General features: G+C 41.9%; 2 protein-coding genes across 5 annotated transcripts; one reads left to right on the top strand and one right to left on the bottom strand.

Annotated features, from left to right (window-relative positions):
* Positions 1–10,717: 10,717 nt before the first annotated feature.
* Positions 10,718–48,879, top strand: LOC128703317 (uncharacterized). 3 transcript variants are annotated; one of them, XM_070085303.1, is made up of 7 exons: positions 10,718–10,983; positions 11,545–11,842; positions 22,568–22,645; positions 24,923–25,958; positions 32,976–33,119; positions 47,323–47,492; positions 47,652–48,879. In XM_070085303.1, exons 3-7 carry the CDS (start codon positions 22,613–22,615, stop codon positions 47,913–47,915), a joined length of 1,647 nt encoding a protein of 548 aa, XP_069941404.1. In that variant the 5' UTR covers positions 10,718–10,983; positions 11,545–11,842; positions 22,568–22,612; the 3' UTR covers positions 47,916–48,879. The 3 variants fall into 3 exon arrangements, with proteins under 3 accessions (XP_069941404.1, XP_069941402.1, XP_069941403.1); XM_070085301.1 differs by lacking the exons at positions 10,718–10,983; positions 11,545–11,842 and adding an exon at positions 17,163–17,739; XM_070085302.1 differs by lacking the exons at positions 10,718–10,983; positions 11,545–11,842 and adding an exon at positions 17,164–17,739 and having other exon boundaries at positions 33,018–33,119.
* Positions 48,880–51,454: 2,575 nt separating this feature from the next.
* On the bottom strand, positions 51,455–104,301 carry LOC128703316 (peroxisomal Multifunctional enzyme type 2). Of its 2 annotated transcripts, XR_008409234.2 has the most exons (17): positions 104,143–104,301; positions 101,508–101,645; positions 95,870–96,022; positions 93,086–93,230; positions 87,305–87,432; positions 83,602–83,718; positions 80,723–80,877; positions 76,110–76,187; positions 73,344–73,422; positions 71,789–71,949; positions 66,703–66,826; positions 62,693–62,865; positions 61,671–61,847; positions 56,020–56,137; positions 54,661–54,849; positions 52,697–53,000; positions 51,455–51,897 (listed from the first exon to the last, which is right to left on the bottom strand). XR_008409234.2 is itself a non-coding variant. In XM_053797937.2 (16 exons), exons 1-16 carry the CDS (start codon positions 104,198–104,200, stop codon positions 52,777–52,779), a joined length of 2,217 nt encoding a protein of 738 aa, XP_053653912.2. In that variant the 5' UTR covers positions 104,201–104,301; the 3' UTR covers positions 51,455–52,776. The 2 variants fall into 2 exon arrangements, 1 of the variants encoding a protein (XP_053653912.2); XM_053797937.2 differs by having other exon boundaries at positions 51,455–53,000.
* Between the last annotated feature and the right edge of the window lie 27,573 nt (positions 104,302–131,874).

Genomic DNA, 131,874 nt, shown 5'->3' with positions numbered 1-131,874 from the left:
CTCAAGGAGAAAGATCTTGGGGTGAGTATAACACCGAGCATGTCTCCGGAAGCACACATCAATCAGATAACTGCTGCAGCATATGGGCGCCTGGCAAACCTGAGAACAGCATTCCGATACCTTAGTAAGGAATCATTCAAGACACTGTACACCGTGTATGTCAGGCCCATACTGGAGTATGCAGCACCTGTTTGGAACCCGCACTTGATAAAGCACGTCAAGAAACTAGAGAAAGTACAAAGGTTTGCGACAAGGTTAGTTCCAGAGCTAAAGGGAATGTCCTATGAAGAAAGATTAAGGGAAATCGGCCTGACGACACTGGAGGACAGGAGGGTCAGGGGAGACATGATAACGACATATAAAATACTGCGTGGAATAGACAAGGTGGACAAAGACAGGATGTTCCAGGGAGGGGACACAGAAACAAGAGGCCACAATTGGAAGTTGAAGACACAAATGAGTCAGAGAGATATTAGGAAGTATTTCTTCAGTCATAGAGTTGTAAGGCAGTGGAATAGCCTAGAAAATGACGTAGTGGAGGCAGGAACCATACACAGTTTTAAGACGAGGTTTGATAAAGCTCATGGAGCGGGGAGAGAGAGGGCCTAGTAGCAACCGGTGAAGAGGCGGGGCCAGGAGCTAGGACTCGACCCCTGCAACCACAAATAGGTGAGTACACACACACGAAGTAAGCTGTCGTACATGCACGTACATGGACAGAAACGATATTAAAGTTCTTCATATCAGTTAGTATAAATTTATTAAATTCATTAAGGGTCAACTGTTTAGTCTGGTAATTACTTCCCCAGGCAAAGTTTGTCATTCTCAGATGGCGCTGAGATTATGTGTTTAATTTATTCATAGCCTGAAGAGAAGTATAGGGAGTCAGAGAGACAAGAGAAGTATAGGGAGTCAGAGAGACAAGAGAAGTATAGGGAGTCAGAGAGACAAGAGAAGTATAGGGAGTCAGAGAGACAAGAGAAGTATAGGGAGTCAGAGAGACAAGAGAAGTATAGGGAGTCAGAGAGACAAGTATAGAGAGCCAAAGAGACAAGAGAAGCAAGAAGTACAGTAATATCCATCCAGGCAGCTGTTGTAGCTCTGGATACGAGATATATATTTATTAAGAGATTGTGATTGCAAATCACCGGCATGAATCACGTGGATATTTTCATGAGGTTTCCGTATCTTCGATGTTTTGGTGGATAGACAACTGTAGACATGGCTAGTCAGTAGACTACTGCCCAGGGACTGTGAATCAGAACCTGGGTCATTAATTAAGGTTAAAGACCTTCAACAACTCTAAGTGTTATTAAGCAACGTGTCCTAAATTCTTTGTCGTGCTCCTGCACTCCGTTTTCAGGAAATTTCTCAAGGAATTGCTGCTAGAGCAGTGAGTGGAGCAGACGGGTGGAGCTCTCTGGTGGTGAACACAGCAGACACTGCTGGGTCAACCTTGGTGGAGCAGTAGGGCAGAGGGTTGTGAGTGGGGTGGAGGGGGTTAACACTGTTGGTGTGCAGCTGGTATACAGGATACATACACTGGGAGGTGTATGTCTCTCAGCGTATATACCTTAAGTTTACTTTGATGAAATTCTAGAGTTTATGGTAGTCTGGTGAACAGGATATAAGTAACCTTAATGGCCCTCGAGTAGTTGAAAGGTTTTTAAAACCACTGTAACTAACCCACCAGTGTGTTATTCTTGGCTACCTAAGATAACTTGGGATACGTATGGTATTCCACGTTCAACAGCGAGAAGTATATCCTTAAGAGCAATGAAGAAGATTTATTGATGATCGCGCTGTCAACAACAGATTACGAAATCCAAAGAACAACTTCCAGGATGTAGTTCCCGCATAAACCAGAAAGTAATGGTAAGACCCGCGAATATTTACAGTAAGCACAACTGTCAGTTATCACGGTGTTATTCGAGGCTGACGATATGTTGATCAGGATAACTTTTGAAAAATATGGCAATATGCATTTTATTCACAGGGTAAGTGGTTGTAGGGTCACCACTGTGTGGTAATAACGTGACTGCAAACAAGCCAGGCAATGGGCAGGGTTTGAACCCGTGGCTAGTGAGTTAGCCCCCCCCCCCCTAGTGTTTGTTGGGGAGAGATCTATGCTTAATTCAGGTAATTGAAGCAGTGATGCAATTCTCTAAATCAAGAGCCCTCCACCAGCATCAATGAACCTCCTTTGAGGAGCTGAGCCCATGGAAAGGGTTCTAAAAGTCACAGGCAAGAAATTCAAAAATCCCCCTCCCACCCCCTGAACCTGGAGTTTACCTGGAGAGAGTTCCGGGGGTCAACGCCCCCGCGGCCTGGTCTGCGACCAGGCCTCCCCTCGACGGCATCCAGAATTTTTTTTTCCCCTTCCAAGGAAAGAGTAAAATATACAATGCAGATAATTGCAAAAATCAAGCGAATAAACAGGAATAAGTTACATAAAAAATATTTAAAACCAGAAAACCTGTATTAAACCCAAGAAAATCTAATATAAATTACAACAGGATAATTCTAGATTAATATAAAAATTATGGCGCCGAATAACTATTAATAACATTTTGGTAAACACGATTATGTAGACTGGAAAGTTAACATTAACATAAAATTTAATATTGTATTAATGAAACTGCCGGGCGAGCACACTAACAACCTGCTTGATTGTTCAAGGGTACCCAACCAGCGGCTCTGAGAGGCAGTTGACGTCCAGCGATTGTCATTTAATGGCTTTCACAGCCGACATATAATGGTGTAGACGGCGCAGTCACTGTTGAGTGACGGTGACATTGATGTCTACAGATCTGTCACTGGCAGAGACAGTGATCTTCCAGAGAGACTTCTCAAGTTCTCTCACTCAGAGATATGAGGTTCATCACCCAACTCCCCCACGGCGGAACCCGCCAGGTCCCCCACTCCACGGCGGAACCCGCCAGGTCCCCCACTCCACGGCGGAACCCGCCAGGTCCCCCACTCCACTGCGGAACCCGCCAGGTCCCCCACTCCACGGCGGAACCCGCCAGGTCCCCCACTCCACGGCGGGACCCGCCAGGTCCCCCACTCCACGGCGGGACCCGCCAGGTCCCCCACTCCACGGCGGGACCCGCCAGGTCCCCCACTCCACGGCGGGAAGCACCTGACTGTCGGCAACTTGCATCTTGATGCCCAACACTTGGCAACTTGTATCGTGATGCCCAATACTTGGCAACTTGTATCGTGTTATACAGCACTTTGCAACTTAGCCAGGCAGAGCTAACTTAATGTTGCATCTTGCAAAAGCTCTAAAGTAATTTTTATCAACTGCAGTTGGATCAGCAGTCTAACATAAATGTTGCATCAGATCTCTCAAAATGCAAGCAACCTCAGAGAGCATCATGCAAGTGCTTTTATATTATGCCTTTTAATAGTTGCTCTTTTTATCTTAATAATATGTAGAGAACCGAAAAATTACCATTTTTACTTTTTTTGGGCCTAGCAAAATGGGTTTCCCTAGCCTTTAAGTAATGATCTTTGAACGTTAGTGTTTGGAGGTACGCTAGATAGAATCTAAATTAGATGTACCTGTATACTGTGTACCCTAGTGGGTTTAGCGCTTCTTTATTATGTATACCGTGTAGTAGGTAGGAACAATACCAACAGGAATACATTGCTTAACAGCATCAGACTGACGAATATACAGTCATGTAGACCGAACAGCTCCTGAACAGACTGGTCCTTTTACCCGTGTCCTGTCAGAGTACCCAGTGTAAGGAATGTTTTTCTAATGAAGTTTAATCTGTAGTCTCACGTTCTACTCAAGTTTATTCTTGACTATCACAATCAATGGGTGTTTCCCAGACACATTTATTTTTAGATTAATTATAAACGTTAAATGAATAATTATCTTATTTAGGAGTTGTTCTTAGGCTTCAGGTAAACTCCAGGGTTTCTACAGTCTTCTCCCAAGCCCCCACCTTGTCAGGAGGCAGATGTGGTGGGCTCACGACCTTATCAAAATGTGGGTTTGGGAGAGACTGACCTCACACCCTCACCTTGTCAGAAGGCGGGTTTCGTATCTTATATCTCATTTTTAAGATCTAATAAGCTTGATTTCATTTACGGAAAATCTCTGTACCGAAACTAATCAGGTTAGCGCAGAAATTATTTTTTAATCTTCATGTTGATCTACACATAAAGTAACTACACAGAAGCTGGGCCTCGACGGTACTGGATCACGGGAGCCTCGACGGTACTGGATCACGGGAGCCTCGACGGTACTGGATCACGGGGGCCTCGACGGTACTGGATCACGGGGGCCTCGACGGTACTGGATCACGGGGGCCTCGACGGTACTGGATCACGGGCGCCTCGACGGTACTGGATCACGGGGGCCTCGACGGTACTGGATCACGGGGGCCTCGACGGTACTGGATCACGGGGGCCTCGACGGTACTGGATCACGGGGGCCTCGACGGCACTGGATCACGGGGGCCTCGACGGTACTGGATCACGGGGGCCTCGACGGCACTGGATCACGGGGGCCTCGACGGTACTGGATCACGGGGGCCTCGACGGTACTGGATCACGGGGGCCTCGACGGTACTGGATCACGGGGGCCTCGACGGTACTGGATCACGGGGGCCTCGACGGTACTGGATCACGGGGGCCTCGACGGTACTGGATCACGGGGGCCTCGACGGTACTGGATCACGGGGGCCTCGACGGTACTGGATCACGGGGGCCTCGACGGTACTGGATCACGGGGGCCTCGACGGTACTGGATCACGGGGGCCTCGACGGTACTGGATCACGGGGGCCTCGACGGTACTGGATCACGGGGGCCTCGACGGTACTGGATCACGGGGGCCTCGACGGTACTGGATCACGGGGGCCTCGACGGTACTGGATCACGGGGGCCTCGACGGTACTGGATCACGGGGGCCTCGACGGTACTGGATCACGGGGGCCTCGACGGTACTGGATCACGGGGGCCTCGACGGTACTGGATCACGGGGGCCTCGACGGTACTGGATCACGGGGGCCTCGACGGTACTGGATCACGGGGGCCTCGACGGTACTGGATCACGGGGGCCTCGACGGTACTGGATCACGGGGGCCTCGACGGCACTGGATCACGGGGGCCTCGACGGCACTGGATCACGGGAGCCTCGACGGCACTGGATCACGGGGGCCTCGACGGCACTGGATCACGGGGGCCTCGACGGCACTGGATCACGGGGGCCTCGACGGCACTGGATCACGGGGGCCTCGACGGCACTGGATCACGGGAGCCTCGACGGCACTGGATCACGGGAGCCTCGACGGCACTGGATCACGGGGGCCTCGACGGTACTGGATCACGGGGGCCTCGACGGTACTGGATCACGGGGGCCTCGACGGTCCTGGATCACGGGGGCCTCGACGGCACTGGATCACGGGGGCCTCGACGGTACTGGATCACGGGGGCCTCGACGGCACTGGATCACGGGGGCCTCGACGGTACTGGATCACGGGGGCCTCGACGGTACTGGATCACGGGGGCCTCGACGGTACTGGATCACGGGGGGCCTCGACGGTACTGGATCACGGGGGCCTCGACGGTACTGGATCACGGGGGCCTCGACGGTACTGGATCACGGGGGCCTCGACGGCACTGGATCACGGGGGCCTCGACGGTACTGGATCACGGGGGCCTAGACCGCACTGTATCACGGGGGCCTCGACGGCACTGGATCACGGGGGGCCTCGACGGCACTGGATCACGGGTGCATCGCCATTCCCTCCATAATTTCCACAAATATTCGAGATTTTTCCCCAGTTAAATTGTGCTCCGGAGGTGTAATGGAGGAGGTCGTACTTTATTTTTCCTGTCACCTCCCCAATTAGTGTCGAGGCTGTTCGCACCACCAAACGATATTAAATCATGCAGACCTTCAGATTTACTATCTGCTAGCAGGCTAGTGATTTATTCTACAGCTGGTTGACGGCGGAAAGTTGTTGGAAAAATTTGCTAAATTTGGAAATAGGCCTATTGCATAACAGGCCTATGAGGCTTTAATAATTCACCCTCTTATAGGACTGCGGAAGTTGCTTTTTTTTTTATATTTTATAAATAAAATCCATACAACAAATATAAATCAAAATGAGAAAGCGTTACCAGAACTGCTATCCAACAAACAATATTACATACACACATCAGTATTCCGTGTAAAAGCAAAACCCCTTCCCAATTCCTAGGATACAGACCAAGACGTATAATATCAACAAAACATAATGGAGCTACCCTGCAAAACAAAGCTATACCGTGGTTACACACAAAAAAAATATCCACGATATGTAAAAATCTGTGTCTGCATAATACACTGGAAATAATCGTACTGCTTACAATAATGCATGGCATAAACAATAGAATGACAACTGACGTAATACACAGAAACTTTTACTATGGTTATCCTAAAGCAGTCATCCATCAACCCCCCCCCCCCCCGGCAGGATCCCACTTCACCCCACCAATTTATTCCCTACTACCAAATGTGCTTTCTACCGATCCATACCTTGTAACAAAAGTGGAATAGTCAATATCATCAGTAAGATATCGAGAGGCATGTAATATACAGTACTTGGCACAATAATGGACCACTCAAGAAGACCGCATCATATAAATTATAGCACAACATAGGAAAGAAGTGTTTTTTGAAACAAACATGTTAAGACTATTACCCACTTAAAACTTCTACCATTAATTAAAACACAAATCTTCCAGCACACACTTTACGACTCGCAGGTCGCATTACATACATTGCTGTGACTCTTATGTACTTAGTAAAACCAGTACTAACAGGTGCACACAGAATACATCTCAAAAACAATTGCATTACAAAACTCCAAACAATTCACACTATATGCAACTAACACCAACCTGGGAAATTAGAAAATTTTGTATAACATAAACATTAAACACGGCGTAGCCTCTGTTGGTGACTTAGTGGTTCAGCATGACTCAGCATAAGAAAACCATACCGTGGTTCTGAGTACCACTCCCCCCCCCTTTCTCAGACTATGATACTCAATCACGCCAGCAAGACACTATACCCCAGACCACACAAGGTTCCCTTCCTTCACCCTACATTACACCCAGCTTCACCATACACACCAAATAAAACAGACCGTCCAGACGCCAAAAAAAAACTAACTCTTCTCTCCCCCCCCTGGGAGACCAACCCCTAGGCTCCACCAAGGGATTATACCTACCCCCACCTCATTACTCCCGTAACGTTTCCATCGTTAGATTCCTATACCCCAACGAAAAAGCTCCCTCCCAGCATTGCCCATATACCTCTCTATTCCTACATTTCGTCCTATAAACATGACACATCAGCGCCTTGACACGCATCGCACCCCTAAGCCCCCGCATACCCCATGACACAAATAGTCAAGTACCAAATATGACACAGAACGTCGTACAGCGTCCGAGCAATCTCCCATTTCAAGACTCAAAACTCTAAGCATCGACAAACCCCCTCCCCCCTTCCACTCGTCAGAGAACACCCTTGAACCAATTCCTAACTGTATGTAAACTGTCACAAAAGTATACGACATGAAACGCAGTTTCCGGCCACCCACACCACACACAGGTCTGATCCTGGGTCATTCCCATAATGTACAATTGTGCCTTGGACGCCAAAATCCCGTGGAGGAATCGGTAACCAGTTTCCCTAACCCGTGGTTGTAAGCGCAATTTCTTGAACCCCTGCCATATAGTCTTCCAATGATATCCTGGGAAAACCTCAGCACCGATGACTTCTGCCGATGTTATACCTATATTATCTAGTTTACCTGCCTTAACTCTCACAGGGTTTTGCACCATCAATAAGTGCCGTAACATTGCTTCGCACCTTGTGAGGTCCTTCCCCACCCACCATCGTCGAACCTCCCTCATCACTGCATCAACTCTCGCTCCCCTGACCCCACCCCTTGTTAGGAATTCCTGTCGTACATATATGCCCATTAGACGACTGTGTAGTGGTATTAGCCCCAAACCTCCCCGAGTTACGTGCGTCATAACTATGTCTTTCCCTAACCAATGCCTACGGTAACCCCATATGAAATCCAAAGCCTTCCTCTGTAACCGCAACACATCGTCCGTCATCAATGGATAGACCGCTGAAACAAACCATAATTTACTATACACCAGTACATTGACAACTATTACTCTTTGGTGTAATGTTACATCACCTGGTCTCCATCCCGCCATCCTACGAATTGCAGCTGTAACTACAATGGATGAATTAAATGCACGCGCCGCCTGTTCGTCATTGCAAAAATGCACACCACAGATCTTTATCCGCTCAACGGTTCTCCACCCATACTCCGTACCTAACGTCCCGCCCACCCAGGACCCCACCTCCAAAAGTTTGGATTTTTCTCTATTAATGCGCATGGAAGACGCATCGCTAAAAAACCTTATAACCTTATTTATGAACGCTAAACCATTCCTACTATGCACCAAGATGGTGGTATCGTCCACATAACCTAAAATTTCTACTGCTTCTTCCTGTGCACAATCCTCCCCTCCTACCCCACCCATTACCAATCTATAAAAGGGGTCCTGCATACAGGCAAACAAAAGCTGTGAGAGGGGACACCCCTGCCGCAGCCCCCACCCCATGCCTATCGCGGACCCCACCCTCCCATTGACCTGGACTCGTACCTGTGCCTCCGTATATAACATACGTACCCACGCTACTATTTCTTCCCCGAAACCCTGCTTCAATAATATAGCTAATAATGTTTCCCTATCCACATTGTCAAAAGCCTTTTCCCAATCCAATCCTACGACTCCGCCTCCACTACAATCTTTCACGAAACTTTTGAGGCGTCGATGACCATCTCTCATAGATCGGCCAGGAATCCCGTATTGCCCTTCCCATATTACCTTGTCCAAAACTCGTTTCATCCGGTTTGCCAAAATACGCGCAAAAATCTTATAATCCGCCCCCATCAATATGATGGGCCTATATGCCTCCAAAGATTCGCAGACCTCGGCCTTTGGTACCAATACTACAACACCCAACCCCGCTTCACCGCCCATGCTACCTCTAGTTTTCATTGAATTGTAAAGTCGAACCAACATGTGTTTTAACAGTTCCCAATGAACTACATAAAAATCACCTGGTATCCCATCCCAACCAGGTGATTTCCTCAGTGCCTGTCCCTGAACAGCCTTGGAAACCTCCTCCTCCGATATACAACCCTCCATGTCCTCTCGATCCACGTCTCTCAAATTTGCCACTATGCCACGCAGTAAAGCTTCCCTCGCCTCTCGATTCCCCTCTCTACCCTTCCATTTTCTCTCAAACCATTGGTCTGCATAGGTCCCTATGCTCTCAGTAGTAACTAGCCTTTGTCCTTTATGATAACCACCCAAGTCATCACCGACCACTACTGACAAAACTGTCGTCGCCATACGTCTCATTCTGAAACTACGCAGAACCCCAACAGAGGGTTTATCCCCCCAAAGCACCTCCTCAATCCCAGCTCGCACCCTCAAAGCCTGAAATTTATCATTCTGAATTTCCCGTAATTGACTATGTAGGCACTCTATTTCCGCTAGGTCATACCTCCCGCCTGTACCATAACAATCCCGCAGCTGTCCCTCTAAATACTTTTGCTTCCCATATCTATAACACGCCTCCTCCTTCCCTAACCGTCTATAAAAACCCTGTATTGCATGTTTCGCCTTTGAATGCCACCACTCTACAACATCCTCTATCCCATTCCCGTTATTCCAGAAGTCAACCCACCATAACCTGAAAGCTTCCACAGCATCGACTCCTTGCAACAAGCTGACATTTAATTTCCAATAACTAGTAAATACACGGATAGCGCCCTCCCACTCGAGTGTTACCAGAACACCACGGTGATCTGAGAAACCCAGATCAACACAATCGACCCTGCCACTACGGATTAAGTTGGTGATATAAACCCTGTCCAACCGCGCAGCGTAACCCCTTCTACAAAACGTATGTTCCACATTCCACCCGTCGCTACCCACAACATCCACTACACCAATCGCCTGCAATACCTCACGTAAAACCCTTAAATTACACCCCCCACCACGCGGTTCGACGTCTTTTTCCCGGATCACACAATTCCAATCACCTGCCACGACAGAAACTAAGGGTAGACTTCTGAGAAAATAAACCAAAACATCGCGTACAAAATCCTCTTTTACTCGTCGATTTGTTGTCGCTGGCATATATACGCCCACGAAACCTACCTGAATGTTCCCCCACGAACCCACCACACGCACAACCCGGCCCCCTCCGCCCCACTCCCATGCTACAAGCTTAAAAGGGCTGGTCTCCCTTATGCCTATCACAACCCCACCCTTGAGATTATCCGAATTTCCCGCATAGCACTTATACCCTTGCACAAGTAATTCACTACCACACTGAAAATTGTGTTCCTGTATAAAAAAAACGTCAACATTCATACGTCTGAGCGATACCTCTACCCAACGTCTCTTGACCTCTGCTCTGAGGCCATTGACATTCATTGTTATACACTTGAACTCTCTAGTTAGGTTTTCTCATTTCGTTTTCCCATCACCTTTATACCTGACTTGGACTTGCCACTGCTGCACCTGCCCGTTTTCCCCACACTCCCACTTAACTTCTCTAAGGGGGGTCCCTTAATTCCCTTGGCTCTTCCACCGGAGGTGACGCACCCAATCGCCTCGATCTCCGACGCTGGTGGTAGCGTCGAGACGATCTCCTCTGCAGCATCCACTGCTTCACTCCACTTTACATCCGCTGGTAAAACCTGCAGCACGTCGTCCACCATTGTGGGCTTCTGATGGGCCAGCTCATCCTCCTCCATCGTATCTTTGGATGCAGTGTCTGTCAGGTCCGACCGTTGTTTCCCTCGTCGGTGCTCACAAGACGCCGCCATATGACCCGTTGCACCACAAAGTAGGCACGTCCGAACCTGGCCCGGGTAGGTTACGTCCTGTTTCCAATTAAACTTACCTGACACAATTTACCTTTGATGTTAAAGGTCTCTCTGACTTATGTAAAATTGATATTGCAGCAGTTAGTAAATATCTACACGAAATATTTTAGTTTACCCAGAAGAGTATACAAGGCAGTTTACCTCTTATTCTCCTTTAATTTTTTCACTACAGGATTCATACTGGTTCTGAAATTATCATAGTTAAAATGTTTTAAATAATCTTGGTTGTACACGAGGATAGTTATAATTCAATTGTTACTCAGTATTTAAGTTATATTTATTTAGTTACTTATTTCATCTTATTTTTAATTCCTATAATCTTTAAAATAACTCGTATAATCGTTTTATTATAAGTAGTATAATCTTTGTTAAATGTCTAAGCAGTTTACAAAGCATTATATAATTCTTCTAAATATCTTAAACTAGTTCTAAGTTCTTTTAATATTCAATAATCTAGTTCTAATTCAGAATTTAAATTAATTAGAATTTTTAGTCTGATACTTATATTTTTAATATTTTTTTAATGTTGCTGTAATACGGTTATAGGTTCTGATGATGGATGAAGAAGCAACCGAAATGTTAATGTATACGTAAACCGGATATCCAATGTGAGAATTAGTAACACAAGACCTGTGTTCCTGTGATCTCTGGTTATCTGTGATAATACTCGTGCTGTCTCGCCCCCTCACACACACACACACGATCAAATCTTCTGTTGTGGGACTGTGACACACCTGGCCACACACCTGGCCACACACCTGGCCACACACCTGGCCACACACCTGGCCACACACCTGGCCACACACACCTGTCTGAATACGTCGATCCTCCTGGCGACTGTCAGGTGGGTAACTATGCTAATAATACTGGATATGCCTGATGAGTGTTAGTCTGTAGGTTGTGCAGGTGTGGTTGTTCTACCTGTTATATATGCTAGATCCGAAATCTTTAAATTTTAAGTACAAAACTTTGATAACATTTGCAGTTAACAGTGTGTCTGTCAGACCTTAACTTGTATCTTACAAAATTTGTCTCTATTCTACGTAAATTACAAGCTGGTGATGATGCACAGATCAACAAAACTGTTACTTTCATTAGAAATAAACCTATTAACCCTTAATCAGATATTATAAGTTAGGATTGAAACCTTTTAAATATTTAAAAAAAATGACAAGCAAAAAAATCTATTTGATATTTAGTGATTCGACTACACTAAATAACGATTGGAAACCCATTTATTGGGATGCGATGCAGACTATGGTAAATTTTCTTCTCAGTGTTCAAGATCAACGAGCAGAGACGCCTCTAAGGCTGGAAATGGAAATATAATCTTTTCCTGGAAACATTGGCCTGGTACTGTGACATATAGTGCGATTAAACAGTGCAGAGTTCTACATTACGCCAGTAAACCTCCCCTCGTGGGGTGGCTGTGGTGGATGCCAGTAAACCTCCCCTCGTGGGGTGGCTGTGGTGGATGCCAGTAAACCTCCCCTCGTGGGGTGGCTGTGGTGGATGCCAGTAAACCTCCCCTCGTGGGGTGGCTGTAGTGGATGCCAGTAAACCTCCCCTCGTGGGGTGGCTGTGGTGGATGCCAGTAAACCTCCCCTCGTGGGGTGGCTGTGGTGGATGCCAGTAAACCTCCCCTCGTGGGGTGGCTGTGGTGGATGCCAGTAAACCTCCCCTCGTGGGGTGGCTGTGGTGGATGCCAGTAAACCTCCCCTCGTGGGGTGGCTGTGGTGGATGCCATTAAACCTCCCTTCGTGGGGTGGCTGTGGTGGATGCCAGTAAACCTCCCCTCGTGGGGTGGCTGTGGTGGATGCCAGTAAACCTTCCCTCGTGGGGTGGCTGTGGTGGATGCCAGTAAACCTCCGCTCATTGGGGTGGCTGTGGTGGATGCCAGTGAACCTCCCCTCGTGGGGTGGCTGTGAGTGGATGCCAGTAACCTCCCCTCGTGGGGTGGCTGTGGTGGATGCCAGTAAGCCTCCCCTCGTGGGGTGGCTGTGAGTGGATGCCAGTAACCTCCCCTTGTGGGGTGGCTGTGGTGGATGCCAGTAAACCTCCCCCTCGTGGGGTGGCTGTGGTGGATGCCAGTAAACCTCCCCTCGTGGGGTGGCTGTGGTGGATGCCAGTAAACCTCCCCTCGTGGGGTGACTGTAGTGGATGCCAGTAAACCTCCCCTCGTGGGGTGGCTGTGGTGGATGCCAGTAAACCTCCCCACGTGGGGAGGGGGTGGTGGATGCCAGTAATCCTCCCCTCGTGGGGTGGCGGTGGTGGATGCCAGTACAGCTCCGCTCGTGGGGTGGCTGTGTTGGATGCCAGTAAACCTCCCCTCGTGGGGTGGCTGTGGTGGATGCCAGTAAACCTCCCCTCGTGGGGTGGCTGTGTTGGATGCCAGTAAACCTTCCCTCGTGGGGTGGCTGTGGTGGATGCCAGTAAATCTCCCCTCGTGGGGTGGCTGTGGTGGATGCCAGTAAACCTCCCCTCGTGGGGTGGCTGTGGTGGATGCCAGTAAACCTCCCCTCGTGGGGTGACTATGGTGGATGCCAGTAAACCTCCTCTGGGGTGGCTGTAGCGGATGCCAGTAAACCTCCCCTCGTGGGTGGCTGTGGTGGATGCCAGTAAACCTCCCCTCGTGGGGTGGCTGTGGCGGATGCCAGTAAGCCTCCCCTCGTGGGGTGGCTGTGGCGGATGCCAGTAAACCTCCCCTCGTGGGGTGGCTGTGGCGGATGCCAGTAAACCTCCCCTCGTGGGGTGGCTGTGGCGGATGCCAGTAAACCTCCCCTCGTGGGGTGGCTGTGGCGGATGCCAGTAAACCTCCCCTCGTGGGGTGGCTGTGGATGCCAGTAAACCTCCCCTCGTGGGGTGGCTGTAGTGGATGCAGTAAACCTCCCCTCGTGGGGTGGCTGTAGGGATGCCAGTAAACCTCCCCTCGTGGGTGGCTGTGGGATGCCAGTAAACTCCCCTCGTGAGGTGGCTGTGTGGATGCCAGTAAACCTCCCTTCGTGGGGTGGCTGTGGCAGATGCCAGTAACCTCCCTCGTGGGGTGGCTGTGAGCGGATGCTAGTAAACCTCCCTTCGTGGGGTGGCTGTGGCGGATGCCATTGAACCTCCCCTCGTGGGGTGGCTGTGGTGGATGCCAGTAAACCTCCCCTCGTGGGGTGGCTGTGGTGGATGCCAGTAAACCTCCCCTCGTGGGGTGGCTGTGGTGGATGCCAGTAAACCTCCCCTCTTGGGGTGGCTGTGGTGGATGCCAGTAAACCTCCCCTCGTGGGGTGACTGTAGTGGATGCCAGTAACCTCCCTCATTGGGTGGCTGTGTGGATGCCAGTAAAGCCTCCCTCGTGGGGTGGCTGTGGTGGATGCCAGTAAGCCTCCCCTCGTGGGGTGGCTGTGGTGGATGCCAGTAAACCTCCCCTCGTGGGGTGGCTGTGGTGGATGCCAGTAAACCTCCCCTCGTGGGGTGGTTGTGGTGGATGCCAGTAAACCTCCCCTCGTGGGGTGGCTGTGGTGGATGCCAGTAATCCTCCCCTCGTGGGGTGGCTGTGGTGGATGCCAGTAAACCTCCCCTCGTGGGATGGCTGTGGTGGATGCCAGTAAGCCTTCCCTCGTGGGGTGGCTGTGGTGGATGCCAGTAAACCTCCCCTCGTGGGGTGGCTGTAGTGGATGCGAACCTCCTTCGTGGGGTGCTTGGTGGATCAGTAAACCTCCTCGGGGTGGCTGTGTGGACCGTAAGCCCCCCTCGTGGGGTGGCTGTGGTGGATGCCAGTAAACCTCCCTCGTGGGGTGGCTGGTGGATGCCAGAAACTCCTCGTGGGGTGGCTGGGTGGATCCGTAAACCTCCCTCTGGGTGGCTGTGGTGGATGCCAGTAAACCTCCCCTCGTGGGGTGGCTGTGGTGGATGCCAGTAAACCTCCCCTCGTGGGGTGGCTGTGGCGGATGCCAGTAAACCTCCCCTCGTGGGGTGGCTGTGGTGGATGCCAGCCAAATTTAATGGAATAGATAATCTGGCATTTTGAAATGGAACATTGAAATTCTATAAGCATGGTCGTACAACAGCAAGGGTTGCAGTCCACACCAGTGGTGGACAAGTTTGTCTCGTTATGTTAGTGACATGCTCACTTATGACCAATATAAGTGGAATTTATTAGTGGAAGAGCGTGAAGGGGCAGTTTGATATAATTTGTAGTAGTATTGTAGTAGCAGCAGCGGGTTTTATGAATCGCCCCTTTTCTCTTAAGGTTTTTTTTTTCAGTATGGAGGGCAGGGAAAGATCATGGTTCATTCTTCTCACCTTTCGTGTCTAGACACGGGGAAATAATGACTGGACACCTTTGGAAATAAATGGTATAAAATACCGACACAATGGAAATATAAACACATTATACTGCATTTGTGTTTATATTTCCACTGGACACCTTTTTTCAGATAACCATAAAGACTTTTCTCTGCCTCTGCGTCACGTTGGCTTGCTGTGTGTCCCCCCCCCTGACCTCCATCACTGAGGCTGGGTGCACCCTAAACATTCTCTCCTGGTACTGATGAACCTAAGCTTCCTGCAACTCTTTACATCGTGTGTTAGCCCACACCACTGCTGACGTGTGTGTGTGTGTGTGTAATTCCGTGAATGTGTACCCTCTCTCCCCTCTCTCCTCCCTCTCTCTCCCTCTCTCTCTCCTCCTCTCTCTCTCCCTCTCTCTCCTCTCTCTCTCCCTCTCTCTCTCCCTCTCTCTCTCCCTCTCTCTCTCCCTCTCTCTCCTCTCTCTCTCCCTCTCTCTCTCCTCTCTCTCTCCCCTCTCTCTCACCTCTCTCTCACCCCTCTCTCTCTCCCTCTCTCTCTCTCCCCTCTCTCTCTCCCTCCTCTCCCCTCCCCTCTCTCTTTCGCCTCTCTCCTCTCCTCTCTCTCTCCCCTCTCTCTCCTCTCTCCCCCTCTCTTCTTTCTCCCCTCTCTCTCCCCTCTCTCCCCCTCTCTCTCTCTCCCCTCTCTCCCTTCCTCTCTCTCCCCCTCGGTCTCTCTCCACCTCTGTCTCTCTGCCTCCCTCTTCCTCTCTCTCCCTCGCTCTCCCTCTCTCTCCATCGCTCTTCCTCTCTCTCTGCCTCGCTCTCCCTCTCTCTCTCCCCTCTCTCTCCCCTCTCTCTCTCCCTCTCTCTCCCCTCTCTCTCTCCCCTCTCTCCCCTCTCTCTCCCCTCTCTCTCTCCCCTCTCTCTCCCCTCTCTCCTCTCCCTCTCTCTCCTCTCTCTCCCCCTCTCTCTCCTCTCTCCCCTCTCCTTCTTTCTCCCCTCTCTCTCCCTCTCCCTCTCTCCCCTCTCTCCCTCTCCTCCCCTCTCCTCTCTCCCCTCTCTCTCTCTCCTCTCTCCCCCTCTCTCCCCCTCTCCCCTCTCTCCCCTCTCCTCCCCTCTCTCCTCTCTCCCCTCTCTCCCCTCTCTCCCCTCTCTCCTCTCCCCTCTCTCTCTCCCCTCTCTCCCCTCTCTCCCTCTCTCTCTCCTCTCTCTCTCCCTCTCTCTCCCCCTCTCTCTCTCTCCCTCTCTCCCCTCCCCTCTCTCCCTCTCTCCTCCCTCTCTCCCCTCCCCTCTCTCTCCCCTCTCTCCCTCTCCCCTCTCTCTCTCCCTCTCTCTCCCTCTCTCCCCCCTCTCCTTCTTTCTCCCCTCTCTCTCACCCCTCTCTCCCTCCCCTCTCTCCCCCTCTCTCCCCTCTCTACCCCTCTCTCTCCCCTCTCCCCTCCTCTCTCTCCCATATGTATACGTCTCTCACTACTTTTGTGCACGTTTCTACCTCCGTCATGGTTTACCTTTTTTCACTCTTACTACCTCTTCCTCCCATCTCTCCTCTTTGGCTTTTCTAGTCCTTGCCCCTAAACTAGCAATTTGGTCTCTTAACTACTACTACCTCTTGACACCTTCCATACACTGCCCCTCCCAAAACCCCCTTCCTCACCACTGTTGCCACACCATCACGAGTCATTCCTTCACATTACATCACACATTTACTCTCTACAGTGTCTGGCAATTATCCACCATCCTGTTTCTCAGTATTGTATATTTCTCAAAAGTTCCTCCTGCTAGGTTCTTATATTTTCGCCGGGAAAAAAGTTTAAATCTAATTGGATGTGAATAAGAGAAGTAGTTTGGAAACTTCTATAGAAGTGAGTCAGTCTGGGTGCAACTGTAGTGCCACTGGTCGAGGTGCCATGCCAGTACTAGCTTGCTACACGCGATGCCTCTCTGCTGACAGTGCCTCCAGACAAAGAACTAGAACCTACTGGAGAGAGTGATAGTGCTTCCAGACCAAAAGCTAGAAGCTTTCAATTCTCTTGCATAATTGTTCAGCCAAGATAGCCAGAATTCACCAGGTGGCGGCTCTTAGCTCCCGAATTGAGGGAAGATGTGGAGAGCTGTGCTGTCAGTGACTTTGCTCCTGGCAGCTGTCCCCAGTGCCAGACTCCTCAACAATCTGCCGGAATTCTCTCTCGAAGATGCAGTGAAAGACATCCTTGCAGATGATCTCAATACTACCTGGGCGAGGGAGGAGAAAGTGCGTCTAGGATACTCGAAGGACATCCTGAAGGACGCCCTAGATGAGAACAACGTGAAGAAAAATACTGAGGATCTCATTAAGAGCATCTGGGAAGAACGGAAGACGGCAGGTAAAGGCAGCCTCAGGGTGGAGAGGAACACTGAGGCGAGTATGGAAGAAATCTGTAGCTGCTTCCAAGGGAACGGAGATTCATGCTCCAATGGAAGTAAGGTAAAATTACTCCTTTTTCTCATGTGTGCAGTTTACCATTGTCGTGGGATAAATTACATAATTTCAATAATTACTGTGATAGCATAGGGAAAAAATACTCCAAACAGTATTAAACTAATTTTAATGTCATCAGTAGTTCCCAAACTTGAGGTCGCGACCAGAATGAGAGTCGCTGGTATGTTTGAGAGAGTCACGGCTTCGTTATCTCGCGAAGAGGTCTGGAGGGACGGGGAAGGGGGGGGATAGGAAGCTTAAGTTGTTGAAAAACTTTGTGTAAATTAAGTCTGTGGATAAACGAATGAGCGAGTGACAGTGGCTGAATGAGTCAGAGTAATGTAAAGGCGTTGAGCAAAGTCCGATATTTTAACGAGTGAATTTAAGTGGCAGTAGAGAACAAAAATTCGCAATACCGTAACTGGAACAATACACAAATAACCCTCACATAAGAGACAGAAACTTATAACGACGTTTCGGTCCAACTTCGACTATTAAAAAATAGCTTACAAATGACATCAGAGATTAAGACAGAGAGGAACACCGCGCACAAAGTTTTGGAGTCTGTAGTTACCCTGTACAACAACTTGTGTCGTACAGAAACACAACGTGAAGGAAAAGCTTTATACATAGTTTAATGTGAACAATTATTCATAATATAACAATATGAAGATACTTAAGAAAAAAAGGTTAATAGTTTTGTGTTAAGTAAACATTTTTTTTAAATAAACATGTTAATTTATGCAAAAGTTGCAAACAGATAATCAGGAATAACTTGTTTCAACAGTAGGAAATTCACCATCAAGGAAGTCTGGTTATCAAGTCTGGTTATCAAGTCTGGTTATCGAGTCTGGTTATCGAGTCTGGTTATCGAGTCTGGTTATCAAGTCTGGTCATCAAGTCTGGTCATCAAGTCTGGTCATCAAGTCTGGTCATCAAGTCTGGTCATCAAGTCTGGTCATCAAGTCTGGTCATCAAGTCTGGTCATCAAGTCTGGTCATCAAGTCTGGTTATCAAGTCTGGTTATCAAGTCTGGTTATCAAGTCTGGTTATCAAGTCTGGTTATCAAGTCTGGTCATCAAGTCTGGTCATCGAGTCTGGTCATCGAGTCTGGTCATCGAGTCTGGTCATCGAGTCTGGTCATCGAGTCTGGTCATCGAGTCTGGTCATCGAGTCTGGTCATCGAGTCTGGTCATCGAGTCTGGTCATCGAGTCTGGCCATCGAGTCTGGCCATCGAGTCTGGCCATCAAGTCTGGCCATCAAGTCTGGTCATCAAGTCTGGTCATCAAGTCTGGCCATCAAGTCTGGCCATCAAGTCTGGCCATCAAGTCTGGCCATCAAGTCTGGCCATCAAGTCTGGCCATCAAGTCTGGCCATCAAGTCTGGTCATCAAGTCTGGCACCATTATGGTCTTGATGCCCAGCCCACTCTGGGGCGTTGATATTTAACTCTTACAATGGCAATATAATCACTTTTAATTAAGTATAACACTAAATTACTTTACCAAAAAAAAAAAATAGGTTGTCTCAATACCTGGAGACTTTTAGGCTACCTGTAAAATAATGAAAAAAAAACAGATTTACAAAATATACAAGTGAGAGCAAATATTAACTCGAGTACCACTTGGAAGGCACCTTTGTTTACCCCATGAGGCACCTTTGTTTACCCCATGAGGCACCTTTGTTTACCCCTTGAGGCACCTTTGTTTACCCCTTGAGGCACCTTTGTTTACCCCTTGAGGCACCTTTGTTTACCCCATGAGGCACCTTTGTTTACCCCTTGAAGCACCTTTGTTTACCCCATGAGGCACCTTTGTTTACCCCATGAGGCACCTTTGTTTACCCCATGAGGCACCTTTGTTTACCCCTTGAGGCACCTTTGTTTACCCCATGAGGCACCTTTGTTTACCCCTTGAGGCACCTTTGTTTACCCCTTGAGGCACCTTTGTTTACCCCATGAGGCACCTTTGTTTACCCCATGAGGCACCTTTGTTTACCCCTTGAGGCACCTTTGTTTACCCCATGAGGCACCTTTGTTTACCCCTTGAGGCACCTTTGTTTACCCCATGAGGCACCTTTGTTTACCCCATGAGGCACCTTTGTTTACCCCATGAGGCACCTTTGTTTACCCCATGAGGCACCTTTGTTTACCCCTTGAGGCACCTTTGTTTACCCCATGAGGCACCTTTGTTTACCCCATGAGGCACCTTTGTTTACCCCATGAGGCACCTTTGTTTACCCCATGGGGCACCTTTGTTTACCCCATGAGGCACCTTTGTTTACCCCTTGAGGCACCTTTGTTTACCCCTTGAGGCACCTTTGTTTACCCCTTGAGGCACCTTTGTTTACCCCATGAGGCACCTTTGTTTACCCCATGAGGCACCTTTGTTTACCCCATGAGGCACCTTTGTTTACCCCATGAGGCACCTTTGTTTACCCCATGAGGCACCTTTGTTTACCCCATGAGGCACCTTTGTTTACCCCATGAGGCACCTTTGTTTACCCCATGAGGCACCTTTGTTTACCCCATGAGGCACCTTTGTTTACCCCATGAGGCACCTTTGTTTACCCCATGAGGCACCTTTGTTTACCCCATGAGGTACTCGTACCCCCAGTTTGTGTACCTTTGTTCTATTGTACAATTCCTTGTGTTCCAAGTTTCGATCTGCTTTCCGGTGTATTTCATAAAAAGTAATCCAATTTAGGTTTCTTTTTTCTAAGTTTGAACGTTAACGGAGAAAACGGCCTAGCACAAATTCCATATAAGCCAGAATTTTTGAAACTTGGTTTCATTAAGCCGAGAAAACTAGCTGGGAATGTCCTACCCCAGTATTAAATGGTTTTACATATAAACATAATTTTTAAGGGGGTGGACCGGTAAAGCAGCGGAAGGCCTCGGTCAGATGACCAGAAGCTCCAACTTCGGGTCATAATCTAAGACCAGAGTTAGGAAACACTTGTTCTGTTTCCTGACGAACCTTGACTAACCTAATCTAACCTAACCTCCCCTCGTGGGGTGGCTGTGGTCTTCAGTGCCTGAAGACCTCATCAACGAATCTGTAAAGAAAAAGTTGAAACATTTTAGTTCGGGTTATCTAATTCTTGTTGAAAAACTCTTCATTAGAAAGATGAAATCAAGCGAAATGAGTCGTGCTCCTCGAGTTCAGCTTTTCTCTGTAGAAAATTTCCTTTTCATTAGTATGGAACAATCGAGATGCAAAAAGCCTCATAACATTGGAAAAGAAATGGAGAGGCCAATAACAGAGGTAATGGTGCAACTAAACTAAAGTCACTACCTCTTAACTTCTATAATATAACACGTCGAATTGACCTCAAGTCAGAAGTTATAGTTCAACTTATGGTGGCGTTGAAAAGACACTGGGAATATTTCATTGCGTACGGATGGATCTGTGGAAATTGCAGATGACAGTCATCTCCAGATTTATGACGTATAAAGAAGGCATCACAAAAGTTTTTTCACAATTCCCTGGAGAAGACATCGTCAAAATCTTGAAAGATATCTTTCAAGAAGCCTGACCTTGAGTGGTTAAACTGTTTGTATACACTGACAGAGCTCCATCTGTGAAAGCAATTTGGGATTTGTCACTCACTATAAACAATGCAGAAAATCCCGACGTCTTAATGACTCTCTGGTTATTACATTTGCTGTATAGCCCTTGTGGCTTAGCGCTTCTTTTTGATTATAATAATCTGGTTATTATATCGGGAAAATCTTTCCTCTGGAAGTGTGTAGCTGCGCTCTGTGGTTCTCAATGATGGAGTCCAAATTGTGATTTTCGTCAAGGCCACGACTTTGAACTCAAAAGGATTTACAGGTTTTGCTGGAATCACAACTCAATGAGCCAAGTGGCTCCTCAGCATGACAAGTGTAGTGCTCTCTTCTTCAACATAAACTGGAAGACTCTCACAAACAAACAAAGAAGCATCATGGTAGACACTAATTATTTTTCTTCAAATATATCTACAATAGTAATAAATTTGCAATTTCATTAAAACTTTGTACATTTCTTCTGATTAAAAAGTTGCTGAAATTAATTTTGATTAGTTATATAAAAATTTATCGCCATAAAATCAAAACTTAGACTTCCTCCTAAGAACAAACTGACATAGCAGGAGCCAAAATAAAATATTTTAATTATATACCCAATTTTGTAAATTTCTCTCTCACTGTGTACTCAGATGTATTCACCTCTGTACTCAACTAGATGTATTCACCTCTGTACTCAACTAGATGTATTCACCTCTGTACTCAACTAGATGTATTCACCTCTGTACTCAACTAGATGTATTCACCTCAGTGAGTTTACAGGGGGCTGATTCACAGTTCATAGCCCAGTCTGTTAGATCTTAACAATGTAAGATTAGTAATACTAATTTTATTTTTGCTTTAAAAGAAATACCTTGTAAACATTAGACTCCTCACGAACTAAGAGGGTTATAAATAACACCGCATCATGTCGTGTCGGTTCCAGTGTTATTTAACCCCAAACAAGACACTGGTCATCTTCATTAATACTGACACTATCACGTATCATGGTGCTGTTAACAGTGAAAGTGTATCAAGTAGCGGCGCAGTTGTCAGTGTAAAACTAACACTGTATAAAAGGGTATTTTTAGAGGTCAAACACACTTGGTGTAATAGTTTTCCTAATTGTCCTCAGCTTATTGGTAATGTGATGTTGTGTGTGGAAGGGGAGAATCCAGTGTTCCTTCCCTATTGTTGCTGAAGAATTTCTGTTATATCTGATGCAAATATTTGAGCATGTCTGGTGCTGGAGCATGTATCTTAGGTAATGATCCAGACTGATTACAGATATACGGACCCTTCGTGAGAAATGGAGTGTGCCATGGTGGTAACATGTGGAGAAAACGCCGGCGAGGAGCTGACAGGGTAAGCCACACACCCTCACGCACCAGCCACACACCCTCACGCACCAGCCACACACCCTCACGCACCAGCCACACACCCTCACGCACCAGCCACACACCTTCACGCACCAGCCCCACACCCTCACGCACCAGCCACACACCCTCACGCACCAGCCACACACCCACACGCACCACCCACACACCCTCACGCACCAGCCACACACCCTCACTCACCAGCCACACACCCTCATGCACCAGCTCCACACCCTCACGCACCAGCCACACACCCTCACGCACCAGCCACACACCCTCACGCACCAGCCACACACCCTCACGCACCAGCCACACACCCTCACGCACCAGCCACACACCCTCACGCACCAGCTCCACACCCTCACGCACCAGCCACACACCCTCACGCACCAGCCACACACCCTCACGCACCAGCCACACACCCTCACGCACCAGCCACACACCCTCACGCACCAGCTCCACACCCTCACGCACCAGCCACACACCCTCACGCACCAGCCACACACCCTCACGCACCAGCCACACACCCTCACGCACCAGCTCCACACCCTCACGCACCAGCTCCACACCCTCACGGACCAGCCCCACACCCTCACGCACCAGCCACACACCCTCACGCACCTGCCACCCTCACTCACGCACCAGCTCCACACCCTCACGCACCAGCCACACACCCTCACGCACCAGCCACACACCCTCACGCACCAGCCACACACCCTCACGCACCAGCGCCACACCCTCACGCACCAGCCACACACCCTCACGCACCAGCCACACACCCTCACGCACCAGCCACACACCCTCACGCACCAGCCACACACCCTCACGCACCAGCCACACACCCTCACGCACCAGCCGCACCTCACACACTAGCCACACCTCACACACTAGCCACACCTCACACACTAGCCACACCTCACACACTAGCCACACCTCACACACTAGCCACACCACACTAGCCACACCACACTAGCCACACCTCACACACTAGCCACACCACACTAGCCACACCTCACACACTAGCCACACCTCACACACTAGCCACACCACACTAGCCACACCTCGCACACTAGCCACACCTCGCACACTAGCCACACCTCGCACACTAGCCACACCTCACACACTAGCCACACACACCCTCACCAGCTATACATCCCCACACCAGCCACACGCCCCCACACCAGTCACGCACCCTCACACCAGCCACATGCCCCACAAACCAGCCACTACAACTGCACCGGCCGCATACCAGCCACACACCCCCACACCAGCTACTCAACCCCCACACCTTCACACCAACTACTTCCCCACACCAGCCACATCCCCTACACCAGCCACACCTACCACACTAGCCAATAATTCATTTCTTAACTGTTTTCATCAATTTTCAACATATATTACTAATCCGTAAAAATTCCAAACCACAGTTTATATCATAGAGGCGAAAAGTGCAGATGTTTCCTCTGTTGTGTGACTTTATAGTCACAATTTTTTCTCTCCTGACCTTTAGTATCTAAGTCTATTGTTGTTCTGTCACTGTGGATAAGACTATTGTCTGTATTGATGCTTTTGTTGATAGTTAATACGGATACAAGCCATTGAATCAAGCGTTGCCAGTAACTCATCCAGGTTTCCAGTTTCTTTATTAAGGTTTCGGATGTTTCTTCATCCATCATCAGAATCTGAAATGTATTACAGGAAAAGTAAGACACTATTTAAAAAAAGAAAAAAATCTTACATACCATGAAGTGTTAAGTAATAGTCTTAAAAAAAAAAGAACTCCAGTATGTATATATTAAATTTCTGAGACTATTAACCCCTCAAGGAAGGTTCCTTGATGTTGGTGAGGGGCTCTTGATTTAGGGAATTGGATCTGTGCTCCAGTTCCCCGAATTAAGCCTGAATGCCTTCCACATCCCCCCCCCCCAGGCGCTGTATAATCCTCCGGGTTTTGCGCTTCCCCCTTGATTATAATAATAATAATCTGAGACTATTAAGCTTTTGAAGTCACTAGTCAATACAGCACAGTGAAAATTGACCATTAATTGAAAAATAGTTTTGCGTTTTGGTTTAGCGACCCCCCTCACCCCCTCCCCATGGATGTTCATCTACCCCTTTTTCCCGATATGAAGAGATAATTTATAAAGTCAGTTTTTATTGGGACTCTGTATTAATAAGCGATTTTTCTGCAACTTTATCTTTAACTTCAACCCACAAATACCTTAATTATCTGATGATTTTGTTGATAATCTTAATATATCCACAGAGTGACACAGAATATGAACCACAGCTGTCTCAAAGCCTGTGTCAGGGCGACCAGCTGCTCGTCTTCGCCTCCTCTGGTACAGAACCTTGGCTGATGGTGGGTCACACCCCAGTTCTTTACATCTGTCCTGGCAGCCTTAGCTCCAGTCTTGAACATCTCTCAATCTTCAAGGTGGGGGAGGTGAAGGTATCTCCAGGAGCTCTACAACCCCGAAACACCAGTCTTGTTATAAATGTGTCAGAAATAGAGAAGACATTTATACTGCCTGAAGGGGCGTTCTCATTTCAAACCATTGACCCCAGCAATAACAAGTTTTCTATTGATTATCAAGATATTAATGCTCCGGCAGAGATGCAGCTTATAATAGAACAGGCAGCAGAAGTGATGTACGAGCCTCGAAGTATTGTAGCTCCGCGTATTTTTCTCAGCATGAAGAGTGTGAGAATCATACGTTTTTGTTCCCGAGCCATCATACCTTACATCCAGCCAGAGGCATCATTCCTTGAGGTTAAACTGACTGACATTCTAGTGGTAGAGACTCAAGCTATAAATATAGGAGATTTTAAAGCTATAAATATAAAAGAGCTGACACTGAAAGAAGCGTCGGTAGATGTGGCCAGTGATGGCGGTGGAGAAGTAATCTTCGAAGGTATTGAAAATGCTGTTCTCGAAGGGGCCGCCATGGCGCTCTCTCCCAGTGTCTCGCTCATACTGAATAATGTGAACATAAACTTTGCGGGTCATCGCGCCATATTTAACTACAACACCTCAGTTGCACCTCTTCTCAAGGTTCACCTGCAGAACCTTACAATCTCAACGCTGGCAAGTGCTGCGTTTTGCCTGGATGTTGCAAGTGCTTTTCTTGACAACGTGATGGCTGCAGATGGGGACGAAATATTTGCTTGCCTTCAGACTGGACTTCTGATGAGTGACGATGAGTGGCCAGGTATGGTGACCTGCTCAGGTCATCACCACTACCATAACAGTGCACTGTGTGGTGACCCTCGCTGCGAGTCCTGCCTCTCCGATCCCCCAAGTCAGTATAAGTGTGTTCTAGTATTTAGTTACTAATTTATCCTAGGCACATGTCCCTTGGACACTAAGCCTGTTGTATATACGTCCGTGTGAGTTGTGTGTATATATGTGTGTGTATGTGCATGTGTATACGTGCTGCCCGATTCATAAAGGAGGAGACCAAACAGACTTGAATAACTATAGGCTAATATCCAACTTACACCCTCTCTCTAAAATCTTCGAAAAATTAATTCATCAGTGAATCTATTCCTATCTCATCTCCCACAACATACTCAACCCCTGTCAATTTGGGTTCAGGCCTAATAAAAATACTAATGATGCTATTATACACATGCTAGAACATATATACACTGCAATAGAGAAAAAAGAAGTCCCACTGGGGATCTTCATTGACTTACGTAAAGCTTTTGATACAGTTGACCATGACTTGCTCCATATAAAATTGTCAACTACCTAAAGTCATATCTCAGCAACAGAAGCCAATATGTGCACACAAATGGGGCAAACTCTTCCGCACAGCCAATTACAATTGGTATCCCACAGGGAAATGTTCTTGGCCCTCTTCTTTCTCATATACATAAATGACCTACCAAATGCATCGCAACTACTCAAACCCACATTATTTGCAGATGACACCACATACGTCTTCTCTCACCCGAGCCCAGTCACGCTAGCCAATACTGTAAATACCGAATTACAGAAAATATCTACTTGGATGAGGACCAACAAACTTACACTAAACATTGACAAAACCTACTTCATTCAGTTTGGTAACAGAGCTACAGATGTCCCTCTTAACATAATGATAAGCGGATCACCTATCACAAAACTCACAGAGGGAAAATTCTTAGGAATCCACCTTGATAATACTCAAATTTCAAACACATATACAACAAATTTCCAAGAAAATTTCCAAGACCGTAGGCATACTATCGAAGATACGGTACTGTTTCCACAGTCAGCCCTCCTGGCCCTATATCATTCACTTATTTACCTCTATCTCACCTATGGAATTTGTGCATGGGGCTTAACAACAATAAACCATCTGAGACCACTAATTACCCAACAAAAGGCTGCAGTCAGAATGATGATAAATTCTCACTACAGGCAGCACACTCCACCAATATTCAAAACACTCAACCTACTCACCATACAAAACATCCATACTTATTACTGCACCTATTACATACATAGAACACTTAACTCTGATATTAACCCTCCCCTCAAACATCTCCTTACCAACCTCAACAGAACACATGACCATAACACAAGGCACAGATCACTCTTTGATGTTCCTCGTGTCCATTTCACACTATGCAAAAACTCAATGCACATAAAAGGCCCTAAAATCTGGAATTCATTACCTGTAAATATAAAAGAAACACTGTTTATAAATTCAAGTCTCTTCTCAAAAATCACTTACTCACCCACAACCAAATAAATACTGAATAATTGTATCTTAAAAATTGTATCTCATAAATGTTTAATCTGATACCCAATCAAACTTTATTTTTTAATTACATTACCCAACAGAATACTCCATTCTACTGAATGTTCAGCAACAAAGTAAATGACCATATGACCTGTCTTTGTAATACTCATTTGTACTTAATTGTTATCTGTTTACAATAATGTTTTACCACTGAATATATCACTGCTTAGTTAATCTAAAGTTAATTTTAAGCCTGCCCATAATGCTCTGCATACAAGGGGCTTTGGCATGTTACACTTAACTGTATTCATTTGTACTACTCTGTATCATGTTCAAATAAATAGTGTGTGTGTGTGTGTGTGTGTGTGTGTGTGTGTGTGTGTGTGTGTGTGTGTGTGTGTGTACACGTACGTACGAGATCTAAATGATGGCAGTCACAGGAAAAAAGTGAAATATATTTTCCTAGGGAAAGTCACGGGAAATATCTTTTTTAAATGTGCCAACAGGTTAGGTTAATTTATTATTATTTATTATTTATTTATTTATTTATTAGATATTCCTGAAAATGTGCTCTTTTAAAAGCTTACCTGATTTGCTTTTCTTCCTCTAACTTTCCGTTTTTATTTTAGCCATACCTCGAGAACTCCTCATCCAAAAGGTTTCAAATTTTTATCTCGAGTGTACGGTAATAGGTTCCAAATTCTTGGCACAGTTGGCTTGTTCACGTAACCTATGATCAAAGTCACTGAACTCGTTTCTAGCATCCTGGAACAGATCAGATAACCTCCAAAATCCTCAGTTGTGATCTTCAAACAAGTTGCCTCGTAATTCAATAACGACGACAGTGTGTGTAATTAAAGTGTCGCTGCAGATCTGGTTATTTTGTGTGTAAACTAGAGTATAAATTTTGTTCCCACCAAATCATGTTAAGGAAATTTCAGTTTCCCTCTTCTAAACGCCTTCAGTGTTTAATAGTTGATGTGGAAGAATTGAGACACTTATGCAACACATGGGAATCTTTATTGAAGAAACGTTTCGCCACACAGTGGCTTCATTAGTCCAATACAAAGTAGAAGTGGGTAACGAGAGTAGAAGTTTGAGGTAATCAGTCCCTCAACCTGAAAACGATGTGTTGAGTCCATCACTCTTGTAGGAAGCGCAGCATAGGGCCAGAGAGGTGGCTTATGTACTGCAGTGAGATGAGTTGAAGCAGGAGGAGGCGGGATCACAGTGGGACCTGCCACTAGTGTAAGTAGGTCGTCGTCCAAAGGTTGGGCAAGCGTTGAAGTCTTTGTACCAAGATCCCATGATGTTGCAGTGTCTGACAGATGTGACGAATGGTTTTGAAAACAGACAAATTGAAAAATTGAGACACTTATGTAACACATGGGAATCTTTATAAGTGTCTCAATTCTTCAACTTGTCGGTTTTCAAAACCATTCGTCACAAATAGTTGATGTATCTTAGAGCCAGGAGAATATCCATTAACTTTGTCTGCTTTCATTCAAATTTGTCTATCCTCCATAACTGGAGAATGACTCGTCTGATCGGCCTCAAATTCTCACCACTAGTGGTTTTCTGAACACAAGGTTCACGCTGCTATTGGACGGCTTAACCAAGTCCAAATTGATAAGTTATTAGACCCATTCCATGAATCTTGGAATGGGTTGTAAGAATGTGGTCACAAAACGCATGTAAATGTCAAAATTTGCATAATGTTGCCCTGGTTACCGTATAGCTAAGGCAACCAAGACGGGACTAACAGCGATGGATTCTAGTTGGACAGTCCTCAAGGGAGGCTCCTTGATGCCGGTGAAGAGCTCTTGATTCAAGAAATCGGACTCGTTCTTTACTTTCTTGGACTCGAGCCGATAGCTTCTTATATATCATGTCAAACACACGTAGCACAATGAGCTTTTGTTTATACTCGACTGGGAACCTCTAAGTTCTAGGTCTGGGAACCGGGGGAGGGAGGGGGGGAATTTGGGGTAAAAATTAAAATTTCGGGTGTAATGAAGGCTCAGTAAAATAAATAAAATTGCAAAAGAAATTGTTAATTTTTTGTTTCGATTCAAATTTTGCTTTATCGTGTATAATACATATTTTTTCAGTTTATATGACTGCATTCTCCATACAAGTGAATTCAATAAACTATTTTGAATTTGAATGCCCCTTGTGTTTTATGTATTCTGTGGACTTTAAAGTCCAGTTGGGAATTTCGCTGTACACAAATTTGTTTTGGGGTGACTTAAAAAAAAAACATTTGCCGACCTCTGCTCTGAGCACTTGCCTTAATCTTTTTTTTCCTTTATATTTCGGTCACAACACGAGAAGTCTTTAGCTGATCAGCTGTTAAATTTTCAGTACTAGTGTACGATAACTAGGGCAAAATTCGTACAATTGTTGGCATGTGTAAGTGACCTCCTGATTGTTATGGAACCCATTGAAGATTTTTGGAAGGAGTCTGATAATTTTCAAAAGCCTCTGCTGCTTGGCTTCAAACACCGAAAAAAAAAAGTGCCTCCTACTTGGACCATGGACGAGTTAAATTGCCCCGTGTAGGTTTATATTTACCACTGTTTTCTAACATTATTCCCGTATCACGTTTAATATATTATTGTCCCTCTTTTGAACAGCTTCAGTACTTAATGGATACTATTCTCTACATAAAATGCCTCAACCATTAAGTTAAATTTGGTATATTGACAAATTTGCTTTCATAGACCATGTAAAACCTGCAATCGTTGAAATCCTTTGAATTACCTAGAAAATACCTCTTCTGATAGGCTTTCAATTTTCAGTCCTGTTTTTTTTTTTTTTTTGCAGAAAGTAAGATTAACGTTATTCGGGTCCATAAGTCCCAGTTTACTAATTATGTTAAATGGAAATCAATATCATGTTTTATTAAATAATTAGAAAAAGCCTCCTCACATTACCTTCAAAATATTAATATTTATGCCTTATAAAGTCGAGGCTGAATAAGTCCAAATTAGTAATTTTTGCGGACATATGCTGCTATATATGATAATTCTATGTAACTGTATTTGTGTATACCTGAATAAACTTACTTACTTACTTACTTACTTAAAAAACTTGAAATTATTGAAATTTAGATAAATTACTTGTGAACGCTTTTTCCGAAAGAATTCAAACTTTCGGTGTTGGTGGGATTTTTTTTTTTTAAAGACTGATTTTCACTTTGAGCTGCGTAAATTTTATTTTTTTTTCAGTTTTATTAACTACATAAGTTTCCATGTGACTGGAAAATCTTGATCGGCTTCGAACTCTTAATTAAACGATAATGTATCCTGATTGCAAGTTTTATTGCAATGAATTTGTGTTGCAGAAACAAAACAAATACGATATTAATTATGGACATAGTAGATTATAGTGAAAAAAATTAACATGTTAGAAAACGGGGGAACTTACGTGACCATTAATGGAGTGTTTTGTGTGCCTTTTTTTGCCATTTATAATCTGTAAATGGTAGAGTATAATTTTACATTAACTGGATTGTTAGGTAAGACACATATGCAACAGTTAGACAACTTTATTCCGAAACGTTTCGCCTACACAGTAGACTTCTTCAGTCGAATACAGAAAGTAGGCAGGAACAGTAGTGATGTGAAGACGATGTAATCAGTCCATCACCCTTGAAGTCGTAGAATTTGAGGTTGTCAGTCCCTCGGCCTGGAGAAGTTCAGTTCCATAGTCAGGAACTATATGAAGATCAAGCGACAGTGCGGAGACTTAAATACTGTCGGAAGGAGAGGTGCAGAGTAGTAGTAGTAGTAGTGAGAATGTAGCCACTGAGAGGTCATGTCCCTCTCAGATCCAACACTTCTCACTTGAAAAGCTTGTCCAAGGTGTTTTCTGTACCAAGATGCCATGTGTTGCAGTGTCTGACAAGATGAACATCAAAATGGTATACAATACCGACATGTTGTTAGGTAAGACACATATGCAACAGTTAGACAACATTAACTGGAGTATACATTCTCAGGGGGATCACCTTCGTCCTGCTGAGGGACTTTTGATTCAGGTCATGCTCCTGGATGGAACGCTAAACCCGTTTGGGTTACTGCTTAAAGGAATGGGAGGCATTCAGGTTCAGTCCACAGAAGGGAAGGATGTGTCTCATTCCTTGGATCAAGAGCCCCTCACAGATATCAAGGCAGCTCTCCTGAGGGAAGGCAAGAAACTAAGACTTATCCTACCCTTCCTTAGATTGAATTTGAACGCCTCCCATCCAAGATGTGTTATGACCCCTACAGGTCTAGCGCTCCCTTTCGATTAAAACTATTGTGAACATCATCAGTCTTTAATATCTGATGCAACTTATGATTTTACAGTTGTAAACAAAATGATTTATCCTGTATAGGTGAAGATATTGTTGGATTCTGCACAATAACTGAAGAATGCATCTTCAGGCTGGCTTTAAACTTTAGTGCTGACGGGTTTTTTTTTTTTCCTTAGATGAAGCTATGCCTTGAGTTTAGATTGAGTAAATTTTAATGAACAAATTTTATTAAACGAAATAGTGTCCGTGGAGAATATCAGTGATCATAAATAAGTAAGTTTAACTTTACTGGGTTATGCTGGGTTAAATCTGCTTAATGTATCCTCAAAACCATTGTAAAAAATTATGTACTCAAAGCCTAAATAAAACTTGCTTAAATGCTGGTCAGACTTAAAGAAAAGTCTGGGTTGATTACGGCTCTTTAGATCCCAGTTAGCGTTTTTATGAAAGGAAATGGGAAAGTTAATGTTTTTTGTGCAATTTGAGTGCCTCGCCCAGTTGGATTCAACCCCTGAACATTGATACCTTGATAATGCAACTTCTGGGAAGCTTCAAACTTAATGTGATGTATTTTAGAATATTGCTCAGAGATAACAAGAAAATGCCTCTTCAGTTTGGCTTTAAAAAATGTTTCTTAATGGAAGATTGGAATTAGTTTAAGGCTGTAGTTGTTCTAACTTAATATTTTCATTGAAAAACACTGAGATGCCAGTTTCCATGTGATAATTTGTGAATGGCTTTTCCAGTCCTCTTCAGACCTTCAATGCTGATATTTAACTGTGTTAGAAACTTATGCTGCACTATCGTTATTGCATATACTGAGGTAGAGGTGACTGTGGTTGTTATAAGGGGGATACCGTTCTTGGATTCCTCAGTGAGTATTGTATATCTAGACTATGTTTTACCCAAATAGGGCTTTATCATATCTGAACTTGATTAAAGCTTGATAAAACTCTAATTCAAAACATTATGCAAAAAGGCTGGATCTGCTACGTGTTTTTTTTTTTTTATGTCTTGTTTGATGGTTACTCTCTTCTCAATAAACGTCTGGCAGTGCTGTTTGGGGATGCCCAGGGAACATTGAAATATACTCTCATTACCACGCAAGGTGAAAGGTTATATCTGAAGATTTAGTAAAGTAGCACAGTAGCAACCTTCACCAGCCTCCAGATAGATTTAATCAATCTAAAACTTTAATACAACATTAGCCATACTTATGGAGAAGTAGCAATAGAGGCATTGTGTTTATTTGAGAACGTTTTAATAAACTACTGTCATAACTGCAGAATCAGCGTTGATGATGACACTACAAGCAGACTCCTTCACAGGTACATCAACACCAGTGGTGGATGTGGCAGCTCCCACTTCGTCTTCCTTTACCACCACATCACATCCCACTTACAACTCAACTACGGAAGCTTCACTATTAGGTATAGTTGCAGGAATGTTTCATTCCAATCTATATTAAATTAGAACTGTGATATTTAACCTCGGGATAGTTACCCCCCTCCCTGGGGTTAACAAAAGTAAATATAAATTTTATTTCCAAACTAATTACCTTAGTTTAGGGAAATATTCACAGTACAGTATTTTTTTGCAAAGCCTCTTGTTATGCATAGTATTTTGGGTAGACTAAACTTAATACCTATTACTAAATACTAGTACAAATATGAAGGTAATGTATTTAAAATGGAATAGTAGTTTTAGGAGCCCATTTAGCATATACATTTTCTGTATTTAGTTATGACTAAAGTAGTGGGACAACAGTTTATTAAGTTGTATTTTAGACATGCATTCATGATCATTACATATCTAATATACAAAATTTAATCAAACCAGATATTACAGCAGGTTCAGTAAGTTTTTTAACATTTTTAAAGCTCCTGGGAAAGTTTTTTTTGTACCTTCAGGTAGGTTCCAGATATTGTGTGCTTGCTAGCATGCATGTGAGGGTCTTGATGTTATTGAGGCAAGTCTTGTGAAAAAGTGGACAGTCTCTTGTTCCGTAATATGTTAATGAGGTTGTGGTCTACTGTACCGTGAGGAATGCGTTAATTGTATAAAGTATTTTTATTATTGTATCATTTGTATTTTTTTTTTTAGAGGGGGAGGGGCAGAAAGCAAAACGATGGGGGTTAATCATTATTACATTCATGGAGAGCACTAAGTTCGTAGGGGTTAGAGCCGCTGATAAGGGTTAAGAATATTGTTCTGTGAATTCATTCACTGCCTTGTATATTAGTATATAAGCATCTTGGTAGAGGCATGTTAAAAAGTGGTCTATAGTTATTGATTTCTGACTCTTAACAGCTGAAATATTTTTGAGGACATGTGCTTTCGGTTTTGGCAGTAGTTGGTGATAGAACATGTGTAGCTTTCTTGCATGTGAGCCAAGGACAAGTATATTTGCTTTATTTACCTTTTACCGAATTAGATTACCTCTTAAGGGAGAATTATTCTTATAACCAGGTGCAGCGCTAATCTCTTGTGGGACTTTTACCGAGGATGTTAGTTACAGTGAGCAGGTTGGGGCGTTGTTGATGACGGAAATGAATTCTGTGTGATCTGATAGATATGGCTGCCATTTGATATATGGTGAGCTGACAGTGCCGCACGAGTCCTCGAAGAGGTGGCAGATGCCTGTCCGAGTGGCGCGCGCACACACGCACGCACGCACACACGCACACACACACACACACACACACACACACACACACACACACACACACACACACACACGGGTGAATTACATGTGTCAGTAAGGTAATCGCATAAGTGTAGTTTCCCAAACCCTAGAGTAGTGGGGAAATGGTGGGTAGAAAGCCAATTGTACTTTGATATTATTATAATCAAAACTAAGCGCTAAACCCACTAGGGTCATACTGCGCTGCTGTACTTTGATAGATAATTCTTGTGTACTAACTGAGACTAACATTGCCGTTAGTTCCATAGTTGGTAAGAGAATAATGAAGAATATTCCCAGAAAGGAATACCCATGTTAGAATTGAAAGTTGGGTAATAGCTGACCCAGTGATTAATGTTTTCATTGGCGTGTCTAGGGACCCAGAAAAAAACTTCATGCTTTACTAGACATGCGACATAATCAAATACGACTGAAAGAAATAAGAAGACTAGTACCCAAGGATGTCAGTGATGAAACATGGACACTGATGTCACCAGGCACAGCTGCTGTTGGTCGATGTTTTTTTTTTTTGTGGATTGTGAAGGGCGGGTTATATGGGTTTTCAGTACAAGAGGCAGGACCTTATAAAGGACTTGACGTGTTCGAACCCTCCATTCGGTGAACTGAGAGGTAAAATTAAGTGGGCTGGACTCCCTTAGGTTTGGACTGAAGGAATGAAGGGAGAGTAGATGTAGCCCCTTGGAAACACGCACACTGTGATATCCAACTGCTGTGACAACTTTGACAGAGTCTGTAACACTTCCAACAGCAGCAGCTGTGAGTAACAGGCGCACGGTCTGGAGAGTATGTACGTGCCTGGTAGTTTTTGCACTTTTGCTCAAATAGCCACATACAGCAGAGGTGGTAGTAGTAGTAAATATAATGGAACGCCTAATCCCGCTATCTCTATGGCACCATAGGTGCTTGCTCATGTTTGTTTGAAAGCTAGGAATTGGTGTAGAGGTCTGTTGTAACGGTAGTCACCCGATGCAGCACATGAGGACCTTTTCGATAATATTTACCCGAGGTACCGAGGAATGCAAGTGTGGCTGCAGAGAGAATAGAAGTGATAAAAAAATATAAAACTCGTCTACAGAAGATGAATCACAAGGAACAGGAAAAGAGGTGAAGCATGTGTAGAGTGCCCTAACTCTTCGTTCAAACTGCCAGTGGAAATGAAGCTTTGTGTAAAAAAGAAAGAGAAGAAATGATAGCTGTCATGAAGATCATTACCACTGTCCAATCGAAGTCTAGTGATGTAATCAAGAGTAGTATACAGATGTAGGGATCTAATGTGTAAGGATATCAGCATTTGCAACCTGGAAAGATAGAGAAAAAACATCTATTCCCTGTGAGACCCAGAACAAGTGAGCATTAAAATCATCTGCTGAAAGGAGTGGTGCAGGACTAAAGATGAAATCAGAAAATGTAAATTTAGTAAAAATAATGGCTATAAGGGGGAATGATACAAGGAACCGACAGTGTACCACTTGTCTAAACAGACAAGTGCTGCAGTATAAGGAAGCTGAGTACGATCATTAAGGGGGAATGGTACAAGGAACCGACAGTGTACCACTTGTCTAAACAGATATGTGCTGCAGTATAAGGAAGCTGAGTACGATCATTAAGGGGGAATGGTACAAGGAACCGACAGTGTACCACTTGTCTAAACAGACAAGTGCTGCAGTATAAGGAAGCTGAGTACGATCATTAAGTCGAGATTCAGAAACATCATTGCGCACAATAATAAGCGCATTTTTACTGTATGCCTCAACGGGATCAAAATAAAGTACCTGTAAGGAAACATGGTTGTTTCTTTACAATTGCTTGAAAATAATTCCGACTACTTCGTAGTTTTGGTTCTTGTAAGGTAAGACAAGGATATTAACATTTATAATTCACCCGGATTTCCTCTGTATCCCCTGATATGTCACTGTAATATTATTAGTCACCAGTTATACAGTGGCATTAGAAAGGTGGTGGTGGATGGAGGATCTGGCGACATGTGAAGTCGATGCCTGTGGTGGCAGATGTAAATTAAAGGATTTGTGAGTAGCAGAAGTGTGAGTTGGGAGTTGTTGAGGGCGAGACACTGAGGATGAGGGGAAATGTCGGTCAATGTCCATTACGAGTTTCTCTTCAGTAACAGCTGATATGGTCTCTAGTTTTTGTAACAGAGAAATTGGCAGATAGTGATGTAATAGATAGAAAGACATTGCCAGCTAGAAAGATGGGTAAAGATTAATAGATTAATTACCTCCTGAGATGAAGGGATCTGTACGGAAAAGAGGGTAGTGAAACTTTGGGGGGGGGATGTATTTCTTAGTCACACGTGTAGAAGTCAAGAGGGGAAAACAGCAGACTGGTAGTACAAGCATGAAAGGACAATAGATTGGTAAGAAGTTTGGTGATTGTTGAAATTTTAAGTTTTATTTGAGGTTGTGGAAGGTGTGTTGAAGTCCCAGCTGGGGTAGGCTGCATGAGTGGAGAAACATGGAAGAGGATGAAGTGGTAAGAATGTCGATTGAGGTCATGATCAGAGGTGAAGTTTTCATAAGGGTTGAACACTGGGGAGAGTCAGGTTGCAATAAGGTGAGAGACTTAGTAACCTTGCTAGAATATACTCAATGTAATTGTGTATAATAGGCTTTTTTTTTTTAGGCATATTTCGTTTTCTCGTAAGAAAACTAGGCATCGGCAATTTTGTGTGGGGTCTGCCGCTCTGCATTTAGAGGTCTGAGGAAGTAGATAGCAACAGATATAGAGCACTTAAGTAATTATCTGTAAATCTAACTAGGATATATGGAATTTTTCTGGCTATGTTGGAACTAGTTATTACTTTTCTAACAAACCAGCCGTATCCCACCAGGCAGGGTGACCCAAAAAAAGAAAGTTTTTCTTTAAATTTAGTAATTTATACAGGAGTAGGGTACCAGCTCCTTGCTCCCGGCATTTTAGTCGCCTTTTACGACATGCATGGCTGACGGAGAAAGAATTCTGTTCCCTTTCCCATGGAGATTATCATCAAAACAAAGCACTAAACCCACAAGGGTCATACAGCACTGCTGTTTGATCGAAGAAATTGTTTTTCTGTGACGGGGATGGAAGGTTCGTTTCATTTTAGTATTGTTTAATAGAAGCGCTAAAGCTGTAGGGATCATTCAGTATCTTGAGAATGTGAACCATTCTGGTTAGGGGAGGATACCTGGAGTTTACCTGGAGAGAGTTCCGGGGGTCAACGCCCCCGCGGCCCGGTCTGTGACCAGGCCTCCTGGTGGATCAGAGCCTGATCAACCAGGCTGTTGCTGCTGGCTGCACGCAAACCAACGTACGAGCCACAGCCCGGCTGGTCAGGAACCGACTTTAGGTGCCAGCTTGAAGACTGCCAGGGGTCTGTTGGTAATCCCCCTTATGTATGCTGGGAGGCAGTTGAACAGTCTCGGACCCCAGACACTTATTGTATGGTCTCTTAACGTACTAGTGACACCCCTGCTTTTCATTGGGGGGATGTTGCATCGTCTGCCAAGTCTTTTGCTTTCGTAGTGAGTGATTTTCGTGTGCAAGTTCGGTACTAGTCCCTCTAGGATTTTAGAGGTGTATATAATCATGTATCTCTCCCTCCTGCGTTCCAGGGAATACAGGTTCAGGAACCTCAAGCGCTCCCAGTAATTGAGGTGTTTTATCTCCGTTATGCGCGCCGTGAAGGTTCTCTGTACATTTTCTAGGTCAGCAATTTCACCTGCCTTGAAAGGTGCTGTTAGTGCAGCAATATTCCAGCCTAGATAGAACAAGTGACCTGAAGAGTGTCATCATGGGCTTGGCCTCCCTAGTTTTGAAGGTTCTCATTATCCATCCTGTCATTTTTCTAGCAGATGCGATTGATACAATGTTATGGTCCTTGAATGTGAGATCCTCCGACATGATCACTCCCAGGTCTTTGACGTTGGTGTTTCGCTCTATTTTGGATCTATTTTGGATCAAGAGCCTCACCAGCCCCAAAGTGCCTCTCTCATGGGGTTTAGTATAATGTCTTTTGTTCCCGGTCACTTTTCTAGATACCAGTATACTGCTCCATGGCCTTGTGGCTAAAGCTCTCGCTTCACATGGCAAGGGTCCGGGCTTGATTCCTGGTGAGGGTAGAAACACCGGTTGTCTGTTTACCCATCAGTAAAATGGGTACCTGAGTGTTAGTCAACTGGTGTGGGTCGCATCCTGGTGTTCGTGTGTGTTCGTGTGTGTTCGTGTGTGTGTTCGTGTGTGTGTTCGTGTGTGTGTTCGTGTGTGTGTTCGTGTGTGTGTTCGTGTGTGTGTTCGTGTGTGTGTTCGTGTGTGTGTTCGTGTGTGTGTTCGTGTGTGTGTGTGTTCGTGTGTGTGTGTGTTCGTGTGTGTGTGTGTTCGTGTGTGTGTGTTCGTGTGTGTGTGTTCATGTGTGTGTGTTCGTGTGTGTGTGTGTGTTCGTGTGTGTTCGTGCGTGTGTGTGTTCGTGCGTGTGTGTGTTCGTGCGTGTGTGTGTTCGTGCGTGTGTGTGTTCGTGCGTGTGTGTGTTCGTGCGTGTGTGTGTTCGTGCGTGTGTGTGTTCGTGCGTGTGTGTGTGTGTTCGTGCGTGTGTGTGTTCGTGCGTGTGTGTGTTCGTGCGTGTGTGTGTTCGTGCGTGTGTGTGTTCGTGCGTGTGTGTGTTCGTGCGTGTGTGTGTTCGTGCGTGTGTGTGTTCGTGCGTGTGTGTGTTCGTGCGTGTGTGTGTTCGTGCGTGTGTGTGTTCGTGCGTGTGTGTGTTCGTGCGTGTGTGTGTTCGTGCGTGTGTGTGTTCGTGCTTGTGTGTGTTCGTGCGTGTGTGTGTTCGTGCGTGTGTGTGTTCGTGCGTGTGTGTGTTCGTGCGTGTGTGTGTTCGTGCGTGTGTGTGTGTGTTCGTGCGTGTGTGTGTTCGTGCGTGTGTGTGTTCGTGCGTGTGTGTTCGTGCGTGTGTGTTAGTGCGTGTGTGTTCGTGCGTGTGTGTGTTCGTGCGTGTGTGTGTTCGTGCGTGTGTGTGTTCGTGCGTGTGTGTGTTCGTGCGTGTGTGTGTTCGTGCGTGTGTGTGTTCGTGCGTGTTCGTGTGTGTGTTTGTTCGTGTGTGTTTGTTCGTGTGTGGGTGTTCGTGTGTGTTTGTTCGTGTGTGGGTGTTCGTGTGTGTGTGTTCGTGTGTACTCGCCTAGTTGTACTCACCTAGTTGAGGTTGCAGGGGTCGAGTCCAAGCTCCTGGCCCCGCCTCTTCACCGGTCGCTACTAGGTCACTCTCCCTGAACCATGAGCTTTATCGTACCTCTGCTTAAAGCTATGTATGGATCCTGCCTCCACTACATCGCTTCCCAAACTATTCCACTTCCTGACTACTCTGTGGCTGAAGAAATACTTCATAACATCCCTTTGATTCATCTGTGTCTTCAACTTCCAACTGTGTCCCCGTGTTGCTGTGTCCCATCTCTGGAACATCCTGTCTTTGTCCACCTTGTCAATTCCTCTCAGTATTTTGTAAGTCGTTATCATGTCCCCCCTATCTCTGAACATTAAAATGGTATAAAATACCGACAGGTTGTTAGGTAAGACACATATGCAACAGTTAGGTATCTTTATTGTGAAACGTTTCGCCTACACAGTAGGCTTCTTCAGTCAAGTACAGAAAAGTTGATAGAAGCAGAAGATACTTGAAGACGATGTAATCAGTCCATCACCCTTAAAATTTTGAGGTGGTCAGTCCCTCAGTCTGGAGAAGAGCATTGTTCCATAGTATGAAACAATATGGTTTCATACTATGGAACAATGCTCTTCTCCAGACTGAGGGACTGACCACCTCAAAACTTTAAGGGTGATGGACTGATTACATCGTCTTCAAGTATCTTCTGCTTCTATCAACTTTTCTGTACTTGACTGAAGAAGCCTACTGTGTAGGCGAAACGTTTCACAATAAAGATACCTAACTGTTGCATATGTGTCTTACCTAACCCCCCTATCTCTCCTGTCCTCCAGTGTCGTCAGGTTGATTTCCCTTAACCTCTCCTCATAGGACATACCTCTTAACCCTGGGACTAGTCTTGTTGCAAACCTTTGCACTTTCTCTAGTTTCTTTACATGCTTGGCTAGGTGTGGGTTCCAAACTGATGCCGCATACTCTAATATGGGCCTAACGTACACGGTGTACAGGGTCCTGAACGACTCCTTAAGATGTCGAAATGCTGTTCTGAGGTTTGCCAGGCGCCCATATGCTGCGGCAGTTATTTGGTTGATGTGCGCTTCAGGAGATGTGCCTGGTGTTATACTCACCCCAAGATCTTTTTCCTTGAGTGATGTTTGTAGTCTCTGGCCCCTTAGACTGTACTCCGTCTGCAGTCTTCTTTGCCCTTCCCCAATCCTCATGACTTTGCACTTGGTGGGATTGAACTCCAGGAGCCAGTTGCTGGACCAGGTCTGCAGCCTGTCCAGATCCCTTTGTAGTTCTGCCTGGTCTTCGATCGAATGAACTCTTCTCATCAACTTCACGTCATCTGCAAACAGGGACACCTCGGAGTTTATTCCTTCCGTCATGTCGTTCACAAATACCAGAAACAGCACTGGTCCTAGGACTGACCCCTGTGGGACCCCGCTGGTCACAGGTGCCCACTCTGACACCTCGCCACGTACCATTACTCGCTGCTGTCTTCCTGACAAGTATTCCCTGATCCATTGTAGTGCCTTCCCTGTTATCCCTGCTTGGTCCTCCAGTTTTTGCCCTAATCTCTTGTCTGGAACTGTGTCAAACGCTTTCTTGCAGTCCAAGAATATGCAATCCACCCACCCCTCTCTCTCTTGTCTTACTGCTGTCACCATGTCATAGAACTCCAGTAGGTTTGTGACACAGGATTTTCTGTCCCTGAAACCATGTTGGCTGCTGTTGATGAGATCATTCCTTTCTAGGTGTTCCACCACTCTTCTGATAATCTTCTCCATGATTTTGCATATTATACATGTCAGTGACACTGGTCTGTAGTTTAATGCTTCATGTCTGTCTCCTTTTTTAAAGATTGGGACTACATTTGCTGTCTTCCATGCCTCAGGCAATCTCCCTGTTTCGATAGATATATTGAATATTGTTGTTAGGGGTACACAGAGCGCCTCTGCTCCCTCTCTCAATACCCATGGGGAGATGTTATCTGGCCCCATTGCCTTTGAGGTATCTAGCTCACTCAGAAGCCTCTTCACTTCTTCCTCGGTTGTGTGCACTGTGTCCAGCACATGGTGGTGTGCCCCACCTCTCCGTCTTTCTGGAGCCCCTTCTGTCTCCTCTGTGAACACTTCTTTGAATCTCTTGTTGAGTTCCTCACATACTTCACGGTCATTTCTTGTTGTCTCTCCTCCTTCCTTCCTTAGCCTGATTACCTGGTCCTTGACTGTTGTTTTCCTCCTGATGTGGCTGTACAACAGTTTCGGGTCAGATTTGGCTTTCGCTGCCATGTCATTTTCATATTGTCTTTGGGCCTCCCTTCTTATCTGTGCATATTCGTTTCTGGCTCTACGACTGCTCTCCATATTCTCCTGGGTCCTGTGCCTTCTATATTTCTTCCATTCCCTAGCACACTTGGTTTTTGCCTCCCTGCACCTTTGGGTAAACCATGGGCTCATCCTGCCTTTTTCATTATTCCTGTTACCCTTGGGAACAAACCTCTCCTCAGCCTCCTTGCATTTTGTTGCTACATATTCCATCATCTCATTAACTGGTTTCCCTGCCAGTTCTCTGTCCCACTGAACCCCGTTCAGGAAGTTCCTCATTCCTGTGTAGTCCCCTTTCTTGTAGTTTGGCTTCATTCGTCCTGGCCTTCCTGCTTCTTCCTCCACTTGTAGCTCTACTGTGTATTCGAAGCTTAAAACCACATGGTCACTGGCCCCAAGGGGTCTTTCATATGAGATGTCCTCGATATCTGCACTACTCAAGGTGAATACTAAGTCTAGCCTTGCTGGTTCATCCTCTCCTCTCTCTCTTGTAGTGTCCCTTACGTGTTGGTACACGAAGTTTTCCAGTACCACCTCCATCATCTTGGCCCTCCATGTATCTTGGCCCCCATGCGGGTCCAAGTTCTCCCAATCGATCTCCTTGTGGTTAAAGTCACCCATGATCAGGAGCTTTGCCCTGCATGCATGCGCTCTTCTGGCCACTCTAGCCAGTGTGTCAACCATCGCTCTATTTCTCTCGTCGTACTCTTGCCTTGGCCTCCTGCTGTTCTGTGGTGGGTTATACATCACTGCTATTACCACCTTGTGTGTGTGTTCGTGTGTGCTTGTGTGTGTTTGTACTCACCTATTTGTACTCACCTATTTGTGGTTGCAGGGGTCGAGTCACAGCTCCTGGCCCCGCCTCTTCGCTGATTGCTACTAGGTCCTCTCTCTCCTTGCCCCATGAGCTCTATCATACCTCGCCTTAAAACTATGTATGGTTCCCGCCTCCAAAACGTCACTTTCTAGGCTATTCCACGGCCTGACTACTCTATGACTAAAGAAATACTTCCTAACATCCCTTTGATTCATCTGAGTCTTCAGCTTCCAATTGTGACCTCTTGTGTCTGTGTCCCATCTCTGGAACATCCCATCTTTGTCCACCTTGTCTATTCCGTGCAGTATTTTATATGTCGTTATCATGTCTCCCCTGACCCTCCTGTCTTCCAGTGTCGTCAGACCGATTTCCCTCAACCTTTCTTCGTAGGACAATCCCCGTAGCTCTGAGACTAGTCTTGTTGCAAACATTTGCACTTTCTCTAATTTCTTGACGTGCTTGACTAGGTGTGGATTCCAAACTGGTGCTGCATACTCCAGTATGGGCCTGACGTAGATGGTATACAGAGTCTTAAACGAATCCTTACTGAGGTATCGGAACGCTATCCGTAGGTTTGCCAGGCGCCCGTATGCTGCAGCAGTTATCTGATTGATGTGCGCCTCAGGAGATATGCTTGGTGTTATACTCATCCCCAGATCTTTTTCCTTGAGTGAGGTTTGCAGTCTTTGGCCATCTAAACTATATTGTGTCTGCGGTCTTCTTTGCCCTTCCCCAATCTTTATGACTTTGCATTTGGCAGGGTTAAATTCAAGGAGCCAGTTGCTGGACCAGGCTTGTAGCCTGTCCAGGTCTCTTTGTAGTCCTGCCTGATCCTCGTCCGATTTGATTCTTCTCATTAACTTCACATCATCTGCAAACAAGGACACTTCTGAGTCTATCCCTTCCGTTATGTTGTTCACATATACCAAGAACAGCACAGGTCCTAGGACTGACCCCTGTGGAACCCCGCTTGTCACAGGCGCCCACTCTGACACCTCGTCGCGTACCATGACTCTTTGTTGCCTCCCTGTCAGATATTCTCTGATCCATTGCAGTGCCTTTCCTGTTATGTGTGCCTGGTCCTCTAGCTTTTGTGTGTGTTCGTGTGTGTGTGTCCGTGTGTGTCCGTGTGTGTTCGTGTGTGTTCGTGTGTGTGTGTGTTCGTGTGTGTGTTTGTGTACTCACCTATTTGTACTCACCTATTTGTGGTTGCAGGGGTCGAGTCACAGCTCCTGGCCCCGCCTCTTCGCTGATTGCTACTAGGTCCTCTCTCTCCCTGCCCCATGAGCTCTATCATACCTCGCCTTAAAACTATGTATGGTTCCTGCCTCCACCACATCACTTTCTAGGCTATTCCATGGCCTGACTACTCTATGACTGAAGAAATACTTCCTAACATCCCTTTGATTCATCTGAGTCTTCAACTTCCAATTGTGACCTCTTGTGTCTGTGTCCCATCTCTGGAACATCCCGTCTTTGTCCACCTCGTCTATTCCGCGCAGTATTTTATATGTCGTTATCATGTCTCCCCTGACCCTCCTGGCCTCCAGTGTCGTCAGGCCGATTTCCCTCAACCTTTCTTCATAGGACAATCCCCGTAGCTCTGGGACTAGTCTTGTTGCAAACCTTTGCACTTTCTCTAATTTCTTGACGTGCTTGACTAGGTGTGGATTCCAAACTGGTGCTGCATACTCCAGTATGGGCCTGACGTAGATGGTGTACAGAGTCTTAAACGAATCCTTACTGAGGTATCGGAACGCTATCCGTAGGTTTGCCAGGCGCCCGTATGCTGCAGCAGTTATCTGATTGATGTGCGCCTCAGGAGATATGCTCGGTGTTATACTCACCCCCAGATCTTTTTCCTTTAGTGAGGTTTGCAGTCTTTGGCCATCTAAACTATATTGTGTCTGCGGTCTTCTTTGCCCTTCCCCAATGTGTGTTTGTGTGTGTGTGTTCGTGTGTGTGTTCTCATCTGAGCTGCCTCCTGGTGTTGTCTCTGCAACAACATTATTTGCTATATTCCTCCATTTTAGGGTCTCAAGTTGAAATCCCCCAGGAGCAAGATGTTGGGGGCAGGAGCTGGAAGATTTTCCAGACAGTGGTCAATTTTCAACAGCTGTTCCTGGAATTGTTGGGACGTTGCATCCGGAGGCTTGTAGACTACCACAATGGCTAGGTTTTGGTCCTCCATCTTTACTGCTAAAACTTCCACTACATCATTTGAGGCATTAAGCAGTTCTGTGCAAATAAGTGACTCTGCGATATACAGGCCAACACTCCCCCATCCCCTTTTGCCTGTTCACTGTCGCATCTGTATAGGTTGTAACCTGGGATCCATATTTCGTTATCCAAGTGATCCTTTATGTGGGTTTCTGTGAAAGCCGCGAACATTGCATTTGCCTCTGCAAGCAGTCCATGGATGAAAGGTATTTTGTTGTTCGTTGCTGGCTTTAGACCCTGTATATTTGCAAAGAAGAATGTCATTGGACTGGTGGTATTGGTGGTACTGGGGAGGACTCTCTTTTTTTTCCAGCACTAATATTTGTATCTGTTGGTTTGGAGTGGAGGCCATCGACTGTGGTTCCACTCCAGAAATGACTGGATTTGGTGTACGATTTCCGCCATTTCCTGCCAGTTTTTTTTCCTTCCTGGCACTAAAAAACCTCTCCCTCGTGAGTGGCTGTGGCTACCCAGGTTTTCCCATGGTCTGGATGTTTTGTATCTTTTTATCCCCTTTAGATGGTGTGCCTGGCAATTTAAGTTATAGCACTGTCCTGTACTGAAGAGGGACACATTTCAGGGTGAGAAAGCTTACAGGAAGGGAGTTTGCATTTTCCTGTTGTCATATGGGCACAGCATTTTCGAGGGTGGTCAAAGTTGCACGTCCCATCTGTTTTTCCAGATTTCCCATGCCTGCAGATACCAAGTGCATAATATGTGCACAGGTTTGGTTTCTGTTGCCTTGGGTTTTTGTGACTGTATTCCTTGTTGGTGTATGCTTTCCTGTCTCATTCCTATCCTCAGTAGTACTAACAATGGAGCTCTTGCCAGTCGTTTCTGGTAATATATCCTCACTATTACTAGTGGAATCCCCTTGTTTGCTATCTCCTGTGATATTACTAGTTTGTAATATTGGTTTTATCTTGTCCTTGACTACACTTGTTTCCCCACTACAGCTCCTGTCTCCCTCGAGGCCATTTATATTCATTCCCTCATGCATACAGTTACTGTCTACCTGGGCAGCACCTCCAGCCTCACCATTACTGTCTACCAGGACAGCACTTCCAGCCCCACATTTACTGTCTACCAGGTCAGCTCCTCCAGCCTTACAGTTTCTGATTACATGGCCAGCACCTCCAGTCATACAGTTACTGTCGGCCAGGACAGCATCTGCACCAAGGGCAACACCATCCACCCCATCTGTTATAGAATGCTTCCAGGTTTTCTATGAAGGCTGCTTTGATGTTATCCTCTTTGAATACCAATGTGATTTTAGTCCACAGATTGATCTCATTTGGGCATACCCAAAAACACTTCCCTGATTTAATACTGCTTGTTGATAATTCTTGGATATATACACAAGGGGCGTGACACCAATTTTCACAAAAGTGGCATGTAATCCATGTGGAAGCCTGTTTTTGATTTACTGCAGACTACACAGAATTTCATAATGTGATTTCAATGGTTGATTTACTGTAATTCTACTAGTAACCCCTTGAATATTCTACTAATAACCTCCTTAAAGTGAAGATCTGGATATTTGTATTTCTACTTCTAACTATACTTGTATATTAGGACAAACTTACCACTCTACGTTACTGCTTTATAGAAAAAAGCAGAGGGTTCTCTCCTACACACAACTCTGGCTTAGTTATTTCACAATGCTGTTTACAAACATACATGAACATTTTACAAGCAAGGAGGATTGTTAAGTAAAGACTGATAACTCCCTCACCTCTGACCCTTAACTTTTGAATATGTAGTAGTTATATTATTATTATAATCAAAAAGAAGCGCTAAGCCACAAGGGCTATACAGCGCTGCATAGTAGTTATAGTAATAGGAATATTATGAAAAATTGGGTAGCGCATAATTATATATTTGAAGGAAAGCAGTCAGCCTATGGGGTTGTTATTTATGTTAATGAAGGAGTTCTAACCCCACTGCCGTGGTTTGTGTGCAATCACGTTATGATTCAGTGAGTCAGGAAGTCCTAAACCTGTAGTGGTCATACAGTGCCTGGGGAATGGAAGGCATTCAGGTTTGATCCATTGAAGGGAAGGACAAGTCCAGTCTCTTGGATCAAGAGACTTGTATTTGCATCAGGGTACCTCCCTTGACAGGAAAGGGGGGTTATATAGCATATAATATATTGCTTTAACTAATAGAAGGTAAGAGAATTAGGCTTGGAAAAAATACTTTAATCATTGATGTTTCTTTCCAACTTGACCATATTGTATTACATTAACTCTGCTGGTATTTCTTTAACTTCGACATTACTTAGTTCCTCTTCTCATGTAGCATCACTTTAGTCTACATGAGTAAATACTCTCACACACTTGTAACATTAAATTGGTTACCAGTGGAAATTCATCCCACTGTTGAGAATGAGGTTCAAAATTCTTTTATTCTCCAGGTACATCAACTTCAGAAGAAAAGAATGAAACTGAACTAACACACGAGGCCATTCCCTACTGGGGGATGGATGAGCTACCCATGTATGCAGTCATCCTTGCCATCATTGCTGGAATTATCTGCATACTTTTAATTACATTCTTTACTTATAAAGTATTTAAACATAGTCAGGTAAGTCTTTAGTATACTAAATGTATGCATATTTTAAAGTTAATCATTTAATAAGTAATAAAACTTGTTTATAAATGATATATTAAGAAAGTATCACTTTCAGTAAAGGAAATACTTTCTTATACTATATTCATGTACATGTTTCCTTCCTGATACTAGCATGGCAAGTACAAGCTGCCTCAGCTGGCCCCTAGCCACACCTTCCACAAGACCATCATCACTGCAGAGAACCTACATGCATCCAGAAGTCAGCACAGTGAAGCTGCTGCAGATATGTATGTCACTTACAGTACATCGGAAGCCACTAAAGACAGACAGGCACTGCCCACTGTCAGTAACAAACCTCCTGACTTCTATAAATTACCTGCCAATGCACATATGCCATTGGTTAACACCAGTAGGAGTTCTGAAGATTCCAACTAATGTGCATGGAATGTAGCTAATTACAAAAGGAAACAAAGGAATGAATGCATAATTCTTACGCTGGATAGTGTCTTGATTAAACAGCAGTAAATATGGCAGGATTTATTGATAAATATCAACATTAGGTGTAATATTACAGAATAATCAGTCTTGCTGTACAGACTCATTGCTCAGCATGTCATAAGTCTATTCATTTTTATGTGGATTTCATTACCTATTTCTGTCTTTAACATTAACTGTTTATACACTACTACACTCTAGAATGGAACTCTTCATACCAGGTAAACATGCTCATATCAGTTTCCACAGGTACCTCTTGGAGCTAAACTTTACCCTTTGAATTTAGACAGTTTCTTCAAAATTTAAATTTGACAGATGAATCCTTTCCCCAGACACTGGTAATCACATCTCAAGCTTGTTCTTCCCTATTCATAGACATTTGTTGACATAACAAGTTTACTACCTACAAATCAGAAATTAAAATTGTGCTATGTACAAAAAAATATCAATGGATATTTATGAATATGCTATCCTACCCTATCTAGGTAATAAAAGCCCTTTACTCAGTCTTTTACTGTTGGACAATCTTTATGCAGTCTTCAGCACACGGGCTTGCCTGCCTCAACTAGAAAAGTCAGGTCGGGATGTGGGGCTACAAAGAATGATTTAGTCTTGTCCTGGTAATGAGCTGGGTGCTCTTAACTCCTTTCTCACCACTAACTAAAAACTCTGCAGGCTCATTTAGGTTTATATGTATAATTCCAGGGAATGAGATTATCTGGATTATTGCTGCTGCACAGTATTATATTCATGGGAGGGTCTTAAACCCATAAAGGTCAGTTTTCCAGGATATGTCTTGGGTGAGCATTAGTGCAGTGCTCTAAAAGTTGCTCATGGATTTAGTGGCAACTGCTGTTTTTTTCTAGTTTATTCATTGTCATAAATGAAATAGGAATGCAGCTAGTGCTCTTGTGTAAACAGGAAGTTTTGCTAAGCCTTACTTGGTCCATCCTGGAAGTGCCATCCTGGTGTTGTGTAACAGGTAGGGTAAGGGATGGTTTCCAAAGAACTGTACCATCTGTTACAGAGGTGACCAATGTTTGGGTATGTAGTTCCTTTTCATTTGTTCTCTGAGCTGCCTCCCCATTTTTTGCTTCATGATAATTAAGATATTAACTTATTCACCTAGATGCTAAATTATTGAGATATCCTATACCATCCCTTGCATGGCCATGGACCCTCCTCAGAAACTAAGAGGTTCCTACCTTGGCAGCTGCCAAGGTAGGAAGTCATAGTGACTAGTTAATAGTCCAAATTGGACCAAAATGTCATCAAAATTTCATTCAGCTATGTGCGGGTTTTTGAGAAAACAGTACTTTACAACAGTTTACTACAATCTGAATATAAAACAACTGTCAATCTGTAAAATTTTTTTAATATTTTAGCCCTTTAGCATGCATAAGCCTTCAATGCTATCTGCTGCCTTGTGTTGTCCTTTCAAATACACGCATACACTTGAAATATACCACGTATGCTACCTCTGTTCACGTTGACTTTACGTTATTTCCTAGTTTAGGACTGAAGCATTTTTGATTGGTAGTGTACACATTAAATAGCCTTGTCAACCCTCATAAATAAGCTTCAGACCTAACAAACCAACCAACAAGTAATTGACAAATACAGTGGACCCCCGCATAACGATTACCTCCGAATGCAACCAATTATGTAAGTGTATTTATGTAAGTGCGTTTGTACGTGTATGTTTGGGGGTCTGAAATGGACTAATCTACTTCACAATATTTCTTATGGGAACAAATTCGGTCAGTACTGGCACCTGAACATACTTCTGGAGTGAAAAAATATTGTTAACCAGGGGTCCACTGTACAAGCTTATAATGAAAACAATGCATTAAAATTAAAAATATTCCCTCAATAACTTGCCAGTATCTGAAAAAGTAGAAACAAATAGGAGAGCACAAGGAATTATTATGCAACAAATTTACTTGAGAAACATTGTAGATAAAGTAACTGCAACAAATTTTCAAATAAATTCTTTCATTGTAATTTAACCCTTTCAGTTGGTTATGTAGTACTATGGTACTGAAGCCAGGATTGGTCCCGTAGTTTTACGCAGTGATCTCGACTCTCGGATAAACTGTGAATGGTAAATCTGCACCTAGAGATGAAAGAATGGGTCTATACAGTAAGTGTGCACCATATAAAAAAAATCCTGCAGCAAGCAGTGCATAATGGAGGGAGGAAAACTGCGACCATGTTTTTGGTTTAAAGCAGTGACTGTGGTGTATTTTCATGTGGTTTTTATGACTGTATTCTCAGTTTATTGGTATCATTTGATAGAATGGAAGATATAGGAACAGAGATGATCTTGGCTGAGCTCAAAGTAGTAGAAATGCTAGAGTTTTGCCGATATTCCAGAGTACACAAATGACATCACTCGTCCAATATGCGTCAAATTGGCATTTGGGAATGCACTAACATCTTTTATACAATTAGTAAAATAATGCAGTAATCTGCATAACAGTAAATCTTCTATATTTGTGTTTACCTGGCCTTATGGTGGATCAGGGTCTGATCAACCAGGCTGTTACTACTGGCCGCACGCAAGCTGACGTACAAACCACAGCCCGGTTGGTCAGGTACTGACTTTAGGTGCCTGTCCAGTGCCTTCTTAAAGACAGCCAGGGGTCTATTGGTAATACCCCTTAAGTAGGCTGGGAGGCAGTTGAACAGTCTTGGACCCCGGACACTCATTGTGTTGTCTTTCAATGTACTCGTTGTGCCCGCTTTTCATTGGGGGAATGTTGCCTCTCTTGCAGAGTCTTTTGCTTTCATAGGGAGTGATTTTTGTGTGAATAAAAATTCAAAATGGAAAGTAGCATAATATAAGAAAGGCCTGGGAACATAACTAATAAACAGAAGAAATGTTTTTTCAGTGTCAGGAATGTCTACATTGTTTATTCTGGACTCTATTCTTAAATTGGCATTGGAATTTTGTGTGAAATTGGCCAAATTACCAATTTCTAATTAATATTGGGTACTTGAAATAGGTAAATGAGTGGTTTCTTGTACTCAGTCGACAGAAGAGAAGGGATACTAGCGAAATAGCTATGAGTTTGGTCGACTGGAACAGTGGAATTAGCCAAAAATAAGGCTAAAATTAGGCAAAATCGCTGTCAGTATTGCAGAGACCACACACTGCTAGAGCATAATTCTGTAAATTTTCTATCAAATTTCACACTTTTAGTTTCATTACCTTTGGAAAAAGATTCTCTATCATTTCATAAGTTTTTTTTTTTTTTTTTTTTTAATTCAACCCTGAAAGTTTGACCTTGAAAGGCTTAAGAGGTACAACCAAATATGCCAATAGTAAATGAAGCATGATATCCCACATCACCATCCTGAACACTAGATGTTTTAAGAAGCACAAGGACTAAACAAATTTTAGATACAGAATATCAGGCAATACGAAATGCAAAAGAGCATTCGGTATATTTTTTATGAAGGTAAGAAATACAATATTTTATAATCACTATCAATTTAATAACCACAAGAGGTTTAACAATTTGATCCCTTCAAAGGATGGACGTGCTTTATGATCCAAGTGGCTTGGCGCTTCTTTTTTATTATAATAATAATAATTTATGATCCAAGGAACTAAGGCTACCCTCCTTCCACTGCAGGAATAAAGATGTATTACCACCCATTTCCCAAGTGCTGCATGACTTGTATAGGTTTAACACTTCCCCATGAATAAAATAGAAGTAAACAGTTGATAATTATTCGAAAGTTACCAATGAAAATTTGTGCCTTAAGTCTTGATTAATGAATTGTTCAAAATCAACCATTAAAAGCATAAGTTACACAGTGCTGTATGGAAAGGTGTGCAAGGTAGGGATTAGACCTAATAAATCAATTACATTTTTTTCAATGAACCGGCCATATCCCACCGAGGCTGGGTGACCTAAAAAGAAAAACAGAAGTTTATCTTTTTAGCAATTTATACAGAATGGGCTACTAACCCCTTGCTCCCTGCATTTTAGTTGCCTCTTATGACATGCATGGCTTACGGAAAAAAAAATTTTCCACTTCCCCATGGAGTCTATTACAATTATGGTATCAATTTATAACTGCCACTGACTCTCCTACAAACTAGTTTCACTTATAACTAGTACAGTACAGTATTACAAAATTTATAGCTAGATGCAAACCATGATATAAAGCTTGTGGTCCTTTGTGTGCATCAGAACACACCCTTCAAGGTCAAGCCTTGATGCTGGTGAAGGGTTCCTGATCCAAAGAATTAGAGCTAGTTTTCAGAACAACAACCTTGATTACTTTCCATTACCCAGGTGATGTATGACCCTTGTAGGTGTATTGCTTTACCATGAATATGACAATGTATATTTTAAACATTACAGTTAATCCCTTACAAAGCCAGTCTATAATGATTTCTGTAAATACATTTCAAAAATTGCATCCAAAACAGAATAACATGCACAATAAAAGACTTTTCACAAATTCAATTCTGTATTATCTTTTTCCATTGTATTTGCAAAAAAATTGCATTAAACAGAGGAGCTTTATAGGAAAGCTGACTGTATATCAAAAGTCATAAGTAACATAATATCTATAAAAGTGAAACCATGATCTTGCCAGAGTAGATTAGTATTATTTTTTTTACAAAACCTATATAAAACTTTAACGTACAAAAACATCAAATACAATGTATAACCACTATTAAATGTTCCATGTTTACTCACAGCTAGTCACAGGATCCTAAATATGGTTAAGATATTCTTGAATTTTCAGTTTTCTCCTACTCCATCGTTGGAGCAAGTGCTCACATCTTGGCTTGTGGCTTAAGAAGAGCCTGTAACTTCTGTGTGAGCATCATGTTACCTGAAACTTTTAATTTCCCAGACAAAAAGGCCTTTTGTGCATTTAATTTTCCAGTCACTAGAGCAACCATGTCATCATCTTCCAGAGTCAGTGTCACATTGGGCTTCTCTCCATTTCTGGGTGCTCCTTCATAGACTGACCCTGGGCCATGCTTCAAATCTAGTGCTGTAATAAGACATTTCCTCAATTAAAAACCCTCACTTGAGTTGCTATACTTACAGAAGAGTGGCAGACTACAAAAACTGTAGCAAATTTAATGAATCAATCAACAGTATATTATACTTCCTTGCTCTGAATAACTTCTCACTGGCTTGTTTCATGATTAAACAATGTTTTTATTGCCAAAAATTTTATACGAAGAATGAAGTTTGAGGATAAATGATTTAATACAACCATTTTCACACTAAGTGCCAAAGGCATGTGGGATTACAGCCCATCCTTCTAATGTCAGTATAGTATCTCACTTGGTTAATTATGTCACGTGTGTGACTGAAATTTGATAATTTGACATTGTTTTAACGTGCAATCGGTGGGTTTCTTGTTTGCTGTTCATGCTCTGAAAGTATTTTTTTTTTTAATCTCCACCTTTGTGTATTACTGCATTTATTGGGATTAGGGAATGTAATGACTGATTGAATTTTGAATATAGACAAACCTAAGCAAAACTAAATAACACAATTTTTTTTTTTAAATCACATTTGCTTTGGAAAGGCAAAGTGGGGCTGTGGGTCTTGCCCTAAATCATGGTGTACAGCCACTCCACACACCAAGTAGGATTGCTTAATATTGAGTGTTCAAGTCAAAATTGTTTTAGCTGTGTTATATCAAATCAATAGTACTGGACAGTACATGGAAATGAATAATTTTTTAGATGCCACAAAATATGAACCATTAATACCAGTAACTTGAAATAGAACTGATAGCATTTAACTGTACTTATATTGCAAGGCTCCTGGTCCTGCCACTTGCTGGTCAATCCTTCCTACCCTCATGGCCTCTTATATCTGCTCATAAAACTGTGTGGAGACTGCCTCCACTTCAGAAAAATCATTCCATTTCTCAACCACTAATATAGGAGAGGCTTGGGGATGTGATTGTTGCTTTAGTGCCTATAATGTCTACAGTGTTTATTTTGGACTCTGGAATTTTTTTTAATTTTGCGTAAGTGGCTAAATTACCAAATTATGTACACTTTACGAGGTATTTTGACAGTTAAGTGCATTTTCTTTTACTCACTCGATAGAATGAAAGGCATATTAATGGAATAGCTAAGAACTTAGTCAAACTGAGCACTGGAATTGGCTTAAAATAGGACTTGGAGAAGGTGATATTGTCAATGAGTAAAATGCACCCAGACCTCTAAATTTCTGCCTGTTTAATTCTGTAAGTTTTCCATAAAATTTTGTATTTTTGATATCATTACCTTCAAGAAAATATTCTCTAACATTTCAGAAGAATTTTTTTTTTTTTAATCTAGATATTGTGAGCACATTTAATTTCGGGATCTGGACAATGAAAGGGCTAAAGAAACAAAGTGAAAAAAATGCTGAAAGGGTAATGTGAAAAATAAAAATATTTCAGACCACAGAATGGAAGTGCATTCATTGGAAAAGGTCAACTCACTCTCTACTTTTTCCATTGTAGAGCAGTGATGCCTCCATCAGTATCTGAAGCCACCTAGTTTACTAGCCTATACATATTTCCAACTGGCATATTTCTAATGCACAATTGTGCTAGTAATATCCCAAAGCTTAATAATGATAATGCTTCTACAGGAATAAAGTATTTCATAATACAGCAGAATATTTATGCATTCTCTACTTACTCCACTGTGCAGCATGTGTCTTGTTCTTGTTTATATTCCACAAGAATATGGCTTTCACTTTTTCAGCTGTACCAGGAGTGTTTGCCAATCTCTGCGAAATTTCATGGAACACAGCACTACTAGATAACTGCAGAGAGATGGGAGTGGAAGTCATCCGAGAATCTTTGTCAACAATATCCACATAACCACCTGTATGAAAAGAAAGTCAAAAACAAAAAACTTATTTTTAAAAATATTAAAAGCACACATGTTACAAATGTGTTTTTCTTTTTTTAACATGCTAGCCATCTCCTGAGGCAGGGTGACCCAAAACAGAAACACTTTTACCATCATTCACATGTCTGGGCATGTCTGCAAAGATATTGATTATAAGACAGTTCGGATGTCACTCCAAACATCCAACACCCCAAACCCTTCCTTTAAAGTGCAGGCATTTTACTTCCCACCTCCAGGACTCAAGTCTAGCTAACCAGTTTCCCTGAATCCCTTCACAAAATATTACCCTGCTCACACACCAACAGCTCATCAGGTCCCAAAAACCATTCACTCCTATCTAACACGCTCACGCATGCTTGCTGAAAGTCCAAGCCCCTCGCCCACAAAAGCTCCTTTATCCCCTCCCTCCAACCTTTCGGGGACAACCCATACTCCGCCTTCCTTTCCCTACAGATTTATATGCTCTCTAAATCATTCTATTTTGTTCCATTCTCTATAAATGATCAAATCATCTCGACAGCCCTCTAACGAATACTTATACTTTTAGTAACTCAACACTGCCTCCTAATTTCCACACTACGAATTCTCTGCGTAATATTTACACCACACAATGCCCTTCGACACATCACTGCCTCCAGCAGCCTCCTCGCTGCAGCATTTACAACCCGTGCTTCACACTGATATAAGAGTATTGGTACCACTATACTCTCGTACATTCCCTTCTTTGCCTCCATGGATAATGTTGTCTCCACAGATACCTTGCTGCACTACTTGCCTTTTTTTCTTCATCAATTCTATGGTTTACCTCATCCTTCATAAACTCATTCACTGACAAGTCAACTCCCAAATATCTGAAAACATTCACTTCTTCCATATTCCCTCCCTCCAATGTAATATCCAATTTTTCTTTATCTAAATTGTTTGATACCCTCATCACTTTACTCTTATCTATATTCACTTTCAACTTTCTACCTTTACACACCCTGTAACAATATACGTGTATTAACAATATATGTACTAGGAAAATATAAAGAAAAATGAAAACATGCATAATTCAGTAGAAAAGCCAAGTTAGTGGACAAAGAAAATAAGAATTGCAGGAATTGTCAGACTTTCAATAACACAGAAACACTTCTAGCATACCTGTGAGACAAGCTTGTTTTGTTTCCTTAACAGTGCAAGTAAAGAAAATTCGTGAGCCTTCTTTCCACATGTCCACCACAAGCGTCTGACCTGGGATCACTGATCTGGCAAAACGGGTCTACAAAGAAAAATATTACATTTTTAATATGTTCGTCTAAACAAACAAGCACAAAACTTATAGAAAATTAAAAATTTAATAAGAACCTTTCTTATTACATAATCAAACACCTACTTCCAAGATTAGGAATAAAAATAAATTGGTTACTACAGTAAAATTTGTACTAAAAGAGATAAGAAGGTTGTGGAGATGTCCTCTGAACCTTCTTGCCTACTCCTAGCCCATCCCTTGAGTATGACCTATTAAACTAGATAGACTAAACATTTAAAATTGAGGACAATCTAAATTTATTTAAATTCAGTAACATACTGGTGAAGCTGTTTAAGATACCCACAAGGCAATCAACATCTTGAGTACACACTATTATGAAGAAATCCTTTAGCTTTTAAAGAGGGTATAGAACATATCTCCATCAGGTCAGCTGCTGTCAGTGCCAAGACTTATTTCCCCTAGTTCATTATCTGATTAAGATAATAAAAAATTAAGAAGCACATCTTCTGACAAGAACCTGAAGATGTGCTGTTTCTCTGGGTCAACAACTAATTGAGACCAATGCTAGAAGAAACTGTGTTGTTTCCTTAAGATGAGATTTGTTCGGATTTTTAACCCAGAGGGTTAGCCACCGAGAACAACCCAAGAAAATAAGTGCATCACTGAGGACTGTATCCTATTTCCATTGTGGTCCTTCAATCTTGTTTCCCAGGAAGTGACCCATACTAGTCAACTAACACCTAGGCACCTACTTACTGCTAGGTGAACAGGGATAGCAGGTTTAAGGAAATATGCCCATTGTTTCCACCCATGCTGTGGATTGAGCCATGGACACTCAGTGTGTGAGGTGAGAGCATTGCCAACTAATGCTGTGTTGTTACCTTAGGTCAACATATGATTAAGACCTGTGTCAGAAGACACTGTATTGTTTACTTGGGTTAACATCTGACTAAAACCAGTGTCAGAAGATTCTGTATTGTTTCCTGATAAATAAGCTATCACCACATAAATTACAATCATGAGACATGAATTAAGTGTAAATAATTCTTCTAACAGTGACATACCTCCCATTAACCATCATCAGCGTTAGTTCATTCACTTTCACTTCTCTCTCACCCTGTAGCACTTCATCATAATCTTTTCCTTATTCCTTCATTTCTTTATAAAAACATTGCCATCCAGAAGTCAACCAATTAGACTTTTAGCTTCCAATACATATTAGAGTCTAGTAAACCACTGTAACTGTTCATTTCGGCCATCTCCCACCTAGGCAGGGTGACCCGAAAAGAAAATCCCCAAAAAGAAAATACTTTCATCATCATTCAACACTTTCACCTCACTCATACATAATCACTCTTTTTGCAGAGGTGCCCAGATACAACAGTTTAGAAGCATATATAAAGATACACCTACCATCCGACTTACGACCACTCGACTTACGACCGTGTTTTTTATGCCAAATTTCTGGGAAATAAACAACTATTTGTGTTGTGGTTCCCAAACTGGGGGTAAATTACAGTAATGTTTATCCAAGAAAACAATAATGAGGATTATTGTTAACTTTGTCTTAGTATATAAAGTTGTAAAGTAAACCTATTATAAGTAAGTAATAAAGTTAAACCAAATAACAATAAACCTTACAGTATTTTGACAAGTATGCTTCAGGACAAAAGTCACTCAGTAGCCCAGATCGACCTGTCCAGTACGCGTCACTCACTTCCTGAGGCTGCCTCTCAACAACGTATCTGTGCGAGAAAACAAAAAAGAGGACTACAGTACTAACAGCATAAAAAGTAAAGTAAAACATGAAATACCAAAATAAAACAATAAAATAAAGTCATTACAAAAATGTTTTGTTGATATTCAGTAGTAAAGTTCGACTTACGACCATTTCGACTTACGACCGGTTTCTCGGAACCGAACTCGGTCGTAAGCCCTTCTTTAAAGTGCAGACATTGTACTTCCCATTTCCAGTACTCAAGTCTGGCTATATAAAAATAATCAGGTTCCCTGAATCCCTTCACCAAATATTACCCTGCTCACACTCCAACAGCTTGTCAGGTCCCATACTTTCCATCTCCCACTGAGGCAGGGTGACCCAAAAAAGAAACACTCACCATCATTCAAATCTTTAACCCTCAACACTTTCACCATCATTGACACAATAACTGTCTTTGCAGAGGCACTCAGATACAACAGTTCAGGTGTCACTCCAAACCACAAATATCCCAAAACCCTCCTTTAAACTGCAGGCATTGTACAGTGGACCCCCGCCTTACGATATTAATCCGTTCCTGAGAGCTCATCGTATGCCGAAATTATCGTTAGCCAAATTAATTTTCCCCATAAGAAAAAACGGAAATCAAATTAATCAGTTTCTGACAACCCAAAGTATGAAAAAAAAAAAATTATCACATGAAATATTAGTTTTAATACACACAAACTGAAGAAGACATGCACAATTACTACTCAACTAAGAATAGAATACATGACACTTACCTTTATTGAAGATTTGGTGATGATTGATGGGATGGGAGGAGGGGAGAGTGTGGAAGTTATTGTTTAGAAGAGGAATCCCCTTCCATTAGGACTTGAGGTAGCAAGTCCTTTTCCGGGGTTACTTCCCTTCTTCTTTTAATGCCACTAGGACCAGCTTGAGAGTCACTGGACCTCTGTCACACAACAAATCTGTCCATACAGCTCTGTACCTCCCGTTCCTTTAACCCTTTGAGGGTCGACAGGCCCTCTCCGAGATTTGTTCTCAGGGTCGGCCAAATTTAAAAAAAAAAAATATTTTTTCTTATGAAAAGATAGAGAATCTTTTCCCGGTCATAATGACACCAAAAGTATGAAATTTGATGGAAAACTTGCAGAATTATGCTCTCGCGAAGTTAGCGGTCTCGACGATGTTTACGCATCGGCGATTTTGCCCACTTTGAGCCCTATTTTCGGCCAATTCCAGTGTACTAGTCAACAAAAATCATAACTATCTCTCTAGAACTCCATTTTTTTCTATTGAATGAGTACAAGAAACCACCCATTTACCAATTTCAACTATCCAATACAGTGGTCAGAATTTAGCAATTTTGCCAATTTCACACAAATTTCAAAAGATGCCAATTTCCAAATAGGGTCCAGAATAAACAAGAAAGACATTCCTGGCACTAAAATAACATTTCCTCTGTTTGTTAGTCACATCCCCAGGCCCCTCTTATATTTCTTTGGCTTTCCACTTTCAATTTTTATTCTTACAAAAAATAGAAGATTTACTGTTATGCAGACTGCTGCATTAGTGTAGAAATGGTATAAATAATATCAGCGCACTTGTGAAAGAATATTAGACTCACCAGTTGACGTGTATTGGACGCTTGGCATGATTTGTTTACTTTTGAACTTTGGTAAAAATCGAACATTTCTGCTACTTTGCGCTCAATTTCAAGGTACTTTTCATTGTAAAACCAGTCAAAATCATCTCAATTTCTGTAATATGTCTTCCATTCTATAAAATGAGACCAAGAAAACTAGAATACAACAATGAATATCATACGAAAATACAGTGCAAAGTCGCTGTTTTATTCCAAAAACACGGTCAAAGTTTTTCTTTTCTCATTATGCACTGTGCGCTGCAGGATTTTTTTTATACTGCACACACTGACCACATAGACCCATTCTTTCATATGTATGCCTACCAGCTTTCTCCCACTAGATTTGAGGGCGCTAGAATTTAGGCGTACTAGTACGTCAAAAACCCTGGGTCGTAAGCCATACTAGTACGGCCGAAACCCTCAAAGGGTTAAGACTTTCCTAAAATGGGCCATAATATTGTCATTGTACAGGTTGCCAACACGGCTTGCAGTAGCTGTGTCTAGTTCAACCCACTTTGCACACATTTCCTTAATCTCTTTTTTCAATTCCATACTAATTCTCGCCCTTTTTACCACAGGGATGACACTAGAAGCTTTCTTGAGGTCCATGGGGACATATTTTGCAGTTACAAGCACTAAAAACACTGGAATAATGTGAAATGTACCGAATGAATGCGTAGATGCAACCGCACTGGCTGGCTGGTAAACACTGGCGCTGAGGCCACACGTGGGATGCGTCCCGGACGAATCACGTAAGGCAAGTTTTTTATCGTGAGGTGAGGCAAAAGTTTTGCGTTCAAATGCTTCGTATGGCGGATTTAACGTAACATGATGCGTTCATAAGGCAGGGGTCCACTGTACTTCCCACCTCCAGGATTCAAATCCTTTACTTTTAAACACTGACTTTTTCCAACAAACTGGCAATACCCCACTGAGGTAGGGTGACCTAAAAAGACAAATCAAAGCCTCTCTTTTTAAATTTAATAACTAATGAACAGAGGAAATGTTAGTTTAGTGCCAGGAATCCCTACATTGTTCATTCTGGACCCTATTTTGAAATTGGAATATTTTGAACTTTGTGTTAAATTGGCCAAATTAACAATTTCCGATCACTTTATTTTGTAGTTGAAACAGTTGACTTGGCGATTTCTTGTGCTCAATCGATAGAATAGAAGTAATACTAGTGAAATAGCTAAGAATTTGGTTGATTGGAATAATGTAATTGGCCTAAAATGGGAGTCAAAGTCGGCAAAATCGCCGATTCGTAAATATCGCTGACACATCAAAATTCGCGAGAGCATAATTTCGTCAATTTTCCACCAAATTTCGTACTTTTTGTTTTATTACCTTCACAAAAAGATTCTCTACGATTTCATAAGAAAAAATAACAAATTTTTTTTTTGAAAATTCTTGGACACTGGTGCGTGACTCCAGATTTGGGCCTTGGACCCTGAAAGGGTTAATAATTTTTACAGGAGAAAGGGTTACTAGCCCCTTGCTACCAGTATTTTAGTTGCCTCTTATGAGACGCATGGCTTATGGAAGAATTCTTTTCCACTTCCCCACATAGATCATCTGTCATACTTATATTTATTTTCATACCCATGACAATATATTTTACCTGCCTCATTCATCCCAAACAGTATAGTGTATTCATTCAGTAATTATTTTGACACCTTGTTATGATTTTGTCTCCAAATAATAGATTACAGCTTGTGAAGGTATACTGCATTCAACTGTTAAATCAGTTTTTCTTAAAACACTAAACATCTTCCACCAAGGCAGGCGACCCAAAAAAGATACACTTTCACCAGCATTCACATTATCACTGTCTTGCCAGAGGTGCACGTAGTGTGAGTGATAGTAAAAGCACTATCTATTACTGTCTTGCTAGAGACATGTATAGTGTGAATGATGGTGAAAGTGTTTCTTTTTCGGGTCACCCTGCCTTGGTGAGAGACGGCCAGTGTGCTAAAAAAAAAAAATTAGTTTTTATAAGTTGAATGCAGTATACATTTTATATAAACAATTTAAAGTAAGTAATAATCTGCATTTATAATGGGCTATTATTTCACCATCTTTAAAAAAGATAAAAGTCATATTAAATTATCCCCACTCAAATCCATACGTCTCAATTAATACTGTTGCAAAACATTAACAAATAAAATCAAACATACCTTCATGGCCTTAAATAACTTTGCATCATTTTTACAAAAGTTCTTCAGAATTATTCGAGCAGCAATACCAAAGAAACAAAGTCCATGAAGGATAGGCTGACTAAAACCACCCATAGCAGCAAAGGCAGGATCAATGTGAAGTGGATTACGGTCCCCATTGAGCCGGTACAGAGCAGCCTGAAATATTAAATAATCACTAATTTATGCTGTGTGTTTTATATTTATTGACAACTGACTATACAGCATAATAGAAAAACACGCCAAGTAAGGGGCTTGCAAATGAGAAATGTAGATCACATTTTGAAAAACACGTATAATAATTTCATATTTATGAATAAAGAACTTTCCTCATACACTAAAGAGACTCATAGCGATATCACACATTGTATTTTCAATATAAATTGAGCATTTGTGCCATAAAATTCTAAAAATATGGCAGTTCAGCCATGCACTCCAGTAAGAGATGGTATCATGCAGATTAGGGACCTCACCCTCCAATATCTTCTAGGTGTCTATTATCAGATATCTCTCTCTCTCTTTGTCCCAGAGAGTACCTTCCAAGTACTTTGAGGCATTCTCAGTAGTTTAAATGCTTTATTGACTAGATGTGGACACTAAATGATCTCTACATTTTCTTGCTCTGATATTTCTCCTGCCTTGAACAGAGCTGTGAGAACAGCAATATTCCAGACCTAAGAGCACAAGTAACTTAAACAATAACATCACTGCTGCTATTTCTCTTGTGCTGAAGGTTCTCGTTGTCCACCCTGTCATTATTCTGGCCTTTACTGCATTTACGTTAGTATTCTCAAAATGACAATCAACTAACATTATTATTCCTAACATTTTTATTCTTTTTACATAAGCTTCTTATGGTCTATGAGACGGCCTGTTTGTGTTCTGCATTCTGTGTTTATTCTGAATTTTTTATTTCCTATATCTAAGAAAAAAAAAAAGTCACTGCTGAATATCATGTGTTTTCTCATTTCTTCAAACATGATACCATAAAATAATTACCATACCTGATCAATGTCTGTCTTGAACTCTTCTGTGGCATCTGGGCTTCTCTTGGGAGCATCATACAGAGGTACAGCCTTTGTGCTCTTCCTTGGACCTCCAAAATTTCCTTCCCCAACTATAAACAATGACCACTGTGCCCAAGACACTGGATCACCTTTTTCATCTTTCGTCAATGCTGTAAGAGAGAACTGGCAAGTCAGATTTTATACTTTAGTACAATACCACCCCTCCAGCATGTAAAACAAGCACAACTGCTTTAATAAACCAAATTATAAAAAATTATTGACTTTTTTGTTAACACATCGGCCATTTCCCACCAAAGCAGGGTGACCCGAAAAAGAAGAACCACTTTCATCATCATTCACTCCATCACTGTCTTGCCAGAGGCATGCCTACAGTACAGTTAAAAAAAAACTGCAACATATCAACACCCCTCCTTCAGAGTCCTAAATCTTAAGTATTTGAATAATATAAGAAAATAAACAGATTAAAAGCCAAAAACAAAAAGTAGTAAAAAAATTTCATTTTTCCTTGTTACTTTCACACAAAATCTGCATGTAAATTGCATGGAGCTTCTAAACAGGTTAAGTTGAACATGTGATATGTCAAAGAGATACTTGTTCCTTGTGTTGTGTCTGTGTGCTCTGTTCCAACTTTCCAATGTTAAAGTGTACTGTAAATATACAGTAGGGCCCTGCTTTACGGCGTTCCGCTAATACGGTTATTTCAAATTATGACCAAAACTCTCTATATAGCTCCCTCCACCTGACTTTCTAATACGGTCACCGTGCCCCACCCGGTATGTTTACATTCTATGTGAGATCCATAAGCACTAAGTCTCTCCATTATGTCTGGAAACTCCAAAATTTCAAGTGTTTTTAAAAGTTATTTCATATTTTATATATACTCTGATAATTATACTTATGTATACCTGTACCTAAATAAACTTACACACTGTGCTGGTGTGCAGGTACACATTAAAATCAGTAAGAGTGTCTTATGTCTCGAGACACCATATTAGTAATGATGATAATAATAATAATAATAATCACCAAGTCTCATTAAATGTCGTATATTACGTTAATACACATTTTTTCATTAATCCATTTATAATGGGTAACTGTAGAAAATTATTCCTTTCGTATGTATGTAAGTTTATTTAGGTATACACAAATACAGTTATACAGATTATCATACATAGCAGAAAATGTTTAAAGTACCTAGGATAACCCAAAAAAAAGTCTGTGTGGCTTATTTCCATTGCCTTCACTCAGAGCTTCATTTCTTCTAAAAATGGTATTACATGAGAATGGAAGTGTTCCTCTTTATTTATTCCTCCATATCAATGTAGAGACAGCTTGTACACAATGTAGAGACAACCTGTACACAACTTGTACACAACGTAGAGACAACTTTTACACAAACCAGACGGGTACACTGTTTACAAAACTTACATTTGCCTGGTTTGGTAACATAACTCTGCACCTGTCCTCCCTCATGCACTCATTCTCTCTCTCATTTATTCATTTTATCTCGTTTACTCACCTTTGACCCTACATTAAGACTACAAATATTTTAAGGTAAGTAATGAGTGAACTGTATATGCATTTTATCACTTTGGGATGCTTAAATGTCATAGAATATTATGTGTGGGTGGGGTTGCCTGGTATGGTAGCCTGGCTGGCTACAATAAATACTACTCATCTCACCCTAGATTAAGACTACAAATATTTTAAGGTAAGTAATGAGTGTACTATATGTGTATTTTACTTTTTTATTGTTTTTAATGCCTAGTTCTATTGCTAACTTAATATATGTTAGTGTAAACTTGTTATCTAGTATTTATATGCATTTATAAGTGGAAAAAAAGGGTGTTCCACTTTACGGCGATTTCCGCTTTATGGCGGTAACCTGGAACCTAACCTGCTGTATAAGTGAGGCCCTACTGTAGTGTGAATATTCTGAACATTGAGCAGACTGCAACTGTTGAATAGAAGGGGGCAAGTGTTGCCTAGAAACCTGATTGACTGATCATTCAAAAAGCATATTTTTGTTGAGTAACAACAGGTTTATGATAATCTGCTGTTATAGATTCCCATGTGCAAATGCCACAAGTGAGGTAAGGGTAGATTAAAAAGCAGTAAATGGTAAGTAATGATAATTAAGGCACAATGCAGCATATTTAAAAAAAAAAAAATACTCAGTCTTAGCCTAAATATTTTCTTAACCCTTTCAGGGTCCATCCCGTAGATCTACGGCTTTACGTTCAGGGTCCAAACCGTAGATCTACGCCATGACCTCAGCTCACTCTGATAAACTGTGAGTGGTACATTTGGGCCTAGATATGAGAGAATACATCTATGTGGTATGTGTGCACCACATAAAACAGATCCTGCAGCACACTGTGTATAATGAGAGAAAAAAAATGAAATCATGATTTTTCGATTAAAACAGCAACTTTGCAGTGTTTTTTCGTATGTTTTTTATAGTTGTATTTGCGATTTCTTGGTCTCATTTGATAGAATGGAAGACATATTACAGAAATAGAGATGATTTTGATTGGTTTTAGCACTGGAAATGGCTTGAAACTGAGCTCAAAGTAGCAGAAATGTTAAATTTTTGCCGATATTCAAGAGTAAACAAATGACCTCACACGTCTAATACACGTCAGCTGGTGGGTCTAATATACATTCACAAATATGGTGATGATATTTATACAATTATTACAGTATTGCATAACAGTAAATCTTCTATTTTTTGGTGTGAATAAAAATTCATTATGTGAATAAAAAATCAAAATGGAATTTATTTGTAAACCCTCAAAACATAACTAATGAACAGAGGAAATGTTAGTTTAGTGCCAGGAATGCCTACATTGTTCATTCTGGACCCTATTTTGAAATTGGAATATTTTGAACTTTGTGTTAAATTGGCCAAATTAACAATTTCCAATCACTTTATTTTGTAGTTGAAACAGTTGACTTGGCGATTTCTTGTGCTCAATCGATAGAATAGAAGTAATACTAGTGAAATAGCTAAGAATTTGGTTGATTGGAATAATGTAATTGGCCTAAAATGGGAGTCAAAGTCGGCAAAATCGCCGATTCGTAAATATCGCTGACACATCAAAATTCGCGAGAGCATAATTTCGTCAATTTTCCACCAAATTTCGTACTTTTTGTTTTATTACCTTCACAAAAAGATTCTCTACGATTTCATAAGAAAAAATAACAAATTTTTTTTTTTGAAAATTCTTGGACACTGGTGCGTGACTCCAGATTTGGGCCTTGGACCCTGAAAGGGTTAAGAGATGACTGGGATGTGCGAGCTGAAAGTTTATCTTGCTGTCAATCTGTATACCTAGGAATTTACACTACTTGTCTTTCAGTGCATGTATTATTAATCAGAATGTTTAAATTAATATTTTTATCTTTGTCCCAAACACTATGTGGAAGGTCTTGTCAGTACTGAGTGTTTGTTCATAGTCAGCCAGGTAGATATCTTTTCAAGCTCAGGTGTGTGTGTGTTTTTGTCATCATCCAGGTAAATATCTTTTCAAGATCAGCATTGATGTATTTTTGAAGACAACTGGCTCAGTATTTGAGATGACAAGTTATGTCATCTGCGACTAGATTTGGTTTAAGTTCCTGCAAGGCACTGGGAAGGTAACTGATGTAAATGAGGAATGGTGGAAGGCTGAGGACACTGCCCCGTGGAACCCCTATGTTGATTGGAAGAGCATGTGCAACACTGTCTTTCACAGCCACATGTTTCCACCTACTGCTGGGGTCTACTGTAGGTATGAATTCATGGACTGATTTAAATACAGCATTATTTTTTTCTCAAAAATGTTTAATAATAGCCTGTTAGAAATTGGCCTATAATTAAAGATTTCTGTTTGACCACCACTTTTGAAGATTAGGATAACTCTTGAAGGGATAAATACATTAGGGAATGTTTTGAAGCTATATCAAGCCAACAAAAAAAATACTATTACCATATCAAAACTTACTATTAGAGATGAGGACAGCTCCAGAGCCCTTGTCTAAAACATCCACCACCTTCAGTTCTGTGTATAAAGTGGCACTTGTTGGCAGGGGTTTGATGTTTTCTATGTACATTTCTCCATGAAGAAGCTGAAATGAAAAATTCTTGGTACTCTTCAACAGAAACTTAACTGCTGTATTTCAGTTTGTAAATGAGAATTAATCAGTATGAAGCCCAGGTTGAATTGTACAGCATCAGGGAAAATTTATATGTTGTTTAGCACTGAAAATTCAAGTCAATTGAGGCCAGAGTCATTTTTGAACTTATGATCCATCCTGCCTAACCCATGCAAATATGAAAAGAGAAAATTTGAAGGAATATTTCCTACAATAAGGCATTACATTACAAACCAAAGAATACCATATCAATGAGAGATTACCAAAACAGACCTGTCACTTTTCTTTGAAGCAGCCAAGTCCACATTTTCAAAGCTCGACTGAACAGGTATTTCCTTCTTATAATGTTTCATGTTTTAACCCTTTCAGGGTCGGCAGGCCCTCTCTTGAACTTGTTCTCAGGGTTGGAAATTTTTCAAAAAAAAAAATTATTTTTTCTTATGAAATTATAGAGAATCTTTTCCCAATCATAATGACACCAAAAGTATGAAATTTGATGGAAAACTTATAGAATTATGCTCTTGTGAAGTTAGCGGTCTCGACGATGTTTATGCATCAGCAATTTCGCCCACTTTGAGCCCTATTTTCAGCCAATTCCAATGTACCAGTCGACAAAAATCATAGCTATTTTCCTAGAACTCCATTTTTTCTATTGAATGAGTACAAGAAACCACCCATTTATTGATTTCAACTATCCAATAAAGTGGTCAGAGATTGGCAATTTTGCCAGCTTCACACAAATTTCAAAAGCCGCCAATTTCCAAATAGGGTCCAGAATAAACAAGACAGACATTCCTGGCACTAAAATAACATTTTTTTCTGTTCATTAGTCACGTCCCCAGGCCTCTCTTACATTTCTTTTGCTTTCCACTTTGAATTTTTATTCTCACAAAAAAATAGAAGATTTACTGTTATGCAGACTACTGCATTAGTGTAGAAATGGTATAAATAATATCTGCGCACTTGTGAAAGAATATTAGACTCACCAGTTGATGTGTATTGGACGCTTGGCATGATTTGTTTGAACTTTGGCAAAAATCGAACATTTCTGCTACTTTGAGCTCAATTTCAAGGTACTTTTCATTGTGAAACCAATCAAAATCATCTCAATTTCTGTAATAAGTCTTCCATTCTATAAAATGAGACCAGGAAAAATAGAATACAACCATAAATAGCATACGAAAATACACTGCAAAGTCACTGTTTTAAAGCAAAAAACACGGTCGGAGTTTTTTTTTCTCATTATGCACCGTGTGCTGCAGGATTTTTTTTATACTGTGCACAATGACCACATAGACCCATTCTTTCATATGTAGGCCTACCAGCTTTCTCTGGCTAGATTTGAAGGCACTAGAATTTATGCGTACTAATACGGCACTAACCCTGGCGTGCAAGCCGTACTAGTACGGCACCAACCCTGAAAGGGTTAAACAATGATCTTTCAGAATACTATATTTATTTGTATACAGAAAGCTAAATTCAATCTGATAATGTACACCTTCTCAAATTAAAACCTGAAAAATATTCTAAATACTGTATAATGAAACAAAAGACTACATCTACTCTACTGTCTGACCACTAATATATGCAAGCATGTCAGTTGCCACCAATGAGATTCATTGTACTTCAATGGACATTATTATAGGAGCATAATCCCAAATCACCAGGCATGTCCTCTATCTCCATATACATACTTATGCATGCATTACTAGTAAGAATCCCATTACCAGATGTGCATAAATTCTAATGCAAGATATTAATATGCCAGTATCAAGCCTCATGCATACACTTGTAGAAATAACATACATAAAACTGTTTCACAGTAATTTAGCTCAGAGACTTTCATCACTATCATCATAGTGTATCCGTAATAATACTTCAACATTTATTTTAACGTGTCAGCCATCCCCCACCAAGGCAGGTGAAACATTTTCACTATCATTCAACACTTTCACCATCATTCACACAATCATTGTCTTTGAAGGGGCACTCAGATACAACAGTTTAGGTGTCACTCCAAACAGTAAATATCCCAAACCCTCCTTTAAAGTGCAGGCATTGTATTTCCCACCTCCAGGATTCAAGTCTGGCTAACTGGTTTTCCTGAATCCCTTCACAAAATATTACCCTACTCACACTCCAACAGAATGTCAAGTCCCAAAAACCATTCATCTCCAATCACTCCTATCTAACACACTCACACATGCCTGCTGTATGTCCAAATCCATTGCACACAAAACCTCTTTTACACCTTCCCTCCATCCTTCCCTAGGATGTCCATTGCTCCTGACATTTGAGTTGACTTTCACAACATGCATGGCTTATGGAGAAAAGATTCTTATTTCACTTCCCCATGGATATGAGAGGGAAATAATGAGAACAAGAACTATTAAGAAAAAATCAAAGAAAACTTAGATGAGTGCATATACATAAACATGTACATGCAAGTGTAGTGTGACCTAATGTAAGTAAAAGTATCAAGGTATACCTGTTATCATGCGTGTTTACAAGACAGAAAAAAGTCATCAGCTCTCCTACCCTCATGTAAAACAAATACAGGTTTCCGTCTTTCACTCATCTGGACCCTGGGTGGTTGCTGTCTACCAACCTACTACAACAGGATGGTAGTACCTCACTGGGTGGTTGCTGTCTACCAACCTACTACAACAGGATGGTAGTACCTCACTGGGTGGTTGCTGTCTACCAACCTACTACAACAGGATGGTAGTACCTCACTGGGTGGTTGCTGTCTACCAACCTACTACAACAGGATGGTAGTACCTCACTGGGTGGTTGCTGTCTACCAACCTACTACAACAGGATGGCAGTACCTCACTGGGTGGTTGCTGTCTACCAACCTACTACAAGAGGATGGTAGTACCTCACTGGGTGGTTGCTGTCTACCAACATGCTACACTTTCTTTCTTTCAACCCATCGGCCGTATCCCACCGAGGCGGGGTGGCCCAAAAGGAAAAACAAAAGTTTCTCCTTTTACATTTAGTAATATATACAGGAGAAGGGGTTACTAGCCCCTTGCTCCCGGCATTTTAGTTGCCTCTTACAACACGCATGGCGTACGGAGGAAGAATTCTGTTCCACTTCCCCATGGAGATAAGAGGAAATAAACAAGAACAAGAACTAGAAAGAAAATAAAAGAAAACCCAGAGGGGTATGTATATATACGCTTGTACATGTATGTGTAGTGTGACCTAAGTGTAAGTAGAAGTAGCAAGACGTACCTGAAATCTTGCATGTTCATGAGACAGAAAAAAGGACACCAGCAATCCTACCATCATGTAAAACAATCACAGGCTTTCGTTTTACACTCACTTGGCAGGACGGTAGTACCTCCCTGGGTGGTTGCTGTCTACCAACATGCTACACATTAGACTATATTTATTATTACTACTTTATTGGTATATAAAATGCACATCTTTTTCCATCTCTAGCATAAACACTCCATGGGAGACATTGTTGAGGTCTTCCCTGATATTTCCTTAATGTCATACTGATAAGCGTAGGTTTCACTTTAAAATTCCTGATAACAACTATATTTTCACTTTACATGCTTTGCACATCATCCCAATCTTAGCAGATGTTTCACTTTACAGTGATTTTCACTGTCGAGTGAAAGAGTGGCAGCCCAGAACCTAACCAACTGTATAAGAGGGGTCTACCTGTTTAAAGTACCAGAGTGATATTTAAACATTGTATTGATGATCAATTACCAAGAGAGAGAGTAATGAGGAAGCTTTTGTTACAGGTGCACAAGAACTGCTCAAAGAATGGGGATGGATTGATATCATCTCGCATTATTTTACCTCATAAAAGAAAGCCTTTTAAAGGAAATGATCAGCCTTTTTTAAATTAGTGGTCACCATTTTCTTAACGGGAGGCAGCAGGTTGGTAGACAGCAACCACCCAGGGAAGTACCATCCTGCCAAGTGAGTGTGAAACGGAAACCTGTAATTGTTTTACATGATGGTAGGATTGCTGGTATCTTATCTGTCTCATTAACATACAAGGCTTCAGGTACATCCTGCTACTTCTACTTACACTTAAGTCACACTACAAGTGCATGTACAAGCATATACATACCAACTCCTCTAGATTTTCTTCTATTTTCTTACTAGTTCTTCTTCTTGTTTATTTCCACTTATCTCCAAGAGGAAGTGAAACAGAATTCTTCCTATGTAAGCCATGCGTGTCGTCAGAAGTGACTAAAATGCCAGGAGCCAGAGGCTAGTAACCCCTTCTGTATATATTACTAAATTTAAAAAGAGTAACTTTCGTTTTTCTTTTTGAGCTACAAATGGTTTGTTGAAAGATAATTTCTCTTAATGTCAGGTAATGATAATTGGAAACTTTATTAAATTTGCACAAAACATAGAAAATTAACAACACCCATTCTGAGGAATTAGTGCTACTTTTAAGGTCCATCCATAATTTTAACTTGAAGAGGAATTACATAAATGTTTAGAGAATTTAGAGCCAAGACATTGTAAGACAGGTTGAATCACTTCTTGTAAACAACAATGAGGAACATTTAGTTGAGTTTTCTTTAAATAGCAGAATAACAATATGTAATTTATGTTTTAAAAATAAAAACATACACATGTTTATGATGTAACATGAAGCATGTAGTGATAATTAGAGCAGTCTGCTTGAGAATGTATGAGTACAGTAGATAAATGCTTGATGCTTAGACTTAGTTGCACATGAATTGTTTAAAAATATTCAGTAGTAGAAAGTATAGGTAGAATGGCAAAATACATTTTTTTGTTTAATCACACTGGCCACTTCTCACCCAGGTGGGATGACCCCCAAAAAAAAGCAAATTCACCATTATTCAAACTGGCTGCTTTGCCAGAAGTGTGAAAACATCATATTTAAATGACTCTCCAAACGGCAACATGCTCACGCATCCTGCTTACCTTTGTAAAATCAACCGGCCAGCCAGGAATCTGACTCCAGAGTTCTCCACCCATCATGGTGGCTTGTGATGGCACAATACCAAAGGTTGGTAATGGAGAAAAGTCCTCACTGTTCTCATACAAGAACTGAAGACCATTCTCATCCTCAGTAGACACACCAACTGCAAAATCAGTTGCACTTACTGTATAACAAATGCAACTACCTCTTGTGTAATAAAATGTCATAAATTAACATTTGTTTCCCTGTGGTCAGTTTCAAGTTTTTTCAATTCTCTTCATCCACCCAGAAGCTGCACTCTTCAGCCAGGATGTTGTTCCTTATACACTACACACTTAAACAGTCATCACAAGCTGTTTTCAGCAATTTAATAAACTCCACTTTTAATGGGTTGCAGTTTAAAAAATAAATAAAAAAACCTGTAGAGATATTCCAGTTATGAGCCTTATAAAAATTCATACAGCATAACGTTTATTTTTTACCTCCAAGGCGATCTCCCACAGAGGCAAGGTGATGCAATGAAGGAACACATTCCCAACATTAATTCGCAGCATTTTTCAGATGTAAATTTGTTTTACAGATGTTTCTTGAGAAAGCAACTCATTTTAAGGTGAAAACTACCTATGCAGGTAAAAGCTTAAAAATCTATGTTTAATTTAATCTGTGATTCACTTCCTTTTTTGATACCTCTACAAAAAACTTTTAGTTTTGTGTAGAAATCAGTACATAATGAGAATGCACTTCTTTTTAACACACTTGCCATCTCCCACTGAGACAAGGTGATCCAAAAAAAGAAACACTTTTACCATTGTTCACACTAACACTGCCTTGCCAGAGGCATGTACTGTATATACAACAGTTTAAATGTCCCTCTAAACAGCAAATATCACAAACCCCTCCTTTGGAGTGTAAGCACTGTACTTCTCACCTCCAGGACTCAAGTCTAGCTAACCAGTTTTCCTGAATATTACCCTGCCCACATTCCAACAGCTCATCAAGTCCCAAGGCCCATTTATCTTCACTCACTTCTTTCTAACATGCTCACACATGCCTGCTGTAATTGATTCACATTCATTACATGCATTTTGTCATCTCATTGAAGGACAATGTGACATGAAAGGTTGCCAGCTTTCTTCACAACAACTATCCTGCAGTCATTCATGATTTATGAGGGATGCATTCCACAAAGGTCATGGATAAAAAAACTAGTATGGAATGTGAGGCCCTCTGTAATAAAAATTGGTCATCTAAAATACAAAACATACCTGGCAGTCAAAAATCAAAAAGCAAGTCACAGATCAGGAATCAATTTCAGAAAGAAATAGCACAATAAATAAACCAGTTTCAGAAGTATGAAGCACTAGCTTCATACTAGTGGCCTATTTTAGAACTGAACCACTATGTTACACTATGTTTGTATCAAATACAGTACTGCTCACAAAGTGAAATCTTTAAGCAATGAGGTCCACCAATTTAAACCTTATTTTATACATAGTTCACAAACTTTTTTTTTACTGAATTTAATTTAAACCTAAGAATTCAAATTTCTCTTCTTACCTCCAAGTGCGTATAAGATAACATCTTTTGCATTGTATGTGAAGCTTCTTGCCTTTAAATTTACTCCAACTGCAGAGAGCTGATAAAAAAAATGAAAATTTTAATATCTATGATGCTATCAATTATGTATACAGCAGTACTTGTAGCACAAGCAGTAGCAGAATTAGCAGGTGCATTTGCAAAAAATACAGTACTGTATTCTATATTACAGAACACTCCATATTTTTGTAAGCAAGTTCAAAGTGCAGTATGTATATATAAAGATAAAAATAATACACTTACATAAGAAATAATTTTTTAAGAATTTGTTTAGTGAACAAAGATCCATAAAAACTGTCATCCTGCCATCTCCCACTGAGGCAGGGTGACCCAAAAGAGAAGAAGCACTCACCAACTCTCACTCTATCACTGTCTTGCCAGATTGGCACCAATACTACAGTTCAAAACTGCAAATATCTCCAACCCTCCTTAAGAGTGCAGGCACTGTACTTCCCATTGCCAGGACTCAAGTCTGGCTAACTGGTTTGCCTAAATCCCTTCATAAATGTTAACTTGGTTGCACTCCAACAGGAAGTTAAGCCATGAAAATCAATTGTCTCCACTTGCTCCAATCAAACAAGCTCACACAAGCCTGTTGGATGTTCAAGCCCCTAGCACTCAAAACCTCCTTCACCCCTCCCTCCATCCCTTCCTGGGACAACTGCTACCTGCTCCTTCCTTCCATCCCAGATTATATACACTCTTAGTCATCAAATTCTGCCCTATCCACCATACATGCCCAAACCACTTCAACAATCCCTCTACAGCCCTCTGAACTATACTTTTGGTAATCATGCACCATCTTCTATCCTCCACACTAAAAATTCTCTGCACAACATTCACACCAACCTCCTCACTGCAACATTTAAAAAAGCCCTCGCCTTGTACCCATATAAAATTGTATAACTATACTCTAGTACATTCTCCACTTTACCTCTATACATAAACTTTTCTTCTCACAAATGTCTCAACATATCATGTACCTTTCCCCTCTGTCTATTCTGATGCACCTCATTTTTTGTGACCCATCTGCCAGTATGTGCACTCCTAAATATCCAAATACATTCACGTCCTTCATACTCCCTCCAATCTGATATCTAATCCTTCATTGCCTAGAATTTTGTTACTTTCATTATCTTGTGTTGCCTGAAATATGAGCTTGTGATGGTTCTGATAACTTCCTTTTGTTGTGTGATACAGTGGACCCCCGGTTAACGATTTTAATCCGTGCAAGAGGGATAATTGTTATGCGAAATAATCGTTATGCGAATGAATTTTCCCCATAAGAAATAATGGAAATAAAATTAATCCGTGAAAGACGCCCAAAAGTATGAAAAAATTTTTTTTTTACCACATGAAATGTTAATTTTAATACACACAAACTGAAAAAGGCATGCACAATTACATGACACTTACTTTTATTGAAGATCTGGTGATGATTGATGGGATGGGAGGAGGGGAGAGCATTATCTTCTTACTGTTTAGAAGGGGAATCCCCTTCCATTACGACTTGAGGTAGCAAGTCCTTTTCCGGGGTTACTTCCCTTCTTCTTTTAATGCCACTAGGACCAGCTTGAGAGTCACTGGACCTCTGTCGCACAAATCTGTCCATAGAGCTCTGTACCTCCCGTTCCTTTACGATTTGTCTAAAATGGGCCACAACATTGTCATTGAAATAGTCACCAGCATGGCTTGCAACAGCTGTGTCAGGGTGATTTTCATCTATAAAGGTTTGCAGTTCAACCCACTGTGCACACATTTCCTTAATCTTTGAAGTAGGCACAATGGATTCCACAACTGGCATAGGCTTCTCAGGGTTAGCCCCAAACCCTTCAAAATCTTTCTTAATTTCCATACTAATTCTCACCCTTTTTACCACAGGGTTGGCACTAGAAGCTTTCTTGGGGCCCATGGTCACTTATTTTCCAGAAACAGCACCGAAAACACTGTAATAATACGAAATATTCCGAGTGTATGCTTGGATGTTACCGCGGAGGCTGGCTGGTAAACAATGGGACAGCCGGCACATGTGAGGCTGGCTGAGGGCACATTGGACGCGTCTCGGACGAAAATCGGTAAGCGGGTTTTTAATCGGTATGCGCGGCAAAAATTTTGCGATAAAAGTAATCGGTATGCGGAAAAATCGCTATGTGATGCCATCGTTATGCGGGGGTCCACTGTAATTGGTTATAGGTTGACAGCAGAGATTTTGTGTTCAAACTAGAACTTCAAACACAAATTCCATACGTGAAATATGGGTAAATGAGAGAGGAGTGTTAGTAGTACAGACTGGGGGCATAATAGACAATTTTAGATAATATACCTACAGTTTCTCAATTTATTTGTAATTTGAACTAATTTGTTATCCAGCTCGTCATGCCAGTAAAAACCGCAACAACCAGGTTCATACAACACTAACTTGTATTCCATCAAATGTATGTGAATATTTAAACATTTTTAATCTTACTCCCCTAAACAGAAGAAACTTTTTATTTTTTATTAATACATCAGCCGTCTCCCACCAAGGCAGGGTGACCCGTAAAATAAGGAACACTTTCGTCAGCATTTGCTCCATCACTGTCTTGCCAGAGGCATATTTACACTACAGTTATAAAACTGCAACTTCAACACCCCTCCTTCAGAGTGCAGGCACTATACTTCCCACCTCCAGGACTCAAGTTTGAAAAGAGAAAGAACGTGATAAAGGTAACTTAAATATTAACTCACAGGTCCAGTAAGTGAGGCAGAGGAAGCAGCAGTGGGGTTAGTTTTCACCTTAGAGTTTCCTCTATTTCCTTGGAGAGCCTGGTGGAAAATTGAAATGCAGTCCATTATTCAACTCTAGATATAGTGAAAGTGAAATGAAGATATTACTGAAGACAAAAATTACACTGAAGTCTTAGGTGAAGCTCTTATTAAGGTGATTACTACAGAGACAGATATGGCAGACAATGGCAGTGAATATGACCATGCTCATGCTACCAGGAAATATTTCCTGCCATCAATATGAAAAACTACGAACTAGAGAAATTAGCCATTATATTATATAACCATTATAAAAACCTGAACTTTTATTAAAGGTGAATAGTATAAGCTACTAGATTGATAATAAAATATATACAGTATTAACATTTTTAAAAACACCTTATTAAGACAAGCAGTATTAACCCTTTGACTGTCGCAACCCCAAATCCTGAGGTGTCTCCTGGTGTCGCAAAATTTAAAAAAAAAAAAAAAATTATTTTTTCTTATGAAATGATAGAGAATCTTTTCCCGATTGTAAAGACACCAAAAAAACGAAATTTGATGGAAAACTGACGGAATTACGCTCTCGCGAAGTTAGCGACTTCGGCAATATTTAAAAATCGGCAATTTCGCCCACTTTGAGCCCTATTTTCGGCTAATTCCGTTATTCCAGTCAACCAAACTCATAACTATTTCTTCAGAACTCTATTTTTTCTATCGATTGAGTACAAGAAACTGCCCATTTACCGATTTCAACTACCCAATAACATGGTCAGAAATTTGCAATTTGGCCAATTTCACGAAAATTAAAAAATACGACAATTTCAAAATAAGGTCCAGAATGAACAATGCAGACATTCCTGGCTCTAAAATAACATTTTCTTTGTTCATCAGTCATGTCTCCAGGTCCCTGTGATATTACTCTTGCTTTTTATTTTGAAATTTTATTCAAACAAAAAATAGAAGATTTACTGTTATGCAGACTACTGCAATACTGTAATAATTGTAAAAATTACATCAACCCATTCATGACTGCGTATTAGAATGGCTATTTGGACATTTATTGGACAATGACATCATTTGTTTACTTTTGAACATCGGCAAAAATCAAACATTTCCTGTACTTTGTGCTCCATTTCCAGGTTCTTTTTATAGTAAAATTAATCAAAATCACCTCCATTTCTATAATATAGTTTCCATTCTATCAAATGAGACCATGAAAACGAGAATACAACCACAAATACTATACGAAAATAGACCACAAAGTCGGCATTTTAATTAAAAAAAACGGTCGGAGTTTTTTTTTCTCATTATGCACTGCATGCTCCAGGATTTTTTTTATGTGGTGCACACTGACCACACAGACCCATTCTCTCACATGTGGGCCTACTAGCTTTCTCCTGCCTGATTTGAAGCCGCTAGAATTTATGAGTATATATACGTCAAACACGGTACCCCGCAAACATATATATACGGCCGCGACAGTCAAAGGGTTAAATAACACAATTAAGAACATAAATGATAAGTTATATACACTTACCATCCGACTTACAATCTGCTCGACATATGACCACTCGACTTACGACCATGCTTTTTATGCAAAATTTCTGGGAAATAAACAACTGTTTGTGTTGTACACAGTGTTTATCCTAAACCTAACAGTATAAAATACAGTACTAACAGCATAAAAAGTAAACTAAAAAATGAAATACCAAAATAAAACAAAAAAATAAAATCATTACAGAAGTGTGATGTTGATATTCAGCAGTAAGGATCAACTTACGTCCATTTTGCCTTACGACCGGCTGGTCGGAACCAAGCTTGGTCATAAGTCGGATGGTACCTGTATATATATAAATTTTTATTATTATTATTTTTATTATCACACTGGCCGATTCCCACCAAGGCAGGGTGGCCCAAAAAAGAAAAACTTTCACCATCATTCACTCCATCACTGTCTTGCCAGAAGGGTGCTTTACACTACAGTTTTTAAACTGCAACATTAACACCCCTCCTTCAGAGTGCAGGCACTGTACTTCCCATCTCCAGGACTCAAGTCCGGCCTGCCGGTTTCCCTGAACCCCTTCATAAATGTTACTTTGCTCACACTCCAACAGCACGTCAAGTATTAAAAACCATTTGTCTCCATTCACTCCTATCAAACACGCTCACGCATGCCTGCTGGAAGTCCAAGCCCCTCGTACACAAAACCTCCTTTACCCCCTCCCTCCAACCTTTCCTAGGCCGACCCATACCCCATCTTCCTTCAACTACAGACTGATACACTCTTGAAGTCATTCTGTTTCGCTCCATTCTCTCCACATGTCCGAACCACCTCAACAACCCTTCCTCAGCCCTCTGGACAACAGTTTTGGTAATCCCGCACCTCCTTCTAACTTCCAAACTACGAATTCTCTGCATTATATTCACACCACACATTGCCCTCAGACATGGCATCTCCACTGCCTCCAGCCTTCTCCTCGCTGCAACATTCATCACCCATGCTTCACACCCATATAAGAGCATTGGTAAAACTATACTCTCATACATTCCCCTCTTTGCCTCCAAGGACAAAGTTCTTTGTCTCCACAGACTCCTAAGTGCACCACTCACCCTTTTCCCCTCATCAATTCTATGATTCACCTCATCTTGCATAGACCCATCCGCTGACACCTCCACTCCCAAATATCTGAATACATTCACCTCCTCCATACCCTCTCCCTCCAATCTGATATCCAATCTTTCATCACCTAATCTTTCTGTTATCCTCATAACCTTACTCTTTCCTGTATTCACTTTTAATTTTCTTCTTTTGCATACCCTACCAAATTCATCCACCAATCTCTGCAACTTCTCTTCAGAATCTCCCAAGAGCACATTGTCATCAGCAAAGAGCAACTGTGACAACTCCCACTTTATGTGAGATTCTTTATCTTTTAACTCCACGCCTCTTGCCAAGACCCTCGCATTTACTTCTCTTACAACCCCATCTATAAATATATTAAACAACCACGGTGACATCACACATCCTTGTCTAAGGCCTACTTTTACTGGGAAATAATTTCCCTCTTTCCTACATACTCTAACTTGAGCCTCACTATCCTCGTAAAAACTCTTCACTGCTTTCAGTAACCTACCTCCTACACCATACACCTGCAACATCTGCCACATTGCCCCCCTATCCACCCTGTCATACGCCTTTTCCAAATCCATAAATGCCACAAAGACCTCTTTAGCCTTATCTAAATACTGTTCACCTATGTGTTTCACTGTAAACACTTGGTCCACACCCCCCCTACCTTTCCTAAAGCCTCCTTGTTCATCTGCTATCCTATTCTCCGTCTTACTCTTAATTCTTTCAATAATAACTCTAGCATACACTTTACCAGGTACACTCAACAAACTTATCCCCCTATAATTTTTGCACTCTCTTTTGTCCCCTTTGCCTTTATACAAAGGAACTATGCATGCTCTCTGCCAATCCCTAGGTACCTTACCCTCTTCCATACATTTATTAAATAATTGCACCAACCACTCCAAAACTATATCCCCACCTGCTTTTAACATTTCTATCTTTATCCCATCAATCCCGGCTGCCTTACCCCCTTTCATTTTACCTACTGCCTCACGAACTTCCCCCACACTCACAACTGGCTCTTCCTCACTCCTACAAGATGTTATTCCTCCTTGCCCTATACACGAAATCACAGCTTCCCTATCTTCATCAACATTTAACAATTCCTCAAAATATTCCCTCCATCTTCCCAATACCTCTAACTCTCCATTTAATAACTCTCCTCTCCTATTTTTAACTGACAAATCCAGTTGTTCTCTAGGCTTCCTTAACTTGTTAATCTCACTCCAAAACTTTTTCTTATTTTCAACAAAATTTGTTGATAACATCTCACCCACTCCCTCATTTGCTCTCTTTTTACATTGCTTCACCACTCTCTTAACCTCTCTCTTTTTCTCCATATACTCTTCCCTCCTTGCATCACTTCTACTTTGTAAAAACTTCTCATATGCTAACTTTTTCTCCCTTACTACTCTCTTTACATCATCATTCCACCAATCGCTCCTCTTCCCTCCCGCACCCACCTTCCTGTAACCACAAACTTCTGCTGAACACTCCAACACTACATTTTTAAACCTACCCCATACCTCTTCGACCCCATTGCCTATGCTCTCATTAGCCCATCTATCCTCCAATAGCTGTTTATATATACATACTAATATTTTTTTTTCAACAAGTCGGCCGTCTCCCACCGAGGCAGGGTGACCCAAAAAAGAAAGAAAATCCCCAAAAAGAAAATGCTTTCATCATCATTCAACACTTTCACCACACTCACACATAATCACTGTTTTTGCAGAGGTGCTCAGAATACAACAGTTTAGAAGCATATATGTATAAAGATACACAACATATCCCTCCAAACTGCCAATATCCCAAACCCCTCCTTTAAAGTGCAGGCATTGTACTTCCCATTTCCAGGACTCAAGTCCGACTATATGAAAATAACCGGTTTCCCTGAATCCCTTCACTAAATATTACCCTGCTCACACTCCAACAGATATATATCTCACATATATCTCACCATAGCAAGTAATGCAGAATCTTCATAGGTGGATGCTGGATGATGAGCCCCTTTAAAATCTATTATCTTTTCCCAATTGTCACGAACTTCCTCAGGCGTAACCAAGGCCTCTTGTGACTTTTGGCACACAAGTCCTTCAGTTAATTCCCATCTAACTATTAAAACAACAGTAATTATTTAGTGATTAAAAAGGTATTTTGCACCTTTCCTCTTTGAAGTCAAAAGTTCAGCAAACCATGTGAAATAGATTAAAATTAAGTTCAGTGTTTCAATACAAAAGAAACATATACTATGTCTGATTATTATCCTTTCATTCAATAACACTGGTCAACCAAGGTCTAAGTTTATGTTTGTGTGTGTATCTGTCTAATAATGAGATGCTGAATACAAATCTGAACTTGGAGCCCCATAGCTAAAAGATACAAGGGAAACTTTAAGGTAAGTTGGATGGCAGATTACTGCTGGACATGTGTGGGAAAGTAATACTGAACTTGAAATTGAACTAAAAAACTGTGATGCAAATATGTTTGTATGACTTTGTAAATCACACTTAATATTTATGACTGTTAGGCAACATTTATCATATGGCTCTCCAGCTTTAACTAGACAAATTATTTATCATACAATTTTAAAAATTTTAAATGACAGACTAAACAAGCTCAGATTAATGATCAGTGCATCAAACTTAGCTTAAAACAGCCAACTTGATTTCTGAAATGGATAAAAAGTTAAATTATGACTAAATTTTGCTGGCTAGTGTAACTTAGGAAGCAATGGAAATCAGATCCACTTAAGTACACAAGGCTAATTCATACATTCATGAATGCCTCTCACTAAGGTTCAACATATTCATCTAGATTCCATATTTTCTCTTTTTTCAACACATCGGCCATCTCCCACCGAGGCAGGATGACCCCAAAAATGAAAGAAACACTTTAACCATCATTCAACACTTTCACCATCAATCACACATAATCACTGTCTGGAAAGTGATATAGTGGAGGCAGGATCCATACATAGCTTTAAGAAGAGATATGATAAAGCTCACAGAGAAGGGAGAAAGTGACCTAGTAGCGACCAGTGAAGAGGCAGGGCCAGGAGCGCCCAGATACGACAGTTTAGATGTCACTCCAAGCAGCCAATATCCCAATTCCCTCCTTGAAAATGCAGGCACTGTACTTCCCATTTCCACGACTCAAGTCCAGCTAACCAGTTTCCCTGAATCCCTTCATACTCCAAATTCTCTGCATAAAATTCACACCACACAACACCCTTAAACAAGAAACCTCCATGGCCTCCAGCCACCTATTATTTTTTTTTTTCAACAAACCAGCCATATCTCTCAGAGGCAGGCTGGGATACGGCCTCGGTGGGATACTATAAATTACTCTTTTTAAATTTAGTAATGTATACAGGAGAAGGGGTTACTACCAACTTACTAGTAAGAAGTAGTAAGACATGCCTGAAAACTTGCATGTTTATAAGACAGAAAAAAGACACCAGTAATCCTACCATCATGCAAAACAATTACAGGCTTCCATTTTACATTCACTTGATGGGATGGTAGTATCTCCCTGGGCAGCTGCTGATTACCAACCTACTACACAGAAGGATTGCTTTTTTTTTTTTAACACCAGCCATATCCCACCGAGGCGGGGTGGCCCAAGAGGAAAAACAAAAGTTTCCCCTTTTACATTTAGTAATATATACAGGAGAAGGGGTTACAAGCTCCTCGCTCCAGGCATTTTAGTCATCTCTTACGACATGCATGGCTTATGGAGGAAGAATTCTGTTCCACTTCCCCATGGAGATAAGAGGAAACAAACAAGAACAAGAACTAGCAAGAAAATAGAAGAAAAGTCAGAGGGGTGAGTATATATATGCTTGTACATGCATGTGTAGTGTGACCTAAGTGTCAGTAGAAGTAGCAAGACATATACCTGAAATCTTGCATATTTATGAGACCAAAAATAGACACCAGTAATCCTACCATCATGCAAAACAATTACAGGCTTCCATTTTACATTCACTTGACAGGACGGTAGTATCTCCCTGGGCAGCTGCTGTCTACCAACCTACTACACAGGAGGATTTTTTTTTTTTCAACAAACCAGCCGCATCCCACCAAGGCAGGGTGGCCCAAAAAGAAAAACGAAAGTTTCTCTTTTTAAATTTAGTAATTTATACAGGAGAAGGGGTTACTAGGCCCTTGCTCCCAGCATTTTAGTCGCCTCTTACAACACGCATGGTTTACGGAGGAAGAATTCTGTTCCACTTCCCCATGGAGATAAGAGGAAATAAACAAGAACAAGAACTGGAAAGAAAATAGAAGAAAGCCCAGATGGGTGTGTATATATATGCTTGTACATGTATGTGTAGTGTGACCTAAGTGTAAGTAGAAGTAGCAAGACGTACCTGAAATCTTGCATGTTTATGAGACAGAAAAAAGGACACCAGCAATCCTACCATCATGTAAAACAATTACAGGTTTCCGTTTTACACTCACTTGGCAGGACGGTAGTACCTCCCTGGGCAGTTGCTGTCTACCAACCTACTACCTATAAGAAGGATTATTATTATTATATAAAACAATCACAAATACTGCATGAAAAAACAATATAAATTTCCCTCACTTTATGTGAATTTGATATTAAGCAGTGTCCCATTTCTTTCAGTAACTATATACAATATACATTCACCATATGTGATCAGTGCTTTTCACAAAGCATACTGAAGTACTGACATCCTGCCTGAGCTTAGTACAATTGCCATGTGATCAGAATGCATCTACTGCATAAAGCAAGACACCTTATTGTAATGTTGAAATCTGCTCTGAAATACAACACAATATACAGATCTGCATGGCAGCACACACTTACACTTTCCATACCATCCACCAGCAGCCTTGTAAAGTCCACCGCTGTCTTCACAGTCTTCATGACACAACCACAACACCAGTGGAGCCACAAATTCCGGCTTCAGTTCGTCAAACATTTCTGAGATGAAAGAATGCTAATGTAAATTAAAAGTGAATTACAATTTTATATGATTCATACAGATACAAAAAAAATGAAAATGATGCATGGAAACTACTCTCTTAATATATTAGTGGCAGGATAATGCCAATAACAAGAAATATTTTATAACTGGCTTGCATCAAGCAGATAGGACGAAATGTGAAAATTAAGCCCTTAACTGTCCAAATGCAGTTCTACGTTTTCACAACTAGCGCTCCTAATGTAGATAAACGTTTTATTTTTCCTGCCTCCAAATTTGGCACAACTGGCCTGAGATGCCTGGTCAATACAGAATGGGTCTTAACAATCAAGTGTGTGTGTAGTATTAAAAAGATCTGGGATCATTTAGTACCTTGTGGGAGCACCAGTTCAATTGAGTGCCAGCTAGAGCAAACAGCGTGGCTAACACCTAGGATTAATTTACTTTTCTTTTTTTTTTTTTAAACAAGTCGGCCATCTCTCACTGAGGCAGGGTGACCCAAAAAGAAAGAAAATCCCCAGGAAAAAAATTCTTTCATCATTTAACACTTTCACCTCACTCACACATAATCACTGTCTTTGCAGAGGTGCCCAGATACAACAATTTAGAAGCGTATATAAAGATATATAACATATCCCTCCAAACTGCCAATTTTCCAAACCCCTCCTTTAAAGTGCAGGCATTGTACTTCCCATTTCCAGTACTAAAGTCCAGCTATATAAAAATAACCAGTTTCCTGAATTTTTTTTTTTTTTTTTGTTTGTTTTTTTCAACAAGTCGGCCGTCTCCCACCGAGGCAGGGTGACCCAAAAAAGAAAGAAAATCCCCAAAAAGAAAATACTTTCATCATCATTCAACACTTTCACCACACTCGCACATTATCACTGCTTTTGCAGAGGTGCTCAGAATACAACAGTTTAGAAGCATATACGTATAAAGATACACAACATATCCCTCCAAACTGCCAATATCCTGAATACCTTCACTAAATATTACCCTGCTCACATTCCAACAGCTCATCAGGTCCCAAAAACCATTCGTTTCCATTCACTCCTAACACGCTCGTGCATGCTTCCTGGAATTCCAAGCCCCTCACCAACAAAACCTCCTTTACCCCCTCCCTTCAACCTTTTCGAGAAAAATCCCTACCCCACCTTCCTTCCCCTACAGATTTATATGCTCTCCAAGTCATTCTACTTTGATCCATTCTCTCTAAATGACCAAATCACCTCAACAACCCCTCTTCAGCCCTCTGACTAATACTTTTATTAACTCCACACCTTCTTCTAATTTTCACACTCCGAATTCTCTGCATAATATTTATACCACACATTGCCCCTAGGCAGGACATCTCCACTGCCTCCAGCCACCTCCTTGCTGCAGCATTTAAAACCCAAGCTTCACACCCATATAAGAGTGTTGGTACCACTATACTTTTATACATTCCTTTTTTTGTCTACATGGATAACGTTTTCTGTCTCCACAAATACCTCAATGCACCACTCACCTTTTTTCCTTCATCAATTCTATAATTAACCTCATCCTTTATAAATCCATCTGCTGACACGTCAACTCCCAAATATATGAAAACATTCACTTCTTCCTTACTCCCTCTCTCCAATGTGATATCCATTTTTTTTTATCTAAATCGTTTGATACCCTCATCACCTTACTCTTATCTATGTTCACTTTCAACTTTCTACCTTTACACACCCTCCCAAACTTGTCCACTAACCTTTGCAACTTTTCTTTAGAATCTCCCATAAGCACAGCATCATCAGCAAAATGTAACTGTGTCAACTCCCATTTCATATTTGATTCCCCATAATTTAATCCCAACCCTCTCCCCAACACCCTAGTATTTACTTCTTTTACAACCCCATCTATAAATATATTAAACAACCAGGGTGACATTACACATCCCTGTCTAAGACCTACTTTTACCGGGAAGTAATCTCCCTCTCTTCTACACACCCTAACCCGAACCTCAGTATCCTCATAAATACTCTTTACAGCATTTAGTAACTTACCACCTATTCCATACACTTGTAACATCTGCCACATTGCTCCCCTATCCACTCTATCATGTGCCTTTTCTAAATCCATAAATGCAATGAAAACTTCTCTACCTTTATCAAAATACTGTTCACATATATGCTTGAATGTAAACGCTTGATCTACACATCCCCTACCCACTCTAAAGCCTACTTGCTCTGCAATCCTATTCACTGATGTCATGTCATATTAATTAACACTCCCCTTTTACGAGGAAACTGATGTTGACCCCAAGATAAAGCTTTGAGATGGATGTGGCCACAAGTGGTTGAGGAAATATCAAAACCCTCGATAATATCCTATGTGCAACATTTGTGCCACATCCTTTCATCCTGTCACTCTGCCAGAATGTCCTATAACCTTTGCCCTAAGTAAAGAGAAACGATTCTGAGACGTGTAATATGTAAACCATACCCCCGGCCGGGATTGGACCCGCAGTTTATTTCCAATCGTGTCATTACGATTTCTTGAGTCGTGTAATATGTGTTCGGCCGGCCCACCAGCTAACTGGTTTCCCTGAATTCCTTCATAAGCGTTACTTTGCTCACACTCCAACAGCACATCAAGTCAAAAACCATTTCCTTCCTTTCGCTCCAATCTAACACGCTCGCAAAAGCTTGTTGGAAGTCTAAGCCCCTCGCACAAAAGCGACTTTCCTAAGATGATCCCTACCCTGCCTTTCTTCCACTGCAGATTTATACACCTTCCAAGGCATTCTACTTTGTCCCATCCTCTATAAATGCCCAAATTGCCTCAACAACCCCTCTTCAGTACTCTGGAAAATACTTTTAGTAACCCTGCACCTCCTTCTAATCTCCAAGCTACAGATTCTCTGCATAATATTCACACCACACATTGCCCTCAGACACAACATCTTCACTGCCTCCCGCCTTTTCCTTGTTGCAACATTCACCACCCATGCTTAACACCCATATAAGAGCATTGGTACCACTATACTCTCATATACAGTGGACCCCCACTTAACGATCACCTCCCAATGCAACCAATTATGTAAGTGTATTTATGTAAGTGCGTTTGTACGTGTATGTTTGAGGGTCTGAAATGGACTAATCTACTCCACAATATTCCTTATGGGAACAAATTCAGTCAGTACTGGCACCTTAACATACTTCTGGAATGAAAAAATATCGTTAACCGGGGGTCCACTGTATTTCCCTCTTTGCTGCTATGGATAACGTTCTTTGTTTATATACTGCACATCCTACAGACTTCTTCATCTTCAATACTGAGAAATTTTCAACACCTTACATACCATATATGTACTGCAGAAATAACTCTCATAAAAAGGATGAAACCATTACTGGTACATAAAACTGTTTATTTTACTACTACTTTTTGTAAATAAACAGCAATGTTTCAAGGACTAGTATTCACTTTCACCTTTCTTATATATCTCTGCTTCCCAAGGAAATCCTCCAAAAATGATGTCTTTAAAAACTTTTATTATGTTATACACCTTCAAGAACTCATACATTAATAACCTTGTACTATATTTAAAGTATCACTAACCTGGTGGTAGGACACCCTCTGTCATACGGGTGCCACTCACAGGTGTTATGGTGTTGCAATGGACGTTATATTTATAACCTTCAATTGCTACAGTATTGCTGAGGCCCAATAATCCAAGTTTAGCAGCACTGAAAAAAAAAATTGGATTCACTTTCATGCAGAAGTCTTTTAAATTTTTTTTTTTTTTTCAACAAGTCGGTCGTCTCCCACCGAGGCAGGGTGACCCAAAAAAGAAAGAAAATCCCCAAAAAGAAAATACTTTCATCATCATTCAACACTTTCACCACACTCACACATTATCACTGCTTTTGCAGAGGTGCTCAGAATACAACAGTTTAGAAGCATACACATATAAAGATACACAACATATCCCTCCAAACTGCCAATATCCCAAACCACTCCTTTAAAGTGCAGGCATTGTACTTCCCATTTCCAGGACTCAAGTCTTTTAAATGATAACTGAAATATCAAGCTACTCGCCAATTCTATTACCATCCTTGTTATCTTTTTCCATTACATACTGTTACATACATAACATACAAACCCATAATAGTCTGATGGTGCTTTTGCAGACTTAATTATAAATATTCCTCCAGTTTCTTTCCCTCTCTCATCATTTCTCTCTCTTTCTACTCATAACTGTCACATTCACATTTTTTCTCTAAAACATACCGTAGTTTACATGCAAAGTATTAAAAATAATTATCAGCACAAAAATAATCACAAAATGGAGAGGAAAGAATGCAACGGACAAGTGAAGTAGTAGCAGCAGCTACACACACCGAGACACGTTCTTAAGCTTCCCCAGAGCTCAGGCTTTGACCCAAAGCTGGGAGTATGGCTCCAAAAGGATCCTATAATGGTTGCTGCCTTTGCACCTCCTGATATTGTCTGCTGCTATGCAGCTGCCACACCCTTCAAGCCCAGTGTGGGCGGGGTTTGTGGTAGCCCAAGGTACCTAGCTTCTCCTTCTGAGCCCTGTGGGGGTGGGGAATGGGGCTAGGCCTGGGGACAGCTGGTCCCAGATGATGAGAAGGTACTTGTACCTCCCCCCACGGCAGACATTGGTCTGAGACACTCCCAGGACAGGAGCCAAGGCTGGTCACCTCTTGGAAAAGGCCCAGGACAGACAAATCTACAACAACAACCACAAAATATCCATCTCATTAATTTTGATTAATATTATTTTAAGCAAGTGTGTATATGAAGATGTAATTACCTACAATCATGTACATACCATATCCTCTTTTCAGTTACAAACTCCTGAGTCCCAGCTGTGAGGTTCATCCAGACTCAACAGCCCTAAAAAGCCCACATAACACTGGGATCTGAGCTTTGGGGGCCCCTTACATAAGAATCTGAGACTCCTAAATTTCACATCCCATTTTTGAGAGATTCTCTTGAACTCTTCAAACTAAAAGTTGAATTTGAAGGCTTGAGCCTGTATAGTACAGTGCACTGTTTGTAAATTATGTACCTATATACAGTACAGTGTACTGTATTGTACAGGCTCAAGCCTTCAAATACAACTTCCAGTTTAATGTGTTCCAGAAAATCTCTCAAAAGTGGAACCTGCATTTGAGGGGGTATCAGATTTGAATGTAAAAGTTCCATATATGTGGCCTCCTCCCCACAGCTCAGATTCCAGTATTATCAAGGGTTTATCAGGACCCATGAACCTGGATGTACCTCAGAATACAGTTACAGGCACTGAGCAAAGCTCATGGAATCTTAAGTTTGATGCCATTCAATATGGTACAAACAGCACAGCATTTAATTATATGTACATTGTGTATTTTTAATATTATGTCGATATATAGTATTCATTTTTGTCAATAGCTAAAATGGAAATATTGTTCATTAAAGTACTAATCCATTTATATTCTCATATCTTTAGTATTCACATTAGGTAGGATGTGTTCTATAACTTAACAGCTTCCATACCAGCAAAATCAGTTCTACTGACTGTCTGCCGATCTGCTGTAGGTTAATGGTCGTTCAGCAGTTCAGATGCATACTGGGAGTTTTGTCAAGCCTCAGTGGTGAGCGAGCACTCAGCTACCTGCTGGCATCTCCATCTCTCTCTCTTTCTCTCTCTCTCTGACCAGCTATAGTAGGAACACAGCATACGCTTCCATGTTCCTCCTCCTCCACTCACCTTTGCGAGTCTTGGTAATTTTGGGATTTTAGTACCATTTATGGAGGACACCACTGTTTGTCCCCAGAAAGACTGTTTTTTGTCTATGTACTTAAATACTATTGTGTGCTGTTTACTAATGATGTGCAAGCAAGTTTGATCTCTACTTTCAGCAAGCTGTGTTTTGTCCAATCTGATGTTAAGAGTATTTAGGGGCTTGTTCTGGTGTGCCAGTTTTCCTTCTGCATTGTGTATATATATTGTTGTACTGTTAAGTATTACATGCACAGTAATATACCTGATGGTACAGTTTATGACAATCAGTGTACTACTGTATTTGAAAAGTTGTTCACTAAAGTATTTTGTATAGTCTTTTCTGCATCTCTTTCTTAATTTAATTTACAAGTGTTTCTTTTGTCCATTTTGCTTCTTGTTCCAAAACTCACCCCTCTCTAACTTTTAATAATAATACAGTATCTTTATTTCTACAAGTACATGTGTAAAGTATACAGGCCTAGTTGATATCAATGACATATTACTATATAGAAAGCCGCTTGTTATGCGGAGCATTCCAGGCAAATTAGTTCAACTTTGTCCCAGGATGCGACCCACACTAGTTCACTAATACCCAGGTACCTATTTTACTGATGGAGAACATAGACAACTGGTGTAAGGAAACACATCAAATGTTTCTACCCTTGCTGGGAATCGAACATGGACATTCACCGTGTGAAGTAAGAACTTTTGCCACCAGGCCACCATATCCTTACACAAATTTTCATGTGTTATCACATCTCTAAAGCTCTATATTCTTATAATAATAATAACAATAATAATAATAATAATAATAATAATCCTCCATGGGGAAGTGGAACAGAATTCTTCCTCCGTAAGCCATGCGTGTTGTAAGAGGCGACTAAAATGCCGGGAGCAAGGAGCTAGTAACCCCTTCTCCTGTATATATTACTAAATGTAAAAGGAGAAACTTTCATTTTTCCTTTTGGGCCACCCCGCCTCGGTGGGATACGGCCGGTGTGTTGAAAGAAGAAAGAAAGAATAATAATAATAATAATAATAATAATAATAATAATAATAATAATAATAATAGTAGGTAGTAGGTTAGACAGCGACCACCCAGGGAGGTACTACCGTCCTGCCAAGTGAGTGTAAAGCGAAAGCCTGTAATTGTTTTACATGATGGTAGGATTGCTAGTGTCTTTTGTCTGTCTCATAAACATGCAAGATTTCAGGTACGTCTTGCTATTTCTACTTACACTTAGGTCACACTACACATACATGTACAAGCATATATGTACACACCCCTCTGGGTTTTCTGCTTTTTCTTTCTAGTTCTTGTTCTTGTTTATTTCCTCTTATCTCCATGGGGAAGTGGAACAGAATTCTTCCTCCGTAAGCCATGCGTGTTGTAAGAGGCGACTAAAATGCCGGGAGCAAGGGGTTAGTAACCCCTTCTCCTGTATAAATTACTAAATTTAAAAAGAGAAACTTTCGTTTTTCTTTTTGGCCACCCTGCCTTGGTGGGATACGGCCGGTTTATTGAAAAAATAAATAAATAAAAAATAATAATAATAATAATACAGTGGACCCCCGGTTAACGATATTTTTTCACTCCAGAAGTATGTTCAGGTGCCAATACTGACCGAATTTGTTCCCATAAGAAATATTGTGAAGTAGATTAGTCCATTTCAGACCCCCAAACATACACGTACAAACGCACTTACATAAATACACTTACATAATTGGTCACATTCGGAGGTAATCGTTATGCGGGGGTCCACTGTAATATCTTTATTTTTACAAGTACAGCTGGGCCCCACTTATATGGTACGTTAAGTTTCAGGCTATTGCCGGAAAGCAGACATCGCTGGAAAGCAGACATCACTGGAAAGCAGAACGCCATTTTTTCCACTTATAAATGCATATAAATGCCAGACAACAAGTTTACACTACCTTATATTAAGTTAGTAATAGAACTAGGCATTAAAAAGCACAAAGTAAAATAAATACACAGTACATTCATTACTTACCTTAAAATATTTGTAGTCTTAATGTAGGGCGAGAGGTGAGTAGTACAGTACTTATTTGTAGGTAGTCAGATGTAGGTAGCCCTGGCTCCCTGTCCCAAATTTAATATACGATATTTAAAGTAGCCCAGGAGATAAAATACACATACAATACACTCATTATTTACTTTAAAATGTGTGTAGTCTTAATGTAGGATGAGAGGCGAGTAGTATTTATTTGTAGGAAGTCAGGTGTAGGTAGCCGGTAGATGTAGCATGCCTGGGGTACATAGCTATAGTACAATATTTAATGCAGCCCAGAGCCATATGATTACCATCGACGTGCCTTATTCACTAAGTTTAATCGTTTCTAACAACTACCATTAGATGCCACCAGAAACATAATGAGAAGTAATGATGATAATTCATGCCAAGAATTATAAACAAAAGTGGAATGTGAAGGGGAGTGACTGGGCCAAATGCAGATTCATACACATTTTCTCTGGTGTTGGACCAGAGAAAACATAATGTTCTCCCTCTGCCCGGCTGCGACACTTCCAGAGCATATAAACATAGCATGTTTATATGACATGTAATGTGTTTCTTATACGATTTTAAAGAAAATATTATAAATGGATTAATGAAAATGTTCATATTAACATAAAATAAGACACTTAATGTGCACAAGAGCGATCATTATTATGTATTAGTATTATTACTATGGTGTTAAGACTAGAGAAACACTCTTAGTGATTTTAGTAAGTAAGTAAGTTTATTCAGGTATACACAAATACAGTTACATAGATTATCATACATAGCAGCATATGTGTAGAGAACCTGGGATAACCCAAAAAAGTCAGACAGAGTGACTTATTTCCATTGGGATCCTTTAATGTGTACCTGCATGCCAGCACAGTGTGTAAGTATATTTAGGTACATGTACGCATAAGTATAATTATCAGAGTACATAAAAAATATGCTGTAACTTTAAAACACTTGAAATTTTGGAAAGTTTCCATACATAATAGAGAGATGTGCTCACGGAGAATGTAAACAAACTGGGTGGGGCACACTGTATTAGAAAGACAGGGAGCCATATAACGAGTTTTGGTCACAATTTGAAATCCTCGTATTGGTGGAATGCCGCAAGGCGAAATGCTGTAAAACGGGACCCTACTGTACATGTACAAGGTATACAGGCCTAGCTGACATCAATGACATACTACTATAAAGAAAGCCACTTGTTATGAAGAGCATTTCAGGCAAATTAGGTCAGTTTTGTCCCAGGATGCGACCCACACAAGTCAACTAACACCCTGGTTCCCATTTTACTGATGGGTGAACATTTTCAAGGACCTGCCATTCTTTGCAAGTCACACTTTTAAATTTCAGGAATCATTTTGTTGAACATCTCTAGACTATTTTGTGTGTATTTCTTACGCCATTTTTATAAGTTACCTACACTTTGCTTGGTGGGATACTGCTGGTTTGTTGAAAGAAGATGACCTACACTTTGCCTGGCTTATAATAAGGTTAATGCATCACAGGATTTTTATTAATAGCAGTCATTTATGACTTGGGTAATTACCAATAAAATGTGTGAAGTCTGAGCACTAATACCTATAGTTAGCCTGGCCAAAGTTTCCATAGACTCCGGATGTTGAGGAGGTCATGATGATTCGACCATACTTCTGCTTCTTCATGATTGGAAAAGCAGCCCGTGTGACCATGAATGCACCTCGCAAGTGTACACGCTGAACCAAATCTAAAGTGATCAGAAAAAAAGAACTAATTAATATCCAAAATGCCATCAAATATCTTAAACGTTTCTTGCTTGTTGATATTACTTCCATTTGTCTTATCAAACTCCAACCCTCTGGTACCAAATAAAACATGTAATGATGAACTAAAAAAGAGAAATTACCCTAGGATAACCAACAAGCTCACCCTTAACACAGATTATCTTTCTAAATTATTTCTGAGAATTAATCATGCATCTAATTAGATATTAACCCTTTGAGGGTTTCGGCCGTACTAGTACGGCTTACGACCCAGGGTTTTTGACGTACTAGTACGCCTAAATTCTAGTGCCCTCAAATCCGGTGAGAGAAAGCTGGTAGGCCTACACATGAAAGAATGGGTATGTGGTCAGTGTGCGCAGTATAAAAAAAAATCCTGCAGCATACAGTGCGTAATGAGAAAAAAATAACTTTTACTGTGTTTTTGGAATAAAACAGCGACTTTGCACTGTATTATCGTATGGTAATTATTGTTGTATTCTACTTTTCTTGGTCTCATTTTATAGAATGGAAGACATATTACAAAAATTGAGATGATTTTGACTGGTTTTACAATGAAAAGTACCTTGAAATTGAGTGCAAAATAGCAGAAATGTTCGATTTTTATCAAAGTTCAAAAGTAAACAAATCATGCCAAGCGTCCATTACACGTCAACTGGTGAGTCTAATATTCTTTCACAAGTATGATGATATTATTTATATCATTTCTACACTAATGCAGCAGTCTGCATAACAGTAAATCTTCTATTTTTTGTAATAATAAAAATTCAAAGTGGAAAGCCAAAGAAATATAAGAGGGGCCTGGGGATGTGACTAACGAACAGAGAACTTGTTATTTTAGTGCCAGGAATGTCTTTCTTGTTTATTCTGGACCCTTTTTGGAAATTGGCATCTTTTGAAATTTGTGTGAAATTGGCAAAATTGCTAAATTCTGACCACTTTATTGGATAGTTGAAATTGGTAAATGGGTAGTTTCTTGTACTCATTCGATAGAAAAAAATGGAGTTCTAGCGAAATAGTTATGATTTTTGTCGACTAGTACATTGGAATTGGCCGAAAATAGGGCTCAAAGTGGGCAAAATCGCCGATGCATAAACATCATCTAGACCGCTAACTTCGCGAGAGCATAATTCCATAAGTTTTCCATCAAATTTCATACTTTTGGTGTCATTATGATCGGGAAAAGATTCTCTATCTTTTCATAAGAAAAAATTTATTTTTTTTTTGAAATTTGGCCGACCCTGAGAACAAGTTTCGGAGAGGGCCTGTCGACCCTCAAAGGGATTAACAAAATCAAATTAATGACAGCAATTTAAAATTTATGCTATTATTCAGTAACAAAAAGCCTAGGCAATGAAGGACTTGAAATCAAAATGGAAGAAAGGATTATGGAGGAATCTGAATTATTTAGATATTTAGGAAAGGATACATCAACAGATGAGTTTATGAAGAAGGTAAACCATAGAATAGATGATGGGGAAAAAGGTAGGTGATGTGTCAAGGCATTTGTAGAAAGAATTTATTCTAATAAGTCAAAAAGGGTAGTATAACAGCATGTAGCAGTACATATCTTTTTATGTGGGCATGAGGTATGGGTTTTAAACACTGCAAGGAGAGGGACGCTAAAGGTTGTGGAGATGACAAGCATGAGAGCAATGTGGTGTTAACATTATGCAGAGAATTTGGGGCATAGAAATTAGAAGTTGGAGTGGGGGTTACCCAAGGTACAATTCAGAGGGCTGAGGAGAGGTTGCTGAGGGACTGACATCTCAAAACTATGTCTTTGAGGGTAATGGATTGATTTCATTACATATCTTCACACATTTACTACTTCTGCTGCGTCCTCTGTACTCGACTGTTTCATGTGTCTTACTCATCAAAGTGTCGGGCCACTTCATATCTCAGTTGTTACCACATGGGACATGAAGTCACCTTACACCTGGTTACACTACTGCTGGCCTGTTACATGTGAACCTCAACAAATTAAATGCATCTTACAATTATTTCATAATTAATTTTCTACATCTGTAACTTTCTCACTGCAATGTAAGGTAACCCAAACAAGGCAACACATTCACCATCAATCAGTCAATGCATAGAAATAACAATTTAAGTGACCTTCTGTACTGCAACATTCCCACCCATTCATTATATTTGTACACAATTTTTAAATAAATTGTTAAGTATCATAACACAAAACCAATATCAAGTAAATGCAGCAATATACTGATAATGGTATGCAATGTTGCACTAGCTTTCTGTTCCCACAGACACTTCAAGTCTCTAAAATCTGACAAAACTCAAAATTGCAATTTCTTGGTCTCAAGTTATGTACTTATCCAGGGAGCAACTTCAAAGGGTTTTCCTAGCCTCACAGACCAGCTCAAAGCCTGACTTTCCTGATGACCTTCTGATCAACCAGCAGCCCACAGCCCAACATAATCATCCCATCCTGGTTAATCTGGCAAAATTATAAACACATTAAATATGAAACATAATTCACCAAAGTCCTACAAAAATTTTATATTTGAAACATGACCATTACTCACTAAATCCCAAAGCTTATGTGATAGAAGTGTTAAAGCTACAACTTGCAAGTTCTTACCCCAATCGGTGTCAGATATGCGAGCAAAAGATCTGTCTCTCAAGATACCAGCATTGTTCACCAATATGTCCACACGGCCAAAATTATCAAGTGCTGTTTGAACAATTTTTTCTCCATCTTCCACTGAATTATAGTTGGCTACAGCAATCCCTCCTGTTAACAAACACACAATTAACATATAAAAAACATATTGCAGGGAATTTTCGCATTTAACGTTCAAGTTCTACAATTTATGGAGAGGTAATTTAGGTCATTCAACTTTCTTTGTTTAACCACTTCAGCTGTTTGCCAAGTGTGGTAAGACAACACAAAGAAGAAGCACATTCACCATCATTTACTTTTTGGCAAGGCAGCTATTGAATGAGTGACAATCACAATTCAAATGGAATAATACATAAAGTACAAGAATAATAGTATTTACATTCACAAGACTGCATTTCTATGAGTAAATAATATGTAACAGGAAGCACTGACACATGATTCATTTCATTAACTACCAGTATTGAATTGTATCTAAATCACATAAATTTTTTATTAACACACTGGCCGATTCCCACCAAGGCAGGGTGGCCCGAAAAAGAAAAACTTTCACCATCATTCACTCCATCACTGTCTTGCCAGAAGGGTGCTTTACACTACAGTTTTTAAACTGCAACATTAACACCCCTCCTTCAGAGTGCAGGCACTGTACTTCCCATCTCCAGGACTCAATTAATGGGTTTACTCCACACCAAATTTCTTTAACTTACCTAAGTATTTTTAGTGTCATTTTTATTTATCACACTGACTGAACATGTAACAAAAATGAAAATCACTAAATGTAATCATATGCATATGGCACCAGATCCTTCTGAGGGGACAGACATAAAATTGCTCAAATTTTAAGTTAGGGCAAAAAAATGTCTGAAATTAGCAAATTATTCCTAGAGCAATTAACATAATTACTGTATATGCATTTCACAAATGGTGTTTTTATTTAATAAAAGTATGGAAGAGGGTAAGGTACCTAGGGATTGGCGAAGAGCATGAATAGTTCTGTTGTATAATGGCAAAGGGGACAAAAGAGAGTGTAAGAATTATAGGGAAATAAGCCTGTTGAGTATACCTGGTAAAGTGAATGGCAGAGTTATTACTGAAAGAATTAAGACAATGACAGAACATTGAGGCTTTAGAAAGGGTAGGGGTGTGCAGACTAAGTGTTGAGAGTGAAACATATAGGTGAACAGTATGCAGATTTATCACAAAGTGAGAGTTATCACTGTTGCTCTTTGTTGATGACACTGTGCTTTTGGGAGATTCTGAAGAGAAGTTGCAGAGGTTGGTTGATGAGTTTGGTAGGGTATGTAAAAGAAGGAAATTAAAAGTGAATATAGGAAAGAGTAAGGTGATAAGGATAACAAACAAAAAAATTAGGTAATGAAAGATTGAATATCAGATTGGAGGGAGAGAGTATGGAGGAGGTGAATGTTTTCAGATATTTGGGAGTGGACATGCCAACAAATGCGTCTATGAAAGATGAGGTGAATCATAGAATTGATGAGGGGAAAAAGGTGAGTGGTGCACTGAGGAGTCTGTGGAAACAAAAAACTTTATCCATGAAAGCAAAAAGAGGAATGTATGAGAGTATAGTTATACCAACACTCTTATATGGGTGTGAGGCATGGGCGGTGAATGTTGCAACAAGGAGAAGGCTGGAGGCGGTGGAGATGTCATGTCTGAGGGCAATGTGTAATGTGAATATAATGCAGAGAATTTTTAGTTTGGAGATTAGGAGGAGGTGCAGGATTACCAAAACTACTATCCAGAGGGCTGAGGAGGGGTTACTGAGATGGTTTGGACATGTAGAGAAGATATAATGAAATAGAATGACTTCAAGAGTGTACATTGTAAATTTGTAGTGGAGGGAAGGCAGGGTAGGGGTTGGCCTAGGAAAGGTTGCAGGGAGGGGGGTAAAGGAGGTTTTGTGTGCGAGGGATTTGAACTTCCAGCAAGCATGCGTGAGCATGTTAGATAGAAGTGAGTGAAGACAAGTAGTTTTTAGGACTTGATGTGCTGTTGGAGTGTGAGCAAGGTAACATTTAAGAAGGGATCCAGGAAAATTTGCAAGCCTGACATGAGTCGTCGAGGTGGGAAGTACAGTGCCTGCACTCTGAAGGAGGGGTGTTGATAAGTTGCAGTTTTAAACTGTAGTGTAGGCATGCCTCTAGCAAGACAGTGATGGAGTGAATGATGATGAAAGTGTTTCTTCTTTTCCGGGTCACCCTGCCTTGGTGGGAAACGACCGATGTGTTAAAAAAAAAAAGCATTTCACAAAAACAAAAAGGAAATACTAACCTTTAAAACACAAACCATATAATGGTAATTAACAATATATACATACATCCAGAGATCTCTCTCTCAGTGTATATATACCAAAGGTATACTTTAACCAATATTTAAGGGATTAATCAAAAGTATACTTTAACCAATATTTTAGGGATTAAAGTATTCTTGACCAGTGGTGAACAAGTGACAAGCAGCCTTTTAATGATGCTTTGAGAAGTTGACAAGCTTGAAGACCAACTGAGCAGTCAACACTGTTTTAGGCATGGCCTGTTGTACAGTGCCACTTCAACCTGAAAGTAACTTCGTGCTTTAAAAAGCATTTCAAACTCCAGGAAGTGTATCTGTTATGCTGACTGATTTCTAGAACCACAGGTATAAAAATAGGTCAGAAGAAGCAAAAAATTGCTTGTGTTCATATGTTGCAATAAACCAAAATAACTCTTGCAGTAGTAACATAGAGGTCAGTAATCTGTTTCCACAAACACTCACCCTTAATATACAAACAACCACTATACAAGTTTCATGCAGCAGTACAGTATAAGTACACATTTCAAAAGTGGTGCATATCTGTATGTCAAACAAATAAAACCTTCAAGGATACATATAATTTCTCAATAGGTTACAAAGCATTTTTTAATGATTTTTTTTTTTTCAACAAGTCGGCCGTCTCCCACCGAGGCAGGGTGGATATACTAAATATATACTGATATACTAATATACTGATATACAGATATACTAAATATATACTGTAATGTATATACAGGACACCTAGGTAGTAGGTTGGTAGACGGCAACTGCCGAGGGAGGTACTACCGTCCTGCCAAGTGAGTGTAAAACGAAAGCCTTTAATTGTTTTATATGATGGTAGGATTGGTGGTGTTTTTTTTTCCATCTCAGAAACATGCAAGATTTCAGGTACGCCTTGCTACTTCTACTTACACTTAGGTCACACTACACATGCACGTACAAGCATATACAGTATATATACACACCCCTGTGGGTTTTCTTTTATTTTCTTACTAGTTCTTGTTTATTTCCTCTTATCTCCAAGTCATAAGAGGCAACTAACATGCCTGGAGTAATGAGCTAGTAACCCCTTCTCCTGTATACATCACTAAAGTTAAAAAGAGAAATGTTTGTTTTTCTTTTTGGGCCACCCTGCCTCAGTGGGATATGGCTGGTGCGTTGAAAGAATATACAGGACAATAAATACGAATATAAACCCAGCTTTGAAACTCTTTCTGGAGAGCTGCAACAAAACTTAGACATAATAAAAGAAACAAATAGAGTGGAACCCCGAGTTTCGGCCACCTCGAGTATCAGCCACCCTGAGTATCAGCCGCTTCGAGTTTCGGCCGCTTTTTTCGGCTAAATTTTGTCCCGAGTTTCGGCTGTTGTCCCGTGTTTTGGCCAACGTACCAGACCTGTCCGCCTGCCCGCACCTGCTCGCCTCCCTGCGCAGGCATCACGACCAGTCTAGCTTTGTTTATCCTTGAGCGAATATTACCCTGCACGAGCATCCAAACACTTCACAATAAATTCATTGTGTTTAGTGCTTGTTTACTGACTGTGACTGTGAAATAAGCCACCATGGGCCCAAAGAAACTTTGTAGAGGCAGTGATTAAGGCAGTGGTTGAGGCAGTGGTTGAGGCAGTGGTGGAGGCAGTGGTTGAGGTAGTGGTTGAGGCAGTGGTGGAGGCAGTGGCTGAGGCAATGGCTGAGACAGTGGTTGAGGCAGTGGTGGAGGCAATGGTGGAGGCAGTGGTGGAGGCAGTGGTGGAGGCAGTGGTGGAGGCAATAATAAATCCTCCCTCTCTCCTCTTCCCTATCTTTCAGATGCCAACAATAGTCTTCAATAAAGGTAGGTAAATGTGATTTTAAATGTTTATTTATGTACTGTATTACTCATTTAATACTATATGTATGTTTTAAGCACTATATGTATGTTAAATTGCAGTTATTCTTTATTTTTTAAAGAACAACTGCCTCCACCACTGCCTCAACCACTGTCTCAGCCACTGCCTCCACCACTGCCTCAACCATTGCCTCAACCACTGCCTCCACCACTGCCTCAACCACTGCCTCAACCACTGCCTCAACCACTGCCTCAACCACTGCCTCAACCACTGCCTCAACCACTGCCTCAACCACTGCCTCAACCACTGCCTCAACCACTGCCTCAACCACTGCCTCAACCACTGCCTCAACCACTGCCTCAACCACTGTGAATATTTTTGTGGGTCTGGAAAGGATTAACTGTAATTACATTATTTCTTATGAGAAATATTGCTTCGACTTTCAGCCGTTTTGAGTTTAGGCCTAGCTCATGGAATGGATTACGGCCGAAATTCGGGGTTCCACTGTACCTCTTTTATGTCTCCCATGTTTCGATCAGCTTGAGTAAAATGCCAGCATGCATAAAAGGTCCCAAAATTTACAACTCTCTTTGAGGAGATTTCAAAGGTTCCCTGTCTGCCAACCTCTTTGGAACTATTGTCAAAATACACCTCCTTACCTAAATGTGGTTCATGATAGCAATATACTATGTCAAACATATCTTGAAGCCAGCTTGATGAGTTTTCATCCATTACTCATCGTCCTGTACTTGATTTTTTTTTCATTTTTCTACCATATACTGTAACATATCTTTACGATGCCTTCACTCAGACATTACTGTTGTAGTGAGAGTTTTACACTCAATCTTCATTCTATCTAATTTCTTATATCCATGTCTACTGCAACAATTCTACAATGTTAAACAGTTATTACTTTAATTCAAATTGATATAGCATTGCAGTTTCATAAACTAGTATCAATCAACCTGTTAAAACTAGTCAATTGCAATTTGTTTAAGGAATAATCTTGTAACTTGGCTCTTAACTATTTTTTTTTAACTTCCTATTAATTCTTTGTACTAGACACATAAAAATTATACTGGATGTACTGTAGTCTTAATTGCTGTAGTCCAAGTTTGCCCAAAATGCTGTACATCGCATGGGTTTTCCAATGATTTTAAATTTTATATAATGATTTGAAGTAAAAAATTTGAATTTATATATCTGCTTATCTGGACTGTATATTTCTCTGATGAGTTCTTACATAGTAAGTCTTAAAACATGCTATAACATCTTGATTGAAACTGAAAACCTTTATTTCTTAGATACACATAGAGAACTTAACTGGTTACAATGGTAAAGCTAAATTCTTTATACAGAACATACAGAAATAGGAGATATATGGTGAAAGAAGATGCTATACTAAAATATTTTCCAAACAAAATAAACACTAGAAAACAAAGATTATAATACAAACCTGCATTTTGAATCTCTTCCACAACCTTATCTGCAGCACGGGAACTCTTGCCTTCTCCTTTCGTGTCACCACCCAAATCATTCACAACCACTTTTGCACCACGAGATCCAAACAGTAGGGCATATGACCGACCCAGGCCTGAAAAAAATCAAACATTATACTTAAAAATAAAAAAAAATACTCATACACTGCAACTAAAAGATTTTTAACCATATGTTATTACACATCTGTACTGACAGCAAGAGAGCTATAGCAATGATACTCCATCTTAATTATTTACTGCTAAGTGTTAAAATTTTCTAATACATATTTGTATCAAACAACTCCCCAAAACCCACAGCCTTATTTTATACTTACTTGCTAATAAAAAGTACTATACAGCACCCAATTTGTTTTTGAAAACCTTATGGAATTTTTGTACTCTTAAAATGTAGTGGAAAAGGGCAAATGTTATACCCATCTACAAGGCACGAGATTGGTCTCTAATTTGAAACCTAGGGCAACAGCCTAACCTCAGTTGAAGAGAAAATTAACAGAATCAATAACTGCAGATAAAATTCAAAGCCGCTTTGAAAAATATACAGTAATTTGATCAATGAATCTCAAGACGGTTGTACTAAGAAGCATTCATGCCTTACAAATTTCCTAACCTTTTTCATTATGGTATTCGAGACAGTCAATCAAGATAAAGAATACAATAGTGTGTGTATGAACTTCAGTAAGACTGATGCAGAAAGTAGTGGTACATGATATACAAGAAATTATCTCCTAAGTTAAGTCAAGGCTGACAAATAGACAACAGTTTACCTGGAGTTTACCTGGAGAGAGTTCCGGGGGTCAACGCCCCCGCGGCCCTGTCTGTGACCAGGCCTCCTTAGGTCAGTGTCCCAGGATGCGACCCACACCAGTCGACTAACACCCAGGTACCCATTTTACTGATGGGGAACATAGACAACAGGTGGAAAGAAACACGTCCAATGTTTCTACTCTGGCTGGGAATCGAACCCAGGCCCTCACCGTGTGAAGCGAGAGCGTTAACCACCAGGCCACCAGAGCACAGTGTGGGCATGCAAGGAAAAAAATCAGAATGGGGACTTGTTACAATTGATGTTTCACAGGGGTTGTTTGTATTCTAAACCCAGAAGGTTAGCCACCCAAAATTACCCAATAGAGTCCATGCATTATCAGGAACTGTCAGTTTTATTTTCAATGGAGTCCTTAAATCTTCTTCCCCAGGATGCAATGTACAACGGTTGACTTACCTGGAGTATACCTGGAGAGGGTTTTGGGGGCCAATGCCCCCATGGCCCAGTCTGTGACCAGGACTCATGGTGAATCAGGGTCTGATCAACCAGGCCATTACTGTTGGCCGCACGCAACCCGACATACGAACCACAGCCTGGCTAGTCAGGTACTGACTTTAGGTGCCTGTCCAGCGTCTTCTTGAAGACTGCCAGGGGTCTATTGGTAATTCCCCTTGTGTATGCTGGGAGGCAGTTGAACAGTCTTGGGCCCCTGACACTTATTGTGTTGTCTCTCATCGTGCTAGTGACACCCCTGCTTTTCATTGGGGGATGTTGCATCATCTGCCGAGTCTTCTGCTTACACGGCGAGCGAGTTTCACGTAAAAGTTTGGTACTAATCCCTCTAGGACTTTCCAAGTGTATATAATCATGTATCTCTCCCTCCTGCAATCTAGGGAGTACAGGTTGAGAAACTTTAAGCGTTCCCAGTAATTGAGGTGTTTTATCTCCGTTATGCGCGCCGTGAAGGTTCTCTGTACATTTTCTAGGTCAGCAATTTCACCTGCCTTGAAAGGTGCTGTTAGTGTGCAGCAATATTGGGGGCTCTGGTGGCCTGGTGGTTAACGCTCTCGCTTCACACGGTGAGGGCCTGGGTTCGATTCCCAGCCAGAGTAGAAACATTGGACGTGTTTCTTTCCACCTGTTGTCTATGTTCCCCATCAGTAAAATGGGTACCTGGGTGTTAGTCGACTGGTGTGGGTCGCATCCTGGGACACTGACCTAAGGAGGCCTGGTCACAGACCGGGCCGCGGGGGCGTTGACCCCCGGAACTCTCTCCAGATAAACTCCAGATAGAACAAACAACCTGAATAGTATCATGACCTTGACATCCCTAGTTTTGAAGGTTCTCATTATCCATCCTGTCATTTTTCAAGCAATATTGTGGTCTTTTGAAGGTAAGATTCCCTGACATTATCACTCCCAGGTTTTTACATTAGTTTTTCATTCTATTGTGTAGTTGGAATGTTTTATACTTCAATACAGTTTTAATTTCCTCACGTTTTCCATATTGGAGTAATTGAAATTTATCATCACTGAACTTCACATTGTTTTCTGTGGTACTCTGGTTGATCCAAGGAACAGGAGGTTAATTCCAATTCCTTGGATCCAGAGCACAACACGTCACCTCCCCCGTGGGGTGTTCATTATGAAGATTTACCCTGGGATAAACCAATAATATAAAACAATGAGTTATTACAGTAATTATAATCAGCTGATGTCATGGCGAGTCTATAAAGTCACACCAGATAAGACGACCACCTCTTAACATTTATTAATGCAAATCTACCACTGGTGTAGGAGAACACCAGTAGATATAATAATTAACTTACCACCCCCGGCGCCTGTAATTATGGCCACTTTTCCATCAAAACGCAAAGTTGACGACATGTTGTACAGCTGGTTATGTTAACACTGAGCCAGCTGGTGGCACTCTCCACCTGCCTGGCACTACCACTATACTGCTGCCACATCAACCTCCACACACTGATATAATTAACTTATCATGCCTAATAACATATGTATAAATCACATAGAATAACAAAAAAAAGTCAAAATTACTTATTTCCATTGAATTCGACTTCTTGAATTTAATATCATCTAATATACAAAATTTTTTCTTATGTACTTACTATTCTTTAACCCAAATATTTTTTTTAATCATGTACAATATATTTAATCTACTTACATATACAATCATTATATACTTATTAGTGTACATTTAATGACCTTAAATACATATATGTAATGTTTATTACCCTTATACTCTTTTTAGTTTAATATCTTCATTATGAACCCCCATACCCATCCTGTGGGCGGTAGTCACCCCGTACCCATCCTGTGGGTGGTAGTCACCCCATACCCATCCTGTGGGCGGTAGTCACCCCGTACCCATCCTGTGGGTGGTAGTCGCCCCATACCCATCCTGTGGGCGGTAGTCACCCCGTACCCATCCTGTGGGTGGTAGTCACCCCATACCCATCCTGCGGGCGGTAGTCACTCCGTACCCATCCTGTGGGTGGTAGTCACCCCATACCCATCCTGTGGGCGGTAGTCACTCCGTACCCATCCTGTGGGTGGTAGTCACCCCATACCCATCCTGTGGGTGGTAGTCACCCCGTACCCATCCTGTGGGCGGTAGTCACTCCGTACCCATCCTGTGGGTGGTAGTCACCCCATACCCATCCTGTGGGTGGTAGTCACCCCATACCCATCCTGTGGGTGGTAGTCACCCCATACCCATCCTGTGGACGGTAGTCACCCTATACCCATCTTGTGGGTGATAGTCACCCCATACCCATCCTGCGGGTGGTAGTCACCCCATACCCATCCTGTGGACGGTAGTCACCCCATACCCATCCTGTGGGTGATAGTCACCCCATACCCATCCTGCGGGTGGGTGGGGCGGTAGTCACCCCATACTCATCCTGTGGGCGGTAGTCACCCCATACTCCTGTGGGTGGTAGTCACCCCATACCAATCCTGTGGGCAGCAGTCACCCCATACTCATCCTGTGGGCGGTAGTCACCCCATACCCATCCTGTGGGCGAGTCACCCCATACCCATCCTGTGGGTGATTCACCCCATACCCATCCTGTGGGTGGTATTCACCCCATACCCATCCTGTGGGTGGTAGTCACCCCATACCCATCCTGTGGGTGGTAGTCACCCCATACCCATCCTGTGGGCGGTAGTCACCCCATACCCATCCTGTGGGTGAGTCACCCCATACCCATCCTGTGGGTGGTAGTCACCCCATACCCATCCTGTGGGCGGTAGTCACCCCATACTCATCCTGTGGGCGGTAGTCACCCCATACCCATCCTGTGGGTGGTAGTCACCCCATACCCATCCTGCGGGTGGTAGTCACCCCATACTCATCCTGTGGGCGGTAGTCACCCCATACCCATCCTGTGGGTGGTAGTCACCCATACCCATCCTGTGGGTAGTAGTCAAAATATTACAGAGGTACATTATGGGTCCAGGGACTGGACCCCAAAGTTATGATAGCTGAACTAGTTACAAATGTAATGAACTCCAGGTAGATCTGGTCACAGTCATGTCAAGTTACAAAGGTAATGAACCATCTACACTCCTATACATAGTTACAATCATGAACAAATTACAAAGTAATGAGCCACGGTATTTTTACTTTCTTCTCAAGTTTTCGTTTATAACTTGAGAACCCCTCCAAGGATATTACACTGGACAACAAAATTATATATGTTGGTTCTGCTACAGTGGAGATGTTCATGTGTAACATGAGAAACATGCTGATTACAGATTTGAAGTTGAAATTCAGCTAGCACGTCAGGATTTTTTAGTTATTGGAAAATAATTTCAAGAATTGTTTATTTAGAAATTATATCCCTAAAATTTTATAGCACATGTGATATAATGAGTTATTATAAACGTATTCTCTAGTATAAAAGGAGGCACCCGGAAGTTCGCTATCTCGCCCTGAAATCTTAATGAAGGCGTAGCTGAGGAACAGAACCTCAAGACGGAAAAAGCACCTTTGTGACCAGTCAACAAAGGTACCCATGGAGATGTGTGCTAGCATAATGGAATGGGGACAAGAAAGAAAATGCTCCACCATATCTGGCTGGCTGAAGCACCACCTGCAAACTGGGGAGGCAACCATCTGGACAGGATATAGACGGCCCCAAATCTGGAGTGTCCCACACGAAGGCACGTCAGGGCCACAATGAGTGCCCAAGAAGAATGGGGACTCACTGGAGCTCAATGCCGAGGTGTGATGGGAGGTGGCCAGACTACCCCTACCAGTGGAAAAGGATCTCTTCATACTCCCTTCATGAACTCCCACCAGTTGAGAGGGTTAGGAGTGATGACTGGGAGGGAGGGAAGGAGTAAGGAAGACAACTCTGTCTACAAACTCATTACTCCAGATGCCCACATGATACGGGACTCATTGAAGATTGATGCTTCAACCTTGGAGGGAAGGGGACGCTAAGGAGGAATCCGAGGAGGACATGTATTCTGTGGACCAAAAGGCCAGAGAAATTATATAGTCAGTGCAGAGTACGACAGGTTGCGGTCTGGAGTTTTACGACTCTCTAACAGCGAGTTCAATCCCCACCTGTGGTATGGTTTGTTTGCAATCGTATCATTACGATTTCGTGAGTCATGAGGAAGATGAAAGAGAGCGAACTGAAAGGCGTGGTAGACTGTGAAAAGCTCTCAAGCAAGGAGAAAGTGGGATGGATCCAGTCACCAGGTTCGACAGAGAGAATTGTCCGGAAAGTAAGCAGCAGAATGGGTGTAGGGTGGAGAGGAAATTTGAGAGCTGACATTGTAAACTAAGAAAGAGGAATCATAGAGGAACAGAATTCATCAAAGATTCAACTGATGTTCAGCATTGCTCCCGAGTCTGGGCACAGACAAAGTCAAGGTGCATGCAACCCTCCAAATCCACACAGGAAAAATGCAGGAGCGCAGAAGCGAAAGAGCCTGAGGAGGCTTAAGTAAAAAAAAAAAAATCAATTGTGCCAGATGTGGAAGGGAAAGGAAGATAAAGGAGCCCACTTGGGAAAAAAAGGAAAGAGGTAACTCCGGGGTCGTAATGAAAGATGGTATTACAACCCAGGAGTCCAAAGGCCTGTTATCCTGGGTGTAAAGGGAGCAAAATAAGCACAGCAGGAAAACTTTTGACTTACATTATCCTTCACCAATTTAGAACAGAAGTATGTACACTATATACACTATGTACAACAATAGGTATTAGTGCACTCCACGGTAAGTAAGGCAGAATAGAAGCCACTAGAGAGCAGACCGTGCTTCAACCAGCTCTAGAATGGGAATGACAAGGGCAGACAGGTGTGTGGTGACCACAACACCTCTGTGATTGCCAAAACCATCTTCTCATTGGCTGAACCTGGGTACTGATCGAACGACGGGGCCCCATCGTCAACCCTTAGTACTGGTTCACTGGTTGGGGGAGATAGCCTTGCAATGAGGGTGTGTACATGCGCCGAATAAAGGTTACGTACTCTTTGCATGCCACAGATGGTGAAGCTGAAGACAGTCCCATGCCTGCCGTGTCAATGACAAGGAAACCACCCCGTCCCAGCCTCAAGTGCTGCAATTGGCATTAAGGGAAAAGCTACTAGAACCATTCAGATGACTGCATTGTGGAGGACATCCAGAGAGCATGCAGGGAAGGGGGGATATTTACGCTCCTCACTAGCATATGAAATCTTACTGTGAACAGCTGCTTTGCAAAAATGGAGGTCATGATCCACTCCCCATATAGTCTCGGAAGTCACGAAAGCAAGACTCGGCAAGCATAAGACAGACATAAGGCTGTGACATAGATTCTTCATGCTACAAGAGGCACATCAAGAGTGACGCCAAGCCTGTGTGGGAGACAACTAATGAGGAAGGAGTAGGTCCTAGAGACAGGAAAGAAATTAATGCAATATCTGTTAAAGAGCATGAGGGCCGATTTAGCCACACTGATTTGAAGGCTCCATTCTATGAATATTACCCAAGATGTCACATAGGTCAGCGCCTCTTGGACATTGGACAGAGCCAACTTAGGTGTGTCTACACCACCCAGAAGTGTAATGTAATCTTCACACACAAGATTGTGCCCCAGGATAAGACAGCAGGTCTTATACGAGAATATTAAACAGAAAGGAGCTGAGAACTAATCTCTGGGGCACACCCTTGTATACCTATCGTAAACCAGAGATGACACCTCCGACAGGCACTTGAAACAAGCAACCCTCACAGTAACTGTATCTACATGAGGGGATGGTCTAAAGAGCTCAATTATATCAATTTTGTGGAGGACTGTAAAGTGGGAGGCAGAGTAAAACGTACCCTGTATATTTAAAGAGGATGTTAGAAGAAATTGTAAGTCTCAAAGATACTTTGGACAAGTCCTGCAAAAAGAAGAGAGTTCAGTGTATTCCAGATTTTGCTGAAATCACTAAGGAAATTTGGAAGAAGGTTGTGTTCCTTGACCCACCAAGATCAGCATGAAGAAACTAAACACTCCATTACCTTACCAAGACCTATAGGAGCCCAACTGAAAAACATCCTTATTTGGCTTCATATCAGGATCAAGAGAGAGAGAGCGCGCTTCCACTCATCCGGGAAGAAGTCAGTGGACCAGCTGAGGCCGAAAATGCCTAGGACAACATTCAGGCCAGAAGGCAGATGAAGATATAAAGAAAACAGCGAGGGATGCTGTCCGCCCAGGGTAGACCGAGGAAAAAGCTGGGAGAGGGTTCTGTCAAGTTCATGGTAAGGGGAATGAGGTTGCAAGGGAAAAGCAGGCCTTGGCTGGTGTCTCTAGGAAAATGGATGATAGAAAAAATACCCTGGAAGGTAGCAGAGTGGTAAGGGCAAATGGAAGAGGTCAGTGAAACGATCTGCCTTACCTAGGGCAGACAGCTCCTAACCTGTTCCTTGAAGAGGGAAGGACTTTTCTTGCCACAGCCAAGCATGAAACGAAAGAAACCTGAGACTTAGTACCTGGAGTTTACCTGGAGAGAGTTCCGGGGGTCAACGCCCCCGCGGCCCGGTCTGAGACCAGGCCTCCTGGTGGATCAGAGCCTGATCAACCAGGCTGTTGCCGCTGGCTGCACGCAAACCAACATACGAGCCACAGCCCGGCTGATCCGGAACTGACTTTAGGTGCTTGTCCAGTGCCAGCTTGAAGACTGCCAGGGGTCTGTTGGTAATCCCCCTTATGTGTGCTGGGAGGCAGTTGAACAGTCTCGGGCCCCTGACACTTATTGTATGGTCTCTTAACGTGCTAGTGACACCCCTGCTTTTCATTGGGGGGATGGTGCATCGTCTGCCAAGTCTTTTGCTTTCGTAGTGGGTGATTTTCGTGTGCAAGTTCGGTACTAGTCCCTCTAGGATTTTCCAGGTGTATATAATCATGTATCTCTCCCTCCTGCGTTCCAGGGAATACAGGTTTAGGAACCTCAAGCGCTCCCAATAATTGAGGTGTTTTATCTCCGTTATGCGCGCCGTGAAAGTTCTCTGTACATTTTCTAGGTCGGCAATTTCACCTGCCTTGAAAGGTGCTGTTAGTGTGCAGCAATATTCCAGCCTAGATAGAACAAGTGACCTGAAGAGTGTCATCATGGGCTTGGCCTCCCTAGTTTTGAAGGTTCTCATTATCCATCCTGTCATTTTTCTAGCAGATGCGATTGATACAATGTTATGGTCCTTGAAGGTGAGATCCTCCGACATGATCACTCCCAGGTCTTTGACGTTGGTGTTTCGCTCTATTTTGTGGCCAGAATTTGTTTTGTACTCTGATGAAGATTTAATTTCCTCATGTTTACCATATCTGAGTAATTGAAATTTCTCATCGTTGAACTTCATATTGTTTTCTGCAGCCCACTGAAAGATTTGGTTGATGTCTGCCTGGAGCTTTGCAGTGTCTGCAATGGAAGACACTGTCATGCAGATTCGGGTGTCATCTGCAAAGGAAGACACGGTGCTGTGGCTGACATCCTTGTCTATGTCGGATATAAGGATGAGGAACAAGATGGGAGCGAGTACTGTGCCTTGTGGAACTATGATATCCGAATGGAAAGATCGCATCTGTTATCATCCCTGTGAGTTTTGTATCCATGAGTGCTATAATGTCTGGGGATACCTCCGTGATTTTTTCATGCCACTCCTCACATTTATTTGTTATTCCGTTTGTGTTGGTGTATCATACCTTCAGCTTCTTTTCCAGTACTGTGTTCAGGGAGGTTTGTGGGGGCTGGGGGAGTGGGAGAGTTGGCTTGATACTATAGTAGGCTGATATGAAGGTGGAATTTGTGATGCGAGCATAAGGGCTGTGGGTGAAGAGTGTGGGTTGTTTTGGGTTAATTTGTTTGGGTGCAATGGCATGCCACTTTCACTCCTTGACTTTTCCAAGGCCCTGTGATGGTCTGATAGGATCTCCACATATGGCTTATCTCCTACCCTTCCTTCAGTTCCCTTGGAGGTTGCTAATGTTTCCTGTTTCTAATGCCATGCCTGTTCTGCTCTTCAGCTCTGTATCCCATTTTAGCATTTTCAGTTCATCTTCTAAGCTCCATATCCTAGCCTCTGCAACTGCAGCTTGTAGCTCCCACTATTTGCTCTCTGTAACTATCCTCTCTATCTTACTGTTAATCTTATCTAGCCTTCTTTCCCATTCTTATTCCTTTTTCCTGAACTCTGCTGTCCATTTTCCTTCCAAGACCACTCTTCTTCGGTTACCCTGATTCTTCATCCTGCTCTCAGGAATCCCGTTTTTATACTAGTGTGTGTACTTACCTAGTTGTGGTTGCAGGGGTCGATTCATAGTACCTGGCCTTGCCTCTTTGCTGGTTTATACTTAGGTCACTCTCCCTGCTCCATGAACTTTATCATACCTCTTCTTAAAGCTATGTATGGATCCTGCCTCCACTACATCACTTTCCAGACATTCCACTTCCTGATAACTCTTCGAGTGTGTGTGTGTTTGTGTGTGTGTGTGTGTGTGTGTGTGTGTGTGTGTGTGTGTGTGTGTGTGTGTGTGTGTGTGTGTGTGTGTGTGTGTGTGTGTGTGTGTGTGTGTGTGTGTGTGTGTGTGTGTACTCACCTAGTTGTACTCGCCTAGTTGAGGTTGCAGGGGTCGAGTCCGAGCTCCTGGCCCTGCCTCTTCACTGATCGCTACTAGGTCACTCTCCCTGAACCTTGAGCTTTATCATACCTCTGCTTAAAGCTATGTATGGATCCTGCCTCCACTACATCGCTTCCCAAACTATTCCACTTACTGACTACTCTGTGGCTGAAAAAATACTTCCTAACATCCCTGTGATTGATCTGTGTCTTCAACTTCCAACTGTTTCCCCTTGTTACTGTTTCCAATCTCTGGAACATTCTGTCTTTGTCCACCTTGTCAATTCCTCTCAGTATTTTGTATGTCGTTATCATGTCCCCCCTATCTCTCCTCTCCTCCAGTGTCGTCAGGTTGATTTCCCTTAACTTCTCCTCGTAGGACATACCCCTTAGCTCTGGGACTAGTCTTGTTGCAAACCTTTGCACTTTCTCTAGTTTCTTTACGTGCTTGGCTAGGTGTGGGTTCCAAACTGGTGCCGCATACTCCAATATGGGCCTAACGTACACGGTGTACAGGGTCCTGAACGATTCCTTATTAAGATGTCGGAATGCTGTTCTGAGGTTTGCTAGGCGCCCATATGCTGCAGCCGTTATTTGGTTGATGTGCTCTTCAGGAGATGTGCCTGGTGTTATACTCACCCCAAGATCTTTTTCCTTGAGTGAGGTTTGTAGTCTCTGGCCCCCTAGACTGTACTCCGTCTGCGGTCTTCTTTGCCCTTCCCCAATCTTCATGACTTTGCACTTGGTGGGATTGAACTCCAGGAGCCAATTGCTGGACCAGGTCTGCAGCCTGTCCAGATCCCTTTGTAGTTCTGCCTGGTCTTCGATCGAGTGAATTCTTCTCATCAACTTCACGTCATCTGCAAACAGGGACACCTCAGAGTCTATTCCTTCCGTCATGTCATTCACAAATACCAGAAACAGCACTGGTCCTAGGACTGACCCCTGTGGGACCCCGCTGGTCACAGGTGCCCACTCAGACACCTCGCCACGTACCATGACTCGCTGCTGTCTTCCTGACAAGTATTCCCTGATCCATTGTAGTGCCTCCCCTGTTATCCCTGCTTGGTCCTCCAGTTTTTGCACCAATCTCTTGTGTGGAACTGTGTCAAACGCCTTCTTGCAGTCCAAGAATATGCAATCCACCCACCCCTCTCTCTCTCTTGTCTTACTGCTGTCACCATGTCATAGAACTCCAGTAGGTTTGTGACACAGGATTTCCCGTCCCTGAAACCATGTTGGCTGCTGTTGATGAGATCAATCCTTTCTAGGTGTTCCACCACTCTTCTCCTGATAATTTTCTCCATGATTTTGCATACTATACATGTCAGTGACACTGGTCTGTAGTTTAGTGCTTCATGTCTATCTCCTTTTTTAAAGATTGGGACTACATTTGCTGTCTTCCATGCCTCAGGCAATCTCCCTGTTTCGATAGATGTATTGAATATTGTTGTTAGGGGTACACATAGTGCCTCTGCTCCCTCTCTCAGGACCCATGGGGAGATGTTATCTGGCCCCATTGCCTTTGAGGTATCTAGCTCACTCAGAAGCCTCTTCACTTCTTCCTCGGTTGTGTGCACTGTGTCCAGCACTTGGTGGTGTGCCCCACCTCTCCGTCTTTCTGGAGCCCCTTCTGTCTCCTCTGTGAACACTTCTTTGAATATCTTGTTGAGTTCCTCACATACTTCACGGTCATTTCTTGTTGTCTCTCCTCCTTCCTTCCTTAGTCTGATTACCTGGTCCTTGACTGTTGTTTTCCTCCTGATGTGGCTGTATAACAGTTTCGGGTCAGATTTGGCTTTCGCTGCTATGTCGTTTTCATATTGTCTTTGGGCCTCCCTCCTTATCTGTGCATACTCGTGTGTGTGTGTGTGTGTGTGTGTGTGTGTGTGAGGGTGTGTGTGAGGGTGTGTGTGTGTGTGTGTGTGTGTGTGTGTGTGTGTGTGTGTACTCACCTATTTGTACTCACTTATTTGTGGTTGCAAGGGTCGATTCATAGCTCCTGACCCCGCCTCTTCACAGATCGCTACTGGTTCTCTCTCTCCCTGTTCCATGAGCTTTATCAAACCTCGTCTTAAAACTATTTATGGTTCCTTCCTCCACTCTGTCACTTGCCAGATTATTCCACTTCGTGGCAACTCTGTGACTAAAGAAATACTTCCTAACATCCCTTTGACTCATGTGAGTCTTCAACTTCCAATTGTGACCCCTTGTTTCTGTGTCCCAACTCTGGAACATCCTGTCTCTGTCAACCTTGTCAAATCCTCGCAGTATTTTGCATGTCGTTATCATGTCTGCCCTAACCTGGAGTTTACCTGGAGAGAGTTTCGGGGGTCAACGCCCCCGCGGCCAGGTCTGTGACCAGGCCTCCTGGTGGATCAGCGCCTGATCAACCAGGCTGTTGCTGCTGGCTGCACGCAAACCAACGTACGAGCCACAGCCCGGCTGATCAGGAACTGACTTTAGGTGCTTGTCCAGTGCCAGCTTGAAGACTGCCAGGGGTCTGTTGGTAATCCCCCTTATGTGTGCTGGGAGGCAGTTGAACAGTCTCGGGCCCCTGACACTTATTGTATGGTCTCTTAACGTGCTAGTGACACCCCTGCTTTTCATTGGGGGGATGGTGCATCGTCTGCCAAGTCTTTTGCTTTCGTAGTGAGTGATTTTCGTGTGCAAGTTCGGTACTAGTCCCTCTAGGATTTTCCAGGTGTATATAATCATGTATCTCTCCCTCCTGCGTTCCAGGGAATACAGGTTTAGAAACCTCAAGCGCTCCCAGTAATTGAGGTGTTTTATCTCCGTTATGCGCGCCGTGAAAGTTCTCTGTACATTTTCTAGGTCGGCAATTTCACCTGCCTTGAAAGGTGCTGTTAGAGTGCAGCAATATTCCAGCCTAGATAGAACAAGTGACCTGAAGAGTGTCATCATGGGCTTGGCCTCCCTAGTTTTGAAGGTTCTCATTATCCATCCTGTCATTTTTCTAGCAGATGCGATTGATACAATGTTATGGTCCTTGAAGGTGAGATCCTCCGACATAATCACTCCCAGGTCTTTGACGTTGGTGTTTCGCTCTATTTTGTGGCCAGAATTTGTTTTGTACTCTGATGAAGATTTAATTTCCTCATGTTTACCATATCTGAGTAATTGAAATTTCTCATCGTTGAACTTCATATTGTTTTCTGCAGCCCACTGAAAGATTTGGTTGATGTCCGCCTGGAGCCTTGCAGTGTCTGCAATGGAAGACACTGTCATGCAGATTCGGGTGTCATCTGCAAAGGAAGACACGGTGCTGTGGCTGACATCCTTGTCTATGTCGGATATGAGGATGAGGAACAAGATGGGAGCTAGTACTGTGCCTTGTGGAACAGAGCTTTTCACCGTAGCTGCCTCGGACTTTACTCTGTTGACGACTACTCTCTGTGTTCTGTTAGTGAGGAAATTATAGATCCATCGACCGACTTTTCCTGTTATTCCTTTAGCGCGCATTTTGTGCGCTATTACGCCATGGTCACACTTGTCGAAGGCTTTTGCAAAGTCTGTATATATTACATCTGCATTCTTTTTGTCTTCTAGTGCATTTAGGACCTTGTCGTAGTGATCCAGTAGTTGAGACAGACAGGAGCGACCTGTTCTAAACCCATGTTGCCCTGGGTTGTGTAACTGATGGGTTTCTAGATGGGTGGTGATCTTGCTTCTTAGGACCCTTTCAAAGATTTTTATGATATGGGATGTTAGTGCTATTGGTCTGTAGTTCTTTGCTGTTGCTTTACTGCCCCCTTTGTGGAGTGGGGCTATGTCTGTTGTTTTTAGTAACTGAGGGACGACCCCCGTGTCCATGCTCCCTCTCCATAGGATGGAAAAGGCTCGTGATAGGGGCTTCTTGCAATTCTTGATGAACACAGAGTTCCATGAGTCTGGCCCTGGGGCAGAGTGCATGGGCATGTCATTTATCGCCTGTTCGAAGTCATTTGGCGTCAGGATAACATCGGATAGGCTTGTGTTAATCAAATTTTGTGGCTCTCTCATAAAAAATTAATTTTGAACTTCGACTCTCAGTCTGGTTAGCGGCTTGCTAAAAACTGAGTCATATTGGGACTTGAGTAGCTCACTCATTTCCTTGCTGTCATCTGTGTAGGACCCATCTTGTTTAAGTAGGGGCCCAATACTGGGCGTTGTTCTCGATTTTGATTTGGCATAGGAGAAGAAATACTTTGGGTTTCTTTCGATTTCATTTATGGCTTTTAGTTCTTCCCGCGATTCCTGACTCCTAAAGGATTCTTTTAGCTTAAGTTCGATGCTTGCTATTTCTCTGACCAGTGTCTCCCTGCGCATTTCAGATATATTGACCTCTTTTAGCCGCTCTGTTATTCTTTTCCGTCGCCTGTAAAGGGAGCGCCTGTCTCTTTCTATTTTACATCTACTCCTCCAGTATCGTCAGGCTGATTTCTCTTAACCTTTCTTCGTAGGACATTGCCCTTAGCTCTGGAACTAGTCTTGTTGCAAACCTTTGCACTTTCTCTAATTTCTTGATGTGCGTAATCAGGTGTGGGTTCCAAATTGTCACTGCATACTTCAGTATGGGCCTGATGTACACGGTGTACAGTCTTGAACTATTCCTTACTGAGGCATTGGAACGCTATTCTCAGGTTTGCCAGATGCCCATATGCTGCAGCAGTTATCTGATTGATGTGCTCCTCAGAAGTTGTGTTCGGTATTATACTCACCCGAAGAACGTTTGGCGGGGTTAAATTCGAGGATCCCGTTACTGGACTAGTTTTCCAGCCTGTCCAAGTCTCTGTAGTTCTGCCTGGTCCTCATCCGATTTAATTCTCCTCATTATCTTCACATCATCTGTAAACAGGGACACTTCTTGGTCTATCCCTTCCATCATGGCGTTCCTATACACCAAAAATACTATTGGTCCTAGGGCTGACTCCTGTGGTACCCCGCTCGTCACAGACGCCCGCTCTGAAACCTCATCATGTATCATGACTCGTTGCTGCCTCCCTGTCAGGTATCCATTGCAGTGCCCTTCCTGTTTGTGTGCCTGATCCTCTAGCTTCTGCACTAATCTCTTGTGAGAAAGAATGCCGAAGGTCTACTTGCAGTCCAAGAAAATGCAAGCTACCCACCCCTCTCTCTCTTGTCTTACTTCCGTTACCTTGTCATAAATCTTCAGTAGGTTTGTGTCACAGGATTTTCCTTCCCTAAATCCATGCTGGTTGTCATTTATAAGCTTGTTCTGTTCCAGGTGCTCCACCACTCTCCTCCTGATAATCTTCTCCATGACTATGCATACTCTACACATCAGTGACACTGGTCTGTAGTTTAGTGCCTCATCTCTGTTTCCTTTCTTAAAAATGGGAACTATATTTGCCATCTTCCATACCTCAGGTAGTTGCCCAGTTTCAATGGATGTGTTTAAAATTGTTGTTAGTGACACACACAGCATCTTCGCTCCCTCTCTAAGGACCCATGGATAGATATTGTCCAGTCTCACCGCCTTTGAGGTATCAAGGTCACATAGCAGCTGCCTCACCTCCTCAGTTGTGTGTATTTCACCCAGCACTTCAAGGCATATCCCTTGTTGGTGTACCCTCTTATTCTGACTTCACAGAATCCTTTCTGTCTTTACTGTAAAGATTTCCTTAAATCTCGTGTTGAGCTCCTCACATACTTCTTGGTCGTTTCTTGTGAGCTCCCCACCTTCTTTTCTCAGCCTGATTACCTGGTCCTTGACTATTGTCTTCCCCCTGATGTGGCTATACAACAGCTTCGAGCCAGACTTGATTTTCGATGCTGGGCCTCCCTCCCTATCTGTGCAAACTCGTTTCTGGCTCTTCGACTAATCTCTTTATTTTCCTGAGTCCTTTGTCTTTTGTACTTTTTCCATTCTCTAGGGCACTTAGTTTTTGCCTCCCTACACCTTTGGCTAAACCAAGGGCTCGTTCTGGTCTTCCCATTATTTCTGTTGCCCTGAGGAACAAACCTTTATTCTGTCTCCTTACATTTTGATCTTACATAGTCCATCACTTCGTTTACTGATTTTCCTATCAATTTTCTTTCCCACTGAACCTCCTGTTGGAAGTTTATCATGCCTGTGTAGACCTAATTCATGTCTGCATAAATAACTCACTACGATTGTAACCAGATATAGATACATAAATAGTTCATTACCACTGTAACTTGTTCACCTATCAAAACTTTGCAGCCCAGTCCCTGGACCCATTATGTACCTCTGCAATGTTTTACTACCGCCCACAGCATGGGCATGGGGTGACTATCGCCCACAGGATGGGTATGGGGTGACTACCGGTCACAGGATGGGAGTCGAAGATCAAAATGAATTTTTTATGAGAGAGCCACAAAATTTGATTAACACAAGCCTATCCGATGTTATCCTGACGCCAAATGACTTCGAACAGGCGATAAATGACATGCCCATGCACTCTGCCCCAGGGCCAGACTCATGGAACTCTGTGTTCATCAAGAACTACAAGAAGCCCCTATCACGAGCCTTTTCCATCCTATGGAGAGGGAGCATGGACACGGGGGTCGTCCCACAGTTACTAAAAACAACAGACATAGCCCCACTCCACAAAGGGGGCAGTAAAGCAACAGCAAAAAAATACAGACCAATAGCACTAACATCCCATATCATAAAAATCTTTGAAAGGGTCCTAAGAAGCAAGATCACCACCCATCTAGAAACCCATCAGTTACACAACCCAGGGCAACATGGGTTTAGAACAGGTCGCTCCTGTCTGTCTCAACTATTGGATCACTACGACAAGGTCCTAAATGCACTAGAAGACAAAAAGAATGCAGATGTAATATATACAGACTTTGCAAAAGCCTTCGACAAGTGTGACCATGGCGTAATAGCGCACAAAATGCGTGCTAAAGGAATAACAGGAAAAGTCGGTCGATGGATCTATAATTTCCTCACTAACAAAACACAGAGAGTAGTCGTCAACAGAGTAAAGTCCGAGGCAGCTACGGTGAAAAGCTCTGTTCCACAAGGCACAGTACTCGCTCCCATCTTGTTCCTCATCCTCATATCCGACACAGACAAGGATGTCAGCACAGCACCGTGTCTTCCTATGCAGATGACACCCGAATCTGCATGACAGTGTCTTCCATTGCAGACACTGCAAGGCTCCAGGCGGACATCAACCAAATCTTTCAGTGGGCTGCAGAAAACAATATGAAGTTCAACGATGAGAAATTTCAATTACTCAGATATGGTAAAGAGGAAATTAAATCTTCATCAGAGTACAAAACAAATTCTGGCCACAAAATAGAGCGAAACACCAACGTCAAAGACCTGGGAGTGATCATGTCGGAGGATCTCACCTTCAAGGACCATAACATTGTATCAATCGCATCTGCTAGAAAAATGACAGGATGGATAATGAGAACCTTCAAAACTAGGGAGGCCAAGCCCATGATGACACTTTTCAGGTCACTTGTTCTATCTAGGCTGGAATATTGCTGCACACTAACAGCACCTTTCAAGGCAGGTGAAATTGCCGACCTAGAAAATGTACAGAGAACTTTCACGGCGCGCATAACGGAGATAAAACACCTCAATTACTGGGAGCGCTTGAGGTTCCTAAACCTGTATTCCCTGGAACGCAGGAGGGAGAGATACATGATTATATACACCTGGAAAATCCTAGAGGGACTAGTACCGAACTTGCACACGAAAATCACTCACTACGAAAGCAAAAGACTAGGCAGACGATGCACCATCCCCCCAATGAAAAGCAGGGGTGTCACTAGCACGTTAAGAGACCATACAATAAGTGTCAGGGGCCCGAGACTGTTCAACTGCCTCCCAGCACACATAAGGGGGATTACCAACAGACCCCTGGCAGTCTTCAAGCTGGCACTGGACAAGCACCTAAAATCAGTTCCTGATCAGCCGGGCTGTTGACCCCCGGAACTCTCTCCAGGTAAACTCCAGGTCTCCAGGGGTGACTACCGCCCACAGGATGGGTATGGGGGTGACTACCGCCCACAGGATGGATATGGGGTGACTACCACCCACAGGATGGGTATGGGGTGACTACCGCCCACAGCATGGGTATGGGGTGACTACCGCCCACAGGATGGGTATGGGGTGCATAATGAACATATTAAACTAACTCACAGCCGACAAAAGTAATGCCGATGCCAAGACACAGATTAAGGAAGCCTGCGTAGATATGTGTATGTTCAAGGTCGCGTACAATCTGCACATCATCATGACTAAGACTGACAAAAGTTGTTTACCATTACGATTGGTTCATTACTTTGTAATTTGTTCATGACTGTAACCATGTATAGGAGTGAGGCTGATTCATTACCTCTGTAACTTGCCATGATTGTGACGAGATCTACCTGAACTTCATTACCTTTGTAACTAGTTCAGCTATCATAACTTTGGGGTCCAGTCCCTGGACCCTTTATGTACCTTTGTAATCTTTTGACTACCGCCCACAGGATGGGTATGGGGTGACTACCGCCCACAGGATGGGTATGTGGTGACTACCGCCCACAGGATGGGTATGTGGTGACTACCGCCCACAGGATGGGTATGTGGTGACTACCGCCCACAGGATGGGTATGGGGTGCATAATAAAGATATTAAAACTAACCATTACGATTACTAAATTGTGAGTTCCCAATGTTTTGTATCTTGCGTAGAAATCTTCAACAATAAAACTAGTAAGAAAGTAAGTGTATTGAGGTATACACAAATACAGTTACATAGATTATCATACATAGCAGCGTATGTGTAGAGAACCTGGGATAACACAAAAAACTCAGTGACTTATTTCCATTGTGGTCCTTTTAATACCTTATTATTATACTATAAAGGAGATATTCTTGGAATAAGGAAAAAAATGGTTATTAACTTTTACTTGAGTGTTAACTAAAAAAAAAAATATTCTCCTCCCTTTCTGTCGCTACATTCGTTAGGTACCGTTTGGCTTTCTTCTTGAACTGGCTTTGACATGTGCAGGCAGTCTGTTCCATTCCTTTATTGCTGTTTACCTGGAGTTTACATGGAGAAGGTTTCGGGGGTCGACGCCCCCGCGGCCCGGTCTGAGACCAGGCCTCATGTGGATCGGGTCTGATCAACCAGTCTGTTACTGCTGGCCTCACAATAAAAGGTGCTTGAAGCCTGGCCACTGACTGAGGGTACTACACTTACTAATCAGCAGGAGCATACACATTAAATATGTTAAGAGTACAGTTCTCTGTACAAATCCTGACACCATGGTATTGAAACCTTCGGTTTTCAAAGTTCCAAGTTAATTGAGAAGTGGTTTTTTAATATATAGAATACGAGAGTTGGTAAATTTGAAGTTATTTGGGTAATGAACTATATATGGTTTAAATTTCAATATGTTATCCATGCAACCATGAATTAAGCCACAAAAATAGTGGTGTTACATATAGTTTTGAATTATGTAGATGTTGAAAGTAAACTGGAAAAAATATAAAAGTCCGCCAATTAATGGCGTTTATAAGTGTAACGAGGGAAATTTACCTGTTTTTCATAACATAACCGTTGGTTTAATCAAAGATTTTCGTTTATTACTCGAGAATGCCTCGTTCGATAAGCTTCAAATTTCAACGCTTGTGTAATAGATCTTGGGAAATGGGGGCGCCCTATGTGCAATGTTACATATGTTATTTTCATACTTTTGTTTCAGTGTGTGTACTGGAGACAGGTTTTTCTGATAGGCCATTTGTTACGTTGATGCTGGTGAGGGGCTCTTGATCCAGGGAAGTGGACTTCTCTTCCTCGTTTTTGTGATCTAATTTGAATGTCTCCCATTTCACAGACGCTTTATGACCCCCTACAGGTTTAGTGCTTTCTGTTGATTAGAATATAAACGTCATCAATCATCAATGGTTGATGTATGAAATGGACGGAATGTTTTATGGGTTTAGGCTGTGTAAGTACAAATCTTGTTTGATTATTTGCAATAACTGGAAAATGTATTAGGAAGTGTGAATTGCTCATTACTCTAAAATTTGTTTATGATTGCTGCCATGTATACACGTAAGTAACCATTCTTACAGTATTCATTACCTTTGTAACTTGTGAGTTCATTACCTTTGTAACTTGTGAGTTCATTACCTTGTACCTAGTTCAGCCATCAAAACTTTGGAGCCCAGTCCCTGGACCCATTGTGTACCTCTATAATCTGTAAATACCTTTGTAACTTGTTATGATTGTGACTAGACCTACCTGGAGTTCATTACCTTTGTAAATTGTGAGTTCATTACCTTTGTAAATTGTGAATTCATTACCTCTGTAATTTGTTCAGCTATCAAAACTTTGGAGTCCAGTCCCTGGACCCATTATGTACCTCTTTAATGTTGAGGTACAGTCCCTGGACCCATTATGTACCTCTCTAATCTTAAGGTACAGTCCATTGACCTATTATGTACCTCTGTATTGTTGAGGTAGAGGACCTTGACCCATTGTATACCTCTGTAATGTTGAGGTACAGTTCCTGGACCCATTACGTACCTCTGTAATGTTGAGGTACAGTCCCTGGACCCATTATGTACCTCTGTAATGTTGAGGTATAGTCTCTGGACCCATTATGTACCTCTGTAATGTTAAGGTACAGTCCCTGGACCCATTATGTACCTCTGTAATGAGAGTAAGACACATGTGCAACATCTGGGTATCTTTATTGTAGACGTTTCGCCATCCAGTGGCTTTATCAATACAAATTCCAGGACATAACTTGAAGACAGTAGAACTATGTACAGAAGATGAGGTAATCAGTCCCTCAACCTAGGAGTAGGTGCGAACAGCACCATAGTCGTGGAGATTCTCCACGACTATGGTGCTGTTCGCACCTACTCCTAGGTTGAGGGACTGATTACCTCATCTTCTGTACATAGTTCTACTGTCTTCAAGTTATGTCCTGGAATTTGTATTGATAAAGCCACTGGATGGCGAAACGTCTACAATAAAGATACCCAGATGTTGCACATGTGTCTTACTCTCATCTTGTCGGTATTATATACCATTCGTACACATACCTCTGTAATGTTGAGGTACAGTCCCTGGACCCATTATGCACCTCTGTAATGTTGAGGTACAGTCCCTGGACCCATTATGTACCTCTGTAATGCTGAGGTACAGTCCCTGGACCCATTATGTACCTCTGTAATCTTTTGACTACCACTCATAGGATGGGTATGTGATGCATAATATATTAAACTAATTTATTTATTTATTTACTTATTTATTTATTTATTTATGTCTTTGCAAATAATACACTGAGATTATGTATTTACAATAGTGGGTTGCAATGCAGAGAGAACCTCTATTATGCCTAGACATTATGGGTCAACTTAACATTATTGGCTTACTATTCAAGATTGATGGACTGAACACATCGACTCAAGGTTGAGGGACTGATTACCTCATTCTCCTCCTGTTCTTCAAGTTTCTCCTACGTATGGACTGATGAAGCCACTGTGTGGCGAAACGTTTCCTCAATAAAGATTCCCAAGAGTTGCACATGTGTCTAATTTCTTAAGTTACATTCACTTGTTAGACGAAGAATGAGGGGAGACCTGATCGAAGTGTATAAGTGGAAGATAGGTATTAATAAAGGGGATATTAACAAGGTCTTGAGGATGTCTCTCCAAGAGAGAACCCGCAGTAATGGATTCAAATTAGACAAGTTTAGATTTAGAAAGGACATAGGAAAGTATTGGTTTGGAAATAGGGTAGTTGATGAGTGGAACAGTCTACCTAGTTGGGTTATTGAGGCTAGGACTTAGAGTAGTTTCAAATTTAGGTTGGATAAGTACATGAGTGGGAGGGGTTGGATTTGAGTGGGACTTTCACATCAGAGCTTATTTCTTGGGTGGCATTGAAAATTGGGTTGGTCAAATGTTTGTTAGTGGGATGAATTGTAAAGGACCTGCCTAGTATGGGCCAGCAGGCCTCCTGCAGTGTTCCTCCTTTCTTATGTTCTTATGTACTTACCCCCCCAAAAAATATATCATAGTTGTACAGTAGATCTAACTAGTTAGTGTTAAACTCTTAGTGTTGTGTCTTCTGATGTTAGGTTGTTTAAATTATCCTGTATCAGTTTTATTAATCAGATTATTTACTGTAAAATAATTGGAGAATGTGTCCTCTGATTAGTAATAAGTCAAAATGTGAGTTTTATTTGCTTATCATAGGTTAAATTAGTTTAACTTTTCATTGTGTGTCTATAACATCTGTCAGCCTTTAAGACCATTCTTAAATATTAGTATGTAAACTAGACTTACATAAATTTCATTACGTTTTTTTAAAAGCTGGTCAATTTTACTTAAGAGAAGCTTGGGATGATTGTAGCTTGTGTTGCTCCCAATTCGTTTTTTTTTTTAGGATATTGGTCCCATTGAAAGGTTTTAATTAGAATTAGACCGTATATGTCCTAATTAAAAAAATATTTAAGAAATTTGGATATTAGTTTTCATGCCTCACCTATGCTATTTGTGCTTGGTGATCAACTGCAGCAACACACCTAAAGCCAATAATAACCCAACAAAAAGCTGCAGTAAGAATAATCACTAAATCCCATCCCTGGCAACACCCCCCCCCCCACTCCTCATAGACCTAAACTTACTCCCAGTTCAGTACATCCACACTTACTACTGTGCAATCTACATCTACAGGGCCTTAAACTCTAATATCAACCTTGACCTAAAACGCTTTCTTGATAGTTGTGACAGAACCCACAGGCATAACACCAGACACAAACATCTCTACGACATTCCCCGTGTCCGACTAAACCTTTACAAAAATTCAATGTATGTCAAAGGCCCTAAAATCTGGAACACCCTACCTGAGAACTCTAGAACTGCAGACACATTCATCACCTTCAAAACTACCATTAGAAAACATCTTATCTCCCTGATACACCCCGTCAACTAACTACACGAATACCACCTGGTGGTTCACACTTACACTCACTCACTCATTTGACCATAAACAGAAATATTAATCTCAATCTTAAAATAATGAATCCTGTGATACTCCAATACTGAAACTATGTACTGTGCCAAAACAAAAGCATTCACATTGCTAAACTCACAAACTAGTATTTAGTCACTTAGCCATAATACCAACTTACCTCATAATTTGTAATATTTTACAATTAAGAATAAAACTAAGTATGCCCGAAATGCCTAGCCATGCTAAGCGTTCTAGTGGTACACTCTGTAATCACAATTTTACTACATGTAAACCACTCAATAACCAAATTTCTGTAAACTCAGCATTGTAATCCTTATAGAGAATAAACTTTGAATTGAATTGAATTGAATATGAATGCCTCTTTTGATTGCCTTCAAATCTTCAGCAATAATATTTAACTACGTTATCAGCTTATGCTGCACTCTGCACTATTCCAATGATGTGAACTGAGGCACATTCACGACACTGTACACCATGTACGTCAGGCCCATATTGGAGTATGCAGCACCAGTATGGAACCCACGTCAGGTCAAACACGACAAGAAATTACAGAAAGTGTAAAGGTTTGCGACACGACTAAACCCGAAACTGAGGGGTATGTCCTACGAGGAGAGGTTAAGGGAACTCGGCCTGACAACACTGGAAGACAGGAGGGATAGGGAAGATATGATAACGACATATAAAATACTGAGAGGAATTGACATGGTGGATAGGGACAGAATGTTTCAGAGATGTAACACAGCAACAAGGGGTTACAAGTGGAAGTTGAAAACTCAGATGAGTCACAGGGATGTTAGGAAGTATTTCTTCAGTCATAGAGTTGTCAGGAAGTGCAACAGACTGGAGAGTGATGTAGTGGAAGCAGGATCCTTACCTAGCTTTAAGAAAAGGTACGATAAAGCTCATGGAGCAGGGAGAGTGGGCTTAGTAGTGACCAGCAAAGAAGCGAGGCTAGGATATATAACTCGACCCCTGCAACCACAATTAGGTGAGCACAAGAGACTGGTATTAAAGAATACCGGGATACCTGCCTTAGATCGCATTTCAGCCGAAATACATCTAGTTTTTTGTTTTATGAAGGATAATTCTGGCCGTATTAGATGCAAAAGTTAAAAAAAAATGAGACCCCCAGCCAGCAAGTAGTTACCTGTTGACGTTTACTGAGTTATCAGTGGCGGCCAAAGTCACATAAATATCTAATCACAATCTTCAACTCGCCTCTCTGTGGTTCTTGAGGTCTGCTCAAGGCACATTCCGCAAAGAAAAAGAAAGAGAAGATGTAAACTAGAGACGCTCCCTATACAAACGAAGGTGAAGGATCACAGAGCTGTTGAGAGGGGCCAATATATCTGAAATACGAAGGGTGGCACTGGTCAGTTAAATAGCAAATATCGAACTTAAGCTGAAGGAATCTTACAGGAGACAAGAATCTCAGGAAGAACTAAAAGCCATAAAGGAAATTTAAAAAAAATACTTCTTCTCTTATGCCAAATCTAAGGAAAACACAACATCCAGTATTGGGTCACTGCTTAGGCGGGATGGGACATACACAGATGACAGCAAAGAAATGAGTGAGATACTAAAGTCCCAATAAGATTCAGTGTTCAGCGAACAGTTACCCTGAATAAGGGTCGACAATCTAAATGAATTCTTTATGAACGAGACCCCAAAATTTGATTATCTCAAAAATCTCTGATATTATCCTAACACCACAAGACTTTGAAAAGGCAATAAATGACATGTTCCTGGAGCTCCGTCTTCATCAAGAACTGTAAGAAGCCTGTCACTTGCCTTCAGCATTCTATGGAGAGGGAGCATGGACACAGGGGTCATCCCACACTCACTAAAAACAACAGACATAGCCCCACTCTACAAAGGTGGCAGTAAAGTAATTGCAAAGAACTACAGACCAATAACACTAACATCTCATATCATAAAAATCTTTGAAAGCATGCTAAGAAGCAAGATAGCCAACCACCTAAATACCCATCAATTACACAACCCAGGGCAACACAGGTTTAGAGCAGGTTGCTCCTGCCTGTCACAGCTACTGGACCACTATGAGAAGGTCCTGGTTGCTATAGACTCAGAGGATAAACGAAATGCAGATGTAGTATACATAGACTTTGCAAAAGCCTTCGACAAGTGTCACCACGGTGTAATATCCCACAACATGCATGATAAAGGAATAACAGGAAAAGTTGGTAGATGGATCTATAATTTTTATTTTATTAACATATTGGCTGTTTCCCCCCAAAGAAGGGTGACCCAGAAAATAAAAACTTTCATCATTCACGATATCACTGTCTTGCCAGAGGAGCGCTTACACTGCAGTGTCCTCCATCGAACACACCGCAAGACTCCAAGCGGACATCAACAAAATCTTCAAAAGGGCCACTCAAAACAATATGGAGTTCAATGAAGAGAAATTTCAACTACTCAGATATGTAAAACTTGAGGAAATTAAAACTGTATCAGGGTATACAAAAAATTCTAACCATACAATAGAGCGAGAAAGTAATGTGAAGGACCTGGGAATGATATCAGAGGATCTCATCTTCAAAAACCACAACAATGTATCTACCGCATCTGCATGAAAAATGATAGGATGGATAATGAGAACCTTCAAAACTAGGGACGCCAAGCCCATGATGATTCTTTTCAAATCGCTTGTTCTCTCTAGGCTGGAATATTGCTGTACAATAACTGTCCTCTTCAAAGCAAACAAAATTGCTGACCTGGAGAGTGTACAAAGAACTTTCACGGCATACATAAGTACGATAAGGCACCTAAATTACTGGGAACAGTTGAAGTCCCTTGATTTGTATTCCTTGGAATGCAGGCGAGAGATACATGATAACGTACACTTGGAAAATCCTAGAGGTATTAGTACCAAACTTGCACACGAAAATCTCTCCCTATGAAAGTAAAAGGCTCGGCAGGAGATGCAGCATTCCCCCAGTGAAAAGCAGGTGTGTCACGAGTACACTGAGAGACAACACAATAAGTATCAGGGGCTCAAGATTGTTCAGCTGCCTCCCAGCATACATAAGGGGGATTACCAATAGACCCCTGGCTGTCTTCAAGAAGGCAATGGACAGGTACCTAAAGTCAGTACGTGACCAGCCAGGCTGTGGTTCGTATGTCAGTTTGTGTGTGTTCAACAGTAATAGCCCAGATAATGAGACACTGTTCCACCACGAGGCCTGGTCTCAGACTGAGCCGCGGGGGCGTTGACCCCCGTAACCCTCTCCAGGTATACTCCTCGGGTATTCAAAAAACACGCACACACATTATATGCAGTTAGTGGCCATTTTTTAGGTACACATGTATACCTACTTGTTAATTCAAATATCTAATCAGCTAATCATGTGGCACCACCTTAATGCATAAACGCATGCAATATTATCATAATCAAAAGAAGCACTAACACTACCAGGGTCATACAGCACTGCAGGGTAGGAATTTATGCACGATCTAAGGATAAATAAGGGTGGAGATGACACTAAAGGTAAAGTTAGGATGGGCTGTGAGGCGTGCTAAAGGAAAGATTATCAAAGTTTGTGTAATAAATTAGTGCTGTCAAAAAGTCAAAGAGGGAATCTGTGTCAAAGGCGGGTCCATCAGCAAGAAAGGACAATAAAGAAAGGGCGTTAGAGCAGTGACGACGCTAGTTTAATATCTTTATTATGCACCCCATACCCATCCTGTGGGCGGTAGTCAAAAGATTACAAAGGTACATAATGGGTCCAGGGACTGGACCCCAAAGTTATGATAGCTGAACTAGTTACAAAGGTAATGAACTCCAGGTAGATCTGGTCACAATCATGGCAAGTTACAAAGGTAATGAATCAGCCTCACTCCTATACATGGTTACAGTCATGAACAAATTACAAAGTAATGGTGACGACGTCGGAGGAAAATTCTGCGTGCTCGTTGATAGACAGGACAGTCCAATAGAACATGGGAAACTGAAACAGGAAATAGACATTTCTCAGAGTGGAACAGGACGCCTCTCCATGAGATACCCATGAGTTAGAAGTGTGTGTCCGATGTGAAGGCGAGAGAGTGTTGTCTCCCAGCCTTGGTATCGATGACAAGAAGGCCATAAACCCAAACCTGGTTTGATATAATGTAATTTGTTACAAGTCACATCAGCCCAACGTTATTGCCAACGGTTGCGAAGGTGAGTAGAGATTACAGCAAAATAGTCAGAGAATGGAATACCTTTATTTGAAACTGGTAGGTCATGTACTGCAGACTGCACAGCAGAGTCTGCTTGCTCATTGCCCTGAACATCAACATGACCAGGGACCCAATAGAAAACAATTTCAGTTGTTAGTAATGCGGCGTAACCAAAGCTGTATATGAAAAACTAGGGGATGAGGTAAATCAAATTTTTTAATGGCTTGCAATTTTTTATTATTAACACACTGGCCGATTCCCACCAAGGCAGGGTGGCCCGAAAAATAAAAACTTTCACCATCATTCACTCCATCACTGTCTTGCCAGAAGGGTGCTTTACACTACAGTTTATAAAACTGCAACATTAACACCCCTCCTTCAGAGTGCAGGCACTGTACTTCCCATCTCCAGGACTCAAGTCCGGCCTGCCGGTTTCCCTGAACCCCTTCATAAATGTTACTTTGCTTACACTCCAACAGCACGTCAAGTATTAAAAGCCATTTGTCTCCATTCACTCCTATCAAAAACGCTCATGCATGCTTACTGGAAATCCAAGCCCCTCGCACAAAAAACCTCCTTTACCCCCTCCCTCCAACCTTTCCTAGACCGACCCCTACCCCGCCTTTTACAACTACAGACTGATACACTCTTGAAGTCATTCTGCTTCGTTCCATTCTCTCTACATGTCCAAACCACCTCAACAACCCTTCCTCAGCCCTCTGGACAACAGTTTCGGCAATCCCACACCTCCTCCTCCTAACTTCCAAACTACGAATTCTCTGCATTATATTCACACCACACATGGCCCTCAGACATGACATCTCCACTGCCTCCAGCCTCCCCCTTGCTGCAACATTCGTCACCCATGCTTCACACCCATATAATAGCATTCCCCTCTTTGCTTCCAAGGACAAAGTTCTTTGTCTCCACAGACTCCTAAGTGCACCACTCACCCTTTTCCCCTCATCAATTCTATGATTCACCTCATCTTGCATAGACCCATCCGCTGACACGTCCACTCCCAAATATCTGAATACATTCACCTCCTCCATACTCTCTCCCTCCAATCTGATATCCAATCTTTCATCACCTAATCTTTTTGTTATCCTCATAACCTTACTCTTTCCTGTATTCACTTTTAATTTTCTTCTTTTACATACCCTACCAAATTCATCCACCAACCTCTGCAACTTCTCTTCAGAATCTCCCAAGAGCACAGTGTCATCAGCAAAGAGCAACTGTGACAACTCCCACTTTATGTGTGATTCTTTATCTTTTAACTCCATGCCTCTTGCCAAGACCCTCTCATTTACTTCTCTTACAACCCCATCTGTAAATATATTAAACAACCATGGTGACATCACACATCCTTGTCTAAGGCCTACTTTTACTGAGAAATAATCTCCCTCTTTCCTACATACTCTAACTTGAGCAATTCCCCAAATCTCATGTAAACATCATCAAAAATGTGTCCCCTGGTGGTTTTGAGTGCATTTGTGCCATGCATGGAGCTGCTACCATTACAACAGAACTGCAAATCAGTTCCCAGCTTTCACACAAGACATACATACCCATCATGTTTTATGGATAGCAAAAGGAACTTTTTGGTGGGCTTGTTCACGGTAACTTACACTATCTCTGTGTGGTCTGCAAAAAGTTCTAAAATTTACAGGCAAATACTATAGATCCTATTTCCATTCTTATAGTTGCTGCTGGATGATTGCAGACCCTGCTGATATTGCCACAGCAAATGCATCACCTTGTGAGTGTTTTGGAAGGGCTACATCTATCCCCCTTCATTATTTCAGTCCAACCCACTCAGCAAACTAACATCAACACTATTCACATGTCAAAAAACAGTAGTGAAACTTGATAGTGTCCATGTCCATATGCTTCAATACTTATACCCCATGGGACGAGTCTTCATCTCAAGCTTTTTTAGTTGCATTTAGCTCAAAGCAGCTCTCCCTCTTTAGTGTAATATCACAATTATCCTACCTTTCGAAAGCCAGGTCTCTCAGGCAAAGACACTTCTTATTACAGACCCGTCACTCTCACTGGTGTAGTTTGAAAGTTGCTAGAATGCCAGGTTAACAGACAATAAGTATTATGGAAAATTTTCTAGGGTGATTACCTTTATGTACCTCAACATTACATGCATACAAGTAAACTCATTGGGAGACAACCATATTGTTTACCGTAGTCACCCCGTGTAGACATGTGAGAAAACTTAACCACCCCTGGTCACGGCAGGTGGTTCCTTCGACCTCACAATCTTATCCATATCTATCCGAGACCAGTATGGATTGGATAGCACCCACAAGTACGGTGCTACTAATTAATTGTGGACTGTATAGATTATATTAGTTTAACTGAATGACGGGGGACGGGGGGGTTACACATGGATATATCCATCAAGGAAAAACACTTGTACATAATCTGACCACTTACCAGATATTCTCTGGTGGTCACTTGATGTAGCTGGATCACTCATAACCTATCCAATTACAACATACCTAACCGGCCAGTATCAGTCTGCTATAACTAGAAGGGTTACTTAACTGTGGGTGATTGATACTCCTTATTTCCTCCATTCACCATCTCATTTCAATGTCCTGCTACACCGACATGGTTCTTATTCCAGCAGGACGAGGTATCCGTCGGTTTGTCCCGGTTTAGAAGTCGTGACTCCATAAAACCTTCACTATCCTCGGGACAGGAACAACGAGGTAAACATGTGCACACACACTCTGGGAATGGCAGCTCATATCGCTTCAACGATTCCTTAACTTAGTGTTATTATCACTGATTACATTACGATTTACAAGACGGTTTAATGTCTCATAATTATTATACACATTGGAGGCCACTCCATTAAGATTTGAGACCGATGAGTGATGATTAAATCACGGGTATTTTTCCCCGGGACACAGTCCATGGCGACGCGCCAGTCACCACCCGGTCCTTCCATTATTCACTCATTTTACCACCTTATTTACAGCAGTGCCGTCAATCACGTTCCCTCACTCTTCACCAGGGACAGTCACGACTCTTCCTATTATGAAGTGAGGCCTATATTAATCCTTAGGCCACCGTGAACGCCAATTTCCTGGTCCCATGTTTTCACAGCCTCAAACCCATTCACCCCTCAAGGAAGGTTCCATGATGTTGGTGAGGGGCTCTTGATTTAGGGAATTGGATCTGTGCTCCAGTTCCCCGAATTAAGCCTGAATGCCTTCCACATCCCCCCCTAGGCGCTGTA

Source organism: Cherax quadricarinatus, chromosome 15, assembly GCF_038502225.1.
Source record: "Cherax quadricarinatus isolate ZL_2023a chromosome 15, ASM3850222v1, whole genome shotgun sequence".
Lineage (NCBI taxonomy): Eukaryota > Metazoa > Arthropoda > Malacostraca > Decapoda > Parastacidae > Cherax > Cherax quadricarinatus.
The sequence above is the reverse complement of the archived record's forward strand: the minus strand, read 5'-3'. Positions and strand labels throughout refer to the sequence as shown.

Bases quoted from the DNA above. Each gene is read 5' to 3' on its own strand.
- LOC128703317 (XM_070085301.1), top strand. From the start codon at position 17,377: ATGTGGAGAGCTGTGCTGTCAGTGACTTTGCTCCTGGCAGCTGTCCCC. The intron at 22,646-24,922 runs GTAAGCCACACA...ATATATCCACAG, and splicing joins GCCGGCGAGGAGCTGACAGG to AGTGACACAGAATATGAACC. The intron at 25,959-32,975 runs GTCAGTATAAGT...TCATAACTGCAG, and splicing joins CTGCCTCTCCGATCCCCCAA to AATCAGCGTTGATGATGACA.
- LOC128703316 (XM_053797937.2), bottom strand. From the start codon at position 104,200: ATGTCGTCAACTTTGCGTTTTGATGGAAAAGTGGCCATAATTACAGGC. The intron at 101,646-104,142 runs GTAAGTTAATTA...GATTTTTTTCAG, and splicing joins AATTACAGGCGCCGGGGGTG to GCCTGGGTCGGTCATATGCC. The intron at 71,950-73,343 runs GTAAGAAGAGAA...CTGATTTTGCAG, and splicing joins TATCTTATACGCACTTGGAG to TTGGTGTGTCTACTGAGGAT.